The sequence below is a fragment of the Siphateles boraxobius genome, unplaced genomic scaffold (genome assembly GCF_051911475.1).
Source record: "Siphateles boraxobius isolate OS27281-9 unplaced genomic scaffold, OSU_SipBor_1 84, whole genome shotgun sequence".
Classification (NCBI taxonomy): Eukaryota; Metazoa; Chordata; class Actinopteri; order Cypriniformes; family Leuciscidae; genus Siphateles; species Siphateles boraxobius.
In genome coordinates, this window is record NW_027509213.1 from 909,824 (window position 1) to 1,054,002 (window position 144,179).

Consider the following 144,179-nt stretch of genomic DNA (forward strand, 5'->3'; position numbering starts at 1 on the left):
TATTATTATTATCAATGAAAATTGAAAAACAGTTTTTGCTGCTTCATATTTTTTGCAAACCAGGGTACTTTTCCAGGATTTTTTTTTTTTTTTGAGAAATAGAAAGTTCAAAAGAACAGCATTTATTTGAAATAGAAATCTTTTGTTACATTGTACATGACTTTACTGTCACTTTTGTTCAATTTATACATCCCTGCTGAATAAAAGTATTCATTTCTTTAAAAAATAAAACGTCTTACTGACCCCAAACTTTTGAACGGTAGTTTCATTGTAAACTGCAGTTTTGTGTCAGTGGCCCATAGCAACAACTTTACTTTTCAAGTTAAGGTGTAATGCATTCAGTTGCATTTTAAGGACAGACAACTAACAGACTAAATTCCTTAAATCTGTTTTGTTATTTTAGAGTAAATGTATCTTTTCAGATTTTTTCTTGTCACACTATAATCGACATTCGTTCAAAAGATTCATGATAAACAGATAAATAAAGGGCATCAAATAATAAATTATACACTATATAATCTGATAAAATAAATAATGACAGCAGAAGAAGGAATATTGTTTGACTAATTATCCGGCCTCATGGGAATAGTGATTCATTTTGCTTTGATGTGGCACTAACTTTTGCTTAGTAATTAAAACTGTTTCAGGGCATTTTTTCATCTTCGACTGGAGGTATTCAGTACAGAAAGTCAATATTTATAATTCTGCCCCTAAATTAAGTAGGTCATGCTGAATATGAAATATGAGATGAGTTTTGACTGCAGTTGTGTGGTCTGTGTGTTGGGGAGTTTGAGCAGTCCTAATCATGGCTAATGAAGCAATCACCTCGCCACAGGAGGCAACGGCCTCAAATCTATTATTCATAGCTCTCTCGCAAACCATTTCACGTGCGTCGAGCCGATTTGGGAGACTCTGCCGTGAAAGATTTCATTCTTGCACAAAACAAAGGAACGGGAATAATCAGAGCGCCAGGAGTTCCAGCTGTTCTTTGAATCTGAGGATTATAGGGGTGTTTATCCTTCAGTACATGTGAATATATGTGTCCTGAATTGATATACACCATTGCATTGTCATGGCAGTTTTTCATGAGACCTTCCCAGACTTCCTAGGTTGTCTATGCAAGCCTATAGATTGATTTTTATATGAAGAACTCAAAGGGATGTGATGTTTTTGCACGATCCAGAGAGCCTGTCTTTTGTTCTAAGACACATGAAATTAATGCTTCTACGATGTTCTGGATACTGCCAAAAGAGCTATTCTGTACTGTAATGTCATGTGTCAAAGGGACTAATTCGGACTAGGCCTATATAGCCAGATCTATATAGTCTATACACCTTTAAATATACTTTATAATCAAACTATCAAAACAGTGTAATTTCAATGACCTCATCTGTCGACATGTGAATTGCAGAGCTGGTGCAAACATATCCACATCGCTATGATCAGATGCTTTCTGAACGGCTGTTTTTTCACCGCTGTCATTTTTGTTGGTTTATTTTGTTATTGAGAAGAAAGCATGCAGAACATATTTACATATTCATCTAAACGTCGCTCTCGGCAGCGTGGATAGAGTCGGGATGTTCGGTGCAAAGGCATTTCGAAATTATTTTTACTTCTAAGCAAAGAACGAAAAATAACTTTGCCATATTAGGTCACTGAATCACGTTCAGTCTCTTGTACTTTACATGTGCACAAGTGCGAGCATGAGCAATAAGTTTCTGGCTGCAGTTCACTTAACGGCCACTGGTGTTGCTTATAACAAGGGTTTCTTTTTTTTCTTTTTTTTCCCTAAATTATCTGACATAATACAGTAGAAACAAATGTTTCACATATACTGTTCTAAATGATTACAAATCATCATAAGATATGAAGAGCATTAAAGATAACATTCATATCAATGAAATTAAAGAACATTCGATTCACACAAGAAAAAGAAAGAAAAAAACAACTAAATAGAAAGGGGGTAGGCCTATACATGTATAATTAAAATAAAGAAGAGGAATTTAATTCTTTGAGGATGTCCATCGTTCTGGTTGCTTAAAGTCAGCTTTAAAATGATAGATGTTAGGTATCCTTTCAGACCATTTACATTTATGTATGTAAAACTTACCAAGTAATAAGATCAAATGTAACATAAAATCGCGACTCTTGTCTATATCTTTTTTTTTCATAATAAAAAAAACATCCCTTTTCTCTATACTAATCTTAATTCCACTCAACATATTAAATAAATATTCCACATCAATCCAGAAAAACTTCACATAGGCCTACATACATTCAAAGAAAAGATGTAAAACAGTTTCAGTATCCTTTTTACAAAATGTACCGGATTCAGAAAGGTCATTTTTTTAATCTTTTTAGGAACTCATTTGTTGGATAAATTTTAAGTATAATTTCAAATTATATTTCGTACACTTTGTTATTAATACAGTATTTATTAGTATAAGTCCAAGTCAATCTCCATATAACAAGGGTTTCTGAATTCTCTATATCCCCTTTAATGACATTAGACATTCATCCACCAAGAAAAGTAGTTTCACCTCAGAAAAGGATCAATTAGACATTTTACAATGCAATTATTTTCTGTGCTAACGTTATGCCAGAAATGAGCAGAAATCATATTGAACATGGAACATTTCCTAAAGGCAGATCTCCAACTGTAACAGAGGCAGAAAATGCCATTAATTCTCAAAATTTGTTTACTCTTGTAGTGAAAATGATTAAAGGTTTTAACTCCTCAAGCAAAGTGAAATTTAATTATTTTTAGGTCTGTATTAGTATGTGACCGTATCATTTGTTTCCTATTATCCACACAAACCTTAAAGTTGATAACAGTCCCAAGTAAGCCATTGTATTGTACAATGAACAGTGACGCGATTGCTAACAGATGTGCGGTTAAGTCTCAGGTTTTCCATTGAGCGCTGGCTCTGATAAAGCAAGAGAAACTAGCTTGTGGAGTCTGAATGCATGTGTAAAGACACTCCACGGATCTGCTTGATTCACGGCGATCTGGCGCAGCATCTGTTGCTTCAGCTGTGCGTTTAACTCGGGAGTGCAACGTTTCCCTTTCTTTATCCTTCAGCTTTTCTCCTCAGCATTCAGTGCTCTCTTTCTTTAGGCTGAGAACACAGCATGCCAACTTAAACACTGTTACAAGAAGTAGGCCTACAGTAGGAAGGAAATGTCAAATAAAATCTGTGGAGCTTTCATTTAGCAATTAGACAGAAGTCATCGGTGTCTTTATGTTCCCATTTACATTGATGCATTTGTTTTACTGAAGCACTATTCCAATTTTATTCTATTTTAAACAATGTTTGACTAACAATTAAAATTAAGTAATTTTCTCTGGATGTGCGGGCCAATCGTTAATAGAAATATAGAATATAATCGTTTTAGACAGTTAATATTCAATATTATGGATTTAACTGCACTAACACTATCGGAAAACAACAAATGTGAACTGAATTTGAACGCAACATTTGAAGAAAAAAAAGCTAATTTTGCAAAATTGCTACTGTTATTGTAATGAATTGAATCAACATTGAACTGAATTGAGCTGAATAATGAGACTATTGTCGTCTTCACTATTGTCGCATTGCCTGCTTTACTTCTAAAATCGAATTTTCCTGCATATTAATATAAAGCTGATTTGAAACAATCTGTATTGCATAAATAATAAGAAAGAGATTTTTGGTGAATCAGAAGTTAAATCAGACTCTGTTCCTCACTCAAAGCATCATATGACTTCAGAAGACTTGAAATATACTATTATGACACTTATGATACAAATGGTGCTATTTTATCTTTGTACATGGAGCTTGACACAAAAAAAATCGTCTATGAGTTTTAGATGTATTAAAAACCTCAAACATCATACAGGTCATACAGGTTTGCGAGTAAATGATGAAATGATTCTCATTTTTGTGTGAACTGATCGCTTTAACTTACGAGAATCAGGAGAAACAAAAAGGTTTTTTATGTTTGTCTGGGTTAATATTTGCTGGTTATTCCAACACAGGTCCTCTCTCTCTGTGTTTCTACTGTATGTTACTCTTTGTTTTCTCGTCCTCCTTCTATAACCTTGTTTGAAAGGTTAACTCAATCACAGAGCTGCTCTGAATGGAGATCATCATGTGGTGCTCATGAGGTTCAATGGCTGGATGTTTTTAGCTTCATTAGAGTTCAAAGGTTCAACCAGCACAAGAAACCTGCTCATAAAAACAAGCACAAAGACCTTTTATGTGAAATGCCCTGAACCATGAATGTAACTGTGATCTAGTTCTGGATGATTGGTTTAATGTTCACAATATATTGCTGATGTAAAATCAAGCATGATTATGATGATTTTAGCGCACTTTCAAGTTTCCTAAAGATCTCACAAGTTTCATGATTCTTCCTCATCTTGTGACTCGTGAGTTGGGGAGTTTTCATACAGTTTCATAGAGTTTTAATAGCAAAACAGAGTTAAAGATTCATTTCATTTACCTGGTCAAACAATGTTCACTGTCGTATGCTCTGAAAGGGTTCTGCTGTGGCGTGATCTGACGTGAAGTAATGTAGTCGAGTAACAATGTCTGTAATGCAAAGGGCTGAAAATAGTTTTAGGGTCATGATGCTTGTCATCTCAGAGATTTGTGTTAATCTTTCTGACCTCGGACAAGCAGACAAGGTTATCCAACATGATCTGAAATAAGCTTATGGGCAGACTTAACCTTCCTGAGGGCAAAGTGTCAGTCAAAATATACTAATTGAACAACTAAAAAGATTATTTCAGCATAAAAAAAATCATTCTATCATAATTTAATCGTCTTTATGACATTTTCAAACCTGTATGACTTTTTTTTCCACTGTGGAACATAAGAGAAGAATTTTTCAATAATGTTTGACCTGTTGTTTTCCATGTAGTGTCAGACAATCAAGAAAAGGCACCATGCATCATTTTTGAAGTCATTTATTATCTGAGAAACGGACCCAAATGTTAGTCATTAATTATTGATAATCCTTCCCTTAGTGCAAACTCTCAAAAATGATCTTTGTACTGTATATTCAAATCTGCTGTAAAGTGCTGTGATTCTTGTATGTTACATGACGATTAAAAATAAAAGTGTAAATAAAATGTCAATTTGACATTTTGAACAGTAAATTAAAATTAAATTAAATTTTTAAGTGTATTAACATGTAAATATATTCAAGAAATGATTTTAAATTGTAATAATATTTCGTAATATAACTGTTTTTACTGTATTTTTGATCCAATAAATTTGGTAACAATAAGAAACGGTTTAAGAATGGTATATAAACAATTTAAACAGAAAGCTTTGTTTTTAGTGTAAACTTCACTTGATTTTGTTCAGTTTTTGTCCGTAAATAAGTCATAATATCATGTGTAATTTTACTTTGTAAGTAAAGGTGTTTAGTTTTGCCATGTTTAGATATTTTTACTGTACAACTAGAAAAAAATGCTGTGCACAACGCGAAAAAACAACAACAACTAAGTGGCACTATAGCGGACATTTGTATAAACTTCTACATTCAGTTTTGTCTTTCAGATTAACGACTGTCAACTTCATGCAACATTTTGCAGAGAATCTTGCTGAGAAAATTGGTTCAAGTTGGTAAAACTGTTGAGATGTTTATAGCTATCTGAATAACATCACATCCTGTACAGTGTCACAAACATTACTAAACATTAAAAGTACTTGTTCTGGAGTAGGGCAGATATCCAGGCATCTTTGGCCCATAAAAAAAAACAAGCTCATCAATATCATGTAGCTGAGCGAAGGCTCGTGTTTACTCCGGATTACAGTCGATATATGCGACCTGCCCTCAAAGATCAGCATTAGAGCAGCGAGGCAGTCGGTCGGCACTTGTGATGTGGATAATGAGTGTGTAGAACACCAAACACGAGTGTGAGGGCCAGATAAAGGATGAATTATAGATACAGCGCTCCAGGGCAAAACACTGCTGCAGGGGGAGAGATAGAGAATCTGGAAGAGCGTTCCTGGATAATGAATCCCTCAGGCCGCGTGCAGAGGCTGTATGGAGATCAGGAGAGAGAGGCAGGACTAGAAAGGGAATGTGACTTGTGGTATGTTGGAGAATTCCAAGGTAATTGCGGTCAAGTTTCTGTGACTAAGAAGAGGTGTTTTCGGATACTATAGGTATTTCTTTTTCTGTCAAACTTTTGAAAATGCTTGTCGGCGTATTTTATTTTTTTACACTTTATTACCTTCAGTTAAAGGAATAGTTCATGTCAAAATGAAAATTGTCATCATTTACTCACCCTCAAGTTGTTTCAAACCTGTATGAGTTTCTTTCTTCTGTTGAACACAGAAGAAGATGTTTTGAAGAATGTTGGTAAGCAGACAGTTGATGGACCCCATTGACTTTCACAGTATGGAAAAAAAATACTATGGAAATCAATCACCAAGTTTGATTACCGACATTCTTCAAAATACCTTCTTTTGTGTTCTTCAGAAGAAAGAAATTCATACAGGTTTGAAACAACTTGAGGGTGAGAAAATGATGACAATTTTCATTTTGAAGTGAACTAATCCTTTAAGTAGCACAACCAATTTCAACTGTCTTTAGATAGTAAGAGCTTTTTCTTGAGTACCGACTCTATAATGATTTTTTAAGCATGACGTCATCATGATTTAGTTCACTGGAGTTAGGGATGATTTTTTTTTCAGTCAATAGTAATTTGCAACTGTACAAATGTTTTTTTATGGACTTTTTAAAAAATGTGATTTTGTTTTTGAACAACATTGTATTTGAAACGCTCTCTTCTGCCTGAAACAGACCGCTTGCTTGCTCGTTGGATGTCAATAGCAGAAGTTGTCTCTGGTTCTTGGCTCTCATCCGAGGCAGTTTGAGGTGCCCTGAATCTTGCCTGCAGACGTCTATCAGGCAGAAACAAATACAATCTCAAATCAAAACAAGAAGCGGCGCGCTTTGAACCAAAACACACATGCGTCCCTGTGCAGGCGCAACAGAAGGCAGGGAATCCATGGTGCCACGGGCAGAGACCTGGACCGCTTCCAACACACACCATTGTTTTACTGGGAACTGTTTTGATCTGCACTCAAAAAAATATTTTTTGCCTCTTGTCCAATTTAATTAATTAAAATAAGCAAAAGTAACACGATTGTTTAATATTTTGTCACAGCTTAATTTAATTGTGTTCAATCAACCTAATATATTTAAAACTGAAGTTTACTTAATTCATTTGTGTGAAGACTACATGAATCATTTTTGTTGACAACTAAAGGTGATGATACACAGGGCAACTTTTTGAGCAATGTTGCTGGGCAATGTTGCCGTCAACGGGCAACCAGATGAGACACAGGGCCCACAGGGCCCATCTAAATTATCCAAATAGAAATTTATTGCCCATTTTCAATGGGAAAAAGTGCCCAAGCAACAATCGCTCGGCAAGATTGCCAAGCAACATTGCTCAAAAAGTTGCCCTGTGTATCATCACCTTAATTGGTAAGTGGATCTATAGTTCCCAGCATGCTTTGCAAGGGACTGCATTAGGAGGGTAAATTTTGGGAATAAAGTGATATTTTATGTGTTTTTCAGTAAATGGAAAGATGTTGTTAGTTAATGTTAGTATTTAATGTTCAGTTATGTTAGAAACTTAGAGGACTTTCTGTAATGTTTTTGAATTTTGTGGTTACCATTATGCAGAAGAGTGACGACTGTGTTTAGGCTGTGGGCACTCAGTATACACTACTTATGCATTAAACATCATAATGAAATTAAGTGTGGACAACTGCCACATTTAAACATAGTAATAACACAACATAAAGTCCAGGGTTCTCTCTCACCTTGCTCTGTTGTCATTCCTTCTTTTATCCTCCCGGATCTCCTCCATGAGACTCAAGACCAGTGCGGCTCTCTGGAGACGCTTATTAGCCTCGCGCAACTGCCCTGCTAGCCACACAAAGATACAACGATCGATGGATATAGATAAATAGTTAGATGATAAATAGATATGAACCTGAATAGAAACAACGATGGATGGATGGATACAATGAAAGATGAATACATAGATGCAACAATAGATATGTAGATGGATACTGTACATCCTGATTTTGTCGAGTTTTACTTGTTCTTGGGTCAACATATTTTGTTGATCCTGGAACAACATTCCTGTCTGAAAATGTTGTCTTAACTCTATCCCTACCCCTAAACCTAACCCTACCCATAAGTTCCCTAAAATCAAACTTTTCCCTCAAATCTGATAGGAATGTTGATCCAGGAACATGTTGTACTTGGTGAAATCAGGTTCGGTGATGGATACTACAGTAGATAGATGCACAATATATATGTATATACAAAGATAGATAAATACATGATAGATATAAAGCAACAGATAGGCAGAACAATAAATAGATTCAACGCTAGATAGATATATAGATATGTAAATAGATGCATGCTCTGGTTTGCTAACACACACACACACACAGTGTTATTGAGGTATGTGTGAGATGAAATGCTGCAGTGTTTCCAGTTGCACACGTCCTGAGATGGTTCCGTCAGTGTGTGTGTGTGTGTGTGTGTGTGTGTGTGTGTGTGTGTGTAATGAGAGAATCTCATGAAGCTCTGCTCTGTGCAGATGTGTGTGAGCAGCAGTGATTTGAGCAGCTCAACTTGCACTTCAAAGGTGCGTCAGGGGATCCGGGTCTCAGCTCGTCTTCATACGCTCCAGAGCAGTGCGGCCATGTAAATTTCATGACCTGTCTTTCTCACACACAGTCTCTCCAATAGCATGACGGATATCAGCGGCCTGCCAGCTGTCAGCCGCTTCTGTCTATTTCGATTTCTCTCGTTCTTTACTTTTCTCATTCCTTCTGTATTTTGTCTCTGAAGGGCTTCAGTCTGTCAGCCTGTGAGCCGCCGAATTCCCTCCATCACATCACACACTATTAGAGGTTTAAGGCTCAAAGTGGTTGTGTTCTGGTTCCAGTTCTGCACCGGTGTGGTTTGATTTATTTGCGGTTAATGGATGGTGAGATTCTCATCTTCATCCAACCTTTCACACTCATGCTTTCCATCTGTGAGGCATGAAATGAAGTTCATCTTCTGTAAACGGACTGTAATCATTTAGAGCAGCCGGTCTATATACACTCAAAAAAGTTTTAAGCCTTTTTTAAAGATTTACGCAATTTAATTAATATTAAAAGTCCATCAAATTGAATTGAATAATCCTTACGTATTTTAATTGAATAATTGATTTAGGATTATTCAATTCAATTTGATGGAATTTTACTATTAATTAAATTGCGTAAATCTTTAAAAAAGGCTTACATTTGAGTGTACAGTAATGTTGAGTTTGTTTATATTGGAACTTGTTTATATTAAACTAACAACGAAAGATATACTTCCAAAGCAGTTATTAATCTTAATTAATGTTATTTCAACATTTACTAATGCAGTGTTATTTTAGTATCGAGATACTATTATAGTTTTTATTCAGATTTTGAAATAGTATGCATTTATATATATATATATATATATATTAGTTAAATATATATTTCAAGTAACAAGAAGGTGTTTTTTATGTTTTTAGTTTTATTTAACTGTAAAAACCTTGCTAATACATTATTAAAATCAAAAGTTGTATCTGGTGTTATTTAATGGACTAAAAAAACTACTCTACTAATGTAAACAAAGTTTAATAAACACTGTAACAAATTAATTTCTAATTATTAGTTCATTTTAGATAATGCCTTAACTGACGTTAACTCAAGTGACCAAAAAAAAAAAATGATTTACACACTAAAGACAATACTTGAAGTTCAGGTAAAACAATAGTATAACTAGTTTAATGTATTTGAACCAGGTTGATCACTGAACTAAAGAAAATTTCTCTTTGTTTTACAGTTATCCTGGTATGGATGGCCGATTACATATGGCATCACAACGCTATTTCCAGCAGGAAGAGCCGGAACATGTGGAGTTTGGTCCAGTTCTCTGTTCTCAGATCCAGACAAACACAAAGACTCCATTGATCGAAGCCAAAGTAAGAGTCTTAAGCCCGTAACTTTGAAAATCTGTCAATATATCTGAACGCAAGCAGCAGCTGGCCTTGAGCAAAACTGCGAGCATCTGCTGGCTTCCTTCCGTGAGGACCGGCATCAAACTTTCCAGATCGCCCCTTTGAACTCAGATCCAGAGAGGTGTGCGCACGTCCCATGTGCCGAATCAAAATCAGATCTGTTTTGACAGCGTTCTGGAATATTCACTTGAGAAATCAGTGTGCTGTTCCAGTTGAGACGATCACGTGACACAAGCGCCCTCAATCCCACTGATATTCTGTTCCATCCAGTGTGTGTTTGTGCACATGTGTGAGTCTTATATTCTCTTCAGCTTGACATGGAGCCTTTATCCTTTGTTTATTCAAAGCTATTATTTGACAGAAAACCAAACATATGCTAGAAATGCAGAAAATTTGTGAAATTAAAGGGATGATTCACCAAAAAATGAACATTTTGTCATTTTTTACTTACCCTCATGTTTTCCAAACATGCATGAATTTCTTCATGTGTTGAACACAAAAGAAGATATTTTGAAGAATGTTGGAAATCAATGGAAGTCAATGGCTACTGTCAACTGTCTGGTTACCAACATTATTCAAGATATCTTATTTTGTGTTCAGCAGAAGAAAGAAATTCATACAGGTTTGGAACAACATGAGGGTGAGTAAAGGATGACACATTTTTTTTTATTTTTGGGTGAACTATCCCTGTAAGAGATTAGTTTTTTATGCATCAGAATGAATGCATGAGCCAGTTTGGTAAGATTTTAATAATCCATCATTAAGGTGTCTATAACCCACTTGTATATCTTTCTATCGAAGTAAAATCACTATAACATGTTCTCAAATGCTTTAAAAAAATGTGCTTTTATAAAACAATGCCACATATGTTATTAAAAAGCACTCACACAATAATCACTAGTTTTGAATCATTAAGATTTGTAATGTTTTTTAAAGAAGTCTCTTATGCTCACTATAGCTGCATTTATTTGATAAAAAATACAAAAACAGTCAAATTAAATATCATTACAATTTAAATGAGCTGTTTTCTTTCAAATGTAATTTATTCCTGTGATCAAAGCTGAATTTTCAGCATCATTACTCCAGTCTTCAGTGTCACATGATCCTTAAGAAATCATTCAAATATGCTGATTTCCTGCTCAAGAAAAAATTCGTAATATTATCAATGTTGAAAACAGTTTTTGCTACTGTGCCACCTTAAATATGTTGTTTTTTGACACATCTGTAGCGCACATCTGATGCAGTCTTCAATTCACTAGGCTTTGGAACAGAGCACCCATTTAGGTGCCTTTACTGTCTTTTATCGCAAGGCCCTTCAAAATCCATGATTATGTAATCTCTGTCCATGTTTACTGAAAACAGCGGCTGCAGTCTCTGAATCCTCCCCTACCGGTCATTTTTTTATTAAAACAAAAGGACTTGCATCACTCACATTAGATGATCATTCTTATAATGCCATTTAAATCCTGTTTTAAGCTGCAAGTTACCGGCCAACTAGCGATCATGTTTTATTTATTTACCGTAGCTATAGCTTTTACTCACTTTGGCATTGGCGAGTATTAATGTTGGACCCTGTGAATATTCAGGATTGTCGAGGTTTGACTGTGAGCCCAAAATTATGATAATGATTCCAAATGTTTGCTATTATTGTACCAAAGAGACCTGCTGAAATGTCTGCATAGGTTCACGTTTGATTTTTGGGATCGGGAATAACAGTCAGTTGCATGTCTGAAACGGGACACCCGCAAAACTCAAATCAAACTGTCAAACTTCTTCCAGACGTGCTTGGCAGTGAATTGACACTTTATGACGAACACATGGCAGGCGTTGCGTTGAGGAATATGATCTGTCTCATACAGCACAGATGCCTGTAGTTCCTGTAGATCCCCTGGTTCGGCCTTTCCATAGTATACAAAAGTTTGTTTTGGACTGAATCTGTAGTTTTGTGTGAAGAAAGAAACATTGATGATAGACAGCGGTTTTGTTTTCAATCATATGCATTTCAGCATTGGGCTTTGGAGTCCTTCTTTACTTTGTGTGATTTGACACAATTTTATAAACAACATGAGATACGCAGAAAGAAACCTTATCCTGTAGAATTCCTGTAGCTCTTACAATAGAATACGGTGCTTGCAACACCAAGGTCATGGCTTCGATTCCCAGAGAATGCCTGAACTGATCAAATGTATACCATGAATGCAATGTAAGTCGCTTTGGATAAAAGCATCTGCCAAATGCATACAGTAAATGTAAATGTTATCCACTACAATAACATGTACACACTACTGAGAATAATTACAAAACAACTCCAAATATCCAGATGCATTACAATAATTTGAATTTAGGGGTCAATGTGTATTGCCATGAAAGTAATGTCAAACTACAAAACAATCCAAATGCGAAACTAATTTTATTTATTTTTCATTTTGATATAGTGGTGCAATTGCCTAGACAAATTTTTTTGTGAGATTCACCAGTACATTCAGCATTCAAAAAGTCTAAGAGACTATTATTGAAGAAAAAATCAGTGGCAACTACACTGGACCTGTCAGAAAATCCACAACTTGTAAGAACTGTTAATCATTAACTTTTAAAGAGGTTTACATATAGAAGTCTAAAAGGGGATTTAATTGTGTCTATGTTGGAAGCTTAGTTTGTGCTGTAATTGACCCCCTTCTCAAAGACCCGTCCCCCTTAGTTACTGTCACTATGTCCGACAAGCTACGCCGCTCTCACGCACACACCATGTTCTCACGCAGTGAAAAATACATCGCGGATCAGAGAGGAGACTGATAATACGCTGACAGACAGAACAGACCAGGTTACTTTTCGGTTACTTTTGATATGAAACATATTAAACAAAGTTTCACCTTTCAAATTTGGTCATTTTTAAAAAGAAATTTAATCAATAAATACCGTTTTGTGGCTCTTTAATGTGTTGTGACAGATCGCTGTAGAGCCTCAGTTAAAGCTGCTTGTGAACTGATCATCACTTCCTTCTAGTTCATTTATGGCATCAAATAAACATGAATGAACATAAGAAGGAATGTTGTTTTAACCGCGGAAAGACGTCAGTCTATTCAGTTTTTCAAGTTCAAATCCTCCCATGTTACAGTAATCTACTAACTCTCCTGACTGCCTAGTCGGACAAAATGGCGGATGGCGAAGTATGATTGGTCAGATTACCTGTCAATCAAGCTCCCTGCGAAGGGTCAATTATTGGCTAAATTCCGTTAATACATTTTTGATGTTTGATTTTAAGAAAGATTTTTTTTTCTTCTATGGTGAATAATTTTGGTGCAGTCTTAAAGTAATTGGCCTGCAGCATTAGTTCTTGCATTCAGTTGCACTATGTAAGATTATAGTCTATCTGTGGTTCGCCATTCAATTTCAGATGCATAAAGAACGTCTCGGTTACGTATGTAACCCTCGTTCCCTGAAGGAGGGAACGGAGACGTAGTCGACGTGTCAACTGATTAGGATCACGCTTAGGGAGCCTGTCATCTTTGAGTACTGTTAAAACGAGCCAATGCACATTGGCGTGCGAGATCTGCATCTCACACTCCGCCCCGCGGCGCGGGTATAAATACGGAAGTGGATGCATGCACCAGTTGTTTTTCCGCCACGTCCGTTGCCAAAAGGTGTGGATGAACTCAACAGGGTTTGGCTATACTTCAGTCCATAGGAGGGGAATGGCGCAGCTAGCCGACACTTCGAACCGGGCTTACAATGAAACTGGCTTCATGCGAAGGGAGCCCACGGGAAGCAACCAGCTGGACGCATAGGCTATTTTTCTAGCGAACGTGTTTGGTGTCGCCCAGCCCGCAGCTCTAAAACATTTGTCAGCCACACTCTCTCGTTGGAGAGGCTCACTACCCAGGTGGGCACCGTGCACCTTGGTTAAACACACCATGATGATGGGAGACACTATCCAGTAGGCCAACCTCTGCTTTCGAAACAGCCTTCCCTTCTGCTGGTCTCCGTAACAGACAAGAGCTGGTCTGAGGTCCTGAGGCTTTGCGTTCTGTCCAGTTATAACCGCAAGGAGCGGAAAGGACAGAGAAAAGCCAGGGCTGGGTCTGCCTCGCAGGCTCACCACCTGGCCCCATTAAAGGGAGAGGTAGGAACCTAGGGCACATATCCAGGCCGGGGTCTCAGGTAACCATGAGAGTTGGCCAGCCCGAATTCCAGGCACGATTCTTTAACCATAAATACGTGCAGGTCCCCTACCCTCTTGATAGAGGCCAAACAAGCAGGAGAACTGTTCTTTTAAAAACTTTTAACTCAGCTGCCTGAAGTGGCTCAAGGGGAGGTCTCTGAGTGCAGGAGCACCAGAGATAAGTCCCAAGAGGGTATAGAGGGGGCGCTAGGCGGATTCTCTCCTTGCTCAAGTCGACGATCTGACGACCTGACGATCAAGTCGTGCTTCCCCATGTATTGTATCCACTGCATCATGATGTCTGTCAATTCATAGAGGCAACGTACAATTTGAGGGTGGAGGGAGACAGCCCTCGCTCTGACCACTCTTGCAGGACAGAAAGCACAAAAGAGATCGAACATCTTTGGGGATCTTCCCAAAGAGAAGAAAACCACTCAACAAACAGGTTCCACTTCAGGGCGTTAGCATGCCTCGTGGAGGGTGCTCTCGCAAAAGAGATGGTGTCTAAGACATGTTGTGTTAGATCACCTAGAACCTCCGCCTCTCGTAACTGTCTCAGAGGAATGGATCAGGAAGGGCTGTCAAGAGGACCATAAGTTCAGGGGAACTAGTTCCGGGTGGGCCAATAAGGGGCAACTAGCAAGACCTGCTCCTTCTCCTGCCTGACTTAGCACAGGGCTGTGCAAGAAGGCTCACTGGGGAAGCGCATCTCTGTGGAGGCCCCGGGGCCAGCTGTGTGCCAGTGTCTCCGTTCCGAGGGTACTCTGCTCAGTCAGGGAGTAAAACAACTGGCAATGGGACGAGTCCAGAGAGGCAAACAGACGTAACTGTGCAGCCCCGAAGTGGTCTTTAAACAGCTGGACCGCCTGGGGATGGAGTCTCAGCTTTTCCCTGGGCCCCAGGCTGTCGTGAGGCCTAGTAGGCGGCACGATTGAGCAGGCCAGAAAATGAAGGGGAATAAAGCGATCTCAGAAGCTTCTGACTGCGGCTGGCTCCACGCTGAGGCCTGGATGGAGGCTGCTGCGGAGGCCCAGCAGGATGTGTTGCATGGCCTCCGTCTGCGCTTGGGCGGCAGAGAACGGTTGGGTGCAGTTCTCCACCGCGTCGCCGAACAGCCCAACCTGGGAAATTGGGGATCGAACTTTGTCTGCATCCTCCATATCAACCAGGCTGAGTCAACGATGGCACTCCTGGACCACTAAAGTGGACATCGCCAGACCTGGTAAGCTCTCATGCACTTCGGGAAAGAAAGGCACTGGGGCGGCGAGCTGAGAACCAGTGCGGCCCGCCCCGAGATACCAATCATCCAACCCAGACTGTTCGGGACACGGTGGAGGATTTCACTCAAGCCGGACAGCCTCGCTGGCCCGTTTCAGCATAGCTGACATTTCTGGATCTGGCTCGGGCAACATTACACTCCCAGAGGGAGATAACGCAGCCAAGTCAACATTTCCAGAGGTCAGCTCACCCTCCAATGCTGCAATCGCCATCTTGTCTTCTGGAGGGGCCCCTAATGAAACGGCTGGTCGGTCCATTACAGAGGGATACACACTGGCTGCGGTGTGATAGAGGAGTGAGGGGCCCACAGGAATTCGTTACCGGGCGGGGAAGCCTCACTATGATCCTCTAATCACCCATCCCACACGGCGCCGTAGCAAGGCGTGGTAATGGGGACTCCACCTTCACGCATGAAGGTGAGTCTCGATCTCAACACCTCGATAGTCATGTTCTCGCAATTAGAACATGAACTATCTACAAAAGCTGCTTCAGCGTGCTGAATATATAAGCACCCGTGTTGTTCTTTCAGGAAATGGGACCCATCACCAGTGCCGGAGCACACAGGGGAATGACAGCACTGAACAGTGAACTGAAACAGTGAAGCACTCACTTCTTTGCCCTCTAACCAACCGTCAACAAACAAACAGAAATGATGCTGTTGAAAGGATCACCGCTGCACTCGCACTGTAGAACCACCAGCACTGGAAAAGACTTCCAGAAGAACACCGACACTTTCTCGTTAAAAACTTCAACACTCTTCAGAGACATCGACACCGATCGGCTCCAAAGTGAAAGACAACTGGTGTGTGCATCCACTTTCGTATTTATACCTGCTCTGCGGGGCAGAGTGTGAGATGCAGATCTCGCACGCCAATGTGCATTGGCTCATTTTAACAGTACTCGAAGATGACAGGCTCCCTAAGCGTGATCCTAATCAGTCGACTACGTCGAACGTGAGCAACTGAAAGGGAACTACTAGTTTCTCTGAAACACTTTCCTTGAATCAAATTATCACTTACACTGTCTGCTGGGAAAATAACATTCAGTCTGCAGAATGGGTGTAAATCCACTAAAACATTCCTCTTTCTGCTTCAGGTGTCACGTCCCGAGAAACAGAATATAGATCCGTCCATCGTGCATTTCAACAAAAGATCTTCTGTATCTCTTATTCCCTGTTGTTGTCTGTGGAATTTGATCCGAGATTTGCTGATATCCACAGACCGCTGAACTCTTACAGGGATTCTAGTTCTCCTCCTTGTTAAAAGTCATAAAGTCCAATAAGATATACAAGCTGTGATTTCATCCAGAGTCCCACCGCAATCGGACTCCGTCTCCGTGTTAATTGTGAACATATGCAAAACCTGAAAGCCAAAAATGGAACAATAATAGTATCAAAATGCTGTTGTTTGTGCACTTTTGTAGGAATGTAAACTAAAAAAATCTGTGAAAATGTACGGTATAAAACGGCAGAACATAGAAGAAAAGGTTCAGTCAGGCGCTTCATATATAGAACCTTTTCTTCTTTGTTCTGCTTTTTTATACAGTACATTTTCACCGATTTTTTTGTTTAATATATAGAACATTTTAGGAGTTCCCATTATGGGATCATTTTAAAGATTTATTTTGAATTCATTAATTACTTATTTTAATTAGATTTTATTAATTAAACTGCTCATTAACATACTTAACACTAGAAAAGAATTTAAGCAACCTGTTAAACATGAAAGTATTATGCAATCATGTAAGACATCTCTCCTTTTTAGAACCTTTTTAGCATAAGTTGTTCTTTAAAATTGAGTCAAGAACCCTATAGTTCTATATGTACTGTAGTGCAATGAACCTTCTGGTTGCCAGAACTTTACTGTAAAAAATGGCAGCAATATTTTAGGTTTTATAGAATTAGCTTGAATGAATGTTTCATTAACTGACGTAATGTTAATAAAGTAAAATAAACACAGGTGGTAAAGAGAAAGTCACATAATGAATTAACATTCATCACAGATAGATAGATAGATAGATAGATAGATAGATAGATAGATAGATAGATAGATAGATAGATAGATAGATAGATAGATAGATAGATAGATAGATAGATAGATAGATAGATAGATAGATAGATAGATAGATAGATGTGATGTGATGTGATGTGATGTGATGTGATGTGATGTGATGTGATAGGATGTGATGTGATAGATAGATAGATAGATAGATAGATAGATAGATCTGATGTGATTAGATAGATAGATAGATAGATAGATCTGATGTGATGTGATAGATAGATAGATAGATAGATCTGATGTGATGTGATAGATAGATAGATCTGATGTGATAGATAGATAGGTAGATCTGATGTGATAGATAGATAGATAGATCTGATGTGATAGATAGATAGATAGATAGATAGATAGATCTGATGTGATAGATAGATAGATAGATAGATAGATCTGATGTGATAGATAGATAGATAGATCTGATGTGATAGATAGATAGATAGATAGATAGATAGATAGATAGATAGATAGATAGATAGATAGATAGATAGATAGATAGATAGATCTGATGTGATAGATAGATAGATCTGATGTGATAGATAGATCTGATGTGATAGATAGATGTGATAGATAGATGTGTCTGGACTGTATGTGTGTGCATTTGAGTGGAAGAGAGAGCAGGAGAAAGAGAGTATGTGCTTTCCGTAAATATAATTAAACGTAATTTTGTGGCAAAAAACTCCCATGGAACTAATTTGTTAGTTTACTTTGTTTATTTGCTTGGGTCAGTGTCATTGTGGGTTTTGGTTCTTTTGCTGTTGTCGGCTGTAAAGACTGAAATAAATTAAAACGTTTGGCGAAGTGATATGGAACTGTAATGCGGTCAAGATCTGCCTGGAACTACTGTAGCGTTTCTCTGAGAATAATTGCACTCCTTAGAACGTTCGTCAACCAATCAGGTTCAAGCATTCCACAGCCCCTTTTGAAATGTTACTTGAACATTCAAAAATAACATTCCCATAATGTCTGCAAAATGATAAAATAAAACGTTTCCTTAATATTTGCATAACATTTTTTTAATTTTAAACATAAATGTAACTTATTGGTAAAATTATCAAAATATTCTTAGAACATATTTTTGTTAGCTGGGTAACAGGTTTTAATTTTTTCAGCCTGTGTTTGGAGGATGATCGTGATGTTCAGGAGATCTCTGACTGTAGGGCACAATTTCTGTCTTCCGGCCTTTTTGTGCTTGATATTTCGCGTCATGTTGTGTTTTATCAGTAGACATATATCTAGGTCAGCCGATGTTGTCAGTGCTGTTGGTCACAACTATCTAAAATCCAGCTGTTGTCCAATTTTAGATTTATTTCTTTTTGGTTTGTAATGTTTTAACCTCTAAGCAAGTCATTTTATGGGTGATTCAGTTGGTTGTGTTGTTGCCCTGGGTGAAGGAGTTATAATAAATCTTTTTTGGTCTGAAGGTAGAAAATGTGAGGGCTTCAGCCCAGAAAGATATGATTGGTTATACTTGAAGTTTAATCTCAGCTTGGAAGAGACCGCCCCACTGTTTTGGGTAAACATCCCCAGAATTCAGATCTCCGCAGGGGGGGAATATGGGTTCACAACAGAGGTAAGACAAATTCTGAGAGGCATTTGGAGAAAACTAATGAGACGAGAGTCTGGGATCCTGCAGATAGCCCAATATAATCAAAGAGGTAAAGCGAGTTCTTCGCATTGTGTTGAAGGGTTGTAATGAGCAGACGTGTTTTCCAAAAACAAACCCAAAGACTTTCCTGATTTATGGCACGGCACATACAGTAGCTGTTTTGTTTTCCAGCTGAATTCTTTTTACTAAATTTCATCGGAGAGAACAAAGGCGATGATTAAAACCACTCTTCCCATGACACTCATTATGTGCTAAATCTCTTAGTTTGCCTTCAAATGTTAATGCAATAAGATGTGCTACATGTGCACTGCTAAAGTATAGCAGAATTTGACCGGAAAATGCGGACTATCATATCCTGCCTAGTTTTACAGCATTCTGTTAAACAGGTTTCAATATCCACTTTATCCATGTACCTGCAAAATTGTTTTTTTTTGTTTTTTTGTGAAGTCAAGAATCAAGAAAATGGCCCAGGGATGTAGTCTAAGTTTTGCTTAACTAGCATACCTGGCGTAAACCAGCTGGCCTTTGCAGCAAAGTAAAATTATTTGTCAGATGTGCAGAGGGGTTTAAAAAATAGTGCAGACAAACCTCTTAAATTCAGCATTTTTATCTCTAAATGTGTTTTTGATCTAATTGTGAAAAATTCATTTGTACATATTTTGCCAAAACTATTGTTTAATCCAAAAAATTGAAATAATAATAATATCTTAACACTTTTTGCATAATTTGACCACATTTCAACTTGATTGGAAATCATTGCAAAAACTGCTGTTCATCCTCAGTATTTTTGTTTTGTTTTCCAATAAATATCATAACATAGAATACGAAAAAATGATCAAAATGAAGTGAGGTTATGCCTAAAACGAGAAAAGCCTTTCTTACAATCCCCCGCAAGCATTTTTTCCATTCTCAACATCCAATCAAAGACCAATACACAGAACCAAGTCCCGCCCTACATTTTTTTCTTTTTCGATAATCCGTTACACTTGTATGTACGTTACAATATGGCAGAAAATATCTGTCGCTACTTCTGTTTCATTAGCTGTTTCTCCATTACCCTTAAAATTGCACAAATTGAAATTGCGAATTGAAAATACGGCCAATGGAAACATGTCAATTTCGCAAAAACTCGCATATATCGCAAAAAAGTTTTTAGCGTTTACATGGGGTGGTTTTTCAGGCAATTGGAAAAAGGAATATTTTGCAAAACTACAATGGAAACAGTTTTTTCGCATTTACAGGTCACCTGGCGTACATAAAAGTCAATCATTCTTTAAAGATGGTGCGTTGTGTTTGGACAGAAGACGAGACAGAGTTTTTTACTAAGCATTTATTAGACATTTGGAAAATATCGCAAAAGTTTTGAGCAAATCTGTAATGGAAACCAGGCTATTGTGACTGTTGTTCATATATTTCATTTACAGCTGTATATGTAGGCTACTTATATTTAAATTAATTTAGATTTATATTACATTTTTATGTCTTTGTGTATGTCCTCAAACCAAAAAGCAGGGTGTTTTTGAGTGTCTCACTTGTGTCTCTTTATCTTCTCTTCAGGGTGTCCTTGTTGATTTCATCTCTATTGTGTGTTGAACCTCCATTAGGATTTTGTGGGACGTTCCATGTATCTTCTCCGTGTCCTGACTGGGTGTTGACGAAATGGTCTGTTGTAAATAAATGATGAGCAGATCTGTTTACAGACACGTACAAAAGCTTGAAGACATTCCCAGGGTGTAGGATACCCTGCCCGCAGGCCTTCGCCATTCATTCAGATGCTTTTCTGTGAACAGGTGAGAATCAGATTTAGATTTCCAAACAAGACCAGCAAACAATACTGAGCTCTCAGGAGATGTGCAGCTCCTCAGGGATTTTTAGACTATGAACATTTTCTGTACGACTGTTGTTATAGCATTTAAACACTCGCTAGTTAATTTCATTTGTCTACTAAAAATTTCCATCTGTCGACATAAATAATAACAGGAAGACTCTGACAGTTTAGTAATTTTTATTTTTTTTTATCTTTTATGAGCAAACAGAATTTCCAGCACAACTCAAATCATCATTTATTTGTGGTTGGACATTGCATTTTGAATTTAATTTTGTATTAGTTGGATTAAAATAATAATTAATAAAATAGTAATATCTTTGCACCTTTTGCATAATATGACCATATTACAACAAGATTTTCTTATTTAGTATTTTTATCTTGCTTTCCAGTACAGAGATCTAAACATTCCTAATACATTTACTAGAGTAAAATGCAAAAAAAAAAAAAAAGTTTTGCAAACAAATGTAAAGTTTCTCGGGGGAATGCAAAAGTATCAAAATATAATTTTTCCTCCCATCTAATTTTTTAACAACCATGTTTTTAATAACCATGTCTCTTTAGGGACTCTGTAGTATCTTGAGAATTTCTGGGAATCTGTGATTGTTTTGTTCAGATCGCAGTGGAAACCCATTTCAGAGATTTTAGATCTGACGGCCTGCCAGGAACACACACACACACACACACACACACACACACACACACACACACACACACACACACACACACACACACACACACACACACACACACACACACACACACACACACACACACACACACAATCAGATCATCTTTAGAATGAATTTTAGTTCTCAGGAAAGACAGGAAAACTTTTTCTCAATAGAGATAACCTGTTTGTTTGAGGCCTGAGAACACGTTTGAGTGAACTGCTGCACGCCCATCTTGATAATGACATTATCTCTGTGCCGATTACCGCTTTGTTCCTTACTACTGTTTCCTTCCATCCGTTGCAGGAGAAGGAGATGAATTTACAGGCTTTTCCAGTCAGCATTCCTCCCCAGCATCCTCTTTGTTCCACCAGATTTCATTCATCTCTAATTTTTATAATTTCTGGAACGTTTTGGCTCTGGATCCTAACCATGCTGAAAATGAGCCTTAATATGAACCTTATTTCAGGGCAGTTTGCTTAAAGCCATCTTTGTTTGCGATTCAGAGGCATTCACATCTCATTCATTCAATCGTTGGTGATGATCAAAGTTCAACTTATAATTTTATTATTGTATCAATTTATTATTATCTGAAGGCCTGAAATTAACAAAATTATATTGCTTAAATAAGTTTTTATTATAATAAATGTTTATTTTAATATATATATATATATATATATATACAGTATTCTAGATTTATTATTAGAACTATTTATTTTAATTATATTAAAGTGCCATTTATATATAATTATAATATACATTTATATATTTCTTGATTAAAATATTTTTTTCTATATTTATCTACAATATATTTAGTCTATATTTGTGACAAACAGCAGGCCATTGTGATAAACACAGCATCATATATATATATATATATATATATATATATATATATATATATATATATATATATATATACTGTATGATGTGAGGAATATTCCACATGCGTGTCCCATGGCCTCCTATATCAACTTCTGATGGTTGTCTAAAAACATGAGTCACATCTATTCTTTTACAATCTGTTTGTCTTACATTTGAATTGCTCACATTGCATTAGCAAGGGTCAGATTTTCATTCTCAGACCGTGTATTTCTTCAATTCCCAGTAAAGTTACCAACCAACAACTGAATAACGGCTATATTTTATGTCTTTACATCATGGACAATCTTTACTCCAATTTGATGCTTGATGAATGTTAATTTTGGCTGTAAAACGCTTGCTGAAAGTCGACAAAAGGATGAGTGATCCAATCATTTCACAAAATAACTAAAAGAATAACGCTGGACTGAATCATGTGAGATCAACCAGCAAGTGAGCCCCATCCTCGTCGTCATTCATTTACATTTTCTCTCAGTAGCCTACAGAGATCAAATATATAAAACGGGGTCAAAGGGCAGGAGATGCCTGGAATCAGCCTTTACACGGAAAATGTGCTCGGCCTCTTTCTCATCTAAAGCTTCTTCCCACTGGCACTCGCTCAACCCCTCAAATGCAGATCAGAGGAAATGAGTTTATGTCCTGCTTTGGCTCGAGAAATATGAAATGGTTTTTTCGTTTTTCCCAGAATCGTTATGGGGAAATATCACAGCCAAAGGCAGCGAATAAATGCAGTCGCGGCCGGTCTGATAAGTCAGTTGGAGAGATGAAAAAAAGCTGTTCATTAAATTATAAGAATTACTGGAGAGAATAAAATGACTAGTGAAATCAGTGAAACATAGAGGATCTGTTCTCAAACATAGTGAGCTGCATTTTAAGACATCGAATGCATAATTCTAAGATGCATAATTCAATGCATATTTCTTTTTGGCTGCTTGCCAGTGCCGAAGTCTGTTAAAACCTGTGCTTCTCTGAGGAGTTCTGTTTGTATGACATATGGACAGCAATCATCTGTTAGAATGTGTTAGAATAAACTTGTTGCTGGATTGTTTTATTTTTGCGAGCACCATGCTCTATCAAAATGGTGTTTCTTATGGTAGTTTGATTGAGCAAAATCTTTATCGGACCATCACAATACTTGAGTGATTCGAACATCTCTGAAACAGTTTGAGTGTGTGTGGTGCTACATGAGCGCTGTGTTTGATCCTGACCATGACTTGAAGAGCATTGGGAGCAATGAGCCGTATTACAGATGGCCTGAAGGTGTGTGTTCAGAATGTGCATGTTTATATGTATGTGCGCATGCATGATTGCGAGCATAAGTTTGTCTGCACGCTTTCCTGCATTTAACCGCTGTGCGTATTCCCGTCTCTCACCTCGCATGCGTGATTCCAACAGATGGAATTGGTTTCATACAGCTGGCACGTCCCCAGGCCAAAGCAATTATGAATTATAAACAAGCTTTGCAGAAAACCACACACACATTTCCTCTTCATTCATTCTTTCTTCTCTATTTTTCTGTCTTTCGATCACACACACGCATGTGTAAATTTAAACTAGCTCAGATCATTTCTTCAAACCACCAGCTTTTGACAGAAATCACAAATCCAGAGGAAAATGTTATTGCTCAGTTGTTGCTCTTTCATTGCTTAGGAGACCTGAATGCTTCCATTATGCTTCGTTAAAGGATCAACTTCAGCAGAATTGATGTTTCATTCATTCATGCTTGTGAGAAAATACTGTAGGAGCCAAAGGAAAGTAAAAACAGAATGAAATAAAATACTGGACATCACAAAAAGGTATTATGGGTCACACCTGAAAATGCATTGACTAATATTTCCCAGAGAGTTTGATCATTCAAAATTATTTTTAAAAAACATTTTAAAAAATCGTCACAAAAAAATACGTATACCACAAATAAAATAAAAAATAAAAAATATTGGCCTATAACAAAAACTTTTACGAAGAAAAAAAACCCAAATAAATAAGACATTTTTTTTTTACAAACTTTAAGTGAAATTAAATTGAAAGTAAAAATAGGCTATAAAAATAAAATAATTTCAAAGTATTAACAAAAACTACAAAAGTATATCAATGATACAAAAATTACACATGGCTTAGAATTAAAATAAGGATGCCAAGTTTCGATTGGCTGTTGGCAGCCATTTTTATTGATCTCTCATTGTTTATTTTAAGACATGCAGCACATCAATTTCAACTTGATCAGTTCTGAAGTTTTTTAATTTATTTACTGTACAGCGCCCCCTATTGGTGGAGTTTGGCCGTTTTTGCACAGCATTCTCAGAATATCCTGGTGTCCAAGTTTCATTAGGTTTGAACTTTGTGTTTAAGTGATGTAGGCCATGTAGGATGATTTTTGTCCAAAAAAAATTGAATCAAAATCTGTTTTATAACTCTTTATCTCAGAAGAAACATCTGAAAGCTGATAGAAAATATTGCTGTCTAGAAACAATTGAAACATTGATTAGTTCTCATTTGTGTTTTCATTCATCCTGACAGATGGAGAGAAAAAGAGATCAAAATGAGAAGAATTGATTGTTGGTGAAGTTCATGACCTCCTGACTGTGGCCCAGTGATTTACTGTGTGTACTGGAGTTCATCGGCTGCGTTTGGCTCCAACTCTACACAACTCCAGATCTTCATCATCAGGGGAGCGCGGCACGACGTTCCCGACATCCTCATCTCTCCCTTTCCTCTTTGTTCCCCATCTGCTGTGGCGTGAGTGCCAAGAGCCTGACATTTACAGAAACGCCCTGCGTTTTACACCAGCTCTGATAGGACACACAGCGTTTGAGGAGTAGAGCTGGCCGAATCCATTGACACTGTGAATGCTTTACACCGTCAACTAATTCCAGGATCAAATCTTGTTGCACATGCATAAAGAGCATAAAGATCTGATTTTGGCCACTTTCTAATGAGATTTTAAATGTGACAGATATCTAATCATCTGTGCAACATCTAAAAACTCAAATCTGATTCTCCTCATAAGTCAAGATTTTTTGTGACAATTGAGAGTGAGAGTGATTCATATTTTATGTATTTTTGTTTATTTTAAATATATTAAATAATTATAAATAATATTTCAATATAAGTATTAATAATAACAATTATTTATATCACTCCATAATGATAATTCATATTTTTATGATAATTTATTGGAAATTTATTGAAAAGAAGTGAAGTAAAAACAATATAATAAGGCATTACAAAATACAACAATATATATATATATATATATATATATATATATATATATATATATATATATATATATATACAGTATATATATATGAAATTAATAATAAACTTGAAATTATTTCCCACATCAGGGATTCCAGAACAAAATATTTTCTTGAAGTAATCTGTTCCCAAAAGTCAGTTTCATATTACTTGTACAGCACTTTAGATTAAATGTCTGTTGTTTTTAAATGTGATTCTAAACTAAAGTAATATAGGCTATATATTAGATTTCAAGTTTAATTTAACAACACACTCACGGTTCTCTTATCTTGTTTAATATTTTATTTATAAATATTTTATACATTTTTTTAGTAAGTTAAAAATTGTTGTTTGACTGTGCGGATGAATATGACCCTTCACGATAGATACTGCATTACACTGAGGTCTGTTAAAGAGCTACACATAGCAATTTATCTGCTCAATAAAACCTTACTCACCTGTTGAGTAATGAAAAAGCCATATTTGCTTTTATAACATTTCAAATCCCTCAGTTCTCCAAAAAGCCGAGCCGACGTTTTATTACGAGCTCTGTCGCGTTCTCTATTTGCTATAGCAGACACTCCTGTTCTGTTTTTTTTTTTAAACGGGTGATTCCCCAGAGGATGGAGATTTAGCTGCTCCATGTCCACCTTTCATTGTGAAAACTAACATATGCCACTCCCACACCAGCACTCGTCAAAGCAGCCGGAGCAACTGTTCTCTATTTACGGATATGACGAGACGCGCACGGGTGAGTGACATATATTTACAGTTTCCCACCAAAACCATCCTGACAGGTCTAAAATTTAAACACTTTTAGAAGGCTTACCATTAGGGCAGGGTATTGAAACAAATTTCACAATTCGATTCGATTTCAATTCACAAGCTTGCAATTCGATTAGATTTCGATTCCGATTCAATTTTGATTATTTTGGATATCAGGTACAATACATGGCAAATTTTCTCAAGGAAAACAAATCTCTTAATTAATGCTTTAAATCATGTGAGTCAGTTGTAGCCTACTAGTCTTCATTAGCCTACTATAATATTGAAGGTAAAAATTAACTGATTTGTATAAAAACACTTAAAGGTGGGGTATGTGATTTGGAAAACGACCGGCAGATTTTGAAAATACACAATTCTAATGGTCCAACCTTCTTTCCTCCAACGCTGGCTCTGACTCCACCAATTCGAAGAACATGGACGCGCAATCATGCACGAGCGAAAACTCAGATGTGGGAGAGATTGTAATGACGATTTACTACTACCGGTAATCATGGAACCGGCTTTACTGACGAGATGCGCATGCGTCCCGAGCTTTGAGTATGCGCACAAAGGGGGTCACGCGCGGAGGGGGGTATGGTACGAACGTTTGATTGACGAACTTAAGCCCAATTTATACTTCTGCGTCGAACTTACGCCGTAGCTACGCCGTAGGCTGTGCGTAGCGCACGTACCCATCGGCGTACCCTGACGTGCACCTCTCCAAAAATGTAACAACGCGTCAATTCTACGCGGACGTAAGCGCTGTGATTGGTCTGCTCAAACCGCTTCCTCGGGTTTCACATGCTCCCTCTGCATGCGTCAACGCGGACAACGACACAGAAGCATAAATTAAAACCAAAGCGTAGGCTACGGCGTAGGCTGATTTATACTTCTGCGTCGTTGTCCGCGTTGACGCACGCAGAGGGAGTGAAACCCGAGGACCGGTTTGAGCAGACCAATCACAGCGCTTGCATCCGCGTAGAATTGACGCGTTGTTACATTGTTGGAGAGGTGCACGTCAGGGTTCGCCGAAGGGTACGCGCGCTACGCACACTACGACGTAGCTACGGCGTCGACGCAGAAGTATAAATTGGGCGAGGCTCCGGCATAGGTCCGACGCAGAAGTATAAATCAGCCTTTACTGTTTAATGATTCCAGGTGGTCTTGGAAATGATTGGCTGGAGTTTTTCGAGTCCTGCCCGTTCCACAGATGATTAAATTGCTTAATTTTCATTTCAGTGCTTCTAACTCAGTGGCTTTAAGTGGGTTAGGAACAGGATTTCAAGTTATTTTGAAAAAATGAACAAAAAAGGAAATCACATACCCCACCTTTAAATTACACTTTTTATTTATTTTTTATAATAATAAAGTTATATGAAATATAAACATTTAAATGGTGGCCGTCATAAAAACTTGCCAGATTTATTCAAACATCCATTAAATATTGAAGAACATCAAAAATTATAATGAATATGTAATATGGTGCATATATTTAGCAAAATGCTCCTCTCTAGTTAATTTTTCTAGCTGACTAATGAGTTTATGGTCACTGGATGTAAATGTGACGTTACATGACATTGTTTAAAAGCTGTCTTACTGATGTCTTTCCACGGTTGAAAAACTGATTGAGCGATTCCATGTGACTTGATACACCCAATACAACTCTGACAAGTAGGTTAGGCTCCCTTAGTGATAGCTTACAACCCAGTGTAAAAAATCTAGGGGTTCATTTTGATCCTTTACTACAATTTGACAAACAGGTGAACATGGTTGTAAAGAGTAGCTTCTTTCACCTCAGATCTGTTGCAAAGGTAAAACATTTTCTTTCTCAAAAAGATCTTGAAATTGTCATTCACGCACTAATCTCTTCTAGAAAGGACTACTGTAATTCTTTGTATGTCGGTCTTCCTCAAAGCACTCTATCTCGGCTTCAGATGGTCCAACAATGCGGCAGCCAGATTGCTGACAGGAACAAAAAAACGGGAGCATATCATTCCTGTTCTTGCTTCACTGCACTGGCTCCCTGTCAAATTCAGAGTTGATTTTAAGGTTCTTCTTTTTGTATATAAGGCCGTACAAAAATCAGCCCCGGATTACATCTGTGAACTTATCCAGCCATATGCAACCTCTAGGTCATTAAGATCTTGTAACCAGCTTCTTTTATCAGTCCCTCGTTCACGTTGCAAATCCAAAGGTGACAGGGCTTTCGCGGTTGCTGCACCTAAACTTTGGAACAGCTTACCTTTTAATATCAGGGCCTCTCCATCGCTCAACATTTTTAAATCTAGTTTAAAGACTCATTTTTATACTCTTGCATTTGAGTGATGCTTACACCGCGTATTTGGTATGTGTATGTAGAAATGTTCTTTTATTAGTCTATTATTACTAGTTTTTCTCTATTAACCTATTTGACCATCTGTAAAGCACTTTGGATCAACAAATGTTGTGTTTATGTTGTGCTCTATAAATAAATTGACTTGACTTGACTTGACTTGATACTGATTTCAATAAGTTTTACTCTATCTTTTAACACACTTTCAGATGCTCATTCATGTTTATTTGGCGCTGTAACTGGTATTATTAAGGCGGAAGAGAAGATCATGTGTTTTTGAATTTCGTGAGAAAATGGACGTAATTTGAAATCTGAGACTTTGTGTCATTTCAGTAGTAACAAAGCACACAGATTATTGCGATTTATTGGATGGGATGCGCGCTACAATGTTCCATTCATTCATCAACTGAAAACAGGATGACTAGCCTAATCGATTCTTGGGATTTAAGAATCGATATTGGTTCGTAAAAATGAGAATCGCTTAAAATTGAGAAATCGTTATTTTTTACACAGCCCTACTTACCATAGTGAACCAGGGTAAGACAAAAACGCTTTGGAAGAAGGATTGATGATGTGTTGACTCACTATATAAATTTTGTTAATTTTGAACAAAACAAACAATTTTAATAGTGTACCTTTAATTAATGTAAACACAGTCCGTTATAGTTCCGGACTTTAAAAGTCTTTAAAAGCACAGCACATTTGTATTTTACAGAGTTGAAAGACAAGAAACATTCATACACCCTTGAACACAAGTCATCCATTTTCTGGTGGACTAAATATTCTCAAGTTGAATGCAAGTATGTATTTTTAATCTTCACTTCTTGGAAGGGTTCGCCACTGAAGTTTGGCACCGTTATTTGCTTGTGTGAGCTCAAAGAGAGTGGAAGACTAACATGACATTTCAACATGTTCTTAATGTTTTCCATCAGTCAAGGCAAATGAGGAGATCGGTGGCTTTGGGTGGACCGTACATTCAGCTCGATCCCGGCCGGCTGTTTGAGATGGAGAGTGGGAGGGAATCACGAGGTGACGATGATTAGCTTTGAGTGTTGAGTTTTGATGGAGCTCCCATTTTTCTCTTATTGCAATCCAAACGTGGACCTACAGCCATGTTCATGGTGTTCATAAACCACTCGGCCACCAGACACAGGCCCCTTTCACCTGCCCTGCAGGACGGGCCATCTTTCCGACAGACAGAAAATAAACAGCAGCCTTGCAGGCGTTGAGAGACGGACAAATGGCCCTCCAAATTGAAAAGCAATGAAATAAATGTTGGCGCCTGCAGCAGCTTGAGCTCATTTGGACCTGAGAGGGTTTTGATCCATGCCAGCACTTTGGCAATACATTAATATCGTGCCTGTGTGCTTCAGATTACTGTGTGCACCAGCGTCCTTGAATGCATAGACACGTAGCCTACGCATTGCATTTATTTATTACATAAATGTAAATGCGTTACAATTACATGTCAGTGTTAAGTATTATTTTTATCCGGTTACTTTTCATTAATATTTTGATTCGGCTTTTATTTTTCTATATTCAGTTTTAATTTGAAATTATTAATTGTGTTATGTGATTATATTATTTTTTTTAATTTATATCACTATTTAGGTTTAATTTATATTCTGTTTAATTTTTAATAATTTTGTTGTGCTTTTGTCATTTTGTCATCGTTTAATTTATTTTTATTTCATTTTTTTGTTTTTATTTATTTCCAGTTACCAATTTTGGTGAGTCAAATGATTTCATTAATTTTCATTAAGGTTGTTTTTCATCTAATATGTATTTTCTTTTTACACTTCTTTTTATATCTATTTCCATTACAAAACGTTTAATAGTTTGTTAACAACAATAACCCTGAGTCTAATAAACCTAATAAACCTCAGTTCTCAAGGGGGCGATAGAGTTTTCTTCAGGTATTCGCCATCAAACCTGGTGCAAGATGCAGGCACTTTGAGTCTGGATGCGATGCGGATGTAATTACAGAGAGAGTAAGATTTTCAGTTCTTCACTCAAAGCATCATATAGCTCACGAGTCATTCAAACTACTGTTATTATATTTGAATGTTCTTAAATTGTTTTTCACTCATCCATTTGTGCTCCACAGATCACAGAGCACAACAGAGGTTTGGAACGACGTGATGGTGAGTTATTGATTACATAATTTCATATTTGAATGAACTATTCCTTTAACAGCAAACATGATTCTCGGCCGTGAACACAACTCACCTTTAAATGCAGCAGTCCTGCACATCAAGCGCGCGTGTGTGTGTGTGTTTCAGGTAAACCCAGGGACATTTTATTGGTAAAATGGTAATATCCATAATCCTTGTGCTTGTGGGGACATTTTTGGTGTGTGTGTGTGTGTGTGTGTGTGTGTGTGTGTGTGTGTGTGTGTGTGTGTGTGTGTGTGTGTGTGTGTGTGTGTGTGTGTGTGTGTGTGTGTGTGTGTGTGTGTGTGTGTGTGTGTGTGTGTGTGTGTGTGTGTGTGTGTGTGTGTGTGTTCACAAAGCACCAAGGTAAAATAGCACAGCATTTTCCCTCCTGCATGCCTGAAAAAATGAGTAAGTGCCCTAATATCTGTCTTATTTGAAGTGCTGACAGAGGAACAAGCATTAAAATCCGGCTTAATAAGCAATTTAGAGATTTGAGACGAGGCCATGATGAAATTGTAATGAAATCAGTCCAAATTTCTGACCACATAATCTTCCTATTTATTCATTTTTCGGCAGTCAGCGCCACGGCGACGACAAACAAGCCTAATCCGCCTGATTGACATCTCAGTCTAAATTGACTTGGAATTACAGAGAAAAATTCCGGGCAATTAATAAGCACATTTTTTCACCCTTTTGATGTTTGTGAGGAATGTACACCCTAAAAGACAAATATTTTAATACTTTGATAATGTGAATATCTTCTCTGATGTTATCACCGTAATCTGGAACCTGTAATTCCAACATTACAGTCCAGATTGTCCAACAGCGCCGGTTTACAGTTGTTGTTTTTTTGTTTTTGTTTTTACAATCACTAGGACCCGTTTCTCAATACTTGGGTTACTTTTTCTCTTCACACAGTTGTCCTTACCAGACTTAGCTTGGCAAAGCTGTAAATTTCACAATAAAAATGCACTTAAACTACCAAAACACACTCAAATCAAGCTATTCCTCCATATAGCACAGTTGTCAACCAACAAACACACTCTGACCTAATAACACTTAAACAGGCGGCATTATTGCTGTCTTATTCAGTTTTATATTATTAAAGGGTTAGTTCAGCCAAAAATGTGATGCTTCAAAAAGGTCATAAAGAGATTGTAAAACTAATCCATATGAATTGAGCAGTTTAGTCCAAATTTTCTGAAGAGACTCGGTCTTCAGAGACTGAAGATGAACGAAAGTCTTTGGAATGGGTTTGGAACGACGTTAGGGTGAGAGTGAACTAACGCTTCAAGTTTTTGAAAAAGTGATGTAAATATGTGCAAATACCGGTATAGCTTTGGCTGTGTTTGTGTCTAAATGAGACGAGAAGTCATACAATTTAAAAGAAGAAGTAATTGAATGCATTTTGTTCCAAATCAATGATAAATTATCCTATGCTCAGAAATGCTGTTGTGCTCACTGTGTGAAGAGTTTTTTTTTTTTTTTAAGTGACCCAAGTATTGAAAAAAAGTGGTCTTAGTGACTTTAGAAAACTGTAAAGCGAGTCTCCTGGAGGAATGCAGAGTGACTGATATTTTATGCTGAAAGGACTGGAGCTGTCAGTCACCTGCAGCTCGAGGCTGTTTGATGAAGAGAGTGATCGTGGCCGCAGGATAAACCGCTCGACACAAGACAAACAGCACAACGATGAGCTCATCAAAGCTGAAGAGAGGCAGGAGATGTCCAGAAATGTGACTGTCTTCATGGACATCTCCTGCTGCACTTCAGTGGCTGTAATGCACGGTTGAGATCTGTCTGTCAGCGTTCTCTTCATCTGCATGGCATGTGCTGGTTCATGCATCACTTAAAGTATACCATTTGAATGCTGCCATCTTTGCTCGTGGGTGCTTAGTTTCAGACATCATTTGTTTGAGCCAAACACCTTTAAGTGACAAATTATGCATGTGTCCAAATATGTATTTGTTTGTTTGGCTATCTATTTGTTTGTTTGTTTGTTTGTTTGTTTGTTTGTTTGTTCATTTGCCTGTCTATTTATTTATAAGATTATTTTAAGATTTATTTATTTATATATAAAAATAAAAGTTTTTTTTAAAAATATTAATTTATTTAAAATTTTACAAAGTATAAATAGGCCTATATATATAAATAATATATTTTTTTATTGTTTTTAAATGTAGTTATTTAAAAACAGACTAATTCATTCTAAAGAAAAAATATTTATTAAAAAAAATTATTACATTTTTGTAAAATCTTCTTTTGTAAAATCTTTGTTTTGTTTTTAGGGTTGAGTAGAGCTTTACAGAATATCATCACTTCCTCAATTTTTTTGTAAAACAATCAAAAATCGTGTGTGTATATAAATATATATTTGTGTGTGTGTGTGTGTTTATTTAAATGTAGTTATTCAAAATTATTTTTAAAATTTTTTATTAAATATTTGTATATATATAGGCTATATATATATATATGTCTATATGTATGCATGTATGTGTGTTAAATATATTTATTAATTTATTTTTAAAATTAAAAATGTATACATCAAATTTTCTTTAGAGGTTGTATAGGGTTGAGCTTTAGCATATATCATCACCTCCATATAAAAATCATCAACGAGATGTCCTCACTAATATACTGAAAGTGTGTGCGTGTGCGTGTGTTTGCACGCCCGCGCGCGTGTGTGTGCGTGCGTGCGTGCGTGCGTGCGTGTGTGTGTGTGTGTGTGTGTGTGTGTGCGTGTGTGTGTGTGTGTGTGTGTGTGTGACCTTGTCAAGAGTATGTGTCAACGCAGTGCCCTCCTGACCCGTCCATCAGAGACTGCAGCAGAAGACACACAGTGTGTTTCATTATATTTGCTTTTCATCAGGGGTCTCAAACCCAAAAGGCTAGATGCATGCTGAAGAATTAATGGGGTCATCTGAGATCATCAGTGTTTTAATTGAACTTTAATCCTGTTCCACTTCAATTCCCAAAACTCCCACATACCTGGCTTATTGAAGCGCCGATCCACGTCCCTCAGAGGAGCCGGTTTACATCTGACCTCTGGGTCTCATTCACTTCTCAGACTGAGAAATTAATGCGGTTTTATCAAATTTGAAAATTAACCATCGTCAATCAGCTCACTTCAATAACTATAACTTTGGCTCTTTATTTTCCATCCTGTTCATTTTCATGTCCTTAAAGTTATAATTAATTCAGTTGAATTATATTTCAATAAATTACATAACAAGTAGGCTTACAATTATTTTTTAAAAGCCCGAAAGTCCTCCAGATAGGAAAAGAAAAGTTTTTTTTTTGTTGAAAAAATTACAGAAATTTTCCAGAAGTTTTTTTCTTCTTGTTAAATCATTTTTTATTTTTATTTTTTGCGGATGAACATGTGAAGCGAATTAAACTGTTAATTCACTGTAATTCGCATCATGTTGAACCTGTGCAGTGGAGAAGTGAAGCTCTGCCTCCATCTGTTGCTATAGGGATTTTCCCGTGAGCACCTGAGCTAAACTCACTGAGGCAGTGCTGACACCTGCTGGTGACTGAACTCAGAGATCCTGTGGGTCAGAAGCGTCAGAAAAGACTCTGTTCTTGGTGTCCCAGCCTTAAAGGAACAGTTCACACTCAAATCTGTTTTCGATCAACCTGAAAATAAAACTCATTTTGTGTTTCATAAAAAAAATGTTTTAAAAGACAGAATGTGTCCATAGCTATGACCAGCCACAAAAAGTCTAAACACAAGTCTATACGCTTTACAAAGTTAGATAGATAGATAGATAGATAGATAGATAGATAGATAGATAGATAGATAGATAGATAGATAGATAGATAGATCTTTGATGTAAGGGGAAAACAGGGATCCATGAGAGTTTTAATAGGAATTCCACACAGGTATTTCAGTATAGCGATTGGTTCTTATGAGCAGCAGCTGTCTGTTGTTTCCCATGGTGAGTTGATTGATTAGCTGAGTTTGTCTCCACCGGGGTGCCGTATCTTCATCTGCTCCGACGGAACCGTCTCTTCCCGGCATCCCTGTTTCTCTCGATTACAGCCGCTGGTGTCCTGGGAATGTCCAGCTCTGCATCCAGCATCCCTCACAGCGGCTGCTTTTATCTGATCCGCCCGCTGTTGCTCGTATCCTACAGGCAGATCTCATCATTTGATGTGCTGTTCAATCTGTCTGTGTTGAAGCACAGCTGAGGGCCTGCGGTGATCCAGACCGCTCAGGGGAACCTGTCTAGAACATAAGTGTATTTGTGTTCTGCTTCGTCTCAAAGAAACACTGAAATCCTCAGTAGGGACGTGAGAGGATTATTGTGTGCACATCAAAATGCTCTTAAAGGCACAGAAAGCGATTTCTTTGAACCATTGTTGAACACCGCTGATATTTGAAATCAATCTTCCCTTCACTGTTCTGTTCTCAAATGTCTCTTTATCATGATATTATTTTATATTATTTGTAAAAAATTAAGCGAAGATGACGAACAAACAACAAGGAAGAATAAAACATAATCAAACAGTACACGAGTGTATATACATGCAAGAGTTTGTGGTTAGTCGCCACTCTCCAGCTGCACACACTCAAAACCACTTTAACCCACATATGGAGCAACACAACCTCAGTGTCCATTTTCAGGCCTTCCCGATTAGGTCTCTCAGAAAAGATTTTCTGTTAACTCCGATCGCAACCCTTCTTTTTCCAGTGATATTCTTCTGACCTTTTCTTTTTTGTAATGTCTCTTAGCCATCTCTCTTTCTACACTCTTTCTTCAAATCTCCCTCTTGCTCACTTACTCTCTCTCGTCCCCCATCATGAGTGGACACGCCCCCTACTGTTGATTGGCTCACTCTCTTCCCCCATCACGAGTGGATACGCCCCCTACATCTGATTGGCTCACTCTCTCCTCCCCATCATGAGTGGACATTCCCTTACTGCTGATTGGCTAACTCTCTCCTCCTCCATCATGAAAGGACATGAGCCCCTTCTGCTGATTGGCTCACTCTTTCCTCCCCCATCATGAGTGGACATTCCCTTTCTGCTGATTGGCTCACTCTCTCCTCCCCATCACAAGTGGACACGCCCCTTACTGCTGATTGGCTCACTCTCTCATCCATCATGAAAGGACATGGCCCCTTCTGCTGATTGGCTCACTCTCTCCTGCCCCATCAGATGGACACGCCCCCTACTGCTTATTGGCTCACTCTCTCCTCCATCATGAAAGGACTCGGCCCTTTCTGCTGATTGGCTCACTCACTCCTCCCCATCACGAGTGGACATTCCCTTGCTGCTGATTGGCTCACTCTCTCCTCCCCATCACGAGTGGACACGGCCCTTTCTGCTGATTGGCTCACTCTCTCCTCCCCATCATGAGTGGACACGCCCCTTACTGCTGATTGGCTCACTCTCTCCCCCCCATCACAGTGGACACGGCCCTTTCTGCTGATTGGCTCACTCTCTCCTCCCCATCACGAGTGGACACGCCCCTTACTGCTGATTGGCTCACTCTCTCCTCCCCATCACGAGTGGACACGCCCCTTACTGCTGATTGGCTCACTCTCTCCTCCCCCATCATGAGTGGACATTCCCTTACTGCTGATTGGCTCACTCTCTCCTCCCCCATCATGAGTAGACATTCCCTTTCTGCTGATTGGCTCACTCTCTCCTCCCCATCACAAGTGGACACGCCCCTTACTGCTGATTGGCTCATTCTCTCCTCCCCATCATGAGTGGACATTCCCTTACTGCTGATTGGCTCACTTTCTCCTCCCCCATCATGAGTGGACATTCCCTTACTGCTGATTGGCTCACTCTCTCCTGCCCCATCAGATGGACACGTCCCCTACTGCTGATTGGCTCCCTCTCCTCCCTATCATGAGTGGACACGCCCCTTACTGCTGATTGGCTCACTTTCTCTCCTCCCCCATCACTAGTGGACACGTCCCCTACTTCTGATTGGCTTATATCAGCCACTTGCCAAAATTATGAAAAAACCTACTAAAACTAAAATTAAATTTAAAATATAAAAATAAAACTAATTCAAAATATGATTAGAAACTACAAACTTAACACTGGCCTATAACAATCCTTAGGCCCTAAACATATATTTTACAAATATTTGTCTTTTCATACTTAAACTGTCATATGTTTCTGTCCTTACACATTGAAATTCAGAGAACATTCAGAGAACATTCAGAGAATACCTTCCCTGTCATCATTTATATTTATTTTTTGTATTGATTGTACTGATACAGGTTTGTAATGAAGGTGAGTACATTACAGAATTTCTATTTTTGGATGAACTATCCCTTTAAACAGGTTTGTTTTGCAGTTCTACTAATAGTCAGCAGGTGGCAATATTGTCTCATATTTCATCTGATTCCTTGATGTCGTGTTCTTAAGTTTTTATTTAGAAATATAACGTGAGTTATGTTTCATATCATGTATTCATATGGGGTTTATTTATTCTAAGTTAATAAAAGTTCAAGAATGACTCAAGTTTTGATTTAATATCATTAGCCTATTATTATTTCCAGGAGTTAAACTGTTCAGACTTCAGACAAATGATGAGCTGGGTAGCCTACTGTTTCAAAATGTTACTCAAATTTAGAGTATACACAAATATATACTTTTTATGCAAACTGAAACTTCTATCCTGAATTCTGTTTAAACTGGTAAACTTTAAATTAAGCATGCAGTAGCTGTTTTAAGAAGGACTATTTACTTAACAGTCGATGGCTTTAATTAAATGCATTACTTTAATTTCAGCAGTAGCTTTAGGTCAAACAATCTGTCCCTCAAACACTTAATTATAAATCAAGTACAATCTACCCTTTATTTAATTCATGAATAGCGTTTATGAAAACTATTGATGTCCACCACAGAAACAGTTCTATGTATTATCTTTGGTGTTTTTTTGACTGAGATAGCCATTTTGGAAATGCATTTCGTTATTGTGATAAATTACTCTTTTTCTGACATTCCAGGAATTTCCTCCACATTTTCCTGCAGGAATGCATAGCAGTATGAGAGAGTGGAAAAGTTGAAGGTTCACCCATTTATGTCACATGTTCGATCAGTGTCAGTGAGTGTTGTGTGCTTTTCCTCAGTAAGTCTCTTTGTGCAAGAAACGAAATAGATACACCAATGAATACTATATTTACAGATTAAAGAAGTGACCGCTCTGAATGGGTTCAAATGAAAGATTTATTTAAAAAATTGTTTTTTATTGACATCTTCTATAAAAACACATATTATGCTATGATAAAGTCTCCATTTTCAGAGAACATTCGAAAAGTAAAAATTTTAATGTTTTAAAAAACTTTTCTTTTAACAACAACCCCCCTCCCCCCCCAGTAAAACTGCACAGAGTTACCTTTTATTGTGGCCAGCCTAAGACACACCTGTGCAATAATCATGCAGTCTAATCAGCATCTTGATATGCCACACCTGTGAGGTGGATCGATTATCTCGGCATATGAGAAGTGCTCACTAACACAGATTTAGACCGATTTGTGAACAATATTTGAGAGAAATAGGCCTTTTGTGTACTTACATTTTTGAGTTCAGCTCATGAAAAATGGGGGCAAAAATAAAAGTTTCGCGTTTATAATTTTGTTCAGTGTATGTGAACGCTAAGGAAGCATTATTCTTCAAACATAATGAGAATGTTACTTTTTAATGTTCTCTGAACATTCTGAAACAAGTAGTAACATTTAAATAACGTTAGATGAACACTGAAATGTTTCAGGAAAAAAAAACATTCCATGCATGATGTATAAATAATGTTTTTGTGCTTTATTATTTATTTTTGAGAGTATTATTCAAGACCAGATACGTTCTGAAAGAATGTTTTGAGAGAACCTTGCCAGAACGTTAGCTAAAGTTCTTAGAATGTTAGTTTTGACCCCTGACCTCACATCGACCATCTAATGCATTCTGGACATCACTGTTGATCTGGTAAATTCAAAATCTGATTTTGATGGAATTTGTAGGAGTTTTTCTCTGAGTGTTCATTTGTTAGTGTGAATGTTTGTGCAAATTCATGCATCAGTTCCTCACTTCTCATTTCTCCTCTTTGCAGCTCTCACACAACAGTTTTCACACAACAGTTGCCAACTCAGAAATCTGTGCAGTATATTTCCAACTCTGCTTTATTGTGAATCTGTACATGATGTTCCAATTCCAAAGAAAGGTTATCTTTGTAATCTTTCATCAAAATGCAATAACTTCACAATGCAATAACATGGCTCTGACATGACTTTCTTTTTCAGAAGATGTTATAAAACCCTTGTGAATCTACTGAACCATCAACCTAATCAAATGAATTTTACTTACAGTTTTAATGTAAAATGTAATTGGTTTCCACAATGGCCATTCATCCTTTCAAAGAGTCTCAGTTATAGCACTGACCTCAAGCAAGCAAAACATTTCAGATACAATCATCGCTAAAGATGGACGAACTTGAGTGTGACCATGTCAGTTTAGATCAGTCTATAAACAAAAACTCAAATTTAATGAGAATACCTCCCCTAGTCTGTTTACTTTGTCAGACTGTTTCTAAAGCAGATGTTTACTTTTCAATACTTCAGAGTACGATTCACTGTGGGAATGTTTTCACATTCACTCAAGTGTGTTTCCAGTGAGTTGTTTTGGCATGAATGCACAGGGTTATTGCCTATTGCTCTTTATAGACGTGAGGCGAGGCTCCTTGTCCACTCTGTCATGTAAACGTCTCCAGATGGGACAAACAACACAATAATATCTGCATGCAGAATTCTGGAGGAACATGCATAGATAGAAGAATTAGGCAGATAATCATACATTCAAAAACAATAACAGTGTGTGTGTGTTAATCAGTCTCATATGTGCTTGTACACAGTAATGAGTATAGGTTAATGTGAATGTTGTGATATTAAGGATTTGTTGGAAAAGTCAGTAGCCTATTGTAGCAAATAATGTATTTTAAAATTTAAATGAAACATTTGGGCAAAAATAGGGGTCTACCTAAATAGGAGAAAATAATTGGACCAAACGTCTTGTTGGGAATAACATATTTATGTGGCAAAAAACAATCTTTTTTTCAGACTATATTGAGGGAGCGCCCAGCTAGGGTTTATTTCCCGAGATTATGACATCATTCGACAAGCCCCGCCCCCGTCTCGCTTACGCACTCTGCACGTACGGCAGTTAAACACGTCCAGTGTGTGTAATAACCGCCCGCCGAGAACACAACAGCGATCGGCGCGGCGTTTAGGAGGAAAGCGTCGCGTCAGAGCGTTACTTTCTCACGCACAACATGGAACAGAGGACGTTAGTTAGAAAACAACAGCGCATGAGGCAAAAACAAGCGCGGGCACCCGCAACTTCGCGCTGACAGCGATTTAAAAGCCTTCGTAAAAGTTTCGCTGACGCGCGCGTGACGTTGGACGAGTCAAATGTAACAGGCGAGTTTGTTTGTTTGTCTTTAATAATTAAAATCGGAGGGAAGTGTAGGTTGACATGGGCGCCAAACAGAGCAGTCCCGCTGCCAACGGGCGCACGCGAGCTTACTCGGGCTCGGATCTCCCGTCGAGTAACGTTAGCGGCAGAACGGCTGCGATGAGATATCACGCGCACAGTACATCAGGTGCTACTTCATCATCATCATCAGCGGCAGTGGCATCTCACTATTTCGGCGCCAGGACGCGCTCCGTGGGGGGTGGCACCGGTGGCCCGGGCGTGCGACCCCAGTCGGGCATTAATATACCGAACCCCGGGGCGTATAGCTCTCAAGAGTCCGGTAACAGCACACCGGAGGAGAACGGCGGAGAGAGAGAGCGGTCAACCGGAACCCCGAGACTGTTGATCGGATCTTTACCTGCTCACCTGTCGCCTCATCTCTTTGGAGGTAAATGAACAGTTATTGGTAGTTGATATGACAGTTCACCCAAACATGAACATTCTGTCATATTTTACTCACCCTCGTGTTGTTCAAAACCTGTATGAGTTTTGCTCTGTTGAACCCAAAATAAGTTGGTGGACCCCATTGACTTCCATAGTTGGAAAAAAATATTATGGAAGTCGATGGAATTTGAACATTCTTCAGAATATCTTTTTTGTGTTCAACAGAACAAAACTCGTGCAGGTTTGGAACAACATGAGGGTGAGTTAATGATGACAGTATTTTCATTTTTGGGAGAACTATCCATTTAACTTGTTTTAATCCTTGTAAATATGGGTGGTCGACATATAATGTCCATGAAGCTTTCATGTCCATCAGCATTTTTATATCTACATCAGTGCACATGTGTAAGAGCACTGTGTATATAATAAGTTTGAGAGGTTGATAAGCTTAGGTGTCAAGGTCATGTTTGTTATTTTTCTACTACCCAGCTTATGTCATGATCAAGTTCACAATGGCAATAATTAATGGATCAACCCTTGTGGAGTTTGAACCTTCAACGTTTAGGTAACCACTAGGTCACACAACCACCTATTAGGTTAAACCAACCTAGTGGTTTCCAACAGTGACAAAATAATATGTTTTGGTTTATTATTGGTTGACGCAAAATTATGAGCTTATCGAAGGATGTGATGAACCTTTTGTTCTATATTTTGTGCAAGCTGTTTTTTTTTTTTTACAGATGCATGCTAACATGCTGGTGCAAAAGTGGTATGTTAAGAGACTGCAACATGTTCTGAGGAACCTTGTTGTGGTTTGGAAGTTCTCTGAACAGGTGGAGAGATGCATGTGAGCGTTAATTATTTCTGATTAGTTCAGTCGTCATGCGGGTGTTTTTGTTGTTGTGTTTCTGAGAAACTGTTCAGTAATCGTATGATTCATATACAGCGGTTATGCTATGTAAATGGCTGATTCTCAGGAAAACTGTCCAGAACAGGTTCTGGTCATCACATCAACAAGTTTTGTTTTGCATTATGCACATATAACTAACAGTTCTCATTACCATTCTCGTTCTCTTTGACTCACAGTTCTCATTATCGTTCTAATTCTCTTCACATTTGACTCGGTTCTCATTTTTTCAATTCATGCATTCATACAACTTTTCAGTTCATGACCATGACCTTGGTGTTGATAGCACCTTACTTTACAGTTTGAGCTACAGGAAAACGACCAAAAGTAAAATGTCCAGATGCGTGATTTGAGGCAAAATGTCATGTAAAATAATGTCTCAGAGCAAAAAAATCATAACGGTTGTACAATATTCTTTAAGTAGGCCTATACCACATTTGTTCTCTTGTATTGAAGTGAAATATGGCCTGTACTTGTTTTAATGAGATTGCCGCTGGTATTTGTATTGGCCGTTCTTTGTTTCTTACACACAGACTCTGGAATATTCAAAGGCAGTTGAGGCCGTCAGTTATTGGGATGTAATTTTCTCAGTCATTTTGGCCTGGATTGAACTTGATTCTCTAACAGGCTCTTACTGGTGATTGTGGTTAATCTTTAAACGTTGGCTGAGTATGACTTCTAACCCACTGTGGATGAGATCAAGAAGGGAGTTTTTATAGGGGAAATGAGACTTGTTCATTTTCTATTATCAAAAAGCACGGGGGAATCCTGCCTATAACAGACTTACCACCATATGTGCAATTTGTATCAACCTGGAGGCAAAATCATTGTCGTGTCATGATCATTGTCTAGATCCTTATTTGGACAACTTATTTTAATTGTGTGAATTTACAGTGTAAAAAGAGAATGAGAACTGTATAGAAAAACCAGTGTAGTTCTGCATGTTTCAATGTTGGTCAGTGTAATACAGGTTTGAAAGAGATCTTGCTGTTTTGACGCACACAAGACTGAAAACACTCTTTTAATGAGCTGACATCAGAGAGGAGTATCACTTGTAGTGAATGTGTTTAATTTCGAAGAATTTTTATTATATGCATGCATAACTAGCTGAATTTTGAATGCAATATAATTAATCCATAGACTTCCGTGAGTTTTTCATGCAGTGTTGATTTACTCTCCTCTTGTTTAGTTTCACGTAACGCATGCATGCCATGTTCAGTTGTTCTCTTTTAATTAAACATATTGTATATGTAATATAAACCAAATTTTATCCAATAGTTTTAAAAGATTTCCAAACTATATTTGTAATGCATTGTGTGCTGGTATCACACCAACAAAAAAATCTGCTTTCAAGCTAGCCATGCACTGATGAATTAAGTGCAATAAGAGCAAAAACTTTTTACATAGACAATAAATATACGGTTAGTTTAACTTCATGTTGTTTTTTAAAGCTTCGATGTCCTACAAATCTTTTGACAGAGATCTAGACCATTTCCATACCGCAAACCACCAATGAAACCAGATCCAGTCATTTGGTTCGTCAATGCTGAGTTTTTCAAAAAATGTCCTCTGCCGGTCATGCATGAACTCAGGACACCTGACACGTGGTCCATGTTCACACAGTCCACACTCAGTAAAACACACACATAAACATTGAGTGAGCCAAACTGTGTGTACATTAAATACAAACTGCCTTCCGCCTGCTTCACTCTCACTTTAAATGAAAGCCAGGAAGTGTTTGTTGTGGCTTCCCTTTGCTGTCTGCTTTTCTCTGACTTGAATTTGACTCAACAGGCTTTGTGCGGCTCGCTTTACCGGAACGGCTTCGTCTACAAGCTGGTGAAGGATAGCTATTGTGCACTAACGTTTCTGTTTTTGATGGTGGTAGCACATGTTGGCATATAGTTGATATGTCTTAGGCTTCCACATCTACTAATTTTTACTAGTTGAACAATCATCTGTCAATGCTTACCTTATGTAAATGACTTACAAAACACTGTGCAGCATCAGCGGTCTTGTCTAGTGTTGTTTGATGGACAGTGTGTGACTGAGGAAATGAAAGCATGCATATCTCCATTGCATGCTTTTGAACCTGAATTCAGACCATCACAGATGTCAAAAGCACCAGCAACATTCACTTAAGACATAGAAGTAGGGCTGGGCGATATAGCCAAAAAAAATTATCACGATCAATTTTTTTTATATCAGTCGATATTGATAATTATCGCGATAAATGTCAAATCTTTATTTTTTTCAAGTTTAAAGGGAGATTTTTGCTCCTAAGTGAAAGTTGTAGAAACCAGAGTGTTAATTGTGTTTTTAAACTACTCTTTATTGTCAGAACATATCATGACAAACTTTTGCCAAACAGGTGAACATTTCACAAATCTCAGGCAGAACATTCAAACATTTGTCATTTTTCCTTAACAAAATAAATATCTGAATAGAAAAATATATTTCTTAATTTCTGCATGTGCTAATGGAGGATATTGTTTCAAGTCTTGAAACAGGTTTGTGTTGCCTGGCTTTGATGGCACGTATCTTCAGCACAGTTTGCAGTGCAGGCTGCAATATTAATGTTACATGTTTTGTCTCGAAACGCATATTTGACGGTGAATTGCCAGTAAATCTGCACTCTAACTCAAGCTAATACTACTGTTAAATTTATGTTCATTAACAAAACCAGTAACATCTGTTAAAAAAAAGTAATGACCGCATTTTTATTTGGCAAAATGTAATATTCTGACTGTTTGAGTTTTATTAAAATGAACCATTGGTCATCCAGTATCATGCATTTATATCATGATAACCACAGATAAAACCAGGCATAGCCTAAAGCATAGCCTAACTATCATGGCAAAATGTAACTTTATGGTTTCTATGGTATTTGTATGAAAAACTGTAGCCTAAATACATTATTAAATACTGTAATTATATTCCATTAGTCATTTAATACATTGTCTACATTAATAATAATAATAATAATAATTAGTAATAATAATACAATTCAATATATATATCCCACATTTCATGGTGCAGTTAGTAAATCCATGGTAAATGGATTCAGTATCAATTCAGATTCTGACTGTATCGTTGCGCACAGTGTTTTTCCTGTTTGTCTTTGTCAGCGCTGTTTCATCTGCCTTTAAACGGGTTTAAACTGGACATTTGTGTTCTTCGCTGAATTGAAACGCTTCACTATGACCGATCAGAGTAAACGAGTCTGCTCTAGTGAGCTCGCGCTGTGCTGCGGTTTGGACTTTGAACCGAGCGGATAAATGGTCCGTTTGGCGCGAAGTTCAAATGAGTTTCGTTCCCCTTTTTGCGCATAAACATTATCGAACATTTATCGACCTCTTGATATCGTTTTATCGAGAAAAAATATATCGCGATAATTATCGTTATCGTTTTATGGCCCAGCCCTACATAGAAGTTAGTTAACTTACAGAGAGATAACAAATATTTTAATATTGTGATCGTCTAATACCAATCTGGCTGATAAATATTCGTTTATTAATATTTACACTGAGAACATGCATGCACAAAGTGTTTATAAATTTAAACAAATCTTGTCATTTAGACAAAAAACAATTTTAAATGGAAGAGTTTATTGAAGCCTGACAAACTATTTATTTATAACTATTTATACGTCAGTCTTGTATGTATGGTATAGTGAGAATATGGAGCTCACACTCAATTATAATCAGAGACCCAAACTGAGCAAAAATTATGCCATTTGGTGCATTTAAACTTATTTAAAACCGAGTTAAGGGAGGTTCACACCAAGGACAATAAGGATATTTAAAACTCGTTCTAAATGTAAAAGAATGGCAGACTCCACACCACAACTATAATCACTTTTATAACAATTTTTAAAGAGCTTTAGCATTTAAAGGGGACATATTATACCCCCTTTTACAAGAGGTAATATAATGTGTCTGTGAAGTTTCAGCTCAAAATACCCCCACAGATCAATTATTATACCGAGCCCAAAATGCCCCTTTTTGGGTGGAAACAAAAGCAATACAATTTTTATTTGTGTTTCTTTAAACACATATTAGCTGCTGCTCCCCACCCCCGTTTCCAGAAGAGGGCTGTGCCTTTACAGCTCGTGCCTCGGATACTATGGAAACAACAAAACTGTAGAAACAGAATGGGTATGTTTCCACAGCATGCTTTTGCATGGGTGGGTGGATTTTTAGCATTATTGGGTGATTGTGTGAATACTGCCGTCACAGATTTGTGTTCAAACATCATGTTAAAGTGAATTTTGCACAACCAACCTCTTTAAATTGGGAAACAACAAATTTGCAGCAAGCATGGCACTTACAATAAACGCTAATATCGTTATCATTATAGTTAGGGTTAGTTATTGTCTTGGTGGGTGTAAATTAGGGCTGTCAACGAATATTCTAAATTCGAACAGAATTTCGAAGGTAAAAATTAATATTCGAATGTGGAAAAACACGCCCGCGGTAGCAGAGGCGCGACTGTCTGCTTTGCGAGTGGCCAAATTCTGAAGCTTAAAATGTAAAACGCATTTTCCAGCTGCACAGCTAGCACAGTGAGTGTCTGGCTCACTCATTGGCTGTGCTGCGGCAACTGCACATCTAATGGCGCGGGCAACTCCAACGTGTGCGCCTATAAGCTAGCATTGCATCATACACGTCAGAGCCCGCCAAGGGGGCGTGGCCAGACGCCTCCGAAATAACCATAGCAGCAGCTTACCACAACACAGCTCGCTCTGAGCGTTCAATGTCGGTTCTATATACTGTAAAACTTCAATTAATGTTAATAATATTTTTTTCAATCACTGAATGAAGCCTGCTATATTTAGGACAAGAGTCGCGTCCTTAAATTGCTTGCACAAAACCAGCACTCAACAGCTGTTTATTGTTGTTCATTTAAACTGTTATGCGCAGAGAGCGTGAGGGTGAGGGCGAGAGAGAGAGAGTTCCTGCGAGTGCGAGCGAGAGTAGGTCTGCTGTCTTGGCCATTAGTTGATTTACTTGTGTAAGTTAATACGATGGCAAATATGTTCAAACCTAAATAAACTACATACAAGTAGTTATGTCTCTTTGTATTAATTTGTCCTGTCATTGACAAAATGCGCAACCAGATGTTCAAATAGTTCGAATATATGTGTTTTTTTTTTGAGGGAATATTCAAACGTCATTTGAGCAATTTTGACAGCCCTAGTGTAAATGGGCCTTTAAGTTTGATTTATTTTAGTGAATCAGTTGTGTACTGCTTTAAAACTATTAATTAGCAATTAATTTAGCATGTAATGAATATAACCAGATAACTAGTGCAAAGATGGGGAGCAAAAGAAATATTCTCATTGGGAATCAGCTGACATCAGGGAAATGGCGCATTAAACATAGCTTGAACTTGAACTCTGTTTGGGGAATGGGTCAGTATTCTGGTTGGCTGGTTTGCTGCCGCAGCAGTTCAAACTCCACTTCTTTAATGGATAAACCGCCTCCCTTCTCTTCTGCATTACTCTCAGGACTGGCTCCGTTCCACTCTCTGCTCAAAGAGCTTTCAACAATCTCTGCGCTACTCGCATTAAATCTCTCACATGCACACACACGTTGATGCCTAAGGCCTTTGGAACATTGAAGATGATACCTTACCCAAAAATGAACATTTCTGTCATGATTTACTCACCCTCATGCCATTCCAAACCTGTATGACTTTCTTCAAACAAAATACATTTTTTTTGTTTTTGTGCATACAATTAAATTCAGTGGGGTCCAGTATTGTTTGGACAACATTTTTCTAAATATCATAGAAAGAATGAAAGTCATGCATGTTTGGAGGGAAAACATTTAGAAGAAAAAGAAAGTTGTATGGTTTTGGAATGACAAGAGGGTGAGTTAATTGTGACAGAGTTAATTTTTTTGGGTGTACTATCCCTTTAAGTTGTTAATTTTAACAGGTGACGGCCTTCTCACTTGCAAGCAGAACTGCGAGCAGTTTCAGCCTATTTTTCTTGCATACTAATTATGCAAAATGCCTAATATGCAAATACATCTAATTCTGTATAAGCAGTGTAGCACAATTTCTGTTTATTAACAAATTTCTACTGTCACACTTTGTATTATCAACCTGCTCAGTCAAAGCTTGTCCTTCTCCGTGTGTTCCTCGGCAACTGGTGATGTTTCTGATGAGTCAGCAGGTCACGGCTCATTTCACACACCTTAGTTTCAGTTTGACTGGGTCGTCGGGAATATTTCACATGTATGAGATGCTTTATGAAGTCTATGTGCATGCGCAAACACCGGCCATGGATCCAGTAATCGATAGTCAATGTCCCACCCCGCTGCTGTGTCCTGCACATTTGACATGGACATCAATCCGGTCTTACTTTTTTCACTGTGTCTCATACAGACCGCTTTAAATCAGATAGACAGGGAATCGTCCAAGGCCTTCATGCACTGCCCATATCGTTGATGCACAGTGAGTAGTATCGATTTGCTGTTCATTGCATTCATAGTCATTTGCAATAGTAGTAAAAAAAAAGTATTTATTTATATCATCAGCAATAAATTAAATGGAGTAGAACAACACACTGCCATGATTGGACGGATATTTTGCAAATGCAAATTACATTTTTTGGCAAAAAAAAGGTGCTGTAGAATAAAAGCATCTGTCAAATGCATAAATGTAATTTGTCATTTGAGGGAATGTGCTTAATTGTCGTGATATAAAAGTATAGTCCTAGAAATAGGCCCCAGGTTTTGTGTAAAATATTTCATTGTTTATTTTCTAGTGAAATATAACCCAAAGATGTTCTTGAATTTTTTTTTTTTTTCAAACTAGTTCAAATACCCAACCAGCTCTAGTTAATCACAACATTACAACATTTTAAGTAATAACGCATAACGTGTCCATGGATTTTTTTTAAAATCGACATTAAAATTTATTTGAATATCATTTTGAATTTGAGAAAATATTTAAATGTCAAAACGCATCCCTAATTTAGTCACACGGCTAAAAGCTGTTTTAATTATTCATTTATTTTTAAGCTTTATCGCCCAACTATATTACTGCTTCATATTTGTGCTACACTTTGACAGCAATCACAGAGGGTCTCATCACAGGCTTGTTTTAACAAGTGCTGATGATTTTGAATCTCTTGCCGAGGCATGACTGACTCCACATTCTTTTTAAAGGTATTTGCAGAGCTAAAAGTTTGGACTCTTGTACATATGCAGAGGTTTATTATACAGGCAGATCAAAAATGTGGATTATCATGAGTCTGATTTGCTCTGGGTAAATTCAATGAGCCATGTTTTTTTCTAGCCTAATATATTGCTTGTCAGCATTTGTAGAGCTATAAACCCTGTTAAGAACGCTTATTATTCAATTACCCTCATGCCATTTTTCAACTCCTTTGTTGTTATTTCTTTAGTGGAACACAAAACATTATCAAATTACAATTTGTCCTCCTGCAGAAAATCATTGTTGGTGTGGAATTGAACCAGCTTGGAAGATTCGGTATTGAATGACTTGTAGGACAGAAGGTAAAAAGGAACAGCCGATTCCCTCCGGGCATAAGCAGGAAGAGGACGCATCAAAATCAGATGCAGAACAGACCCTATGGATCTGTTTATTCTCAAAAGAAGACTGCTCTGGCAATATATATGTATATTTTCTGCCATGGATATTAGGTCTTATTCTGTAACTGGATCCATGACCTCTGGACACTGATGGAGAACATCAGCAGAGCTATTATTATTATGAATAGCCACTAGTGAAAATCATTAAAATAATTTTTCATGGACAGGCAAATAAAGTATCTGGTGCCATCTGCATGAGATTTAATGATTATAATGGGGGTAAACTAGTTTTTTTGTTTTTTTTCAACAGCGGATAGGTAGCAGATTAATCAGTGTCGATGGAAAGTGACATGAAATTAGATTTCTTGAAACATTTTTGTTTAGCCAGCTGTTATCTGACTGATTCTGTGTATGTACTCATTTTTTTTCACAGTCACTATGCATATAAGCACACTACTCATATAGGGAACTTAATGTCACAACAAAAGTAGATTTTAAGAAATGAAAATGCTGGCGAAGACTTGCAGCTTTAAATAGACTTGTCATGTGCAGGAAGAGCTGCTCATGAACTGTTGCGACACTTAATATAACTCTGTATCTTATATTGTAACGCACAATATTGTGTTCTTGCACAATGTTTATTGTTGAAGATTTTTTTATTTGTTCTTCCACGGGCCTTTCTAATGTTGAAAACCTCATAGTGCTTAGGTGAACGGTATGCATGAGCGCTTAGATCATCTGAGCATCATAAAGGCAGGGATTTAATCTTATTACACTCTATAAGTCGTGTGATTATCTCTGCGAGCAGACGGCAGGCACACAGCACTGTTTCCATTGTTACTGCTGCTCCATTCAGATGTTCTGAAAACAGCATTATTACAGATAGAGTTTCTTTGTTTTTTAAATCTTATACACATTTATGCATTTGGCAGATGCTTTTATCTAAAGTGAATTGCATTGCATTAAATGTATGTGTTGGATCAGTTCATGTCCTTTTTGGCAATAAAAACCATGACCTTGGCATTGCTAGCACAATGCTCTACTGTTTCAGCTACAGGAATACAGGATATTATTAGTTGCAATGATGCAAAATTTACTATGCACATATGGGGACTGCGGATGAAAATTAGCTTCGGCTAACTCTGGCACAAAACATCTTTTCGCAAGATTAATGTACTTTGTGCATAGTCCCTGATAAATAAAAAAGAATAAAAATAACAAATGGGATTTTTAAAAAGACTGTTTTTTACTGCTTATTTTAGCTAATTTAGAAGGTCATCCAGGTATTCTATGCATGCAGAAAATGTGCATACTGTGTGCTGTATGCATTTGTTTTGGTGTATCTCTCTGAGAGCACTTCTTGACAAGGTTTTAATTTATGCCTTCAATACCATTATCGCGATTTTAGTCAAATTGCACCCCATGGGTTGCATTTGTACCTTTCAGATGAAGTAAGAGTGACATTTTGGCCAGATGAAGTGACCAGAAAGTTCTAAATGCAAATTATGCAGACGCGCATGCAGCGTACAGACAAGCTCATGCCGTCTAGTTAATCGAGCGCTCAGAGAAAGTAAGAGTCCTGTCTCTCTCACTGACTGCAGATATGGCACATTAGATGCCGTCGCCAGTCGATTCTCAGTTTCCCACTGGTTCGGTTTTATGGCAGGTGCGCTGCACTCAAGTGACTCCTGATTGCTGAATAATCACCATCTGATCTGCATTCACAAGATCCTTAAACTCAGGTGAAGTGATTCTGCTTCCTTTTCATTCATCCATGATAGACTGGAAACTGTCACAGTCTCTGTGCTGTTGGTTTATAGCAGAGGTTCTCAGCTCTAGCTCTCGAGGTCCACTTTTGATCAAACTCAACTGCCTGTAACTTTCTAGTAATCCTGAAGACCTTGATAAGCTTGTTCAGGTGTGTTTGATCAGGTTTTGAACAAAGTGGACCAGGGCCTCAGGGGCAGAGTTGAGATCCCCTGGGCTGCGTTTAAGGGGGCTTTCACACTGGCAGTTTAATTCGGAACGGGGCATGAAAAATCGCTAATGTGAACGCTGTCCTGGCACCCGGGTGCGCACTGGGGTATCGAACCCGAGACTACCTGGATGAGGTGGTCTGAGTTCGGTTGCTCCCAAACCGTGCTGCAGTTCGCATTTATGTGAAAGCAACACGGACTCGGTTGAGCACATGTTCAGGAAGTAAAGTATCCTGCGCATGCGTTTTAGCTGATTATGATGTATTTAGTTAAATAAAACGCACGTAAGGGATGAAGATTTACCTTGGATAAGAGCAAGAGTGAGTCTGCAGTGTATTTGCACACACACACACACACACACACACACACACACACACACACACACACACGGTAAACCTGTGTTGTTTACTCAGCTATCAAATTATTAAAAAACACAATATATTGACCCGCGTCGTGTTTTCTATCATGCGCCGTGCACGTTTGCAATGACGTAAGATGCACGCAAACGCACCAGAATTCAATAGAATCAAGTTGATTGTGAAACCAGACCAACGTTGCAGGGGGTGCTCGGCCTCAGACAGCAGCAAACAAGCCCAGTGTAAAAGCCCCCTCAATTCCCTTTTTTTATGCCCTTCCCTTGCTAACTTTATAGTAATGGTTCCGATATCCAACTCTGCTCTCCCATTGGTAATCGCCGCATCACATTACCTGTTTTTTGCATAAAGTAGAATTCTTCAATCTGATTGGCTTTCCAGTCAGGATTAGACGTGATGAGTTTTCCCAAAGACCGTGGGTAATTTGCTCTGAAATTTCAGTTGGTAACTTGTGGTTGTGTGCGGGGGGAAAAAACACACTGATGCGTTCGATTTGACGAGATTGTAATCACATGAGGACCTCCTCTAGGAAAACTCATTCTGAATGGGGTTTGAGTTCTGTCTGATTTCAAAATGATTGGCTTCTAAAGGTGATGATACATTGCTCAACAAAGTTACCCTGTGTACCATCACCTTGAATGCGGTTTTAAAAAAAATAAAACTGCAGTTTGTTGTTTTACATACTGGTCAGATAGTCACTTCCTGTCTAAGCTGTGAACAGGAACTGCAGATAACCTGCTGTTGTCTGGTGATTTGAATAGGTTACTTTTTCTCTTCCTCAGTGTTCTCATTTCTATAGTCTGAGAATCAGAGAATACATAGTGTATGTTCAGTATCACTAGGTTTGTATATCTAGAGTTAGGTGATAGAGCAAAGAAATCTCATGTGAGTTTTAGGATACTGGATATATATATATATATATATATATATATAAAATATAGATTTCTTTTTTTTTTCTTTTTACTTAGAGCGTCTGTTCTCATTAACATTGACTGTAAAGAAAAGTGCTTGTGGTTGAATCCAATAAATTTCTTCTTTTGTTGCCCATGGAAGAAAAGTTAATTTATGTATCAGGGTAACCGCTTCCTCGCCTTCATTCAGCCCTATAAGGTGACGTTGTTTCACCTTGTCAAAATGAAGCATGTTTCCGATAATTTACAGTAGGATGCCTCTGACATTTTTTACACTAAACGGCCATTTTATTCCCCAGTCCATCTGCTCGTCTTTGCTGACAGCTTTATGAATTATAAATATCTCTTCTGGACCTTCTCTTGAATCGGCCTCTTCATCAATAGGACTGACCTTCAAACGTACCATACCTCTCATGCGTGTGTTAGTAGTCTATAATTTAGTTTTTTTCTTTCTTTCTGGCCATGTAAGTGCATAATGTCTCTCACCTAGGGCTGGGTGATTAAAAGATGACGAAAATGATCACAATATAATTTTCCTTGATACAGTTATTACAAAATATGGTGTATATATAGAAATTTTATTGTATTATTAATGTGGACATGTATTAATTGATTATAATTACAGTATTTTTTGTTAAGCTGTAGCATTTGCATTTTGTATTTATAGTAAAAATGTATTCAGGCTGCGGTTTTTCATAAAAACCATAGAAACCCTATAGGCTGTCTTTACACTGCAAGTCTTAACGCACAGATCTGATCTTTTGACCATATCCATTTGTTTTTTGTACCGCCTGTTTACATTCACTTTAGACATGACTGGTATATCTGTGTTTACATAAATCCACACCCAAAATTATTCTGTTGGTAATTGTAAGTTAACTCGTGCTTATTTTGGTGTAAAAAATATTTTATCATTATAAATGTTTTGAATATTTTACCTCAGATTTCTGAAATGTTCACCTTTTTGAACATTGAACCCTAACCCTTATCATTATAAATGTTTTGAATATTTTACCTCAGATTTCTGAAATGTTGACCTTTTTGAACATTGAACCCTTACCCTTATCATAATTCATGTTTTGAATATTTTACCTCAGATTTGTGAAATGTTTACCTGTTTGTCAAGCTTTTGTCATGTTCTGACAGTAAAGTGTAGTTTAACACCACAATTAACTGCCTGGTTTCTAAAACTTTCACTCAGCAGGAAAAATCTCCCTTTAAACTTGAAAGAAATATAGATTTGACCTTTATCATGATAATTATCGATATCAGCTGAAATGAACAATTTTAGCGTTATAATTCTTTTGCCCAATGCCCATATCGCCCAGCCCTGCTCTCACCATTGATAGATAAACTCTGAATTAGCCATTCAAGCACACAGTATTGACGTGCTCCACTGAGCTGTTGCTGTGCTGAAATCTACTTGCCAGAGGGATTATGAGGCACAATCCAGATTAAAACCTCCCAGAAAACCTTCACATTTGTTTGTGTGTGTGTAAAATGGAACGCCGCATTCACCTTATTTCAGTTCTGTGATATTAATGTAATTTTCTTGTCAAAATGTATTATATGTACCATCATCAGCAGTAGGGCAGCTCACTTTAAATTAGCGCCCTATGAATTTCTTTTTTGTGTGTTTTTTTATGAGGTTGATGTACAATGAAAATGAACTCTAAATTTTTACAACTTAAATCTTTGTTGTTAGTTGGGGCTGTGCGAACAACAGCAAAAAACAAGAATGGAAAATGGCCATAAAAGGTCAATTATGGATGATTTTGTATATTATATGTATATTATACCTGTAGAATTACTATAAAACTTGTATAAATATCGATAATCTCTGTTATTTGCATCCACCTGTTTTGTGTTTTTGTACAGATGTCTGTGTCTTCAGATCAGCTCTCTTTACACTCCCTCAAACTTGTTCAATTTCCTTACTGTGGATGAAAAGGGAAATTGCATGCCGAACCCTGTGCTATTGTCTTTGTCTAGCAGCGTTCTTCTGCCTGTGTGCTCGTCTTTGTCTCAGCGATTTAATTTTATCCTGGTTACGTCAGTCACACACACACACGGTGAGAGCGTGAGACCCCGCGCAGACGCCGCTGCTGATGAGATACCGTCTGCTGCCAGAGGCATGGATCTCCGTCTGAAAAGATGTGGCGATTAAAGCTTTAATAAAGACACCTGACGCAATGGAGATATTAAGCTTTAGCCTCAGATCATCAACAAACACATTGTCTCTATTGTTCACTATCAGCATTTTTAGTATACTGTATTTATTGACTGTGCATGAGAATCAACTTCCAAGTGTGAATCTTGTGTAGAGTTGAATTTTCTTTTTTTCTTTTTTTCTTTTTTTAACTTTGTTCATGACTTAATGGTAAGAGTGAGTCAAATAGGTCATGGTTGGTTTGGCTTCCTATAAAAATGAACTGTGATGCTTTCAAAACATAGATCTGTTTGTTTGAGCATCACAACTTTGACTCATCCAGTAGGGTGAGTTTGGGGCGCGAGACTATCTATTTTGACCAACCAGTGACAGATTATGGAGATTATTTGGGAAATCAGGTGTTAATTTGGCCTTTGCATTTGATCATGCACACAAAAAAAAAGCTGCATTAAAAAAGGCTGTGCAAATGCATCTTTTCAGTGCACATCCACTCTGAAAGTTCCCAGTTCCTGATTTCATGCTTCAAGAACAAAACAAAAGTAAATTGTCCACTTTCACTGCATTGTTTGTCTGACTCTCAGTAGGTTTATATGGGTTGTTCTCCCCATCTAAACGGAGACCGTTTCAAGAACGTTTGATTTTTAGATACACTGCACATGAATACTGAGATAAGCAGTAGGCTTGGGCGGTATCCAAACTTTGATACCGTCAAACCTCCTCCCTATTTTACCGGGGTATACGGTATTACCTTGACTAATTAAAAATTCTGACATAAGGCTCAGACAGCGTCACCAAACTGTTGGCTTGTGCCTACACCGTTCAGAAACTGAATACCAGATCGGGCAAAAAAAAACAAAAAAAACAAACAAGGCCAACCCGTGCACGTTGTGTCTGATCCCGGCTGACGGCATTAAATGTAATATTAGCTGTAGCCCTATTTAGACGCGACTATTTTTAATACGTGGGCCGTTATAATATGGTTGCGCCAAATCATTTTTTAACCCAGGTGCTGAGGGGGTGGTAGATATAAATACTATTTATAAATGAGCAAAAATGGGACACTTAATAATATTTAATTATTTTAATTATGACAATTGTATTCATTTTATGAATTAATTTAAATTAAATTAACGAGCAACAAGCAAGAAGTGCATTTGTAAATCCGGTGACACGCGTCCATTGATTTTTATTAATACAACTTTTCTGTCAGTGCTGCAAAGATTAAGTTGACGATCGCCATCTCCTAGTGAACGCGCATATATAGAGAGAAATGCAAATCATGGATTACATAATCAGAAGGTATAGGCTAGCCTTTTTCTTTTGGTTTTGAATTGTTTCGTTTAAAGAAATTGACGATTGATATCTCCGTAGTGAACGCGCCTATAGAGAGAAATGCACATCATGGATTAATCAGAGAGTATGCTGCCTATATTTCTTTTCCTTTTGAATTGTTTCGTTTAGAGAAATTGATGAATCGCCATCTCCATAGTGAACGATAGAGAGAAATGCACATCACGGATTACATAATCAGAGAGTAGGCTAGCCTATTTCTTTTCGTTTTGAATAGTTTCGTTTAATGAATTTGATGATCGCCATTTCCGTATGAACGCGCATAGAGAGAAATGCACATCATGGATTAAATAATCAGCGAGTGGCCTATTTCTTTTCGTTTTGAATTGTTTCGTTTAATGAAATTTCAAGCTTTATTTAGATATAGGCCTATCTGTCATGGCTGTGAGACATACACTGAGTTTCGGTTCATTTATGATGAGATTTCAATGCAAGTGACTGCGGCGCGCCAGCGCACGATCATGTCATGATTATGTTATCTGCTATATTTGATTCTTATTTATTAAATCCAGGCAATTGGTTGATAAAAAAAATATTAACATTAAGATACAATTTACACAAAACGAAATTCACTTTAAAGAAAGGCCTTTTACAAAATGAAACTTAATTAAGTGGTCAATGTCTGACTCCCGATGCATCTCATCTTACTCGTGCTGTTCAGTTTTCATTATCAACGTAAAAAAAATAACATTTATAATATTTTAACAAATATAAACGAATGCGCTTATTTAATGAACTCGGGGCAAAATGCATCCTCGCAGCAGTGAGTGGGTGGTTGTTTCGGAGATGCGACATTAGGTTAGAGGTGTTTCCATCTCTCGCGGTCACCTTTTTTATTGCAACATTTACAAATTGCCTCGTCAGTATTTACCGCCTCTCCCTTCTCTCTCTCTTTCTCCTCCACACTGTCACTTGATGACAACTACATAAGCATTTTAGGCATTGAATAAATTATATTTATATATTATATATAAGTGCCGGTAATGACTGTATTGAAACTGATACCGTTGCTATTTTAAGACCCCGCGGTATACGATTTTACCGAAATACCGCCCAACCCTACAGTTATGCAGGTCAGGTGGAGTTTCTACTTTCTTAGAAAGTAGACAGGATGGAAGAGAAAGAGGCATATTGCTACGAAACTATAGAGCAAAGGTGCATTTTTACTGTAAAGCTCTTAAAATGACAAAAAACATCAGAAAAGACTCATGATATGATTCATTCCAAGTCTTCTGAAGTCATATGATGGTGTATATGTGAGGAATGGACTGAAATGTTACTTAATTTAGCTCCATCAATTGCCACTTATTTATTTTCTTTAGCTTTTGAATAAGTTAAAAGGCTGTTATCATTTTTGTAAAACACTTTGGCGCAACGTCTGTTGTTTGAAAATGTGCTATATAAATGAAGCTACTTGCTTGCTTAATGACTGATCAACTGTCATCTGTGTAAATGTAGTTCAATAAAAAAGTGTTTACATAAGAAAAGGACAACCAGTGTGACATAAGATTCTTAAATTAACACTACCAGTCAAAAGTTTGGAATAATTACATTCTTTTTTATGTTTTAAAACATTTAAATATTTTTTAATGATAATATGGGCTCATGTTTGTTTGCTTGGTTTTATTGTATTTATATGATATTTGTATTTTTGTAATTTAATTTTTGCCATGAAAATAGCCTTAGATGCTGACATGATATTAAATAAAACTATATATTTTTTAATGTCTATATTGTGAAATAATTTTTCAATTAAAATACATTTTTTTTAATTTGATTTCTGATGGGTCATATGATGCAGAAGAATGGAGTAATGATGCTGAAGCTTTGCCATTTAAAAAAAAAGTTCTTTTAAAACGTAAAAATATTTTTAAAAAAATCCTGTTTTTACTGAAATTGGTCGAATATATGCAGCATTAATGTTTAATGGACAAAAAAAAATTCTAAACTTTTGACTGATAGTACATGTATTTCTGATTTTTTCATATTGTACGTTATTGTATCGTCATTTAAGTATCTTCGTGATTGAATTGGAAGATAGGTGTATCGTCCCAGCCAGTCGTAACTTTTTCTCACTTATGACTTGTTGCAGAATAAAATATTTGAAGCAGAATAGTGAAAACTACAGATAGTGCTGCCATAATAAATGCCTGTAGACAATGCAAACCTTGTTGATCATGACAGTAAAGCTTGTTTGACTCTCTTTGAATGTCCTTAAAGAAAGAGAGCATATAGTATGTTGTAGGTTACTTGTCTGACTGCATGATAACCACAGAATAATGTTTTATTCCTTCAGTCTGTATTCCCATAGTTTCCTGCAAAAATCAACCGCTTCCGTCCTTTCCCAGGAGAGAGACTGCAAGTGTGAATGCAGTCTTTGCATAATTCCCCACTCGCGTGCACTTCTCCTTGAGGATCTCTGCCTCTTTGCTTTACTCTTCCCCCAGACGCAGTCATTAATTCCCAGTGAGAGCGTTCACAGAGCCGCATGTGTGAATAGCATTGATCTCTCTGTGAGAGATGCCGTTGCTCAGACGCTCTGAAATATACTGAATTCATGATTACTGAAATGGGTTTGTACAGCAGGGAGAGATCAATAAAACTCAGATGTGTTCACTTATTCTATCCACTGTAGGTTATATGGCCAAATACAGACAAATCTATGTCAAAATACCTGTCTTGAGTTTGCACGTAAACAGTGAATTATGTCTAAAATGGACTAAACCGACAAAAAAAAAAAAGTGCTTGTAACAATACGTTGGATCCTTGCAGCTCTTATAATAAACCTGCTTCCGTCTGTGTGCTTAATGTTAATCAAGAGACAAAAGACAAAAAGAAATCACTCATTGCTCTTGACTGAATAACTTTTGTAACTTTAAAAAGAATCAGTATATATATCATTTATGCAATGAAGACTAAGCAGTGTTTTATTTTTACATTTGATTATGCAATTTCTTTTGTAAAATAAACTCATGTAGGTCTATTTGAAACCATGAACCCACCTGGTTTAAAACTGACATTAAAATGGCACTTACTTTTAATGTAATGCTAGTCTATTTTAAGGACTTTTTCTTTAACACATTTAAAATGAATGCCTATTTTCCACCCATCTGTTCAACAGATTGCATTGGAGCAATTTACTATAACAGACCTCTACTTCTCTTTATTTCTTAACTTTATAAACCGTATCCAAGTTTTGTCTATAGTAATCAGTAGTATTCCTAGCCAAAATATCAGTCTACCACCATATTTTGTCTTATTTTCTCAGTGTTTTTCTTTCACGGTTTGGATTTAACCTTCTGAATGCATGGTAACGGGTAGCTGATCTGGTTAAGAACTGGGATTGTCCGGCTGCAGGACATACAGCCGTCAGGTCTCTGTTAAGCCTCTTACGTTTCATTCAGAACAAATCATAATGCTTTTACACTGATAGATGGCCTTTAGTCTGATATGGCCTACATATGTCTGGGGATCTGGGCAGAAGAGATGTTCGTTGTAAGACGAGCGGGCGCCGCATATACACACACTACATGCATTAAAAAGTTTCAGCTTTGTTTTATATTAAATGTAAGAAAGTATAAAGCTTAAAGGTGCTGTGTGTAGTTCTTTTTGACCGTACTAAAGCACAAAAAACATAATATGTGTGCAGAGATTTAGGAAACATGCTAAGTTTATATTCTTGTTTCTCCGAAAAACAGTATTACAGCCAGTTATTCTACTTTTGAAATGTGCGTTCCATGCCATAATGTCTGTTTTTGTTTTGTTTTTCACTTTATTAACAAATCAATTCCAACACAGGATAATTGGTGAAAGTAAGGAAAAACACTGAATACATTAAAAAAGTCTTCTGCATAACGGGATGTCTTGATGTGGTGAAGAAAACTTTCAAAAACGGCAATGCATAGGTTAAAAACCTGCAAATAAAAATTAAAACAAACATTAATGACAAGGCGCACATATCACACAAATTACATCTCAGAAGTCAATCAAACAGTATTTTAGACATGTATGACATGAGGAAAATAGGCACTATTGCCTACCATCAGACAATTATGTGGTAACTTGAAAAACAAGATCATGAAACCATTGAATGCATGAACTTGCGATTCAACAGAATGCCTTTTAAACTTTATATCAGGTCCTAAAGCAAAACTTTGGAGAATAATTTCAGTGCTCCATATTCACCATAACGTCTTGGAACTTGAGACGATGAATATTTGTTTTCTCTTGGGAATGTTTCGTTCTTCAGCACCAGCTGATTCGGCTCCACTCGCTCTCCAGCGCATCCACGTTTGATTTCTCCATCCCAACGGTTTTCCTCAGGCACATTTTTTGCATGTGTATACAGGTGTTTGGGGAAGTTCTGTCTGAATTTATTTGCCCTATAATTCAATCAGCCAAAGAGATGTACTGTAGCTTGGCAAAACGTATTATGCAATATCCACAGAAGAGTGTGTAATTCAACTCATTTTATTCTAATTAAAATTGTAAAAAAACAAGATAAACATGAGAAGTTTGATTTTACTCTGCACTGGAGCGACAGCTTTGAATGTTAAAATCCTCAGTTCTGTTCTTCAAGGGGGTTTTCTTTATGGTTGTTGTTCTCTCAGCCATGGGATAAAGCCAATAGGTTTGATGGCCGATTTAGCAGCAGGGGTAACTGCTACTATTACTCTGCCGTGTTTTGTGGCAGGATGGCTGTCCCTCAGGAGTCCTCCAGCAATAATAGTTTACAGTAAATAATGCTCAACACTTAGTGACCGTTGTACAACGCACCACAGTTGTTGAAGTCATTGAACACTGATACAGCTGTAATGAGAGCAGACGGGCAGGAGTCGGGTTTCAACTTTGCTTTTGTCTGCTATTTAAAGCAGGTTTTGTGTACCTGGTGTAGGTAATCATCGTTGACTCATTCTACTCTACAGCCTGGTATTATTCTGAGAAATCAGATAGCCTAAAGTGCACTTATGATCTCTATTAAGTCAATTCAGTCTAATCCTCAACTAGTGTTCGTTTTCAGGCCTTGTTAATGTTCTTTAGGGAAGTTTTGTGTAAGGCATAATAATAATAATAATAATACATTTTATTTGTGGGCGCCTTTCATAGCACTAGAGGACACCTTACAGATTAAAACAATTCAAATAAAATTTAGGGAGACAATAAAAAATCAAAACTAGACACAATGAAAAAATAGAATAGAAAAAAGATTTTTAAAAAGAATAAAAGAAAACAGTTCAATCTGGAGGCGGTGGAAGGTAGAGTTATGTGGGGTAGGCCTTTCTAAATAAGTGGGTTTTGAGTGAAGTTTTAAAGGAGGATAGGGACCCAGTCGTACAGATGAATAGAAAGAGGGATTTCCAAAGGTGAGGTGCACAATAGCTGAAGACTCTGAACCCCATAGTGGACATGCGGGCAGAAGGAATGGAAAGTAATGAGGAAGAAGAGGATCGGAGAGTTCGGGATGGAGTGTAGGGCTGAAGGAGTTCAGAGAGATAAGGAGGAGCAAGATTATGGAGAGCTTTGAAGGTGAGGAGTAGAATTTTAAAGTCAATACGGTATTTGACAGGGAGCCAGTGCAATTGTTTTAAAAGTGGAGTAATGTGTTCAAAGACTGGGGTTCTGGTGATAATACGGGCAGCAGAGTTTTGGACCAGTTGGAGTTTTTGAATGGACTTGTGAGATAGACCAGAGAGAAGGGAGTTACAGTAATCAATACGGGAAGTAACAAGAGCGTGGATGAGAGTAGCAGTGGTATGGTGTGTAAGTGAAGGACGAAGGCGGTTGATGGTGCGTAAGTGGAAATAAGCAGACCGGGTAAGATTATTAATGTGTTTTACAAAAGAAAGTGTGCTATCGAGGATGACACCAAGACTCTTGATGTGGGGGGTGGAGGGGACAGTGGAATTATCAATGTGGAGAGCTAAGTTTGGACATTTTGCTTAGGTGGATTTGGAGCCAACAAGGAGAATTTCAGTTTTATCACTGTTTAGTTTGAGGAAGTTTTGAGTGAACCAGGTTTTAAGTTCATCTAAGCAGTCAGTTAGAGAAGACGGAGGGAGCAAAGATGTAGGTTTGGTAGATAAGAAGAGCTGGGTGTCATCGGCGTAGCAGTGAAATTTGATATTATATTTCCTGAGAATAGAACCAAGGAGAAGTAGGTAAATAAAAAGGAGGGGACCCAGGACTGATCCCTGGGGAACACCACTGGTGACTGGGGAGGGTTGTGATCGAACATTTTTAAGTTGTACAAGCTGAGTGCGGCCAGACAGGTATGATGTGAACCAGTTCAGTGATGTGTTGATGATACCAATGGAGGCTAGACGGTCCAGGAGGATATTGTGAGAGACTGTATCAAAGGCAGCAGTCAAATCAAGAAAGATGAGTATGGTAAGAAGACCTGAGTCAGCAGCCATTAGTACGTCATTGGTGACCTTGATCAGGGCTGTTTCTGTGCTGTGGAGAGGCCGAAAACCAGATTGAAACTGTTCACAGATGTTATATGGCATGTATAAATGATTCTGATTGATTCCTATTCCACTTAAAGATTCCCTATTCCCAAGCTGCAATTTTTTTTAAAGGAGCACCAACACCTTGAATAACTATTCTTAATGATATACTAAACAAAAATAGTGATATAAGCATTCAGGTGATCTCTGGTAGCCTGTGCAAGGGCAAGCTCACACAGGATTGTAAGACTTGTGAATTTCTGTGGTGTTCACACTACACAACGAAGGTGTCTAATGAAGTACAGATGGCTGCTGACTCTGGAAGGTATCAGTATAGGTTCTATTGGATTTATCATCAGTTTTCGATACAGTGGCCCACAAAATACTGTTGAATAGATTAGAAAAAGAGTTTGGTATCGTTGGGTCTGTTTTAAAGTGGTTTTCCTCTTACTTGAGTGACAGAACTTTTTCTGTATATGTAAATGGTATACTGTCTGAAGCCACTCCATTCTTTAATGGCGTTCCCCAGGGCTCTGTCCTAGGTCCACTTTTGTTTTTACTGTACATTACCCCTTTGGGAAAAATTATGAGCCATTTTAACAATGTGTCATACCATTTTTATGCTGATGACAGACAGTTGTATTGCTCGTTCAATGACTCAGAGTTCCACAAACTAACGGATTTATTGTTTTTCTTCTGTTAATTCATGGCTTGCTAGTAAATGTCTTCAATTAAATTCGGAAAAGACTGAAACCTTAATTGTTGCCCCAGACAATAAAATACCATCCATCCTTCAAAAACTTGGTTCTCTGAGCTCCTCTGTCCAGTCGAGCATCAGAAGCCTAGGTGTCTGGTTTGACCAGTCAATGTCTTTGGACTGCCATTCTAGACTTTTGGTCAGAAATTGTTTTTATCATCTAAGAAATATTGCAAAATTGAGGGTAATTTTATCAGACTCTGATCTCGATGCTTTTATTACTTCACATTTAGATTACTGTAACTCTCTTTTTACTTTTTGTAACAAATCTACTTTAAATCGTCTTCAAATGGTTCAAAATACTGCTTCAAGGCTTCTAACAAGATCTGGCAGAAGGACACACATCACACCCATTTTGTCCTCCCTACACTGGCTACCCATCAAATTTCGTATTGATTTTAAAATGTTAGTTTTAACTTTTAGAGCTTTACATGGTCAGGCCCCTTAATACATTGCTGATTTGTTATGCACATACTCCCCAGGCTGTGCACTTCGATCCTCAGGCCAGAGTCTGTTAATGGTCCCAAAGACTCGCTATAAAACCCGGGGAGACCAATCCTTTCAGGCTGTAGCCCCCAGACTGTGGAACGCCTTGCCTTTGTTCCTCCATGTGGCCGACTCGGCCAATTCTTTTAAAAGTCATCTCAAGACACTGTTATTTAGACAACCTTTTAGTTGACTGGGTTTAATTTGTTTTTTTTTTAAATGTTGTCATTTTTACTGATTGTATACTGTTTTATTTTGTGGTTGCATTTTGTAAAGTACTTTGTTATTGTATCTGTGAAAAGCGCTCTATAAATAAACTTTACTTACAACATGGTTTCTTGTCATATGTCTTCGTCTTATCATAGCAGCATGCATACTATACAACACAACACTGACGAGGTGCACAAACTACAAGACATTTGGTCAAGAGGCAGTCCCGACCAACAGCAGAAAAAAAAAACGTTTTCTCACATAAATTCTCGTGAGAACTTCACGCAAGTGTTTGAGGTTTTTCCATTTATACCATCTCCACTGTGATTGGCTGGATTCCACCTTGTCGTTGCACACACTACAAGATTATGTGGCGATAATATCAAAGTGGTTTGAAAGTAGGGCTGGGACAGTTACCGCAATACCGCGGTAACGTGACTCCTACCGCGGGTCTTAGCTCGTCACTGTCATCACCGCAAAAAAAAATATTGGCCTACCCATGTGTGCACATTGTGTCTAATGACATGTATTCATTGATTCTAATGACATGGATTATGTCTAATGACATTGTGTCTTACATGGATTCAAGGTTTTCTAAACAAAACTTATCAAAAGATGGAGCAAATCTGACCTTTCGCGAGTTGGGGAGCACAATGCTCCATGACACATAATAATATTCCATTCAGATTAGAGATGCGCGGATGGGCTTTTATTTCATCCGCAACCGCATCACAAAACTCATCATCCGTCTGCCATCCATCTGCACCAACGTTTATGACTAATTTTCAAAACCGCACCCGCCTGCCATCCGCTGACTGTTTTAAGGTCTATGGGTGATTCAAGGCGCTGCTTCCGCGAGGCTAGAAAGCTCTTGGCTGTTCTAGAAAGGAGACTGATCCAATGCAGCAAAGATATTTAAAGGCTAAAGCCCCTAGTATCGCCTAATAGCTATGTTGTATCCACAGAAATCCGATCAGCGCACAGGCACAAAAATAAATAAAGAGCCTAAATAAAAGACACATTGCAAACCTGACCTTACCTGACTAGGCTACTGTAGCCTACAATTTTATCGTTTCATTTTGAATTTTGTTTAAAAGTAGACATTTCAAGCTTTCTATTTATTTCTCATGTCTGTGAGGCAAGTAGCCTATACGCTGAGTTTGACACGAGCTCCAGTTCATGCTCCGGCGACCTCCGTATCCTGATTAAATGTATGCCATATTTGCTTCTTATTTATTAACTCCAGTTAGATACGGTTAGGGTGGATTAGTTATTTAAAGCGGTTTACCGCTATACCGCAGGAATTTCTTGCTTTTCAACCGTGGTTAGAAAAAATCCATACCGTCCCATCCCTATTGGAAATTATTCCAGTGTCTGTGACTGCTCAGACTTTGGAAATCTGTCTGTGAATGCAAAATCTAGCCAAAGGTTGTGTTGTGTGAGCTCGCTTTAACCTGTCTCAGATGTCATCTTTTCATCAATTATTATTATTATTATTATTATAAAAAAAGATTTCAGATTTATTTAAATTGTGCAGCCCAATTTTTTAATTTGAAATTGAATTTAAATTATTAATAATAATAATAATTATTATTATTATTATGATTAGTATTCCTAGTATTATTATTATTATTACTACGGCTGGGTATTGACACAAATTTCACAATTCAATTTCGATTCACAAGCTTGCAATTCGATTCCGATTCAAAATTGATTATTTTGGATATCAGGTACAATACATGGCAAATTTTCAGGATGATTAGCCTAATCGATTCTTGGGATTTAAGAATCGTTATTGGTTCGTAAAAATGAGAATTGATTAAAATCGAGAAATTTATATTTTTTTACCCAGACCTAATTATTACTGTTATTATGAATAATATCAATTATTTTTGATGTGTCATTAAAGTAGCATTGCGTAGGTTCTGAAATTTCTAACCATTACTGACACCAGTGGCCGTTAGAGAAACTGCAGCCAGTCTCATGCTCGTTCTCGGTGCGCACACTCGTATGAGCACGACCACAGCAACCAGAGAGTTGTAACTATGTCTTGCCTTTGCAGTAAAAAGAAAGCCCATTTTATACCCAGCGCTGACCGGTGCTCCCTCCAAGAATCAAATGCCGCTCCGATGTTGACTATTGTCTTGTCTTTGCCCGACGCCGTCACATTCTATTTTGGCCACACTAGATAGGGCTTTTATTTATTTTTTTAAACTTACGAGGAGTTTCCGTGGGTGTCTGGATTGTGCTGGAGGCTGGTCGCTTCTTTCCGTCCGCAGAGTCCATTTGAAACACTAACGTTACTTACTGCTAGCGATTGCCGGATGTAAGCCCAAGTAGACAAGAACGCGCATGACGTCACATTTTGTGAATTTTCGCGCCAATTCGGACCCGACTACTACACACACAATGAGTCTACAGGCTAATAGAAGCAACCGTGGTGGACATTAAGGTGTCATTCTTATCTCACTGGACCTTGTTTTGAATCAGCTTTTCAGAAAAATATTGCAGTAATAATGTCTTTAATTCTGAAAGGTCCTCATTTAGCAGTTCAGTAAAAAGAAATGTATGCATATTTGTCTCCTCATAGCTGTTTTCTTGACTGTGAAAGATGTCAAGCTGTCATTTGTGTCTCCTCATCTTTCATAGCACATTTATTCAGAACGGCCCGCAATGCATGTCGCATTCAAGTGACTGTAAATTTTGTCACAAGGTCGTCACGGGTCAGTGGTGTCACAAGACGCCCTCAGACCTCTTCTCTGCACAGCTGCCAGTGAATCATATCATTGAGCGTGTTCATCCAGACTCAGAGAATGTCTCATATTGTCATAGTTCAGCTGTATTTAGCCTGTGTGTTTCAGCTGCCCACACTGAGACGACCCGACTCACTCCACGCAAGACAAACCCTCTTTATTGTGTTTCTCCTGCTCGGCCTTGTCTTTTAGAACCTTGTCTGGTTGGTCAGCTGATCCTCATCATCATCATCATCTCGTTGTGGAATCCAGTCATAAAAATGAAATTTAAAGGAACACTGAATCTCACGGAATTTGATAAAAAAAGAATAGGGCTGTAGACGTAAACAAATTGCCTGTCTGTGAATATTAAAGCACACCAAAGACTGCTGTTGAAATGTGAAATCTGCTTGTTCTGCGTGTCTCAGACTCCGTTTTCATGGTGTGTTCAGCATCTGCCATCTTACACGATTTCATTTGAGAAAACTATCGTCAGATAAACAAAGAAACCCAAAGGTCTTTGGCACTACAACCCATCTCAAAACTAGGAATGTTAGGTTCTGTTCACATAGAATGTGTTTTTGAAATGCACTGTGCAGTTTTTCCATTGTTTTTCTATGTTAACATGCACTACATGGATGTCTCTGTTCCACTCACATCTTTTTACAGCATCTTGCACATAAGCACCATGTGTTTCGAAGTAGGGATGCAACGATACCGCTTTTTCAAAACCGATCCGATCCGATCCCAAAATTCTGAGTATCTACCGATACCAATCCGATACCAGCACAGTTTTTTTTTTAAATCAAGTAGAATTTCAATAACTGTGTGTTGAACTGATAATCACTCTTTTGTGTGTTAAACACCATCTACTTAATACAGACAACTTCATTATAATGAAAAACAACAAATCCAAAAAATATATGATCATAACCTATGACAAAAATGCTATTATAAACTAGATTAGTGGATAGTTCAGCAGTAAAATCTAGTCTAGAAATATCACGAGTGCACAATAATTGTAGAAAATCTGAACATTTAGTGAAAAAAAAACATTTAGTGGGGAACAAATAAGAGACAATAAGTGTAGCACTAAATCTTGTAAAACGTTACACATTGCTCTTTATATTGTTGTAAAATACATCCATGAAAAACAAGATAACAAAAATCAAAAAGATATTTTTTTATAGTAGCCTAGGCTATGTAATTTGAGACATGTTTTAAATGTATAGCACAGCTGTTTAATGAGGCAGCAACATATGATAGATAGGACAGAACAAAAAAGGCTATTAATAATCCTTCATTGCGCAAAAGTCTGCAATACAGTGCGGCACACAGCGCTTATGCGCATCCCTAGCGCAGAATGATGCGCTTGAAGCAACACGGAGTCACAGCGCGTCGAGTCCGCATTGAAAAGTACAAAGCACAAAGGAAATACATATTGATGCGTAGTATATTACACAGTATCTATCTCTATGCAATAGTTTATTGAGCCTTTTCTTTTAACAGTTTTAAATATCAGTTAATGTGCGCGTGAAGAACAATGATAGTGCTCTGACTCCAGTGTTGTGATCTAACAGACACACGGTAGAACGTAGCCTAACATGATTTAGTTACAGCAATAAAGTCCAGCAATATAAAGTTGTTTTATGCGAAACCATAGACCTTTATCTACAGATGAAGTATAATAATATTAACATTGAATCATCTTGGAGAGAGTTTCATCATGTTGACTGTCGTACCCGAACGTGACGCGCTGTTTGATGCTGAATGGAGAATGATTGACAGCCGCAGCAGAGGGAAAAAGTTTACGTGATCTTGAATTTAATGACTTAAATATTAATTTATATCTTACATTATACTATATAATGGCTTCAGAACACTTATAAGATAGTGCACGAAAACTTTAAGGTGCTTTATAATGTTTTTGTGCCTTTTGTGGGGCAAATATTTGTGTCTTTTGTGGGTTAACTATAACACAGAATAGTAGACGCACAATATCGGATTTGGATCGGACTCGTCTGACCGATACCCGATCCAGCAAAAATGGCAGTATCGGAGCCGATACCGATGCTGAGTATCGGATCGGTGCATCCCTATTTCGAAGACTGTGTCAAGTTGAACTTTTATAAACTCGCCTTGTTTTTTTGTTTGTTTTTTTGTTTTTTCTGCCCTGCGTGTCTCAGTTTTAAATGCAAAAACACATTCTGTGGGTTAACAGTCCATTATTGATTTTTCGTTGCAGTCCTAAACTCATTGTGAACTCATATTATTTTCCTTTATTTTTCTCCACAGGTTTCAAGTGCCCCGTCTGCTCCAAGTTTATCTCTTCTGATGAAATGGACCTTCATCTGGTCATGTGCTTGACAAAACCTAGAGTGACGTACAACGGTGAGAATGTTTGTGTTGCTGCCTGCTTCAAGTGAAATGCTTACACAGTGGAAAATATGTTTGAGTCTCTCCTGTAGAGAAAGAAAGGCATTGTGCTTGGATGTAATTCAGGTTCCAGAGGAGAGTGTAATGCTGTAATTATCTCTCGCTGTTGCTTCTCCTGTTAAGACCTGGCAGCCACCTCTCACTGTTTTATCGTCCACAATCTATCCGGCATAAACGGAACGATTTGGCTGCTCACAAAAGGGATTGGTGATTTGTTGCAGTGTTGTACATTCATGTTCAAACATCTAATTTTCCAGTGGTTGCAGTTTGTTTCTTGCACAGAAACATGCAGTGACATGCTGTGATGATGAGTTTTATTTATGCTGAGTTTGTGTTTTATGGAGTGTCTTGCAGCTTTAATATATTTAATGTTTGTTTATTAAGGCAACGTGTCTCCTCGCACTAACACACAGACATTAGGCAACTCCTGTCTATCCGACTGTTAACACCTGGTTCTAGGTTGTGTAGGTCTGGGCAGTTTAGCTAAAATAATACCTAATTATTTCACAGCTTTTTGATAATATTCAAAATTTATATTTGTGCTTTTCTTCTAAATTGGACTTAAAGAGTTAAATATTTTTTATATTAATTTTATATTTTATATTAAGGTTATATTATAAATTTCAATAATAATATATTTAGATTTTTATTATTTCTATTAATATAACATTTAGATACGTTTAGAGGAAATGCATAATTATACATTTCAGTAATAATAATTATGATAATATTTGTGCTATTCATATTTTCTCTAAAAGGACTTAAAAGTTGTTGTTGTTGTTATTGTTATTATTATTATTATTAAAATGTATATTTGTGCATTTCCTTTAAAAGCACTCCAGAGTTATATTTTATTATTATTATTATTATAATTATTTGTCTAGACAAGGAAAGGTCATGAAACAAGTTTCATGACATGCTCTTTAGAAAACTTAATGAGAAAATAAAAAATTTTGCAAATACAATTAAAACCCATGTTGCTTAATTTTATATCACCAGCAAAATGGTTTGATTGAATTTGCCCTGCCTATGAGATTTCTGATCAGATTTCATTGACTGTAGGGTCTTTGATTTTGTTACTCGCTGCACAGTGTCACTTAATATTGATAAAGCGCAAGTAAAAAGTCTACATTATTTTGCTCCACAGTATATATTTTTTTTCTCACAGCAAACATGGCATTTTGTGTGGATTGCTCATTGTTATTTTAGTCAAGCCCGGCTGGGTCTTTGAGGGTCTAGTCCTGCCTGTTGCAAAAAAAGCTAAAACTAGTTTTACAGGTTAGTCATCCATTTTTTTCTCTCTAACACTGTTCATAACTTGAAGTCAGTTAAATAAAAGCGTAGATTGGTCTTATTTGATATCAAAAATGTTCAAACTTACTTCTAGTTGATCATACTAAGACACAGTTGCTATGTTTATGCAACTGGCCCCTGATCTTGTACTATCTGTTGAATTAGGACTGGGCGGTATATCGAATTTGTACAATATATCGATATTTTTTTAAGAAACAATATGGAATGAAGCAATGCCATTTATATGGATATACAGTAGTTTGATAAAGCGCATCTGAAAAATAGCCGAGGATGTAGAGTGAGCTGCTGTGGGGAAAGTGCATTATCCAGTTTGTCCTAAACATGATCCATGCTTTATATTAAGGGCTTTAAAATAACTGGTAAGATATAACGCGTGTAGTTCAAAGCGGCTTGTCCTGTCAGATGTTCTGACATAATGTGCGGAGTCTGACAGACAGATATATTTTTGCGTTTGAGATGTGGTGTTTTCCTGTGGTGTTTTATATTCTAGGAATGTACTGGGTGGCTCTGTGGAGCGTGTTTAACAAGTGGATTGTCGCGAAGTTTGGGATTACTTAAATTAAAATTAGATTACAAAATGGAATAACTTTTATTTAATTATTAATGAAACTGAGTTATCATAATATCACCACCACAATGAGAAATACCATGAAATCCAAACAGCAGTCGACTGAGGAAGTAGCTGTCCATCACTGCATTAACGACTGCTGGTAATCATAATATCATAATATCGAATATTACAGCTTAGCTGTATCCCGAGGGAATCGTCATCCGAGATGATATCTTTTTTCTGCTAGCAAAATGATTTTAAGACAAATGCTTCCTTTAATTTTCGTTGAGGGAGACTGTTTGTAACTTCACTTTGCACACTGTGTCTGCAACGTCTGTCAGTGCAGCTCGTTTTCTCACTCGAGCATGTGGATATTGTTTTTCTAAACATGAACTGAAACAATATAAACACGATAATGCGGACTCGAGTGCATGTGTGTTCTGTACGATAACTGCGCAGTCTGCGCTTTTGTTCTTTATATTTTGTTTTCTTTACATATTTTGTATTGTTAAATGTTTGCAACTAAAATAAAACCTTAAGATATATAGTAAGCTTGTTGTGTATGCCTAATGCAAGCTTGTTCAGAAATCTTTAAAACTTAAAAAAAAAAAACTTAGGCCTAAACTTAAAAAATAACGTCTCTCTCGTTAAATGACATTTAAATAAATGAATAGGGCCTATGTAAATATTCGATTTTTATGAACCCCAATATTTGAATACAATATTTTTGAAAAATGGCCATGCCTAGTATATTCTCCATCTGTAAATGTTAGAAAATCATGCAAATATTTTAGTGTAGTCAATTTTTAAAATAGTATGTATAGCCTTCAATATGAACATTGTTTCCAGGAAAACATTGGGCAGGATGTGATTTATTTTTTATTTTATTTTTTTGAATCCAAAAGTGTAAAAAATGCTGAGATGTATTCTGTATATTGACATTCAACCCAAAAATACAGAGATATGGTTTTTGGACCGTATAGCCCAGCCCTATGTTGAATGTGAGTCTTGACCTGACGTTAGTAGCAGGTGTAAACGGCGCTTCATTGGCTTTCTACTGACTCATTTATCATTGTTTTAAAAAGTTTATATAGTTAGTCTGTTCAGCCATAATCCTCAACCTGAGCGTGAATTTGTCCCCTTTTTCTGCCTGAATCTTTTAGTCATCTTGTTTTTATAGCCCTTTGTCATGTTTATAAGCATCGTCAGTTTCCATAAACTCAACGGGAAAGATAGAGTCCTCTGTGCAGCTGGGGAATGTGCCCAACCGAGAGATGTTATAGTGAAAAATCTGATCTAAAACAACATGAGATTTCCAGCGGTTAGTGCCGTGCCTGCCAGGTTTGTGTGACAGAGAACAGCCATTGGGGGAAAAGTCAAGCCTGATAAAGTTATATCGCATTCATTTGAGAGCTGTATTTACTGAATAACAAAATGATTCCAAAATATACATTAATTAAACATGATTTATGTGCAAGGCTTTATTAAAAAATCCTTTTCTTGACACCATGTTTTGGTTTATTCCAACACTCACCCTTATTTTATCTTTTGAGGCCCTCAGTGCTTTACCAGGTCCACAGATATCAGACTGTTGGGAGAGTGAAAAATGTCCCCCTGGCTCATTCGTCCTCCCGTTGACGACAGCAGCTAATTTTAGTACATTAACACAACAGCATTAAAGCCTGCAAATAAAGCAGCAGTAAAATGAAAATAAATGGGGATGGTTGAATGAGGATGTCTTTCTCTAAAAACCTCTGTAGACAATAATGCTGTTTTTGTGAACATTTATCCTTCCATAATATATCCTTATCCTCAGTTCTTCTATTTGGTTTGATTTAGTATATTGGTAGGTAGTGTACTAAATATATTGCAGTATTAACAAACTAATATTCCAATCCATCCGCAGCACATTTAATCTCCGTATTGTGACGTAATTATTATTGAAATGGAGTATTCAGCACTAAAAATGGTTATGAATAGTAGTGGTGTTTTCTAAGGAAAGCACTCTTTCTTATAATTAAAAACAAATTGTTAAAGGGGACCTATTATGCCCCTTTTCACAAGATGTAAAATAAGTCTCTGATGTCCCCAGAGTGTGTATGTGAAGTTTTAGCTCAAAATACCCAACAGAATTTTTTTTTACAACATTGTCACTTTTTGAGGCTCAGAAAAACGCACCGTTTTAGTGTGTATCCCTTTAAATGCAAATGAGCAGCTGCTGCCGGCCCAGAGGGCGGAGCCTCATGAGCTCGCAGATCGTGTGTCAGGACAATCTCATCTCACGGAATGATAATATCAAAACATAAACTCTCAGTAGCCGTGTTCATTTCGACCCGGAGTCGGACAATAATGCCCACAGAGCCAGATAATATATGCTGTATGGAGATTGAACAGGTATAGTCTAGTTTAATTACGGTTATAACTTGTTTTTCCATCTTTCTTTTATCCACTATTTGTACAAGCCTGTTGTAGCGGAACGCGTCCGAATGTTGTAAAAATATACTGATGAGTTCAATGAAGTTTATTGTAACGTTACATCACACAAAAGATGAAGCGTCAATTTCACTCTAGAAAATCACTGTAAGAGCTGAATAAACACTGTAACGTTATAAGAAGTCTGCATTAAAGTATTATCCATTAACTCTCTCCCTCTACTTTTCATTATTACCAACATACACAGCGAAGTACAAAAAACACTCGTTACAACTAACAGTAAACAAATATTATACACACTTTTTCAGGGGGTGCTTAATAAACTGGTAAACTGTATATCCGTAAAACAACTCCTATGAACTGTAATAAAGTGCGCGCTCTCACTGTCATTACTGCCACGATCAGTAACGTTAAGCCTATCGCTCCTGTAAATAAACAGAGCTATGTGGATTAATACATCCAGCTACACAACAACGACAACGCTTGAGAGACATTCTCGTCAGTGCTGCAATGGCGGCGGATGTGTACAACTATCAACTCGCTGTGACCTCAATCAGTGCAGTTCATTGTTAGAACGGCAGTGTCTGTCAACACTCGTGGGCGGGGCCTGTAGCTTTAGTGATGTCACTAAAGCCGCATTCTGAAAACAGGTCGTTGGGAGACACTGCTTATGATTTATGGGGATTTAAAAAAAGGAGTGGGTGGATTTTTATCACTGTTAGGTGGTTGTGTACACACACTGCCATCATACATTTATGTCAAAACACCATACAAAAGTGAATTTTGCATAATAGGTCCCCTTTAAAGGTTTAGGTATATTACACATATACATACATGCATGCATACAATATAAAAATAAACATAATTCATACTTAAGAATTGTGTACTTGTTAGGACATTTATTAGGGAAGCAAATATAAACTCAATTGTGATTACAGGTTATCATGAAGTCAAAAGTTACTCTATTTACTTAGCTTGTGTTATTTTGGTCCTGGTCTTATTAAACAATTTGTCTGTGCATATTATTGTAAAGAAAAAAAAATGTTTGTCGTTATAATCTTTCATCAAAAAATATTTCTTATTTTAAAACCGCCTTCCAGTCAACTCCTCATGGATAAAATCAAGTTCTGTCCTTCGTTGTTTCTCGTCAAATCATATTCTGTTTTACTCAGAAACATGTCAGATTATGGAATATAAATGGCTAACATGTACATGGTGTAAATGGTCGGTTCTTGAGGCTTTTGATAGAGGGATATGGCAGTGTTTGTGTGTTTGTCTCTCCATCTCTTGCCTGTCGCTGTAGCCCACAGAGTACCAAACACCAGATGCATGCTCTCCCTCCGGGGCCCGTCTCAACACATGGCCTCTGCTGCTAATCTGGGCCAAACACTCACAGCACCACACGTAGAGCACTTGGCAGTGAACATAATAGGGCAGATGATGAATAAACCGCTGTAGTGTTTGTATCTTCACTTCAGCTCTCAGACGTTTGGAAGGAAGCGCTAGTCAGGAACCAGATGCTTGCCGCATTTATTAAACACTCTCAGCAAACACAGTTAGTTCATTAAGAATATATTAGTTGAACTATGACAGATATCAAGAGCCATTAGATGAGGGAACATCAAGTGAAAATGACAGGCAATACCCAAAATCACCAAAAAAATATGTGGTGTAGGATTTAATACATTTTTTCCCCATTAGCAAATTATTAATGGATATTTAATATTAAATTATAAAAATTTAAATTAATAATAAAAAATATTTCACATTAGGAATTTCCTAAAATCCTATTTATTTATTTATTAGAACAGCACGATCCTCGATTTAAACACCCACGTGATCTTATTGGCTCTGCCTATTAAACCTTTGTCAGATTCGATCACAACTCCCGATGCAGTTTTCATATGAAACAGCTTTACAAACGGCATCGTTATTTCTGTTACAATTCAAATGAACACAGAAGTACTGGGATGGAAGTTTATAGTTCGGATATAAACACCCATAAAATAGAGTAATAACAAAACAAAATGGAGTAAATCATCTTTGAAAGTAACTTGACGCTTCAAATAAATGTATCAATTGCATTGTTACACCAGTAGGTGGCGACAAATGTATTTGTCATTGAATCATTCATTCAAGAGATTCGTTCAAAAACGCTGATTCTTCCAGTATAAGTATACATATATGTGTGTGTGTGTGTGTGTGTGTGTGTGTGTGTGTGTGTGTGTGTGTGTGTGTGTGTGTGTGTGTGTGTGTGTGTGTGTGTGTGTGTGTGTGTGTGTGTGTGTGTGTGTGTGTGTGTGTGTGTGTATGTTTTTTTTATACATGTATAATATAATTTAACATGCAAAATCCTTTCATTTATTCATTAACAACCTTAAATGAAACCAAACAAATCGTATGCTTGTTTATGAACTTGCAAACATGTCCGATTCATCTCGCACTGCAAGAAACTTTGAGCTTAGAATTCCCATGATGCAGAGCAGCCACATATGCTGGTCCTGTTGCATTGCTCAGCCTGTCACTGCTGTGTCCTGCATGAAGGAGAGCGTGGAGAGAAAGCGTGTTCAGCCCATAGCGGATCCCAGAAGTCTGTGCAGCATGCTAAGACTCTGGCTGTGTGACAGGAAATCCCTCAGCCTCGCCAACTTCTTAAGAGAGTGAGATTGTGAGGGCAGGAAAAAAGGCTCTGAGAAGCTGGGCCGAATCGATAACTGTCCGCTCTGAGTTATCATGAGCATTGCGCTCTGTTCAACTTTAATTAGCTCTTCAGCTGACTGGGCCACTCTGTGACCCATGCATGCGCGTGTGCACGGTGTATTTTGATGTCCTTGTATTGTTGTACTTCCTGTGCCACTTAATCAGAACTGACAAACGTATCAGGCCATTTCAAGATACATTGAGGATGAGCATTTCTTATTGGTTGTGTGTGATTGTGTGAATGATCTCATGCTCTGATGTAATAAACTCCTTAAATTATGAAAATGTTTTGTTATATTTGCAGGAAGATTATCACAATAAAAATTCTTAACCTAAAAGGTTTGTTGCAACCGTTTGCTGTGCTTTGTGAAATCCAGTTCAGAAAGGGAGTCACAGACTACCTGTGCAAGTTTAAGTTATATATTAGGCTGGGTTTTTCTTTTTTTTTAACTGGCTTTATTAGTTGTATTCAGTGTAATTCTGTCACCGTAATTCAGATTATCATGTCAGATATATATTTCTCTGATTGCAAAAATGATTTTATCCAGATCAGTGTTTCTCAAACAGGTCCTGGGCCTCTGCAAACTTCCAAGGGGACTAAAGACTTAAAATTATTTAAAATTAGACCAAAGCATTAAAATAAGATAAAATGGCTAAAAATCAAGATATTATTTATTTTAATTCATCCCCTGTTTGTTGTCTTTAAAGAACATTCTTGAAAAACTGGTCCTTACCACTTTTAGTCTAATTTTAAAAGTGGAATTTCTAGACCGGGAAAATTCATGGAAACACTTTAAACCCTTGGCATATTTTATACATTTCATTAACATACACTTATCTAGTTATGCCAAGCTCTAAAATATTTTATCAGGTACAAAATGTGAGTAAAATATATTTTTAGAAATCTTTATCCTTAATATTTATTCAGTAAATCATGAACTGCTGGAAAAGTCATGGAATATTATTGTGGAAAATAAGGGGCTTTAGAGTCAAAATGTTTGAGAAACACTGGTTTAGAGGGTTGTATTTGGAGCAGAAGCTTTTGACTGTGTTTACACTGCAAGTCTTAATGCACAGATCTGATCTTTTTTTGACCATACCCGGGTGGGGGGGGGGTTTGTTCAGGTTGTTGACATTTACTTTAGACATGACTGCTATCTGATATCTGTGTTGACATTAATCCCCGGCCAAAATGATTCTGTTGGTGATGGCTTTGCGACAATTTTTTTTTTATAAAATACAATAATTTTATAATTCACGTTGGCATATATTAATAATTATTTGGCAGCATGGATAAGTTAAAAACTACCATGGATGTTTGCACAAAATCTGATAGACTAAAAAAATAACTGCAATTCTCGTTTGTTGTTTTATCTACAGTTTGTTTATATCTAGAATTTTGAAGTAGCGCAGTAACTGTACGTTCACACCGCCGGTGGCGAGAGCGGCAAAATTCGCTCTCGCCGCCCTGCCAGCGACGCCGTGGAAAGATTCGTGGACGCTCTGATGCTCTGACGTAGATCGAACGCGTGGTCATTTTTACAACTGTATTTAAAGGGGCCACAAAGCATCAATCATCGATCGTTATTTTTGCAGAAAATTGATCGATGGAAAAAACTTAACAATTATAGTGACATGTTTGCTAATGAAATAAACAAATTAAAAGCCATTTGTGTGGTGTGGCTCTTGTGTTCATGGTTAAGTGCTATTATAATTTACATTCCCGCTGAAAAACAAGCGTTCTAGCGCCAAAATATTGCCTATAAATACTAGTGTTGCGCGCCTTCTTATCAAATTCAAATGATCAACCTCCTCAATTTTGCTTGGGAACTAATGTGGTCGGAACCAAAGTTTACAGGACTGCGTTCTCTGGACTCCTCTCAAACGGAGCACTTCTATATTCCGATTGGTTGCCGCCGAACTGCGTCATTGCTTATTACCATAAAGTTGACCTGACTTCAACTCTCCTCGCCGCTCTCACTGTCCAAGACGCGCCGCCCTCGCCGGAGCTCGCCGCCGGCTCTCATTGAAAATGAATGACTTCCGGCCACTTTGACGCTCTCGCCGGCGGCGGTGTGAACGCACAGTAAGATTTATTTGAATGAACGTTTCTGTGTTTACATCAGTGCAAAAAATTCCGATCTGTCAGATGAAAGTAAAAAATCGGATTTTTTTGGGCCCGTGTAAACGCATCCTTAGTGTAGTTATTTCTGTTAGTAACTTGCAGTGTAGCTAACTACTTTTTCAAAAGGGTAGCTTGGTTGTTTAACCCTGTAAAGCCTGACATATATTTAAAAAAAAAAGTCAGAAATATTTATTTTTTTATGGAACAGTTTAATAACCTTTAGACAATATTTTTTACAATATTTTTTGCATTTTTTTTGTTTTTTTGTGAAGTATTATATTTGATACGTCAGGATTTTTTATGATATAGTTAGAATATGAAGTAAAATCAAACATCTTTATTTTATTTAGAAAATAAAACTGAGCCAAACTGAGCAAACATGCAATTTGGTTCAGTTGCTGATATAAATATGGTCAAAAAATAATATTAAATTCTGATAGTTTGTAATGTATCAGTGAGATCTTTACGATAGTATAGCGACTACTTACATAATGCATATAATTATCAGTTGTCTTCCAATAATGTCTTAGTAACTAAGATAACGTTTAAAGTAACACCAGGTAACTTTTCAACCTTCATAATATATTTCCAAGTCTCTTGTGATGGTACATCGACTTACAATAGGTTGAATGACACGTCTGCCATAGCCTGACGGGGTCTGTAGCGTTTTTAATCGTACTTTTAAATTTCGGGTTTCGGGTAGTAACCGGCGAACAAAGAGAACTAAAAAACTCGACTGCTTTACGGCATATGCGTCACTTCCACCACCACCCCCACTTCCTTAAAATCGCAGGGCTGTCAAGTGTCACGCATTTCGGTCTTTTGTCACGCTCTCCCGCCACATATTGTATTTCTCACGCTGAAAAACTATTTGTAATATATTTAATATGCCGCAGCGCCCAAAACTCTGGCCGCGCCGCTCTCACTGTGGAACAGGCATGAATTCAAGCGCGTCTCCTCTGGTGTTGTTCGTCTGGTGTTGTTAGCCAATCAGAAAATAGCACTATTGTATCTGGGTAACATTTAACGCAACAACCAATGACACCCCGTAGTCTGGGGTGTTTTTTTGTCTGCCTGACTATGTTACGGAAGCTATCTTATCCTCCGTTTATCTTCATGAATCAGGTAATGATTATTTTTCTTGCCTCAAGCTATAATGCAAATCGATTTGTAAAATTTGCAGATTTATTTATGGTAGCTTGATATTATAATATTGACGATATATGGTTATTATCTACCACTCAAACATTGCATTGAAGTATCATATAGATTCAGTAAAACGGTAACCAATAGACTAGGCTACTATATTGACACTGGCTTGTAAACGTGATCATCGCGATCATTTGTCGTTAGAAAAAAAATAAAACCCATGAAATTATATTCATATGACATGCTGAAATATATGCCACTGTACCTGGGATGAAGACATTTCACACGCGACGCAAGCTGAACACCTGCATGTGACCTCCTCCTACAGTGTTCAGGGCTATCATGGTTGTCAACAAATGCACGATGACAGAGTTTACGACAGTAGTAGAGGACAATACTGTTTCCCAACTGTACGGGGACCCCGAGAGCAAAAGTTACCTGGTGTTACTTTAAAAGCATAGTTTATGATCAAACCTCTGTATAGTTTCAAAACATAATGCAATGCAATAAAACGATGATTGAGAGATGAACAAATAAACTAATCAAAAACGCTGATGGATTATATTTGATGCTCTCATTTGAACATGATTTTTAATATAACTGCTAAAAAAACTATCAATCAGACAACAGAAGGCATGTAATAGGTTGTGTACATCAGGTTTTTCAAATTCAAAATTTTGATCATGTTGATCCTTTAGAGACCTTAGAATTGTGTGTGTGAAATATGATACAGTAGCTTCATAGGGTTCACTTCCTATTGAACAGCTTGACAAACTGGTTTCAACGTCTCTTTCAAACACTTTATCATGTTTAAATCTTCTCAGCAGACTTTACCTCAAAATCAGCACAGGAAATGCAGAAAAAGCCCGCAGGTTTAGTTCGTGTCTGTTATGAGGTTATTCCTGTTTTTTTTTTTTATCTTGTCTTTATCAATAGTTACATCATGTTTACATGAATCTCTAACCATATATGCTAGTGATCGTCTTGTTACTTGGTAAAATCTCCTGCTTAGTGATGATTGTCCAGCTGAGACATGCATTTTAATTACTTCATAGGATCTATAGATTTCACAGTAAGGGTGCCATAAAAATGTCCTCGGTCATCCTAACAGATGCAGTGCTCAGTCCCGAGGTTAGATGGGGTGGACAAGCCCCTGAGAGGGTCAATAATTTGCCGACCTTTTGTTAAACCGTAGGGAATAGCGTCACCATGCCAACCACGCAGCTAGCGACCTGCGACCTTTAACTCGAACGTCTGAGGCGAGACGTGAGCTCGAATCAAATACGGGATGTTTGCTTCCTGTTCTCGGGGGAAATAACACGCTTCAGTCAGAGATGCACTAATAAAAGCATGATCATGATGTATATGAGGTCGCCACTCATTTGTCCTCATGTGATCAATAGTTTGCTCTTATTTAATCTCTGATTTCATATAATGAAAACTTGTCTAGGTCATACCCAAAATCAAAAGAAAATACTGATTATATGTTTCATAAAGGAACTGTCCATTTTAGGACCCTCATGTTTTGCCGTGTGACATTATTTTCATAAGTAATGACATTCTCATGACTAATGCATACAAATGTTTTTATCTCTCATTGTTTTTTGTAATTCCTATTAGTTTTAATGGTAATTAAACATCATTTTACTGTAATGCAGTAAATGTATACCATACAGGGACGTTTGCTTCCTGTTCTTTGGAGAAACATGAACACACTTTAATAACAGTTGCACTAATAACTCCATGATCACAGAATATATGTGTGATCATTTGTCCTTGTGTGACCAATAGTTTCTCATCTAATCTCGAATTTGACATTTAGTCTTCTGTAATAAAAAATATTGTTATACGTTGTAAAACATTTGTAGAATTAAACCGTTTTTTCTCACAAACTGCTAATAAATTTCACAAATAATTATGAAGAAATGGCATGTAAAGCATTGAATTAAATGTAGGGGTGTGCGATATTGCCAAAAAATAAAATCTCTATTCTTTTGTTGTTTTTCAATACGTATAATTAGGCGATATGATTGTCTTTATGAACGGGTAACTGAATCGTTGATTCAAGTGATTAATTTAAAAACTGATTCATTCAAGTATGAAAAAGTTGCTCTGAGATGCAGAACAATTCTGCTCTGGCTTTGTTTCAAACTATTTTCATTGGCGAAACACAGAAAAACAGACAATATTGTGTCCAAAATATAACTCACTCAATATTAACTTCTTGTTTGTTGAACTGGTGTATAAAATCAATATCACAATTATGATTGCTCTGATGCGCTGATATTCTGGAAAACTGCATGCGTTTACATGCACCCTCATAATAATGCGATTACATTGGGATTTTGGCAATGTTGCGATTTAAACTTATGTAAACGCAATGCTTCGATCAAACTAATGTGATTAAGCTCATAATCACAGTAACCATATTTGCATTAAACTATGTGGTGTACGCTGATTTTTATTGCAATAAACAGGCATGTAAACACCTTAATCTCATTATTACCGCTCTGACCAAATTGTGCATGTGCTCTGTTCTACACGGATGCAGTGTGTTATTCACACAACTTCGTAAATTAAATCTGTGACATTATTCTGAAGTTTTCTCTTCTCCAGATCGTTAAACTCTGCACAGTCTCTGTTCCGTATCTTCATCCAGGCAGAGCGAAGAATGCGACGTCAACGTAGACAAACTCGGCATTGCGATGTTCATCACGGTGCCGAATAATATTCAGTACGTCCATAAAATGTATTTTTGAATTTGATGTGAGTGGATTAAAACAATGGCCGGTAACATGCATACTACTGTATGTGCCTACCTGAGTGTGGTATAACCATACTTATTAGCAAATAATCAGAATAATGAAAATTGCATGTAAACTCGAGTGAAGAGTTCTGCTCGTGTTATGTAAACATCTTACTGCGATTAAGACCTTACTCTGATTATTAGAAATAATCACATTATTGGTGCACAACTGCACATGTAAACAGTCTCTCTTGCTTGTGATATTACTTGCCTATATGTTATTAAAAAAATCAAAGGGATATTTTTGCCCTCATAACTTGAATTATAGGGGCATTCTAATTGCATTCTAATTTTTGCACAATGTCAACTTGCATATTGGTGAAACAACAATTACGATATAATCACACACTTCGAATTAAATGTGAGATTTAAGTAGAAAGACTGAAATGGTATTTTCTTGTAAAGTGTAACTTTGTTATATTTAAAACTTTGGAAAACCCTGAAAAATTTGGTGTAGTAGAAACAATTTTCACTCCGAAATTGCCAGTAAATTTCACAAATATTTACAAAGAAATGGCAGGTAACACAGCATGGATGCCAGCCGAACTTAGCCCCGCCCACAACTTTTTGTTGTGTCTGGACTCGATCCGTTGTGAAGCAACTATGCCCGAACCAAAGCTTTTCGGACCAATCAAATTGTCAGGGCGAGCTTTATACGATGATGGACGATAATCAACAGTAACGTAATCATTCACGTCACAGAAGAGCGCTTGAGTTAAACTCGTTTACAACAAAGAATGGCTGCCGCTGGAGAATTTAGATGTGTAGATTCAGCCATCGCGTCTGTTAGAAGATGTAGACAGCGCATTCATTTTAAAAGAGGAACAGAGAACCACGAACCGCGATTCAGGCATTTGTCGATGGGAAAGATGTTTTTGCCATCCTTCCTACGCTATTGGGCAAAAATGTAATTTATCAGCTGGCCCCCGATGGTCGCTCTGATTGGTTGTAGGTCTATCCAATTGAGTGCCGAGGCATTTTGTTTCCTGTTTCGGTTGAAACGCGCCCCATAATCACAGCCCAATGGAGCAGTATCAGACTCACATTCTGACTAGAATCTGAGTATGACAACGTCAGGCTAGGTAACACATTGAATTAGCTGTGAAATTTTGAAGTAGAAAGACTGAAATAGTATTTTCTTGTAAAAATTCTGTTTTATTTAAAACCTTATCTCTTCATTGTCAAGTACATGTGCCTTTCTATTTGTGCTCGGTTTTCTGAATTTTGTTGTAGAATGCCTTGTTGTCTATTCTGTAACAGGTTTACGGCAATGTGAACGTGCTTTGATTTAGTAGGTCATGAATGAACCCTGTTTGTTCATGTGAGAATCAAGAGTACAGGCTGTTTTCCTGTGTGTTTTATCTCTGATGAGTGATCAATCTCATCATGCAACTTCAGTAAAACATGCAGGTGCCTGCCTTCCTGAACATAGACGACATAGATATTTCTTTCCATACTGCAGCAAATTAATGTTTTTTTACTCTCAGAAAAGTGTTCAGTTGTTGTAGCTGCAGGTTTGGGAATGGGGTTTATCTGCAGAAGTATTGCCCCAGATGAACCGCAGTCAGAGGAGAGAGAGATAGAGAGAGGTAATCAATACTCATCTTTCTCGTAGATACAGACCACAAAAAGAAAAAGGAGAAGAAAATCTTCCAAAGTAGACAGCCATTATGCTGAGGGTTGTTGTTTTTAATGGCCCTTTTGAATCACATATTTAAAGGGTTTAGCTGATAGATGTAATTAGATTTAGAGGTCGGCCAATACTTTTTTTTTTTTAAGAAACCAACACTGATGTCTGTAAGTTACAGATTACTGGTTTTATATAATGAGGAATTAAACGAGGCACTAAAAGGTACAAAAATGACCCATTTAAAAAATGTGCAGTGGTTGTTTTTTCATGTTGGACAATCTCATGAAAACTTGTCCAGGTATTACCTTAAATAGAAAGAAAAATATAACTGATTCGGCTATATATTTCATAAACGAACTGTCCAGTTTAGGCCCCTTATTTTTCTTATATAGTCTTTGCGACATTATTTTCATGACAATTAAGCACATTTCACTCTTTTTCCATTTCACTTTTTTCATTCTTATGATCGTAATGGATTTACATGACCATTTATTCATTTAGTAGACACTTTTATGCAAAGTAACTTACAAATAGGAATATAAGCAATTGATAGAAACTATCAAGTAAAGCATACAGATGTTTTAATTTTTCTGTGCTTTTGTAATTGCTATTATTCTCAAAGGTAATTGAACATTATTTTAGCTGTAATACACTAAATAAGTAATGAAATCAAATTATTTTTTATATTTTTTTAAATATTAATAAATATGCAGTACAACAAATAATACCGTGGTGTACAAATAATATATTGTTGTTTGCGACACACAAATGAGAATAAATATATTTTTGGGGCTAAATGTGCTTAATTCTTGAAACTAATGTCTTGATGCTATTTTCTTTTGCACTTTGCATAATTTTGATTTGGGGCTGAATATGACCTGGACATCCCGGCAGTCTCTCTGCATCTGGTGTTGGTGGATGTGCCCGGTTAAAGAGCGCAGGGTCATGATGAGGGTGTGATGTGGATCGTTAGGCCAATCAGAGAGACACGAGAGAGGAACTTTTACAGTGACGTCACCTGCAAGGCTTCCCTCTGCGTTTGTGTCTTAAAGGGCAAACTAAAGCCTGTTCAGCGACAAAATAAGAATTCATTCGTTTTCAGTGGCTTGCGGTGACAAACATTAGCGACTGATGTTTCTAGCAAGTTCAGATAAGTTTAACTTGATGCAAATGCAGAAAGACTTGAAGGAGAAGTTATTGCATATATGATACGGCTTTGAGCATGTACAAGCTAGATAATGCAAATGAAAGTACGCAAGCTGATCAATGTGTGTGTGTGTGTGTGTGTGTGTGTGTGTGTGTGTGTGAACTGTGAGCAGGCGTTCATGTTTACAGTGTCTCTCCCGGCGTTCTCCGTGGCTGTTTGTACCCGTCACTCTCTGAAGGTCACTGATGTCATGACTGCTGCTTCTAATCACTGCAGTCGTGCAACGGGTCGTACATGTTCAGTCCACATTCTGCCTGTGTCAGTGTCACTGACACCACAGCTGAGCTCTGCTTACACACACGCACACTCACTCACAATCTCACTCCCTCACTCACTCACAGCATGTTGTGTTCAAGTATCGCAGTCAAAGTTTATCTTAAAAACGGAATCTTATTGGTTTGCAGGACAAATAAAATTGTGGCCACGAATTTCCCTAAGAACAACTTATTTATTTTAATTTTAATGGATTAGTTGGAGCAGGGTTTTTAGCAGGGTTTTTTTTCTTGTGATATTATTTTCATGACAATTTAGTATATTTTACTCCAACTTATCATAATTGTAATGAATACAGATTTTTTTAAAGTGCCCTATTATGCTTTTTCAAATATAAATTTTGATTTAGCTGTTTGTGAATGTAGAAGGTCTTCAAAATTTTAAAGATCAAAGTTCACGACAAATAAAGTTATTGTCTCCAAAAAGAACCCGTAGAATCCAAACTGACTCAATGAGCCGTCAGCAATTCCAGTCTTGCTTCCTGCTTGAACCTACATAGGTTTGTAACAAATTTGCATAATGCAAGTCTATGGTCTTCATTGGCTGCCCACGAACAACATCTACTTTGACCTGCCCTCAAACACTGTAGTTGTGGCTGAGCCCTGGAAGAGTTTAGTTTGTGTTGTTCTTGTCAAGCAGAAGCTGTTTTCTGCGCTGCAAAAGCAAATCCACTTTGCAAGCACTTCCATAGGATAAGGATTGACACTGTCATTATTGTTAGTATCAAGTGCTGAGGAAGCCTCTGGAGCTGAAATTCAGATATGCTAATGGGCATTTCGAGCAGAGTAGACCCTAGGAAAGGAGGGGTTTAGAGAGACCGAATTCTTGATCCAACCATTTTAGAGACTGTGAAAAGAGGTTATGCTAAAATGTATATTATGAGAAAATGAAAGCGTTTTTGAGCTTGGTTGAACGCAAACCTATTGTAGGAGACTCCAAAACAAAATTATATTTTTATTTTGTGTGCATGTTATTCCTGGTACTCTCAAAGTTATTCTCAAACATTTTTTATTACTGTAATACAGTAAAGGCAGTACAACAAATATGTACTATTGCTAAAATACTTTTTTTGCATTCTCATTTTCCAATAAGATTTTATCTTTTCCTTGAAGTAAATTTTGGAGCTAAATGAGCTTATTTGTTATGAAACTAATATCTTAATGATCCCATTTTCTTTTGGATTTTGCATGTTTTCTTTTTTGATTTGGGGTGAATACAACCCGGACGCATTCTTGACAGGTTTTTAGTGAGCTTCCATCCCAACGGGCTCGTATATATTCAAGAGACATTTGGGAAATATAATTATAAAATAAAATAAATTATGCAAAAAAATTTTTTTTTATGATTTTGGTGTGAAATATGACCTAGATTTGTTCTTGACGGGTGAGATTGTCCCAATAAGGCCCGTTCAGCTCTTGGTTTGCCATGTTATCCGTGTGTTCCCAGATCTGGAAAGTTCCCAGTGGGAATTCAACCCTGTGCACTTGTGGTCAGTCGCTCAGAGTCCATGCGCCGCTGTCATCTGCCCCTCATGTGACCCAGTGTACCGCTCATGCGCCGGCCATAATGGGAAGGTTTATCCAGTATTATGTAACAGTTAATGACTCTGTTTATTTTAGCCAGCGAGTGTCGCAGATGTCACAGCCTCGGCGGTTTAACAGTGTTCCCAGTGACATTCACAGCTCTGATACGCATCTCAGATTGCTCAGCAAGATGGTGTTGATTTTACAGGAATATTGTACTGAAAAATACAGAATTAATCTCAATTGAACCCATTTTAAATTTAAAATTATTTATGAATTATTTGGTAAAATGTTCTTCAGAAGTTTCTCTTTAAAAACTCAGGGAGATGTAAAGGAGTTCTCAGATTCATTTCATTCAAGTATCAACTTGGTCTGAGATGTTCCTAAAATTCATTATGAGAAATAAAAACAGGCACAAATGAGTCATTTTTATAATAAGAGTACAGAACTATAAAATTAATGAATGAAATCAATTTATGAGAAATGTTTGAGTTCATATTATGTAGGCAACATTAATTTGCACACTTCACCTTTAAGAGCTCAGGACACGCATATAAACGTCACTGTCCTGATAGATGAGAATAGTGTGAGAGCTGCATCGCGGCTCCTTATAACATTACGACTCTAATCCGGTCGGTATTTGTGTCGGATCACTTCTGTCTGATATATGATTTTTATTCCTTGGGAATTCCCACCCACTAATGAACTCTAAGTCATATTAGCATAAGATGATGGTCATTTCCAGTTAGACTAATAAGATCTCTGTTAGGAAGTGCCTGGTTATTAAAATCATGAAGTTTGTGTATATTTTGTTTACCACCTTCACACTAAAGTCAAGTCAAGGTTTATTTATAGAGCACAAGTTTAACACAACCGTAGTTTATCCAAAGTGCTTTACAGTACAATAAAATAAATCAATTAAATAAAATAAAGAGAAAAGTAGTAGAAAAAAAGGAGATAAAAATCAAGTATCAAAATCATTCAGTGTATATACATGCATATTGTAACGTAGAACACCGACTATTTTAAAATGCGTCCACAACATTACTCGAATGCAAGAGAGTAAAAATAGTTTTTTTAGCTGGATTTAAAAGCAACCAGAGATGGAGACTGAAAAGTTCCTGATGTTTAAAGGTAAATTGTTCCAGAGCTTTGGGGCGACTACAGTGAATACACTAAAAGTATTTAAAGCTTCTACAACTTGTTACTAAAAAGTTATGCTTACTATAAGTAGTGTATATAATGCACTATTTTATAATAGTATGTAATTATTTGTGATTGACAGTTGATATATATATGAAAAAGTGTTTTCTTGCAACCACAGTTTGCTATGGGAGAATACTACACTGGAATATTGCATAATACTCAATTTTTAGCAAAAACACATATGCAGTCGGCGTGAAGAGCCTCAATTGTGTTTTTAACTCACTGAAGCCCAAATTGTTCAGTTTCCTTTAAAGTTTATTTGCTTTGTTCAGAACAAGCAGTCTAATGCAAGACTGAGATTCTGAGATTTTCGTGTTGCATGTCATGATTTGTTTTTGTTGCGTGTGCTCAGTTTTCAGTGTGTAAGGAACATTGATTCTCCATCAATCACTAAAGTATAGAGCGATATAGAGTGGAAAGCAGCAGTGACACACACGGACTACCAGTTCACTTTCATCTGATCGATCACCAAACACTGTATCAGCACGTCTAGGAACATGCGTCAGTCTTGTACGTATGATTTATGTCAGATGCAGAGGGAAATCCACGCAGGAGACTGAAAAACCGATTTTAAAATTGAACCACCTTTTAACTTGATGCAGCATCTCAAAACACTCATGGTTTGCATGTAAACTAGATTTAACATTTGCTAAAAATGAGCTGCTGATGTTGTTGGGGTGCTGCGGGTGGTTGCTAGGGTGTTATGTGTTTGTTCTGGTGCTGCGGGTGGTTGTTAGGGTGTAATGTGGTTGTTAAGGTACAGTGGGTGGTTGTTGGGGTGTTATGTGGTCGTTAGGATGCTGTGGGTGGTTTTCGGGGTATTATGTAGTCGTTAGGGTGTTGTGAGTGGTTGCCGTGGTGTTATGTGGTCGTTAGGGTACAGTGGGTGGTTGTTGGGCTGTTATGTGGTCGTTAGGGTGCTATGGGTGGTTGCCGTGGTGTTATGTAGTCGTTAGGGTGTTGTGAGTGGTTGCCGTGGTGTTATGTGGTCGTTAGGGTGCTATGGGTGGTTGCCGTGGTGTTATGTAGTCGTTAGGGTGTTGTGAGTGGTTGAGGGGGTGTTATGTAGTCGTTAGGGTGTTGTGAGTGGTTGCCGTGATGTTATGTGGTCGTTAGGGTACAGTGGGTGGTTGTTGGGCTGTTATGTGGTCGTTAGGGTGCTATGGGTGGTTGCCGTGGTGTTATGTAGTCGTTAGGGTGTTGTGAGTGGTTGCCGTGGTGTTATGTGGTCGTTAGGGTGCTATGGGTGGTTGCCGTGGTGTTATGTAGTCGTTAGGGTGTTGTGAGTGGTTGAGGGGGTGTTATGTAGTCGTTAGGGTGTTGTGATTGGTTGCAAGGGTATTTAATTTAATTTATTCTGAACCTAAATGTCCTAAAAGTACCACAACCTGAATATAGCTCTTAGCACCATTCCTTCAGGTTATGTTAATCTAGTTTAGATTCATATAAAGCTCAGTCACATGTCTCATGAATATTCAGCTATGTGAATGAGAGCCTTCAGGCTGTGAAGTGTAAGTGTTTATATGTAAATCCTCGTATGATCCCGTGTGAAGGGCCACAGGTGTGTGTTCACCTCACTCTACCAACAAACACTGACCGCTGTCATCTGGGTTTATTAAACTCAAAACATTAGCTCTTATTTTTGCTTCAGTTTTCAGCCTGAAATCAAACTTGATCTTATTTACTTCATTGTTCCACGTCTTATTGTGAATAATTCATCAATGCATGTAACTAAAGTTTGTCTTGATGATTTATTATCACAAACTCATTTCATAGACACTTTTCACCATCCAATTAATGAATTTTTGCTCATTTAATATCTCATTTCATGCTGAAATACATCACATTACAGATGTGAAATCGTTTGTGATTTGGACCCTGTGCACGTTTTCTGCATGTAAACAGCAGGAACGAGTCAGTGGTCAGAAAGATTGGTCTTCAGCGCCACCTTCTGCTCATTTATAAAAGATACTTTGACTCCCACATGTTGGGCCTGATTCATGAAAATCAAGTTAAATTCTGGGTAAATTGTTTTTACATTGTTGTCTTTAATTCAAAGCATTTCAGGTGTCATGAATGATTTACACAGAAGTTTCATGAAAATTATTAGATATACCAGTCATTGATCTGATGTGTTTATGCAGCGTGACTTGCATTTATTTGCAGGTTCAATTTGGTAACCAGAAGTGAAGTGTCTCACTGTTGACAGCAAAGCATGCTCGTTTCTTGTGTGTGTGTGTGTGTGTGTGTGTGTGTGTGTGTGTGTGTGTGTGTGTGTGTGTGTGTGTGTGTGTGTGTGTGTGTGTGTGTGTGTGTGTGTGTGTGTGTGTGTGTGTGTCTGCGTGCCTATTCATTATATATTTTCCTTTTCCAGTTATCAAATAAAACTGAAAAAGTCATGGAAGTTCTTTGGCCACAAATTATGCTAATCCTCCTGAATTATGAATTACTTACAATCTTTTTGATTCTTACTTAGAATCTTTTGATTACACTCAGAGACTGAGTGTCTGATTTTGAGTGTTCCTCTTTGTCGTTTCTCAGAGGACGTCCTGTCGAAGGACGCAGGAGAATGTGCAATATGTCTGGAGGATCTGGTCCAGGGAGACACCATCGCTCGCCTGCCCTGCCTCTGCATCTATCACAAAGGGTAAAGCTCTTCCTGTGTGTGTGTGTGTGTGTGTGTGTGTGTGTGTGTGTGTGTGTGTGTGTGTGTGTGTGTGTGTGTGTGTGTGTGTGTGTGTGTGTGTGTGAGTGACGTGAGTTTGTTTTCACTTATATTAACACTGCTTTCTTTCAGCTGTATTGATGAGTGGTTTGAAGTGAACCGATCGTGTCCTGAACATCCTTCAGATTAAAAGCGCCACTCTCACCTTTGCACAGGTAACACACATTCACACTCCTGAATCAAGTGAATTCATGTTTACATTAATAATATCAGAGAGATCCATTTCACTTATTGACATGATGGCATTTAAATGCATGTGCTTTTAAATAAAAATGAAAAGCATTTTTATTTAAATGCTTTTCATTTTCAAACTCTAGCTAAAACAGTTTCATGTTGTCTTCAACTGCATGCAGTTATTATTATTATTATTATAAGGCAAGACACTCCAGGTGAATAGTGGAAAAAAATAACATGGATATCACAGTTCTTCCCAAGCTGATTAATGACATTAAGAAATGCTAACATTTTTTATATTACAAATTTTGTGTGATGTTTTGTTTGAAAATACAAATGAGGCATTATAGAATTAAATATACACTATTTTGTATACATTTCCAGAATATAAATATGAACATTGGTTAAAGCCAGGATCAAAATTCAGTTACAATTTATTTTAAGATGACGTAATTACTTTGTACTTACTCAAATAAGTACTGATTAATATTAAGTAACTACATGTACCTACTATAGAGTTACAGTTAGTGTCAGGGTTTGGTTAAGGGGTTAGTTACTTGTAATTATGCATAATTTACTGTTACTACTTTAGTAACAGTAGTACTTTAGTAACTTTAGTTTTTTACATGGATATCTCTTTTTTTCACAGTAAATAAATCAGAAAAGCCAGAAAACATGAATTTTCAGCCAGAAAACATGATTTTTCACCATGTTTTTTCGGAATAAAATGTTCGATAAGTCTGGCAAATGATATAAGAACAAACCTCTATGTAAAACCCTTCAGAAAATAGATATGAATAAAACTATAAAGGTTGGTGTAAAGCTGCATAAGTGAAGATTTCTGACTCACCGCCTGTAAAGATATGTATTGTCATTTGATATCTACAGACACAAAATTGATAAAGTGCAATAAAATAAACACTTAAATGTGTTATTTTTCCACTAGTCTGAAAGAAGACGCGTTATAGAAGCAAAATGGCTCAAAATCTCAAAATTGACCAGTTTATTAAAAAACCAATGGTTTTGCCTTAAATCATTGTAACACTCTTTAATTGTTTGCGTTGTGTTTCATGTCTCTAGCCTCCTGGTCGTGAGAAGCGACGTGTCCCACTAGCGGACAGCAATGTGAATTCTCTTCCTCCTCACAGACACTGTGACTTTGGTCTCTTCAGGCCGAGCATTACAGCCTGATCGCAGAACGTCCCTCTCTTCTCGTAGCACGACTCTCTCTAGTCGCCATACAAACCCTAGTGTGCCAAAACTCATTCAGGGAAACTCTTTCCACATCACAGACCTATGAAAACCACAATAGAGGATGAGACCCTTGAGATTTTCTCCTCCATTGCACAGTTTTCCAATCAGAAACTTGTGAAGAAGGCTGATCTAGCAAAAGTTCGTTTCATTGGCTGTTTTACGTTCTTTGATTGGCCGGACTCAGGGTCAGCTGACTCTTTATGTCGTTGATTATTGGATGGTCGGGTGATTGATTGTTCTGCAAAACTTTCTGGTAAATGGGACTGTCTCTCTCAGTGCCTTAATTTTCAGATCTCAAGGGCCGAAGTGGCTGCGTTTCGGATGTTCGGAGAAAGACTCCTGGATATGACGGACACGTGACCCGATTCAGGTCGGCCCTGAGCCATACTGAGAAGTGCCCTTTCTTTCATAACGCTGACGCGGTTATGTTTCCATTAGAGCCGTTTTCTCTCTCGATTCACAGATGGACGAATGTCCTGTACATCTCAAATCTCGTAGCAATATCTGTCAGATAAAGATTCACTGTAGCCTCTCACATGGTTCTCCATGATGTCTGAACATCTCAAGATCACTTATGCAGGTGCATCATATGAACATTCAACGTTTTGTCTTGAGACAAATCTGGGCCTTATTTCAACACATTATTTTGGGTGCATCTCATCAAAACATGTCCAGGTCAAAATCAGAAGAAAAAAATTCTAAATTATATTTTGCATAATGAAAAAAAGTCTGTTTTTTGGAATATTAATGTAATGCAATTATTTTTATCAAAATCAAAGATGGCGCAGAAAATACTACCATGATGATATCATAATTATCAATATATTAATCATGATATATTGAATTTTTTGAGAAATCAGAGGGGTGAGGTTAATTATGAAAATAATGTTAAAAAAAATGCTACAGGTCCTAAAATCTCTCCTTTTTCATTAAGCAAAATATAATTTTGTGATGAAAAATTACATTTCTTGACAGGTTTGGTGAGATTCACTCTTCAGCTATGACGTCATTTATGTTTATTTACTCATTGTACATGCATCAAATCATATGATCATCCATTTTATATGAGAAATGGAAGGCACCACTTCAGGCCAAATGAGTGAATCTCACAAAATCTCCAGGTCATATTTCTCCTCAAAATCAAAGGAATTCATTTTAAAACTTAATATGTTTCACATTGCTACACATTTTCATGACAATTATACATATTTTCACCCCTTCAGTATAAGTTTTTATACATAATGATAGTATTCATTGTACTGCTCTCAATTTATGCTGATTTACATTTCAAAAATCATTGTATTCCAGGAATAACGCGTATGTTCTGCATTACAGAACTGATTGAAAATGTGCTTGATTGTTGTGAAAATAATGTGACCAATCTTAATGGCTTTGATTATTTGTGTTGAAATGTGACCTGAGATTGTGCTGAATAATTCTGTCTTTGTGTTTGTCTTTAATTCACCTGTAGCTGCTGGAACAAGCTTCATGTCTCTGTTGTCTTGAGATTTTATCACCAGTTTCTCAATCTTGTTTATTTTGTGCAGTTCATATAGTTTGATCTAAATTATAGAGTCTGAACGGCATGTGTGTGATTTTTTATATAATTTAAACACCGTCACATTTCAGCTGCTTTTCCCAAGATCCACGTCATAATATTTTGGAGAAAGGTGTTCGTTCTCCAGTAGACTTTGACAGCTTCAAACAAATGCACTGCTAACTAGTTTTTTAGAGTTACTAATCGGAGATTCTAAAAGGGATTTTTTTTTCTTTCATTATAGATTTACATTCATTCTGTTTTAACCAGTCTCACGTTAAAGCCTTACGTGGTTGGCTTTATATGAGGTGTTAGTTTTGGTGTCGAATTTGACGTGTGGACTAGTCATGGACCATTGAAGCCGAATTGGAAAGCATATTCACTTTGTTTTCCAGTACAAATATCTAATCATTCTTAAATTGACAAACATTTACTTGAAATGCACAAATTACTTAAGATATTAACTTAAGTTTTGTTTTCTGACAATTGTTTCAAAATTAAGTTTATGCTGTAAAAAAATTGGGTCAGAAAAATCAGCTGATTCATAAGAAAAACAGATTATTTTTCTTACCCCACTGGCAGATATTTGTTATTGTTTTGAGCATAAACTCACCTTTTTTTTTTTTTTTTTTTTTTTTTTAATAAGGAAAGCAAAACTTTATATCTGATCATTTTGCTTGATATTTTTCTAAAAATACTGAGGAGGAAAATGTTTTTCCGCAGTGTTCCCACTGTCAGAGTATTACCGTAGTACATCCCGGCATATCAAAGGTGCCATATTAGCTTTAAAATGCTGCAAATCACGTATGTTGAGGGTGATGAGAACCGGTTTCAGTGCGAGTCCAAGCCAGGTTCATTACAGTCATACCAGCACAACTGAAAGACGCTGTTTTTGGTTTTCTGGTCACATAACAGAAGGTAGATGACATCATTGCACACACATTGCATGGGAAACACCACTATTTTTAAAAAGCCTTACCAGACCACTTGCAAAACACCTTTTATGACATATCATTTAAGTAAATAATAAATTCACATTTCTAATTTTTTATGTTCTTTCATATTTTTGCTGCTTTGTGCAAACGTCTGTTTCCAGCAGATCTGAGCCCTGATTCATCCGACTGGATCTTTTGATGTAGAAGATGGAGTGTCTTTTCTGTTTGTATATTTAATGTGCTACCAAACTCCATCAGGTAAAGATCTATCTGATCTAGTTTCATCCTTACAGCAATTGAGAGGAACCTGATGCAAAGGAAACAAACAGGAGCTTGTGTATGTATGTTAACAGTGACCACCCGGGTGATCATAAAGTTTTTTGTTTTTTTTATGATTCAGAGATATTGTAACATTCCATATATGTAAAAAAAAAAAAAACTATGTACAGAGATAATGAAATTAAAAAAGCAAACTCTTTGAAGCACAGATCTTTAAATATTTGTCTGCATGTCTTTCTCTGTGAATTAGAGCTTGGTGATATTTTTACTTGCCAGGTTTTTAATCGAATTAAATGATTAATAACGACTTATCTGAACTGAAAAAAGCACCATTATAAGTGCACAAGTATCAGCCCTTTTCAGAGCAAACTCATATATATATATATATATATATATATATATATATATATATATACATTTTCATCTATATAGTATATCCCAGCCTTGGTGTAATTTCTTGAGTTCTGGCTTTAGTGTGAATCTCACGACAGCAACTGTAATAAACCTGCATGTCTTGAATCAGTGTGGCCTTCGCAGCCGATGGTGCTTCTGTTATTGAAGTAAACCAACGTCTGTGGCTTTACGCCAACTTCCTTCTTTGCTCACAGTCTTTTTTCAAATCACGTGTTTTACTTTTTCTTAGTGGAAGCGAAGCCTCTTGTCGCCCTCAAAGAGTTGTTCTTCTTCTTCAGAAACACATTTTCCTTTAATGCTGTGAACAAATCGGAAAATGTGGAAATATGTGAAACTGGAAGACATTGTCATGTGCCGTGATCTTCTCGTTTGTTAGGAAGGAAAACTAGGGCTCTGATCCAAGATTTAGTGAGCTGCCTACATAGACACCTCTTGAGTGTGTGATTTGGAACACACTACACTCCCAAAAAAGTTCCAAAAGGGGATTTTCTTCACATGAAGAACATTTTAATAATCTAAAGAATATATTTCCACTATAAAGAACCTTTTGTGTAATGGAAAGGTTCTGTGGATTTTATAGAACCATTGATGCCAACAAAGAACTTGTATTTTTAAGTGTACATACACTCAACTCGCAATCATTTTTTAATTGCATTTGCATGTTGAGCATGTTGCCAAGTCAATGCAATAAAATACACTGCACAAATACTAATACTGGGTTAAAAAAAAAAGTCAATTTTAGCACTACTTTTCAGTTTTGACATTTCACCCCGACCATCACTGATAGAGCATTAATTGCATTCATGCAATGCTTTTTAAAATTTGACTTAACCAAGGTGTCTTTGAAGGCAGAATCATCTTTTATTACAACTTTTATGCCCTAAAATAATGCAAACTCTAGGTTTCACAGATCTTACTTGACTTCCTTCAGTGTAGTGTTGTTTGTCAAGCCTTCAGACAGCTGTTTGGCTCCGTGAATGGTCAACTCGTTTTCCATTAGCCTGTAGAGAGTCAAATAGATTATTCAATTTTGTGTCTGTCAGAGCAAATAGTGTGCACACAGACCTGAGGTTCATTACTTGCCATAAAGTCTACATGTATTATATGTTGATTAGCATATTAGTTTCTGTTGAGCAAAGCATGTGAGATGCAGCAATATAATAGTATTTGCATCATTGCATTTGCACAAAGTGAATGCTGTCAATGTAAATTAGATGCAGAAATGTAGAGATATTACTTTATCACTGTAAAGATATTAACAGTGAAACAGTTTTAAAGATATTATTGAAATACTGAGGTATAACCGATCGTACATCAGATGCGTCAGAGCAGAGTTGGACTTGAAGGCATCGGCAATGTCTGACGCTGCATCGTCAGAGATTTTGTTCTGTATCAGCCTGAAAAATTAGCACATTTTGTGAGAATACATCTGGGAACAATCATCAAAAGGGAATTATTTTACATGCATGAGAAAATATGAAATTCGGTTGTACCAGAAGATGTGAAGGCTTGTGTTTTGCTTCAGTGCTTTTGCCAAACTTATTCCACCGAGAGAAGTAATGCCATTGGCGGAGAGACTAAACAGCAATGCAATAATCATTCTCAGATGGCTTGTTCTTAATTTGACAGCTAAATTTATCAGAATGGAGACATAAGAGTCATCTTATACCTGAGGTTGGTCAGGCTGGGGTGATTCTTCAGAGCCTCTGCAAACGCATCTGCCCCCTCGTCACCGATCGAGTTACCCCACATTCTACAATCAATTCATTTGAACAATTTTAATTTCACCACTTTTCACAATAGTTTTTGGATAATATCTGTAAAATTTAGTTTGATATTATGGCAGTATCATTTTAAAGGAGGGGTTTAATTGTCCCCTTAGATGTTCTTACCCTATGTCAAAGATAGATTTGCTCTTTTGAATTGCACTGGCAAGGTACTTCCCACCCACACCTGTGATGTTGTTGCAGCCGAGCCTATATGGGAAATAAATCTACATGACTTCTATATACATTGTTGAACAAGTCGTTTTTAAAGTGTGTATCATCTAAAAACATTGCAATCCATTTTTAATCATATCAAGAACTAAGGAAAAAACGCACGCCAGAGTGAGGATATCAAAGGCGAAGACTCCATAAATGCTAATCAAAACAAGGAATAAATTCACACACTTCTTAAATGGTTAAAAAGTCAAAACGTTAACAATCATAGTCTATCAAATAACTTTTTTGTGCAATCTATTTTTAATGCCATACACTAACTTACAAAAGTTTGTAATTAAAGGTTTTTTTTTATGTTTTTGAAAGAAGCCACTGCATTTGGTTAATCAACATTACAGTAAAAACAATTTTTACAATTACAATTTAAAATAGCTGTTTTCTATGTGAATGTATTTTAAACTAATGCATTCCTGTGAACGAAGCTGAATTTTCAGCATCATTACTCCAGTCTTCAGTGTCACATGATCCTTCAGAAATCACTCTGATATGCTGCTTTGCTGCTCAAAAAACTTTTTGTATTATTAGTTGAAAACCGTTGTGCTACTTTATATATTTCTGTGTTTTTTTCTGGAACCCCAAACTTTGAATGATTGTGTAATTGGGTAATGTATGAATTTATTTGATCAAAAATGTATCTAAAGTGGCAGTAAACACTTATAATGTAAACTATTTCAAAGAAATACTTTCTAAAGAATCCTGAGAAAAATTCTACAAAAAATATGAAGCAGCACAACTGTTTGATGAAAATAACTTTTTTTAATAATTGAGCACCAAATCAGCATTTTAAAATGATTTCTGAATGATCATGTGACACGTACTTGTGCTATCAGGGTATATTTCTGTCAAACCTACTTGACAGTCTTCAAGTGTGGACATTCTTCAATGATCTTTGCTACTAGTTTGGCTCCGACATCCGTGATGTGGTTTTTGTAAAGGCTGTAAATGCAGAGAACAGGGTAGAATTAGGCCTAAACAAAACTCATACAACAAAACAAAGATGGATGGATGAACTCACCCCAAGACCTTAATGATTTTGGTTTTGACGAGTTCCTCTGCCAGGACCTCAATACTGCTGTCTGTGAGCTGATTCACACAAAATCTGAAAGGTAAGAACGTCATTTGTCGTTCAAGTTCTTCATACTGTATAAGCTTTGGGTTAAGCTAAACCCTGCCTGGCTTTTCTTACCTTACTACAGTCATTTTGCTGAAAGAGGGTCTCAGCTGCTTCACACCATAATCATTGATGTTATTATTGTCCATGTCGACTCCCAGGTGCTTCCTTCGGTGGTGCAGGACAAAGTTCAACGCGCTGCAGTCGGCCGAGTAAATGTTACAGAAGGCAATCTTAATGTAATCTGCCGATATGCTGTTTGCCGTCATCTTGGCCACATTATCGCTGTTCGTCTCAAAAATGCATCGCAGCATCCACATGAAATTTGGCATCGCGTGCACCTTGCAGCCCTCAATGTCTGTAGATGGATAATGAGGGAGGCCCTTAAGATGAGTCCGCACGCTGTTGGAAAGATAGGACTTGAGCATCTTACGCTTTTGGTTCAATGATGCTGGTGGAACAATATGCTCTAGGAGTGCAGCATTGGGTTTGGACAAGAGACCACATAAAAATAAGTTGGTGAATTGGAAATTGGTCTGGAAAGGGTCTTTATCTCTGGGTCTTGACTTTCCCAGACAGGGCAAGCAGGAGAGATGAGACTTCTTCTTATATTCACATTTGGAGAAGAACCTCAGAATGGATTCAGGAGAGATTTTGGAGTCCATCACCAGAGAAAAAGCTGCTAAGAAGGCTTGGAGGGTCTCATGGAGGAACTCAAAGGTAGCAGAGCCTCCGCATGCATCGTAATGTGAAGCAGGCCTCAGAAAGCCAAACTGCAGGTCTTCGTCGTCCAATCCGCAGGATGTCACTTCCTCTATACTGAAGACAAGGCCACCCCTTTCTAAACCCTGTAAGGCTAGCCGAGCAAAGGCCGAAAGCTTCTGCTCACCAGCTTTAAAGGTTTCCGTGGGACACCTCGGGCTCCGTTTCAAAAGACCAGGCCGTGCAGTTGAGTGGCCAAGAAAGACCTCAGAAAGGAGCAAGAAAACATTTGTGAGCGTAATGCAAGAGTCTGGCAATTCAAAGTTATCATAAACCGAATGTAGATGCTTGAAGCTCTTGAGGATGATCCAGCTGAACAATGGGATGGAGCAAAGACCGCAGAGGTGAGGGTTGGCGTCCAGCTGATCCGTCACCAATGTCCTGTGTTCCTTCTCTGGGAAATGGAGAGCTGTATATCTCTTCAGGTGTTCAGGTGAAAATCCCTTCAAATATACCTTCTTCCGGATTACTCTGCTTTGGATCTCGGTGCCACTTCGTGCAGATAGAATCTTCCGAGAACCTTTGAGCAATTTTCCGCAAAGCAAATTCATGAGAAGCAGAAGCGGACGAGTCTTTTCTTCCGGAGAGACCACTTCAGGCACATTATCCAAGTCAGAATCCATTTGGATTTCGTCATATCCATCAAAGGTGAAAACCACCGTCTCTGGGAATCGTAAGATGTAGGTGAAAACCTCATTATCAAGATCTCCGTCTGGATAGCAGTTGTGTTTGAAAATCAGATCCTTCAGCGAGATCTCATCCGTCTCCTTGAAGGCACTGAACATCCTGCATCTGAACTTGAAGAAGAACTTTGCCCGCGTTTTCAGCTTCCTTTGGGACCACAAGTTCTGCAGTTTCTGAAGGACGATTGATTTGCCTACGCCAGCGTCACCGGTGATGAAGATCGTCTCAGCCTGCTGGTTGAAGACACCCTGGTCTCCTAGTAGCTCATCCAGACTCTGTAAGTATCCCAAGCTCTCACCTCTGTCGTTCAGGAGCTCCATCTGTGTGTCCATGTAAAGATCCTCAAGCGGCGTCTCCTCACTTTTAGAGTAGGACGTGATGAACTGAGTGTCCCTTCCCAGCTCACATCTGAGCTTCTCACAGTACTTGCTAACTGCAAAGATGCAGAAAAACGTTAATGCACCAAAACAACTGCTGGAATAATTAATAAATTGAGTGCATAGATGCATATTTTAAATGGGGTAAAAAACTCACTTGGGTCTGTGTTAATCACTGGTATGGCACTAATAGTGTCTAATGGCGTGTACTGAATATCATCAAACCAAGGCCGCAGATCAATGTAAGCATCGTATGCTTCATGAAGAATGTGCATGAAATATGCTGAGCACTCATCTCCTTTACTCTGAACCAGCTCCAGAATTTTGCGTACCTGCATGTCCAAAAATGAGTTGATTATTAGTGAATTAATGAAGACTAAATTACAAGAAATAGACTTACTTAGACTTATAAAGTACAAATCATTTGTCATTGTCAGACATAATGCTTACACTTCATTTAATTAGTTGTTAGTATGTGTGTGTGTGTAATATAAAAATCAAATAAATGTTTATATAATATAAAATGTTTGTCATAAAACTATCAAAAAAACCTGTAATGTAACTAATGAAGTTGTTTTTAGAGGTGGAAAGAGTACTAAAAGATTGTTGTATTGCTACTTAAGTAATTCCCTTGAGTGCGAGTAAAAAAATTGGGTAAAACGCAGCGCTCATCACTGTCACTTTTTACACAGCCGTCCAATCACAGTGGAGGAGGGGCGGGGGACAAATACCACACCGACCAACTGTCACAAAACTGTGTTGCGGATATTCTGTATCATAGCAAAGAATCGTCTCAACTTAAAAAACGCAGCGCTACTCAAGCGCCCACAGCTAGGCGTTTTCAGCAGAGTGCCTAGCATTTTCAGCCGGCTAAAAACGCTTTGGTGGACACACGGCCTAAGAGTAACTTATGACGTTCCAAGAAATCCCTTATATGGACAAAGGCATCTGGATGTCAAAGTCCAGATGTCATCTAAAATCAAAGTCCCTTTAAGTTTGCTCACTTGGCCATGTTGCTGTTATTTCAGCAGTTTGCTGAAATCTTATAATTTGTCAGTGCCATTTTTTGTCTCAAGATACACAGTAATGTTTTTTTTCTAAAGCACATTTATAAAAGCTACTCAAATGTCCTAACTGAACTAAGGCCTTATCCTGGCTTAATCTAAACTCTGTCTGTGAAACCAGGCCTTAGTTTAACTGTATTAGGTTAAAGAGGGCACCTCTTGATGGAAATGACATCACAACATTTATTTCCATCAAGATGTGCATAAATTTTTGGTCAAGATCTTGTATTGACAATGCAAGAGTCCAGCACTCTGTAAAGTCTCCTCCAGCACATCCCAAAGACTTTCAATCAATTAAAGGTCTGGACTCAGCGATGCCAATTCATGTGTGAAAACGTTTCCTAATGCTTGCTCACAACCATTCTTTCATAATTTGAGCCTAATGAATCTTGACATTGTCATCCTGGAACTCGTTAAAAGTAGGCACAATTTAGCTATAATCAAAAATATTTTTAAAACCTGTTAAGCTTCACCAGGATGAGGACGCCCTGCATCGTTCTTTATTTAAATAGTTCAAAGTTACTATTAATGTTATTACCTTGACAAACTATACATCATTAAAAAGACATAAGACTCAAGTTTCAGTATTTGACAACTATTTTATTCTCAGAAACTTATAATGACAGTTATGTCTTAATTTGTGTCATGAGTTATGTAATAAAAAAAATGAGTCGATACCTTTAATATGAATTATGAGCGTCAGCCGCTCCCATTCGGAAAAAAAAATCCTGTGAGGTCGTCATGAAATCGCTTGACAAAACAACGTCCCTCAGGGCTTTTAGCTCAAAAATGTGCAGATTTGGAGAAATATTGATAGATAGGTTTACGTCAGATTTCTATAGAGATGAATAATATTTATTGAATTTATTCCCAAATGGGCCGATGCAATCATTATGAGTGCTGGATACTCAGATGTACTGTGTTTTCAATCCATACTGGCAGCCTGAGGGCGCCCTGTGCACATTTAGTCCATATATGGAACACATGAAGAAGAGCCATATCATGTGACATACCAGGAAGTCCCTTAAGCTTCCAGAGATCGCTGTAACCAACAAGGGGATAATCCATCAGCCGGAAACTGAAGCCTCGCGGGAGCCGCCATTGTAGCAGAACTTCACCTGCTGTTAGCATTCCATTGACTCCCATTCATTTTGGCGTCACTTTAACAGTGAATAACTTTACATCTGAGGCGTCCAAAGACTTCATTTGTCCATTATTTATTTCTAAAGAAACACTACAATGTATAAAAGGCTCAATTACTTTGTATCTTACGTTATGGTTAAAAACAGGCTAACGATTGCGTCATAACCACGCGACTTTGTCACACAATAGAGACATTACCGTATAGACAGGAGGAGAAGCTTGCAGGCAATCTTACTGTCTATGAGGCAATCGGGGGGACATAGAGCCATAAAGTCAAGGGAGAAGCCCATAGATAGAGAGTCCATAAAAACAACGGGACAAAATATTTCAACAACGTTTTTGAGGAATTAGGTGATTCAGATTTGTCTTGCCACAGGTACTAGAAGATTTACAACGTTCAGACTGTCGTCAAGCTCAGTTTGAGCCTGCTCAGCCATCAGACAGGAAGTGCAATAATCGGGCTTCAGTCTTCTCCGTTGAAATCAATGGGGTCGCTGTGTCCATTTCTTTTACTGTCTATGGTAACCAAGCGTGCCGCACAAGCCCTGAAAAGTGAAGCCAAAGCGTCTCGATCACTCCCCGGTGACCGGTCCTAGTAAAGCTCATAAACCCCGCCTCTCCATGTTATTCAATGGGACGTAACAATTAAATTACACTTCACATATCTTTTTTCCAAAGATGGTTTCTGTCATATACTGTAGTTTTCATCACGCTGATGTAATTTCAAGTGTATGGTTTTAAAATAAGTTTGTTTTTAGTTAGTTATTTGATGCTATAAAAACGGCGCTGTGGCGTCATGATTGACAGTTGTGATTGACAGGCTCTCTGAGCAAAGTAGTCACTGAAGCAACAATGGACTTTTTTTCGGGATCTTTGGAGGACTGAGGAGCTTTAAATTTAATATATAAATTTCCATAATTAATTATTTCACACCGACATAATGGGTTGTTCTGCAGCAGAGGCGCGTGCTTGCGATTGATTCCGGCGAGAATGAGGGCGGGACCAGAGCGGGACATTGATTTTGCGGCTTTACTTCCTGCTCACTACTGCGCAGGGTCGGCCCGAGGCATAAGCGAATTAGGCGGCAGCTTGGGGCCAGGAGACATAAGTGACATAAATGAATGAATGAATATGATTGAATGAATGAATAATTCAAGACAAGAAAATTCTGATTTCATGATCAATATACTATATTATAATATATTATGTCATGCGCATAATCTAGACACCTCACGAGTGCATAGACAATTCGTGCGCAACTGCGCATAGTCACGGTATCGGTTTAAGTTGGAGAAAATAGCCGCAGGGGAACTCAACCTTCTAGGTGTAAGGGTAGCAGTTTGAATAAATAATAAACATAGCAGTTTGAACTCTTCTCCACCTTATTATAACACACATCAGATCACTAACTCCAAAAACCCGCGACACTCCAGTACCAAGTGCGCACGACCCATTCCTATATACGGCAAGCCCCGAGGGGAAATATAGATTGCATACACACATACAACGAGCGCCAGTACATCATTACCGGTATTATAGTAACAGACTTTGTTGGATTCTGTCATGTACAATCCAACAAAGTCTGTTACAATAAAAATAATTAAAAAGATTTTGAGGACAGTTACACTGTATTGAGACAGTTGAGAAATAATAATATTTTTACAGTTTTCAACAATAATTGTTATTGTTGAACCCTTCCTCTTATGTTTCTGGTTTCTCAGTTTTGTCATTATTTTAGCAAATAATTTATTTTATATGTTTTGAGACAGTTTGTTTTAAGAAGTTTCAAAGAGTTAGTAAAAGAGTAAAGTAAAAGTTAAAACTTTTTTATTTAAGTAGGCATCTATTTTTTATTAAGTATTTATTTTGTATTAATACATAACCTCACTGTATTCATTTATAATGTATCATTATTGTGTGAGATTTGTGTCAATAATTGTCAAGCACAGGTGACTTCGCGTAGTGGGAGCCCAAAAGTCTCGGACCGGCTCTGCTACTGGGCATGTCTGGTCCCGAAATCTTAACTGGGCAGACTCAAGTCCCAAGATGTCAGCGCCATATCGGGAATGCGAAGAAGAATGACCAAAAAAGAACGAAGGGGCGTCGTCCATCTTTTTTTACAGTCTATGGCTGTAACATGTAGATAAAAATGTTTTGGAGACAATAAACATAATTGCAACAATATATGATTTATCTGTGTTCTTCGAGCCATGTCAGGTATTTTCATAATAATAAATTATATTTATAATGTAATGCTAATCGATGTAGACTTTATCATTGTGCAGAATACTATAAAATAATATATTTTCTGTCGGATTTTTTTATCCGAAGCCAAATCAGATCACAGAAGGTTATTTAAAACACTTGACTTGCGTTAAAAAGTAAGTTTGGAGCAGAAACATGGTTTTAATTACACAAATTCTCATGTATTAATGGTGTGCTAAGCTAACATGCTACCTAGCCATCAGATGCACCTGTCACATAGCTGTTATTTTTATAAAAAAATTTAAATAAGAATGCTTAATGAAATGTTTCTTTTTTCAAGAAGGGCACTTGATACAGTTTCAAATGTGAAGTGAGAACTTTGAAAAAAGAAATTAGGGATTGAAACTGCGTGAATAGCTAGTCGTTAGTAGGCCTAATTAGAATGAACCCAAAAGAAAAACATATTTAGAGCCATAACCAGGCCGGAGAGGTGTGAATGTGTACAGGGGAGACTGAGACTGAATGGGGCTGGTTTGCACCACAAAACAATAGAGACAATAGACCGAATGGATCCTTAGAAGATGACAATAAACATCAGTTTGAATTTTAGAGTCTAATCAAAATAAAGTCATATTACATGATTTTTAAAAACATTTAATTTAATTCAGAGTTTTAGACTTATCATCTTAGGATTTTAAATATAACATGGCCAGACATGTGGCTTTATGGTGAGTTCAAGTCCTCCTGGGGAGTTCGTACGTACGAGGTGGGAAGTCGGGTTTACGACGTGAGGTGCGTTCAAGTCAGTTTTGTCGGAGCAAGATGGCGGTGTAGCCTACCTTCTTTTAACGAATTACACGAAAATACAGAAAGGTTTGTTAACTCTGCTTATTAAAAATAAAGAACTAAGAATGCGCATCAGGTGTGTTTTTCTTTTTATGTTTTTAATTAACTTATGAAGCCAATGTAAATGTAAACTGTTAGCATTTTTTGTTGTAATTAATTAACTCGCTGCTTATAACAAGATTAATGATAATCATGATAAATGACAGTTTCTAGGACAAGTAAACATTGAAATTCAATTAAAATTTACCAACTACAGACGTTGCATCCATTGATTCCGCCATGTTTCTCACTGACACGCCCCCAACTCGTACAGATCGGAGCTTAAAGAAAATCCCGAGCTCCCGCGTTCAAGTGCATTCAACACGTAATCACGATCTATACGAGATGACTTGAACGCACCATTAGCAGCAGTGTATTTCTAGATTGATACAATGCCTACTTCAATGTTATTTTATGAAGATATTTCATAAAAATTAATTTCTAACAACTTTACAAAACTTTGAAGCTATTATTAAAAAATATTTCTGACAATAATTAATTCTAAATTTACTATAAACCAATTTAGAATAAGCCAATTGTCCGCTTTCAAATTAGACCATACTTGTGCTTTTAGTGCAAAGAGTTCATGAACTGTTGCTATCTGTTCTAGTTTAGGAATGCCATTTTTTGGGGAGGTTTCTGGCTAACAGGTTGAATGAATAAAGTACTGTAAAGAAAGTACTTGTAATTACCTTTCAACCTCTGATAATTTTATTATAAATATTGTAGGCCTACTATTTTTGTACTACCAGGTAGGCTACAGTATTGGATATCAGTAATAACAGTAGAATAACGTTTTAGTGTTGTATAGGCTACCTGGTCAGTTTTGGTGGTGCTTCGCTGTATAATCTCGATGTCTTCAGTGCAGATGAAGCCGTTGATCTGGAGATTGTCCAGAATACACTGTGTGTTCTTCACTTGGTCCACCAGCAGCTCGCGGTGACAAGTCAGCAGCTTCAGGTGAGACCCCTTCTTGTAGGACCCCATTTTACAGCAGGACACTGTATCTGGTTAGTTAGTCAACACCCTAATGATAATCTAAACCAGTCTCTTTACAGACACGCGGGCAGGGTGTAACTGGACTGTTCCCGCAGAAGTTCCGTCATAGTCGCTATTAACAAAATCAGTACGAGACGAGTAAAAACAGATTTTCACAGGTTCAAGAAGACAAGGACGCTATATTGTATTGTAAGAAAGTTTGGCCATCTCAACGTCCTCACTCAAAAGAAAACGGAAAATGAAAGAGGCTATCTGTACAAACTTTAGAAACTTCGCGAGGTTAAACGGACTAAGCGGAGTGTTGTTTACTTGGTTCCGCACCTTCCATGTTAACTAGGAAGTGAAACTAAAACAATGGCGAAATTAACATGAAATTTAACCCGGATTGGTGAAACTACCCTGGATTTGCTCATTTCTGCTGTGTCAACATTGAGTATGGAGGTGGGGAGAGGTCAGAGAAATAAAAAAATCCCTCAGTCATTCCTAATCCATAATAGTTGCTAGGCTATTGTTACTGGTAGGCTATTACCTAGCCAACAAAAATATGTTCTAAGAACTCTTTTCTAACATTCCCATCAAGTTATAAAACCGTTTTTTTCGAACGTTGAACGTTCAAAACATCATTTTGTTGTATATGTGAACTTTCCATTCCAATGGAACATTCCATTTGATCATTTAGTAAACATTATGGGAACATAAACCTACACATTTAAATGTTATCCTTAACATTCTGAAACATAAAAAAGTAAGGTAAGCATCTAACTGCTCGTTTAAGGTAAAAACAAAAAAGGTAAATAATATGGCAAGCCGTTTTAACATTTAATCATTTTAACCAACTAGTCTCTATTTTCATGCTACTAGTACTTATTTTTTAGATACTAGTATCTATTCCATTAAGTACTAGTACTTATTCATTAGCTACTAGTGCTTATTATTTAGCTACTAGTGCCTTTTCTTTAGATACTAGTGCTTATTCTTAAGGTACTAGTACCTTTTTAAAGATACTAGTACTTATTCATTAGATACTAGTCCTTATTTATTAGATACTAGTACTTATTCCAATAGTGTCTAGTATTTAATTATACCCAACTTGTAAAGAAAAAATAGAACTAGTGCTTATTTTTTAGTTACTAGTAACATTTTAGATCAAAGATATCCTTAACTTAATAGATACTAGTACTATTTAAATAATCAGTATGCAAACCATATGTTGAATATAAATGACAGTGTATTAAGTTATTTCCCTGAGGAACAAATTGGTGCCGACCCACCGCACGCTCACACAATATTATCAGTTCACTTCTGGCATTATCAAAATAAAACAGTCAACAAAACATAGAAAGTTATTCATGCTTAATTTAATTTGTCTGTTGTAGGCCTAAAGTAGGCTATAAAGGTTGTGCCGGTTAGTCAAACTCATTTCCTTTGCTGTGAAGTCACGGATTTAGCCTATGTTGGGACTCGACTTAAATATTAATAGATGCAAATGTTAGGCCTACATTGCAAATATGGAAACTTTTGGACCGAATGAGAGATGCGCGAACCCAACGTGCGTACAATTTCAGTTTCGATACAAATAAATTCGTTTAGCCTTGGCGTTTAAATAGGCTAAATCTTGTTTGTAATAAAGAGCACAAAAGGCTAGGGGTGGGGGAAAAAATCGATTCTTAGATGCATCGCGATACGGACGTGGACGATTCCGATTCACAAATGTCAAAATTATTTTATTTTTTTAGATATGTAGCCTATTTATAATGACGTAATATTGACGGAACGCAAAAGACGGAACTCTGAAGCGCGGAAGTGCAGTGCCCGGACCGTCTGTCTGTGGCGTGTGCACATAACAGATACGCGATGGCTGAGCGCGAAATCCAAACACCCTCCTCGTTAAAAGCTGACGACGTGTGGAAATATTTTGGCTTCTATGAAGTTGAAGGGGGAAAGGAGCTGGACAAGAGCCACACTAGTTGTAAGCTTTGTAGAATAAAACTAAAATATTTCGGCAACACGACAAATATGAGAAGCCATATGACACGTTTCCACCCAGAGGAGGAAAAACACTCGGCTGTACCAGAGCCGTTTCTCTCTATGGCTCTGGGCTGTACCGGTGTTCAGACGATTTCTGCTGCCTTGTCGAAAAATGCCACCCAAACGCGTATCGATCACAGATAATGTTGATTCATTCTCTATTGTTTCCATAATGGTATAAATCTCACAATATTATGACATTGTTATTTCATTTTAATCAGGGTAAGTGTATGGGGGGCATATTTTGATATTTTAAATGAACTAGCAATTATCACATTTGATATAACAAGTAAAAATTATATTATTATATGAAATAAAATTATAATAAAATTCGAAGTTAAGAGTACAGTATAATGTACTGTTTTTATTTTTAAATCGGGTGTGAAAAGTAAAAATTATCAAATATTCATCTTTGACCTGTCAAAGTTTCCTACAAGTCTCCACAGCAAGGATGCATAGATTTATGGGCGTGGTAAGAATGAGTCTGCACATGCGCATAACCAGTAAGTAGCACATCTCAATGGGTAGCATGAATCGTCAGAACACCTGTCGTTGTTATATTATTAATTTACTACAAGTATGCTCATGCTGCTAGTTCAAGCACACATTTATTTTCCTGTTGGTTCTTTGCAATTTTAATAAAATATATTGTACTTTAATTCTTTATGGGTCATTACTTTGTACTTTTAAAGCAAAGTATTTATATTCACACACACACAAAAAGATTCAGATAATCGATAATCGCTTTAGAATCGAATCGCAGGCCTCTGAATCGTAATCGAATCGAATCGTGAGGTACCTCGAGATTCCCACCCCTACAAAAGGCTTTAGGCTACTGTATATTTTTTATTATAGCCTACATGGCTACTTATTTTTTTAAATCTTGTTTTCTGAATACCATTTATTGGCTTTGTCATAAAGTAAGGGGAAGTAAAATTCGCATAGCCTACATGTAGTGTTTACAATGTTAAGGTTGTATTTTATTTACCGGCCTTTTACACTATTGCTGAATAGACTAATAAAAAAACGTATTGGAACTGTGAACTATAGTAACTCAGTCACCTTATGTTGTTCTAAAGGCTTACCTTCTTTTTTCGGAACACACACACACACACACACACACATAAAGTCCTGCTCGCAGTTGCCCATTTAATGTCATGGTGGATTTAAAAAAAGAAAAAGAAAACAAATCAAGCTGATGCAAATCTGTCGTAAAATAACCCAAGCAGACCAAAATGACAAGTTATTACCTTTATGAAAATCTTGTGTTGCAGACCTGTGTGCGAGTGAGCAGTATAAAAAATATAATAATGAATAGGCATGTAGCCTAATTGGTGCATGCTACTTTAATTTTGACATTCAATCGCATATCAGACGCAGACTATCCACATTTTTTAATGTGAATTATGAATGCTCTCCAAAAGTCAAAATCTCTGGATTGTGGTTGTTTGGCTGGTAATTATGAACCGGTTGTTTGGATTTTATTATTGGCAGTTAAGTCTTTAGTATGGTCTATATGTAAAAGTCATATTAAACGCATCTTTTCTCCCCTTAACCAATCAGCTTCTTCTATTGCCATAGTTTAGCCTGCATTACCATATGAACTCTGATTGGATGGCTGAGAGTACTCATGTTTATGTAATAATCTGCTTGAAAGAAGATATCTCCTAATATTTCCTTACTAGTTCCTTATGAGGTTGAAGATATCTACAAATTAATAGATACTAGTAGCTATTCTGTTTTTATATCATCTATTAATTTATGACTAGTAAGTATTCCAATTTTGAATAGTATCTATGGCAAGCCGTTTTAACATTTAATCATTTTAACCTACTAGTCTCTATTTTCATGCTACTAGTGCTTATTTTTTAGATACTAGTATCTATTCCATTAAGTACTAGTACTTATTCATTAGCGACTAGTGCTTATTATTTAGGTACTAGTGCTTATTCAACAGATACTAGTGCTTATTCTTTAGGTACTAGTACTTATTCAATAGATACTAGTACTTATTCATTAGATACTAGTCCTTATTTATTAGATACTAGTACTTATTCATTAGATACTAGTCCTTATTTATTAGATACTAGTGCTTATTAATTAGCTACTAGTACTTATTCAATAGATACTAGTACTTATTCATTAGTTACTAGTACTTATTCATTAGATACTAGTACTTATTCATTAGATACTAGTACCTATTAAATAGATACTAGTACTTATTCAGTAGATACTAGTACTTATTTATTAGTTACTAGTACTTATTCATTAGATACTAGTACTTATTCATTAGATACTAGTACCTATTAAATAGATACTAGTACTTATTCAGTAGATACTAGTACTTATTCATTAGATACTAGTACTTATTCAATAGATACTAGTATCTATTTATTAGATACTAGTATTTATTCCAAATGTTACTAGTAAGATTTTTTATTTTACTAGTAAGATTTTTATATTTTTTATGATATCTTTTTTTTAAGATATCTTATATTTTTAAGAATAAGTACTAGTATCTAATGAATAAGTACTAGTATCTAATAAACAAGTACTAGTATCTAATGAATAAGTACTAGTATCTAATAAACAAGTACTAGTATCTAATGAATAAGTACTAGTATCTATTGAATGAGTACTAGTAGCTAATTGATAAGTATTAGTATCTAATTAATAGGTACTAGTATCTAATGAATAAGTACTAGTATCTAATGAATAAGTACTAGTATCTAATGAATAAGTACTAGTATCTAATGAATAAGTACTAGTATCTAATGAATAAGTACTAGTATCTAATGAATAAGTACTAGTATCTAATGAATAAGTACTAGTATCTAATAAACAAGTACTAGTATCTAATGAATAAGTACTAGTATCTATTGAATGAGTATAGCTAATTGATAAGTATTAGTATCTAATTAATAGGTACTAGTATCTAATGAATAAGTACTAGTATCTAATGAATAAGTACTAGTATCTAATGAATAAGTACTAGTAAGTACTAGTATCTATTGAATAAGTACTAGTAGCTAATGAATAAGTACTAGTATCTAAAAAATAAGTACCAGTACCTAAAGAATAACTACCATTATCTAATATATATGTACTAGTCACAATTGGAATAGATACTAGTCAGAACTGAATAGTTGATATCTAAATGACAGATCCCCATAGAAGTCAATGGCAAAAAAAAATTTTTGTTACTAGTAACAAAAGAATAGTTACTAGTGACTATCGAAATAAGTACTAGTATCTAATGAATAAGTACTAGTATCTAATGAATAAGTACTAGTATCTATTTAATAGGTACTAGTATCTAATGAATAAGTACTAGTATCTAATGAATAAGTACTAGTAACTAATGAATAAGTACTAGTATCTATTGAATAGGTACTAGTATCTAATGAATAAGTACTAGTATCTAATGAATAAGTACTAGTAACTAATGAATAAGTACTAGTATCTATTGAATAAGTACTAGTAACTAATAAATAAGCACTAGTATCTAATAAATAAGGACTAGTATCTAATGAATAAGGACTAGTATCTAATGAATAAGTACTAGTATCTTTAAAAAGGTACTAGTACCTTAAGAATAAGCACTAGTATCTAAAGAAAAGGCACTAGTAGCTAAATAATAAGCACTAGTAGCTAATGAATAAGTACTAGTACTTAATGGAATAGATACTAGTATCTAAAAAATAAGTACTAGTAGCATGAAAATAGAGACTAGTTGGTTAAAATGATTAAATGTTAAAACGGCTTGCCATATAAATAATGTTGTTGTGCTAATATTTTGAGAACATTATGAAAGACCAGATAACCTTATTAGCCTAATATTACTGGAGGAGTTTAAGAACTTAAAAAAAAAACTTTGCCACAACATTAGCTAAAATTCTGAGAACATTCCCTGTTAGCTGAGAAGTTTTACACAACTGCTAAATATCATGTATATCTTACAAAAATATACCATGTTAACAAGTTTCAACCAGTGTTGTCTACATTAAAATCAGAAGGGAAATAAGTAGTTCAATGGTTCAAATTTCAGAATCAGATATATATATATTTTTTGTCACGACAATCAGAAGTGAGAAATAACAAAACACAACACAATTAATGCCGGCATGTAAATACTTTATGGAATTTCATTGTTTTACTACCATACATTAACACTGCACATTTTTCTTGTCCTGCATAAACAACATAACTAACATGTCTTTAAGCATTGTGATGTGGTGTACACTCTGTAGACTACAGATAAGGGTACACATAGACACCATTTATGAGGGCAAATCATCAGATAGAATCTCTTGTGTCCTTTCTTTGGATTTTTTCAAAGCTTTCTCCAGTTCTTCCATCACAGACAGACGTCCTCCATATTTGTTGGTTTCGATAGACTTGAGTTTCTCCTGGTAGTCCTCCGGCAGCCCGTTCTGCTCCGCACCCATCACAATAACCTGCAACACACATGCCACTTCATTTCTACAGCTGTAACATGAGTTCTCAACATGTTCTCAAACTCCATTTTATGATGACAGTCAAAATTCTATTCTGGTCATTTAGAAAAGTAAGAGTAAAGCGTACAGTGTATCGGTTTTGTGTCCAAATGTCTGTACGTCTGAAAGCAACAAGTGATGATTCTTTTTATTTTGTTATAATTTATTTATAAACTTTTTCAAAGCATTAACAGAAAGCTTCATCCAAGTAAAGTTATAACTTTTTCCCCCATATTAACCCTTTCCGCAGAAATAATACATACATAAAATATTAAGACAACAATAAAAATAGTAATAATAATAACAACTATAAATAAATTAAAATACAAAATGGTAATTAAACCTTTAAATAATGTACTCATTTACAAATGACAACAATTGATGATTATTTAACTGACTTTTTTTCTTTACATCTTACAACATTTTAGGTTTTCGATTTTATTCCTCTTCTGCAAGTCGCTATAGATAAAAGCATCTGCTAAATGCATACATGTAATGTACCCTACCATACAAAAGTTTTGGGTGGGTTTTAAAGATTTGTTTTATGTTTTTGAAAGAAGTCTTTTATGGTCACCAAGGTTGCATGTATTTAATCAAATACAGTTAAAAACAGTAATATTGTGAAATATTACGATTTAAAAGTAATATTTTCTCTGTGAATATATTTAATATAAAATGTAATATATTCCTGCGATCAAAGCTGAATTTTCAGCATCATTACTCCAGTTTTCAGTGTCACATGATCCTTCAGAAATCATTCTAATATGATGATTTGCTGCTCAAGAAACATTTATTATGAAATCAAATATTACTATTTTGAAAACAGTGCTGCTTCATATTTTTGAGGAAACTGATTAAAAAAAAATTCTTTGATGAACAGAAAGTCCAAAAGAACAGAATTTATTTGGAATACAAATAAATACATTATAAATGTTTTACTGTCACTTTTGAATAATTTAATGATTTATTGCTGGATAAAAATATGGATTTCTTAAAAAAAAAAAAAAAAACTTACTGACCCCAAACTTTTAAATTATAATGTAAATGTAAATTTTAGATTAAAATGTAAATCAATGTATAAAGGATATCTTGGGTCCTGCCACCAGAAACTTTTATCACCATAACTTTTTTAACATTACATGATGAAATACTTGTTTTACAAATTGTTTTATGTGCAAGTAACAAGAACAGTGTTTCCATGATGAGGCTGTAAATGCTCAGGACAGCAGAGATTTATTCATAAAGCCATAACATGTTCTGGTTGCCTGATTCGTCCACTAAAAGTAACATGACCAATGGATAAATATAAAAAGGTTATTTTGTGGCAGAGACTCTTCTATAAAAATGATTGTAAAAATAAAAATGAGTGCATATTCCAGATACTTTGGTTTGATGTGTTTTTGTTGTGAAGGGCAGTATAACAGACCCAGTTGCTGGCGGTGCTCTATTGTCTCATACTTACAAAGCCAGCCGGGGTAAATGCCAGAAAAAAACACCACAACATTGTCCTTTCCCAGCAGCACAAAAAACAAACTCATTCTTTTTTTGAAGAGTGATATCATATTACCCTGTTTAGAGAAGCACAAGTATCTGGTGTTTTAATTGCTTCAACACACAATAGATGCAGGGAAAACAGAATCAGCTTCATTCATTTTATTTATAAAATGAAATATTATTTCATATCATTCATATTATTTAAATAAATTATAATTATTATTATTATTATTATTATTATTATTATTTAAATTCCCCTCTTAATTCAGACATTTTCGGATCTTTGAATGATTCAGTGGATCCAGTTCACAAATTGAAATGACGAGAGCCAGTAAATGATTTAATTTTTGGGTAAACTATCCCTTAAATTTACGCACTGTTAGTTTATCTCAAGTAGATGTCAACAGATGCGACAAAATATTCAACCTGTGCATTAGGACTCGCAGTGTAAATCCAGCCAAAGATCAAATTAATTTTTCTTGAGATTATAGTTATCTTCGGGTAAAAAATGCGTCGGATCAAAGGTCACTCTTCCGCCAGACCTCGACTCACGTACAGCCGTTGCCAGAAGCCAGTGATTATAGTTTATAAAGTTATAAATATGGATATTTTTCTCACAGAAAGCATCGCTTCGCTTCAGAAGGCCTTTATTAACCCTCTGGAGCCGTATGGATTACCTTTATTATGGATGGATGCACTTTTTTAGGCTTCAAAATCTCAGGTACATTTCATCTCATTAAAGCTTGGAAGAGCCAGGATTTTTTTAACATAACTCCGACTGTGTTTGGCTTAAAGGTGAAAGTCATATACACCTAGGATGGCTTGAAGGTGAGTAAATTATGGGATGATGAATATTTTTGGGTGAACTAATCCTTTAATGTTGTCATCTCGAGGCTTACATGGAAGTTTGCTCCCGCCCCCTAAAGTCCTGATAAAAGCCTCATGTTTGTTGACTTATTACAGGAAGCAGGAGACTGTACCTGTAGATAATGTGGTGAAGGTGGCGCATACACACAGCTGTTCATGATGTATGTCCGACAGTGGAGATCCTGGTCACTGGTGGACACGAACACCTCCATTGGGCTGTAAGTCCCCATTTTCACATTCTCCTGACTGCAGAAAAACATTCAGCACAAATGAAGACCTCCATCATTCACTTACTTCTGCTTACTGCTTACTTCTAATTAGGTATATGCAACATTTTTTCCATAATGATCTCTCATTTGTCTTTATAAGTGTGGGTTGTGGGTCTGAAAGCTCCTACCGGTCCAAGGACTCAAGGTCGGTCATGTTCATCCTCCACACGACCCCCCACACCTCTTCACCATGGCTGTGCTCGATGGTCGCAACACCACCATGCCAGCGCTGACTCGCTACCCCTTTATGGTTGCCAAAGACCAGCTTGTAGTCCTAGAGGAGTTGACAAGTTAGTTACTATAGACAGAAAGACAGATTCACTGATCTATATGAATTACATATGATATTATATAGATCAGTGGATAGAAATGTTTACACCTGGTATTAAGATGCGTTTTGGTCGATCGGATCACAAGTAGACGAGGGAGACACATACCCGTTTACACCTGGTGTTTTAATCCGTCTCTTTTGTCCACTTTCAAACACTTCTTTTTTTTTATTATTCTGTTTATTGAGTTTTTTTGCATACAAAATACAGAAAGACAAAAACACAACAGACATCAGAAGACATCATTGCCATTGCCATGCTAAATAAATCAATTATACATTCTCACCAAAGTAATCTATAAAAGTTTGCCACATTGAATAAAATATTTTGGATTTCCCCCTCAACAAATATTTAATTTTCTCCAATTTCAAATGATCCATTATGTCTTTCATTAAGGCTGAGTGAGCAGGGGGCATTTTATGTTTCCAACACAAGAGAATCAATCTCCGTGCCATCAAAGTCACAAAACAAACCATGCTGTTTTGGGTGTCCGAAAGTTGTACATTTGACTGGCTTCACACCAAAAAGTGCCCAGATTGGTTCTGGTTTAAGCTGTTTTTTTTAAGATCTTGGAAAGGGTTTGAAATATAGTGTTCCAATAGGTCGTAACACTTTCAACAACTTCTATCCTGATTTCTTCAAGGAGACGGTCTATGGCGCATAGGGAATGGTAAATGTGTTTTTTTTTTTTCAGATTACCTGATGTAATGGACAAAATAACTATGCTTAATTAACATGTGAACGCAGAGATGATGGAAAAACATAATGAGCATAAGCTTTTGTTTCTGCTCTTACAGACACAAGACCAGCTAAATGCTGTGAGTGTGTTAGAAATCAAGGATGGTGAGAGAACATTGTGCTTGGTACGTTTTTCCATCTTCGAACCAAACATAACCATAATGTTTGTGCATTAGGTCAGTAGGTGGGGAGTAGACGGTCTTTTGTGGCGTTCGAAAACATTAGATCAAATGGGTGTTTACACTATGCCAGCAATTCAGTCAAGTGCGTTTTCAGCTACCTCTGGAACAGTGTTGGGGGTAACTTATTACAAGTAACTTGAGTTACGTAATCAGATTACTTTTTCAATTAACTAGTAAAGTAACGCATTACTTTTTTAATTTACAACAAAGAGTTACTTTTTCAAATAAGTAACGCTAGTTACTTTTTCACATTTATTGACTGACAGCTCTCCTGTCCCCATGTTGAGAGAAATAAAGTGAGGTGTTGTGTGCATTTGCATTGAACATGCATTTACTCATCTCACTTGCACAAAAACATTCAGTATTCCTCAAAATGAATAAAAACAGTCAAATGCAATCTCAGAATTTTGTGCAAAAGTTTTATAATTAACTATGTTAAATTACACAAATATACTTTATGGATTTAATCTCACTTTATTAACCAATGTCTTTGCTGCTGACCTACAATGATCTAATTCAACCATACTAATAAGCAAAAATGACTTTAGATTAGGTTTAGAAATAAGAGTGTTGAACTTCCTTCTCCTGTATCCTATTGTTATTTAATCAAGAACAGCAGCAGCTGAAAGGTTTGTTTGAGCGGCGCCCTCTACTGTACAGTAGTAAATATGCATTTCCTTCAGCCTTAGGCTTATTCATTTAACTTTTGATGTGAAAGGGTCTTAAATATTGGCAAAAATATATTGTTTTAGCTGTTGTTTAAAAAATAAAAAAACAAGCCCATGCAGGTGAGAAAAAGTAACGCAAAAGTAATGTAACGCATTACTTTCCATAAAAAGTAACTAAGTAACGTACTTAGTTACTTTTTTGGGGAGTAACGAAATATTGTAATGCATTACTTTTAAAAGTAACTTTCCCCAACACTGCTCTGGAAGTGGTTTTTTTAGACTGTTTACACCGATATTTAGAGTCGTCTACTTGTGATCCGATCAAGCAAAACGCATCTTCATGGGATAGTTCACCCAAAAATTAAAATTCACCCTCATGTAGTTCCAACCCCGTAAGACCTTCGTTTATCTTCGGAAAAGACGAATTAAGATATTTTTGATTAGAGCTGGATCACTCCAAATAGGCTTCTAAGGGAATGACACTTGTTCCTGAAAAGTTATTAAAGACATTGTTAAAATAGTCCAAGTGACTACAGTGGCTCAATCTTAAGTTTATCAAACAACGAGAATACTTTTTGTGCGCAAAACCCCCCAAAAATAACGACTTTATTTCAACTATTCATTCCCTTCTCTGTGGGCCTCGAGTCAGTTCACTAGCGTAATATTGTAAGCTTCTGTTGTTATACGTCACACGCATCACACACATGACCAGCGTCGGCCAATAGTGAGCCTACGTGTGACGTAGCTCTACGCAATCACACTATATTAACTCACTCGAGGCCCACAGAGAACAAGTTTCAATCCCTTAGAAGCCTATGGAGGAGTGATCCAGCTCTCAGATTTAATCAAAAATATCTTAATTCGTGTTCCGAAGATGAACGAAGTCTTACGGGGTTGGAGCAACATGAGGGTGAGTAATTACTGACAGAATATTAATTTTTGGGTGAACTATCCCTTTAATACCAGGTGTAAACAAGGCCATAGATAGATAGAATGATCGAACAAATGAACAATCGATTGTAGATAGATAGATAGACAGATAGATAGAATGATACTCTAGATTAGATAGATAGATAGAACGATAGAATAATAAAACGATAGAATGATACTGTAGATACTCTAGATAGACGGATGGATGGATGGATGGATAGATACCTTCAGTTTGGCCACACAGTGAATGATAGCTGATGGATTCTTCAGTTGCAGTCGTTCTTTCAGAAGGTTACTGCCGTAGGCGAAGTACAGGAAGGTTGATCCGTTCCTGTGATCGGTGCTGTTGTCCATGATTGAGACTTCGGAGGGCAGAGGGACTAGGAGGATGAGGAAGAGGAGGAGGAGGAGGAGGGACAGGGTGAGGAAATGGACAGATTTCAGTGGAATCACGGTCGGCAGGGTTCAGAGGCAAAGCGAATGGCCTGACAGAGATGGAAAACACCTCTTTTACAGGACCTTTCACCAACACTCCATTCTCATCAAATCTATTGTGTCCCATTCCACTGCATTCATCTGACACGAAAGAACTTTCCCAAATGTCCCTCTAGTGGAAGCAGCAGGAATAACCTGAACATTCACCACTTAAATTCAACCCAAACTGGCATTTTAGCTGATTATTATCACGTTGCTTTCATCAGTCTCCCTCGCGTTTTAACACATAAATGTGCAAAGTAACTATCAGTGTAGGAACATGGTGTTTTAATGAATAGTCCTATAATAACTGATTTATTGTAGGTTCTTTTGGTTTAGGTTTGTTGTTTCTAGACCCTCAATACTCATCCACCCATATGTGTTTGATAAAACAAGAGCAAGCGAGCTTAAACAATGAAAAACGGACATAAAGCAGGGATGTAGCAGATACACATCTCTCATCAAGCGTTTCATCACCCACCTGCCGAACACAGAAGGCTGAATCCAGCAGCGAGCAGCATGAGGCGCATGAAGAGCTTTTTACAGGAGGACATGCTGTTTGTTTCAGGGTTGACCTGGTTCTTTGTCGACGGGGAGACGGCTGGAGTGGGACATTTGGACGGTGGGAGGTTCCCTTCCCTCCCCTTTTATTCTCATCAAACCCAGAGGGGCCAAATGCTTTTGTTGAGTCAATGTAAATGTGATGCATTCGTGTTTATTGATTAACACATCTTCACATAGACAAACATCGAGCCTCCAGAGGACCTTCAACGAATCTGAAATTCAGAAAGATAGGTTTTGTGATATTCTTATGAATAAACATCGGGTAAATATAAATGTGAAAATAGATACTATGTATTTTGTAATTTAACAGGAACTGTATTAAACTTGATGTGCATTAAAAACAAAACATTGTTTATTGAAGCCTTTTTGAACCAGTTAATAATTGCCTGAATGTTTGTATCTTTGTCAAATGATTGCATATCTCTTATCTTTAACCCTCGTGCACTTTTCGATTTCTGGGTACGGCCTTGTTGGAGCAGGTCAAATTAGATTCAATACAATTCCCCAAAAAATCACACAATGAAAAAAAAAAACACAATCGGGTACAAACTATTTTCACACATTACAAAGAATAAATAGCTGAAATTATGATTTATAAAAATGTGCAATGTTAAAAACCTGTGGGACGTGTGCAATTGTTTTCATATTTGATTTTCAAAAGATATGACAGAGGAATAGATAATAGATAAATAGTGATAGATTCTCCATTTGTGATGTGGTGCCAAACTATAATTCATGCTCTGGTTCTTTTTGTATGTGTTTATGTGTGTTTTAGAGATTGAATTCAAATCAAATATTATGATTACTGCCCAAACTACCTCTGAATTTCTGAAAAGTCTAGAAAAATATATAGTTCAGATCACTCAACCCATATATGGAAATCGAAAAGTTCTTGTCTGGTCATCAGTAAAGCCTGGATCTTATCTATTGGAAAGTTTAGGAACTTAAAAGTTCCTTTTTTTTTTAGACCAAATATTTGGCATAGAACTTGTTCAGATGTTTGGCTTTGATTTTTTAAAATCTATATTTTCATAAACTTAAACTTCTATAACTTTTTCTATGACTTAACTTTTGTTACTGTTTTTTTTTTTTTTACTTCTACAATAATCAGTGACGTTTCGCCTTGAGTTCAACCAAACTTGAGTTTGAGAGTGTCCTGAAGTATTCCAGATTTATAACAATTTAAGTTGTCTATGCTCAAAAAAGTGGGACTGACAGTTAATAGGCTAAACAGTTTTGTTCTTCAGCATTTATTAATCTTTAATATTAATTTCTACATTTACTAATATATTATTAAAACTAAAGGTTGTATTTGTTAACATTAGTTAATGCACTGTGAACTAACATGAATAAACAATGAACCACTGTATTTTTATTAACTAACATTAACAAAGATTAATAAGTACTAATGAACCTTATTGTAAAGTGTTACCCCTATATGGGCCCTATGAACAGCAATATCGTACAAGATGTCTGATTGCACATTTCACAACACATCAGCGTGTAGAAACTTTGCATACATGTTCATGACCCTAAATGGGGAAAACTAGCATTTCATATATTCCCCAAAGATCCAGAGAGGTAAAGTAGAAAAGGTTTTTATTAACGTTAAAGTGAGCAGCATACATACGTCTCCATACGTAAATAGAGGCATGGATGTGTAACGTTACAACAGTGAGTGCAGGGAAGTTGTGTGTGACAAGGAAAAGTGCAAAAACACTCTTGTATACATGGTGAAACTATTCAATAGAGTCAGAATCCATCATATATTACGGACCCAAAATCGACAACTCTCACAGCCCAAAACAGAAGCGCAACACAATTTTATTTTAAAGCTAAGTCATCTGTAAATCTGTACATAAACTCTCTCTTTCTGTATCAAATGTAACATGTTGTACAATGTTTTTAGTCAAGATGAATTAAATTATAATAAAAAACTAAAGACTAAAACATATAGAACAGCTAATATACAGGTAATTACCATTGCCATTCTATTTGTAGTAAATGTGTGCACTTTACTTGCAAAGTGTTTGATTTGTTGTGTGTAATGCAGCCAGAAATTATGTGATCTATTTACCATCACCAATTTTATTACTGTTCATTTTGTGATGATCTTCTATTACTATTAAATATTCCCTCTTGACTAATGTGTTGTCCCTTTCACCTACTCACTGTTCATTGTGTTCGGCTTTTTCAATGAATTTGTTAATCATTTCATGAGGAACATGGGCTGTTGTTACTGGTGTTGTAAAATTGTGCAGTATGAAAACGGGAGTAATCCCTAAAAGTTATTGGGTTAAATAAATAGCATATTTGATAGCTTCATGCTCTATGATGAAATTGTTTAATAAACCGATCCATAAGCATTATTTTGTTGTACATTATTCAACACCCCGTTTTAGTTTAGACTATAGGGATATTAAAAACTAGAAACTACTATTTAGTTCCCTTAACCGCTTTTGAATTGGAACCGGTATCGTTCAATTCTATGACAGCTGTGTTGCGTTTAGTCAAGATGGCGTAGCTGCTGCTCTGCGCATGGGCGCGTTTGTTGCAATGGAAGTTTCGCCTCTTGTTACTTCTATACTCTTTGGTACGAGGTCAAACCTGGCGGAAACCGAGGGTAACGCGGATATGACGTCATTGACTGGCGACTCCTCACCCCTGCTCACACGCCCCGTTTCCTTGGTTAAAATCGCAATTTTCTCAGGATTTACAAATTGTTTGAAACATTTGGGATATTGTAAGTAATCAACTAAACAAAATATATAACATTGGCATAGTGATTTTTGGATATTTTACTACAAAAATCCTACATATTGTACCTTTAACTACGCACAATATTTGAAGCAGAAATATGTTGCTGGTCACGTAACTCGCGCTGCTGCGACTTGCAAGCGACCCCAGTAATGTGAGCCACAGTAGGCCTACATATGCCAGATTATTTTAGCATGATGTATTTCCCATTGATCAATACAGTGCAAATAGTTCCGTCTCTTTGGATAAAAGGGAAGTGGAAATAAAAATCAAAAATAGACTGAACTGTAACATGATAAAATATGTCCGTAACATTAGATGTCCGTAGATCCCTTACGGAACAAAAATATATGGGAATATACTGCAAAATAAATACATTTCCATATATGGGAAACTAGTGCTTATACTTTTCAATATACTGCAATATATGCTTTGACCATGTATGGCTATATATTAATGAATATAAAATATTTATAAATGAAGACAAAATAGAATTACGTGTAATATTCACAAAGTTTTTATCTTTTATTATGTAGCCTACATATATTGCACATACATGTTCCCATATAAATGTGAATGTATGTTCACACATATATTTACACACACATTCACGGAATGAGTTACTTACAACAGATTTCTAGTTCCCAGCATGCATTGGTTCTGACTCTTAAAGGAGAGCAAATGTTAAAATTAAGTGTTATTTAATCTGTTTTGCTCAATATTAATATGGGGGAGATCTATTAGTGTTTAGTGTTTTATTATTATTTAATTTAAAAGGTTTTCTGGTATGTCTGAGTTTTTGGGGTTACCATTGTGCTGAGGAATAGAGCCTGGTTAGGTTGATGATTGGCCTAATATCATCATTACTATATTTTATAAGTAATAGCTGTGCACTCCTCAGCACAGTGATAGTGTCTTGGATAAATACTTTTGCTTTTGTTAATTAGCTTGGAAATATGAAACAGTTAATGTAACTAATTAAAAAACATAAGTAATATATTACATCATACATTATTATGTTTTTATATTGCATGAGTAAATATATCTGCAATATATTACACATGCAGGGCCGTATCTGATCACATATACATAATATATTATTATGTAATAATACTATAGTAATAATTATATTATTACATAAGTGTATTGCTGAATATAAAATTACATACATGATATATTAGTATATATATTGTCACATATTTTTTAATATATGAAAAGCAGAAATTCCTTATGTATTATTCAATATATACTGTATATTATTCTGTATATTTTCAAATATACTGTTAGACCATTTAATATATTGATCATTCATATATGGGAAATATATTTTCATTCCATAAGGGATGACCTATACCATAACGGTTACATTAGAGTTAGGGGATAACACAGTTTGTACAGTATAAAAATCATTATGTCTAAAGTTCCCATAAAACATGAAAACCCAACAACCCAATGGGAATATATCCTTGTTGTGTAAAACATCTGTTCATAATCTGTGAATACACAATTGCAATACGAATAGCACTGGGAGGCGTCTGGAATAACTGTGCAATGATCAATCCGCATTTTTAAGCCAGCTAATTTTACAGAAGGCTAATATTCAGAGTGTCCTTCTCGTATAACGCACAAATGGGCTTCCTTTGTGAAATATAGCAGACCACCTTTTTTAAACTGTTATTTAAGATATATTTGTGCATAAATGTTTGCATTCAAGTTTTTCAGACAGACAGACAGACAGACAGACAGATAGATAGATAGATAGATAGATAGATAGATAGATAGATAGATAGATAGATAGATAGATAGATAGATAGATAGATAGATAGATAGATAGATAGATAGATAGATAGATAGATAGATAGATAGAACCTTTGTAAGATATTGTAAGATATGCGCTCGTCTTCACAAAAACTACATGCAGGGTTTTTAAACATCTCGTGTGGAGAAATATAGGCCTATAGTTTATTCTGGGCAGTATGGTAAGCCATGGCAAAAAGCAGGCTAACTTGAAGGCTATAGCCTTGAAAGGAAAACAAATTTGCCGAGTTAAAACAGAGTTTTTGTTGTTGAATCATATTTTTTCTAGTACATCTTAAAATATAGAGCTCATGACAAAGAAAAGTTCCAGATGGACAAAAATTAAACGCAAAAACTAACAATATCTTAAAAGAAACTAGAGAGTGGCAAACTTTGAAGTAGGGTTCAAGTTTGAATTAGTTGTACAGCTTGAAATGTAAAGCTTGTTCTCATACACAGATATGGCCTATTTATGAATGAAATTCATGCTTTTATTTGTCATTTAAACTGATGCAAACAGGAAAAGAGAGTAGAAAGACGTATTATCCTGTCGCCCCCTCTAGTGGACAGCATCAAGTATTACGCCTTCATTGCTCAGATAACGCAAGTCAATGGATTTTTTGGGGAAAGTCTGACCAAAAGATATAAGCGAGTCAGACCAGCCTGAAGGTCTGTGCAGAGTTTGGGAAAACATTAAAGTTATAGGCGGAGTCAATTTCTCATAATAAAAATAATAATAATAATAATAAATATATGCTGGCTTTCTGTATTAGGTTTTTCTATGAGTGTTGTTTATTCTGAGGTACTCAGTTGAAATTCAGTATGTTAGCATATATTTCGCTAGCATCATGCTAATGCCTAGTATTAATAGTGTTGCACTACTATTGTGCTTATGTGTGTATTCCCCTGATACTGTATATTTACTATTGGAGTGTTTACAATGATTGTGGTGTAGAGAACTATGTTTTTGGGTTGCTGTTACTGAAACCCAGCCGCAAGAAGGCCGTTCTTTAGTTTAATAAGCAGCTGTGTGCTAGTATATTATTTGGTTATTTGATATAAACAGTTAAAGCTACTTGAAGGGAAAATTATACTAATACCATTTATTAGCTTTACTATAGCATCCAGACAGCACTGTCGTTTACATGTATGCTGATATTTTCTTTTCTTTATTATTTATTGTAGAACCACTCACATACTGTACACTTATGAAGACAGACAAGCATCTGTTAGCTGTCAATAAATCCTTTGAAGAGAAGAAGAGCATTCAGTTGCATTCTTACCGATGCACCACAGTGGTCATCTATCCCAACTAGCTACAATTACAGTCCTAGCTATAAAGTCTTAATTACAAATTGGTCCTTCGAGCCGGATTGAGTGACTGCTGTGCATGAGGATGTTCCCATATCGTAGAGGTGATGCAACGCCACTTCCTGATACCCGCCCGAGACGTCAGACACGTCCGCCAACCTGGCTTGCTGATTATGAAGTCTCCCTGCCTGTTGTGGAGAGACCCCCTCAGGCTGCAGCACCCTCCCCACAGTCTCCCTATCAGATGCAGGAGCCCTACTACAGTAGTGAGAGGATCGACCAGATGTTTACGGGCACCTATCAGCTCTTTGACCAGTGGAACCAGACTGGTGCTCGCTCTAAGTATCACGGAGAGTCAGCGTTCTCGGGACCCCATTATCAGAGTACCCCAGATCCACTGTCTCACAGAGTAAACCCAGGGGCTTCACCTGAAATATTAGGTGAGCTGGAAAAGATCAGGGAGGATAACCAGAGGCTTCAACTCATCGTGATGGAGATGCAAACACAGCTTAATTCAAGTAGAGGCCCAGATCCATCACACTACACTGCCCTCTCCCCAATGGAGTACAGCCCGCACGCTCACCCAGCAGTGCTCGCAGTTGCCACAAGCCTACCAAGACCCAAACCACAGGTTACCGTCCATAATACATTAGCACCTGTGCAGGTACCCAGCGAAGTAGAAGTGGATGATGAAGATTGGCCCCTTCCCCCCCCCTCCAGTGGCAGATGATGAGGAGAAGCCACAGCTATCCACTACCACACTGCCCACAGAGTTAGTGGCAGAGCTGATGACATGCCTTAAGAAGATGGGGATCACTCAAGAGCAGCTTCCTGGAATGCCGGCATCTGGCAACAGTAAGCTGGTTGCATCTGGTCAGATGGTGAGGTCACACCAGCCGACGGAACCACAAGTCCATCCACATATCTCACCCCATTCAATTCCTCCTGAGCCAGGCGCAGCTGATGAACAGAGACACGAAGACTGTCACTCCAGCCGAGCAACAGAGTACATATATCGGGGTCCCCAACCCACCATCCCAGACTTTAGTAGAGGGGACCCACGTGAGTTTGCTAGGCTAAAGACCTCCCAGGAAAATCTCCTCCCCAAGGATGTTACGGAGAGGTTTAAATATCAGATTCTAGTTGACCATCTCAAATTTGAAGAAGCACTCCTCATTGAAGACTCATACACCAACTCTACTCAACCCTACACTGACACCATGGCCTCTTTAACAGAGCACTATGGGCAACCTCACCAGCTAGCATTAAGGCGTATTGCCGACCTGATGGAGGCACCTAACATCCGTAGTCAGGACATCGCTGCCTTTAAAGGATTTGCCCTTCTTAAAGCTAGATGCACTATTGGCCGCTGTGGCGCAAGAAATGCGGAGGCCATCTTAAACCGGTCACACTCCTATTTGCGTTGCATAGCAGCAGTAGATGCCAGAGCACTGTGCAGTATATTCCTGCTCAAATCGGCGGACCATCACTCGGGGAATACTTTTCACAAGTAAGATTTAACATTTATCATTACCGTACTATTGGTTGTATTTTGTGAACAAAATATTCAATGTGTCCTGTATCGTAGCTACGTGTATGACCTTTGCAGCTAAAAAACCCGCGTGAAAATCGAGCGGAGCGGGTGACCGGTTTAAGATGGCGGCCCCACGGCTCGTCCGCGCCAATAGGCAGTAGCGGTCGACAGGGCATATATATATATGATGTCTATGATTGAGAAACCATAGACGTCTCTATATGATATCTATGTTGAGAAACGGCCTATATCTATGACAACCGCTTACTAGTGGTGGGCAGATCGAGGCTTCGTGAAGCAATGAAACAGTTGAACCAAATGGTCCATATTGTTTCGAGGCTTCGAATCAATCCGACACCCGTCGCAACGGTGACACCTAGTGGTCACTTGCAGGTGTTGATCTGAAACAACCTTGACGAGCCATGAAAATTTGTTGTTTTTTTATTATTGTACTTTTCTAATATGTGAATCGTGTAACCTATAGGCTCCTCACTGTGCATAATGTTATTTTGGTCCTGCAAAATGAATATTAATAAAATAAATCAAGCCACAATGTCTCACTTTTTTACATATTTTTATTCAGAAATATTAATTTCTCTGCTGTGGAAGGACTTAGCCTACTTCTTTTTTTACAGATAATTTCTCCAGCCTTTGAAAAAATCCTCTCACAAGGGACACTTGTTGCTTGCATGCAAAGATATTTTTTAGGCAGGACATACAAATGAGGAAAGATTACTGCTCTCTCTTTCCAGTAAGTTAGTGGATCATGAGTTCTGGGCAAATACGCATCGTTGATGTATTTTTTCACTTCCACTGTGGCATCAGCTGCAGCATTGTGTATCATCTGGGTTTGATGGATACGAGTATCAAAAAGTTCCCATAAACTGTCCTGTGTTTCTACTGGTGGTGATGTTGATGGTGATGATGTTGACATTTCTGGCTCTGAATAAAAATGAAAACAGCAATTAGTAAAAAAATGCTAAAATGATGGCATATATGAAGTATATATTACATGAATCAGATTACATAACATAACACAGACTGAAACTGCTCACCAGGATTTGTGTTTGAACGCATCAGTGAAGCACACTCAAGTGTCATGTGCTTTTCAGCGTTCTGGGCTTTGGCAGCATTTCCAAATGCCATATTTTTTAACCTTGGGTCCAGCAGTGTAGCCAGTGCCAAGGCTCTAAAACTCTCATAACCTCCACATCTGGACTGCACACCTTCTTGCAGATGTGAGCCTATGAGCCAAAACAGGAGAAAAAAATATATAAAAATGACAATAATATGACAGTTATGGCCAATTACATAGTATGGTCATTGTGGCCTACCTAATTGTACAGTTGATTCCTGCGTTGCATTTCACACACACACACACACACACACACACCTCACTTTATTTGGGGTTTCTAAATGGAAATGCTCCCACAGCACAGATGTACGCCATCTCTTCTGGGGAGCCTCCATTTTATCTATCTATCCAAATCTATCTAGATATGTATCTACAATCTATCTATGTATTTAGATATGTATATATAATATGTATCTATAATCTATCTATGTATTTAAATATGTATCTATAATCTATATATCTATAATCTATCTATGTATTTATATATGTAGCCTATCTATTAATCTAGCTGTCTATATATATTTATATCTATGTATCTATTAATGTGTCACTATACTCTGTGTCTCTAGCCTATCAGTCAATGTGTTGTGTAAATTAAAGGTAAGCCTAAATATAACTAAACAAATCGCACTATAAATGTTAGGGTTAGGGGTTAGGTGGGTTAGGGTTAGGAGGGGTTAGTGTTATATCACCAAAAATCCGCTATCTCAAAATCAAACTCCTCTCACAAAAACCCTCGAGGTCAATATGCGTTGATTTCACTTTTATACAGATGTGCGATTGTGTGGTCTGTTTCCGACCGTGTCAATCAAACGCTGATTCGGTGGATCACACCTGATGAAACACTTAGTGAAACACTTCGAGGCTTCGTTTGGCCATAGTCACGTGACATGGGTGTTTTGAATCACGCTTCGAATCAGTGTTTCGAAACATCTGCGCTTCGGGATCTCACAAAGCTTCGGAACGACTGTTTCGCGTCAGCCATCCCTACTGCTTACTACTTACGATCGCTTCCGGGTCACGAAAAATACCAATGCAGAATTAAGGATTACGATTTATATACGTATTTTGATTTCCGATTTCCATCTATAAACACATCAAGGACAATCGGATAACAAGATTATTTTCGTTTTCCGTTTTTTAATATCAAAACAAAAAACGAATAATGGGTTGTTTTCAGTACAAGTTCAAAACCTAGCGCTCTGACTTTTGCTACTCCTTTTGCGGTATTCCTGTTGCAAAAAATTGATTTTATAAAATGTACTTTTATTTTTACAGGCTGGAACCAGCATCTCCTGCCTCCTGGATAATTCCCAGACAATGGGGGAAAGCCATCAACCCCACATTGTCTGCTTAGGAGCCCCAAGTTCTACAGCGCAATACATCATTGTGGCCGAGAATGACAAAGTCACCATTCACTTGAGGTTGTGGTTCCACTGTTGGTGTGTTCGGTCAGACTTTTTAAACTGGTTGTATACTTGCTTTAAACTGTGACTTAAAGGGATAGTTCACCCAAAAATGAAAATTCTGTCAGTAATTACTCTCCTTCATGTTGTTCCAACCCCGTAAGACCTTCGTTCATCTTAGGAACAGAATTAAGAATTAAGATATTTTTGATTAAATCTGAGAGCTGGATCACTCCTCCATAGTCTTCTAGGGGAATGAAACTTGCCAGCCCCGAAAAGTTATTAAAGATATCATTAAAATAGTCCAAGTGACTACAGTGGCTCAATCTTAAGTTTATCAAGCAACGAGAATACTTTTTGTGCGCAAAAACAAAGAAAAATAACGACTTTATTTCAACTGTTAATTTCCTTCTCTGTGGGCCTCGACTCAGTTCACTAGTGTAATAGCGTAAGCGTAAAGCCAATGCATGGCCCGAGGAGAATGAGTGGAGAGTTGGTGAAGTGTCCTGGTGAGTTGCTATCTTTTGCACTGGAGCTAGTCTACGAGCAGCAGTGCACAATAACGACACATATTTTTTTTTACTGTCATTGAATAGCACTGAGTGAAAAATCTGTCTTTTTATCCAGGGGCAGTGATTATGACGTTAGTTCAGATAAGTACCGGTAACCTTTGTCGTAGTGTCGTAGTACTGGTAAACTTTGTCAATTTGTCGCGAATTTAATTATTTGCGCGAGTAGATTACATACAAACTCAATTCAAAGACGCGAATAGACGCATCATTTGCGCCAGGCGTCGTGAATGACGCGAATTGGGCGACGCGTTTGCCGCGAACGTCTGCCGCGCAAGATGAAAAATTTGAACTCGAGCGAATGTTCAAGCGTCTAACTAGACGCGTATTTGACGCTCTATTCGTGTTCGGGGTGAACACACCATAAGCGTTTATCTCTTCCTCCGGTGAAAATGTTGTTGCAAACCTAGCCGCCGCGTGTCTGTCGCTGTGTTTGGCAGGTGCTTGTGTGGGCGGTATAGAGAGAGATAGGCAGACAGCCAGATAGCATAACGCTAGCATAGATAGCTAGCAGCTAGATAGATAAATAGATAGAAATATATAGTAGGTAGATTGACAACGTAGAGTTGGTCGCATGTCAGAGGCGCCCGCGCCATTGGATGTGCAGATACCGCATAAACTAGCCTATCTATCTATATATATCTGTCTGTCCATCTATATATCTAGTCTATATATCTATCTATATCTATGTATTTATCTATTTAATTTATCTGAAAATCTGCCATCTGAATCATCTCGTCTACTACTCGTCTCTCTCTAGTCACTCTCAATGCTCTCAAGGCGGTCTTTGGTAAATTCTCTCCCCAAGGTGACGTAATGCAATGCATTGTGGGGGAAAGGAGAATCGTTGCAAACTGCTGTAAGATAGTACCTACTTTTTCGTATTATATTCCGTTTTGTGATACCCAACAACATAATATACAATGGATAAGTGTTTAAATGTTTATTACCAACAAGCAAATTGCACCAATTCGTTGAAAAATTAACCCTGCAACATGGCCTTTAAGATTGAGCCACTGTAGTCACTTGGACTATTTTAACGATGTCTTTAACTTTTTGGGCAACAAGTTTCAATCCCTTAGAAGCCTATGGAGGAGTGATCCAGCTCTCAGATTTAATCAAAAATATCTTAATTCGTATTCCGAAGATGAACGAAGGTCTTACGAGGTTGAACAACATGAGGGTGAGTAATTACTGACAGAATTTAAATTTTTGGGTGAACTATCCCTTTAAGAGAAGAGTCTCTTTGGAGAAGTTTTACACATTGTTCCACAATGTGAAAAAGAAATAGTTTTAGTTTTTCTTAGAGTTCTATCACAAAATGTACTTTCACCCACACTTGTATGCTTATGCAGTCCAAAGAACAAATGAATACAAAGTGATTAATTTGAGCAATGCTGCTGATGTAAAACCTCTTCACATGATGATTTCCTACAAAGAAAACTTTTTTGTAAATCCAAGATATAAAATTGTTTAAAAATGTCTTTATGAAATTCAAATGACATGTGAATGTTGACTTAGTGAAAATGTAGTTGTTAAGTTTTAATAAATACATTTTTTTTTTAAAAATGATTTTTTGTTTTGTATTCATTTTAACTGGCCTACCATCTATGGCACAAATTGTATGATTTATGACACATTAGTGTGCTTGATATTTTAACACACTCCCTGTGTTAAGAACAATAGCACACTGGTTGAGTTAAAAGCAACACAAAATGTGTTGTCCTTAACTAGACACACAGGTATGTTATAACACAGGTTGTGTTGTTTTTAACACATCCGTTTTAAGCGAGTAAGTCTCTCGGTTTGCAAAGATGTAACTGGCATCAAATCTCTGACAGATTTGATTTTTTTTGGGGGGGGGGGGGGGGGGGTTTCCACTGAAAACTGGTTTAGTCGTTACATTTTAAATAGATAAATATTAAGCAAAATGACAAAATAATTAATGAGAATACTTACCAAAAGTTGCTGCAGGTCGCGCTTCACCGTCTCTGTGCACGATTAACGTTGGGTGACTGTCTATGGGTGATTCATTTTTGTATTGGTACAGCGACTAGAAGATTTACAACTGTCAGTCAGGTTGCTCACGTGACATCTACGTCATCAAGCTCAGTTTGAGCCTGCGTAGAACGCTTGGCTATCAGGAGGTGAGTGCACATGTTCGGCTTCACCTCTCTCCGTTTAAATCAACGGGGTCGCTGTGTCCATTTCTTTTACTGTCTATGTTTAGTGCAGAGATGTTTATGTGTGCGCGCCTCCCGTTGAGCGGCTTCACTTTTTGTTCCAGTTCCAGAACAATGCTCGCATCATCACTGCGGGACAGAGCGGCTCGAGCAGTGAGGCTGCTGAGACATCAAATAAACCTGGGTCACTCCTGGAGCAAATACATGCGTTTGGGTGTCCTACCAGTGGGATGCATGTGGAAAAACAAGTTTGCATGCAGTTTTACAGCTGTGTCGCCTGCAGCGATCCTCCAATGAAGGAAGCTTCGGTCACATTGTGAGTTATGAGACCTCCGCAGATGGGACGCACCTGTCACTCTTCCATTGCATTTTGGGAAATGTTTCCCTTTCTTGTCTGTTCCCGATTTGACAAGCCAAATAGGGTAATCACTTTATTTCAGTAACCTCCCACTTATCAGACACTTTTTATTCTGGCAGAATTATTTTAGAATGCTTCAAATAGGCCAAGCTATTTTAGCTTTTATTCTTCTTATTTAAATGTTTTTATGGTTTTGATTTTGGTTAAATAATGGCAAGTATGTCTGTGAGTATTTGCAAGCCGAGCCTCTTTGAGCTAAAATATTTACTTAAGGTCCCTCTGAGATTTTAAGTTAATATTTCAATAATTTAACAACACATTGACATGCTTTTTCGATGGTTAATGTGGTCACATGACATGCAGTTAAGCATAAAATATTCCATCTTTTTAATACTATATAATATCTTGAATAGCTTTTATTTTTAATTATTTTTTATTTTAATTATGATTTAATTAATTATTAGCTTCTCATCAACCCCAGCCCCAGTGTGGGAATCCCTGATATATGTTATCATTTGGTTTTGCATGATGCTGCATCCACAAAAGTCAAGCATAAAGAGGCATTTAAAAACGAATGCCTGATTCATACATCTCACGTCTGCGGTGCATATTAGTGATGCATATTCATATCATATTTATAATGTTCACTGCATAAGCTGATTGTGTAAAACAGGCTTGAGTTTTTTTCTTATTTCAAAAAGTAATCAAGGTCACGCACCTGTGAAAATACAAAACGTCAAATGTTGGGCACAATATAGCTCTACATGACGTACACAACTATTGTCAATTAGTTGATTATTAAAGTACAATGCAAAGCATTGTTTGCATTCTCAGTCTAAGTGATTAAAGGTAAATTAAGTTTGAGGTGTGTATGACCTTCATGACCTTTCCATCCTGATGGGGTCATGACACATGGATGATTGTATTATTTTTATTTAAAATTATTTATTTTAATTTAGATTATTTTATTTTTATTTTTTTTTACAAAAAATGGAACAGAATTCAGAATGTATTTTTGCAAAGTGTAAGTGTTTTATTTAAGAATATTTATTTATTTTAATTTTACATTTTTATGAATGGAACAGACTGCAGAATGGAACTTTTTTTCTGAGCTCTTTTAAACTTGACACATTATCTTAAAATGCAAAACGTCTATTTCATGTGACCAACAAACCCACTAGACACAATAATAATAAAAATAATCTTTCGTGATCAACCGGACATCATTTGCAGGTGGTTTTATAGGAGAGAGAGTTTTTCATTCTTCAGAGCATCTGATTGGACAAAGGTTGTTCAGGATGATGTCATAAATATTTATGTTTTCAAGAAGAGCAAGATTTTACATTTTAACTGGATAAACCTGCTAAAACTTGTAGGACAACAAATATAGATTGAAGCGACAGACAGACAGGCACTAAAAACACCTTCAAAGGATTGATTTATTACGTCTTTATTTATGTCTTTACAGAATGTACTTGGCTCTTTTAGAAACTCTGCAATAAAAAGACGATAATGAATGTTTGAGGAGATAACACACTATGATCAAACATTTACCTGAATTACGTAAATAAAGCAGACAGTGAAACTTTCCATCCCTCCCTCCGGCTTCATTAGAAAACTCCCACTTTACACTCTGAGCTGAACTTCACATTTGCACACTGGACTTTGAAATATTCCCAGACTCCATTGTTCTCTAGGGATTTGCAGAGTGCAGTGTGAGTGATCTCCTCCTGTTCGAGTGGACCGTGTTGAAGGACATCATCATCCTGAGCATGGAAGCCCGTCCGTCCTGGGACAGTCCTATGCAGTTTGTCCTGGCATGTGTGTCTTATGCAGTGGGACTTGGGAATGTCTGGCGTTTTCCGTATCTCTGCCAGATGCACGGAGGAGGTAAGATGATTGTGTTTTACTTTTTCTCCTCATGCTTGCAGTGTAGATCGTTTAGTTCTTGACAGAGACACTGATAACAACAACAGAACAAAACAAAATATGTGCAATTTTATAGTTCTTTCCCAAAAAAATCCCTAAATCTAAAATAATAGATTTTTGTTTTTTTTGCTTTTTAAATCTTAGAAATATCAAAAACAACTCTACTTTGTTAAAAAAAAAAAAAAGTTTATCTGTATGTATAAAGAGTTTTTCCTGGATGATTATGTATTTTACACTGTAGTCATTAGCTATATCCTCCATGATGATGCTCATGGGTGTCTTACCAGTGGGATGCATGTGGAAAAGTTGGAAAAACAAGCATGGCTCTTCAATAAAAGTTTAATCCTTTCAATCCTCAACATTTGGACATGCAATGAAGATGTTATTTTGGTCAATATTAACTGCAATGCATGACATATGATAAAACATGATGTCAGTCATCTTATGCCTTTAATTTAATGAACAAAAAATAGGCAATGTCTAAATGAGCTCATTTGTATTTAATAGGACTAAATCGAGCTGAATATATTACATTAATAAAGATAAAAGATTTTTCACAAACAGATCAGGTAGAAATGGTTCATTATAGTAAAAAAAAGTCAATATTTACTTTTTATACTGTGGCTGTTACTATATTAATTATTATTATACTATTATTAATTATTAGCAATTACATACATTTTTCTCATTTTAGTGCATCTTTTATGTTATTAAATCAGAAATCATTGTGTGTGTGTGTGTGTGTGTGTGTGTGTGTGTGTGTGTGCGCGAGCGAGAGAGAGAAAGAGATTGCGTTGAGCAATCTCAGATGTACGTGTGTGTGAAAGAGAGAGAGAGAGAAATTGTGTTGAGCAATATCAGATGTTCAAGAGTGAGTGTGTGTGTGTGTGTGTGTGTGTGTGTGTGTGTGTGTGTGAGAGAGAGAGAGAGAGAGAGAGAGAGAGAGAGAGATCATGCAGGTCTTTTCAATTTTCTTTGAATGAAATTGCAGTAGGAGAAGTGTTAGATAAGTGAAGTAAGTGTTTATATACTTATATATTTCTCTCTTGTTTACTGTCTCTTCATGTGCACTCATTTGTGCAGAAAGTCAGTGTTCTCGTCATCAAAGAGTTTTATGGTCCGTGAACTTCATTGAGCATCTTATCCAGATTCTCAGCACATATCAGTTGTTCTATGGTTAAATTTAGTGTTGGAATTCTGAGTGAAGCAGAAAGTCAAACTGAGATTCCTGCTTTACTTCAGCTGAGGCTCTTCTAGATTCATCTGGCAGAAAACTGATCAGCATTTCTCCTCCGTTTCATTCGTCTGCTTTATCGTCTCTGGTTATGCATTCAGTGCGTCTTTGTGGAGCATCTCCTGAATAAAAATTCACAAATCTTTTGTTTACCGTTTAGCAATGCGATCAAAGTACAGACGTAAAGGAAGGTGTGTTATGCGCAGTCAGTCACTGCTGATTTGCATGATGCTGTCAAGTATTCCAAAATTCCCTCATTATCCAGAGTAATCCTGTTTTCCTGTGAGGATTAGAGAGAGTTAGAGGTGCTCAACCTCCAAAGTGCTCACATTTACACTGTACAAATAACATGGAATGAACCTAACATGATTTTCAGTAAATGAAATGTTCTTATTAATCACATTTTGCATAGCATAAATGCATCTAGAATTTGCATCTTTTATGCAAGTAATTTCAAAATGTTGATTTCATGAATAATAACCAACTTTTTAATCTATATCTATAAATTCCTGACATGTGCTCCTTAAATCTCTATAAACTGATTTGTAAAAGTGAATTATACAAATGGCTGAAAAAGTCATGGAAATTCTCTGGTAAAAAAAAAGCATGAAATTCATCCATTGTTATTTCAGTATCATTTATATGCTATTAAAGTTTTTCTTAATATATACATTTGAAATTTAGTTAAAATTGTAGTAAATTTTAGTGATTTTGTTCTCTCATTTTTATTATCTCTAAAAAAATTAAATAAACTAAAATGTAATATAAACTGAGTTATTTTAGAACTTTAAATTAACCTAAATGACAATTAGAAATGTTGCTGAAATAAAATATATTTAAAGTTTTTTTTATATATTATTTTATTTCAGTTAATGTTTATTTTCATTTCAACGTTATGGTTTTAGTTTTAGATAAGTTTTAGTCCTTTAGTCCTCATGAAGCCACACAATGATGAAATAGGAGTTGATAAACAGAGATAGTGAACTCTAAGAGGCTACTGGTTAAAGTCACCATGAAATCAAAGTTCTTTTTTTTTTTATGAAATATTGTCATATTTATTCTCAATGATTTATCCATGCACATTACAATTTTTTAATGCATGTACCCTCGTTATCTCTAATCAAAATAACTTCCTCTTGCAGCAACATCTTTTTTCTGATGATGCGTTTGCTGGCTCGAGGGCGGGGCAACCTGTCAATCACACATGAGATCCACCAATAGCAAACCACAACCATCCATTCAATTCCCCAAAATAATTTTTTCTTGTTCCAAAAGCCACTTAACTTAAATATACGTCTCAATAGGGAAGGATAGACGATCACAACTTCCGTTTTATGCTGACTTTAAAGTGACCCTTTTTGTGTGTGTGTTTGTATTCCTCCAGGGGGGTTTCTGATCCCGTATCTGCTGATGCTGGTTCTGGAGGGGATTCCTCTGTTCTGCATGGAGCTGGCCATCGGTCAGAAGATGCATCTGGGGAGCATCGGAGCGTGGACCGCCATCAGCCCGTATCTGGGTGGACTGGGTCAGTGTCCCGTTCTTCATTTACAAGACATTTAATGCCATAAAATGATCAGATATCATCCTTCATCATCCTCATCTGTACATGCATTTTTCAGGCATTGCCAGTGTTGTGACCTCCATGTACTTGTGTCTGTACTACAACGTAATCAACGCCTGGAGCTTCTGGTATCTCTTCCATTCATTTCAGGTTAGTTTATTGAAAAATAAATGTAGATGTTTCTATGAAGAGAATAATGTTTAATCTGTGTTTATCAATTATCCCAATGCTGATATAAAGAGATGAGGAAGGTCGATGGTCAAAATGGATTATTCACTGTAAAATGTGGATTACACTTTTATTGACAGCTAAAAGCATCATCAAATCCACCAAAATATGTTACACACGAATATGTTTGTGTATTTGCTAAGTATAATTTACAAATAGCGAATAGGATATTTGAAAATATATTGACAATTTTGATATGAGATTTAATTCTCTACACTGCAAATAGTGATTTACTTCCTCAGTGTTTTTGTCTTGTTTTCCAGTACAATCTTACAAGATACATTTATTTGAGATGCAACATAACATGGGTTTTGGGAGAAATGTATAAAAATTAAGTGATTGTTTATGCTTAAAATAAGGAAAATATTAAGTTAACTCAATGTTTATGTTTAAAACTAAGTCAATGGCTTCAGAAAAAAGAAACTTCCTCTAAAATAAGTCGATTTTTCTTAACCCGCTGGCAGATATTTTTTCTCATTTCAAACATAAACTTAACTTTTATCAAAAAAAGCCTGTTATTTAGCATCTTAAGTAAAGAATATTTGTACTAGAAAATAAGACAAGAAAATCACTTTTTGATGTGTAAACCAAACTAAACTTAGTTACTTTGGCAGAAAATGACTAAATAATCTAAAATCTTAAAATCTATTCAGTGTTGTAGAGTAAAACTAAAATGAGAACTTTTTCTAAGTAGCTCCTAAGTAGTTTCTGAAAAGATTTGTTTGACTCAGGTGGAACAACTTGATATAAGGAGTATGATCTTTAGGAAGTATTTGTCCTGGATCTGTGGATCAGAAATGTGTTGTGTGTTAATGCGTCTGCAGTCAGTGCTTCCCTGGGCCGAGTGTCCCGTCAACAGTAACCGGACGGGGTATCTGGAAGAGTGTGAGGTGGCTTCACCCACACAGTACTTCTTCTACCGCGAGACGCTGAACATCTCGTCCTCCATCGATGAGAACGGAGGCATTCACATGGGCCAGGCGCTGTGTCTCCTGCTGGCCTGGATCATAGTCTACCTGTTCATCGTCCGAGGGGTCAAATCTACCGGGATGGTGAGACTAAACCGTCTGATTCTCAACTGGTGACTAACACCAAAACCGTCTATTGTACAGAAGTAAACATAACATCCTTAACATCAAACATTGAAATGGATTCATATGTTTTTTAATTGACTAATTATCATCTTGTGAAATATTTGAAAGGTTTGTTTTTATAGTTTAAGTGTCGGATTTCACTTCATAAAAACATCACACACACACACACACACACACACACACACACACACACACACACACACACACACACACACACACACACACATATATACGTATATATCACTGTGTGTGTGTGTGTGTTAGTGTATGATGGTATATATAGGTTTGGAAACATTAAGGTTTTTGAAAGAAGTCTCTTAATCTCATCAAGGCTGCATTTATTTGATCAAAAATACTAGGCCTACAGTAAAAACATTAATACTGTGAAATATTATTACAATTAAAATGAACTGGTTTAAAAAAAAATTATAAAAATTATTATTTATTCCTTTCTAAGCTGAATTTTGAGTAGCCATTACTTCAGTCTTCAGTTTCAAATGATCCTTCAGAAATCATTCTAAGATAATGTCTTATTATTATCAATGTTGAAAATAATTTTAGCTGCTCTATTTATTTATTTTTTATATAAAAATGGGTTTATTTAAAAAAAATCATAATACACTGCCATTCAAAAGTTTGGGCTGAGTAAGATTTAAAAAAGAAAAGAAGAGAAAATTAAATAAGTTGTAGGCCTCTTTTATTTAGCAAAGGCACGTTAAATTTATTTTAAAAAAGACCATAAAGACTAAATGAATAAATATTACAAAAAAGTTCTATTGATAATAAATGTTGTTCTTTTGAACTTTCTATACATCAATGAATCCAAAAAATAAATAAAATATGTTTAACAATGATCAAATGTTTCTTTAGCACCAAATCAGTATATTACAATGATTTCTGAGGGATCATCTGACACTGAAGACATGACCGAAAAATATTTCCAGGAAAATAAAATCACCGAAATATTTAAAAATAATTATGTCAAAATATATCACTAGAGAAACCATCTTAATTTACAAATTTCATTTAGTTCCAAACCATTGTACCTTTGACTTCCCTCCACAGGTCGTGTATTTTACAGCTACGTTTCCATATGTGGTTCTGATCATCTATCTGATCCGTGGAGTCACTCTTCACGGGGCCTGGAACGGAGTGAAGTACATGTTCACACCCAAGGTAAGAAAGTCCAGCTTGTTGGGTGATTCTTCGTTGATTTCTGAGTGTTTGGGTTGTAGTTGAGTGTGCATTAAACACGTGTGTGTTTAGCTGGAGCAGTTAGCAAACCCTCAAACATGGATCAACGCTGCCACTCAGATCTTCTTCTCTCTGGGGTTGGGCTTTGGCTCTTTGATCGCTTTTGCCAGTTACAACCACCACAACAATAACTTCGAGAGGCAGGCCGTGGTCGTATCACTCATCAACTGCGGCACGTCTGTGTTCGCCAGCATCGTGACCTTCTCCATCTACGGCTTTAAAGCCACCTTCAACTACGAAAGCTGTTTGGAAAGGTGAGACGCCAGCGATGTTCTAACGTAGGCTATACGAGTTTAAAAATGAGGTTTAGTCAATCTGTGATCTTATCGAGAGATACACAAACCTCTTGGGTCGTATGATGTGCAGAATGAATGATCGATCGTTATCTCATTATTTTATTCCATAAAACATTAAACGGAATGTTTGCAGTCGGTTCATTTTATGACCTCTTAGCTTTTCTTAGTTTATTTTTAAGCTTGTTTCAGATGACGTCTTTCAGAATGTTTATTGAAACTATTCAGACAGAGTATCATCCATCACTTATTCACAGAACTATCATGAAATCTACAACAATAATGATGGTTTTCAAATAGGTTTCCGAAAACACTCCCCTCATCTGTCATTGCAATGGACTCATTGACTGCCCTATCGAAAAATACATTTTTCACATACATTTTAGTATAAGTACACTACAAATACCTTTAAATATTTATGTACTTATTTAATATAAATACCCAGCTATTGTACTTTTGGTATACTAAATTAATATACTCAAAGTCTGCTAAATCGGAACAACTAATTTTGTACTTAATATACGTTCGTTTTCCGGAAATAGTGCTGACGTTCAACTAAAGATACTTATTTGGTTGTGCTAAAGTGGAACAATTGCAAGTATACTTCAGCAACACTTTAAATAGGCTATCTTGCATTCAAAGATATTATACAGAGATCATACTATCCTTATTAATAGTGATATTAAACACATTTTAGGCTTAATATTATGAAATGTGCATTGTGCAATAAAGAAGTAGGCTACTGCAAATTTTTTATTATAATATTAATATCAGTAAGTCTCTAGCGATATGTCAGTAAATATGTTAATTGATTTGTAGTATACTTAGTATGAAATAAATGTATTTTAAATAAATTTTGGTCTAAGTTTTTTTCACTAGGGTGTGTTTACATGCACATGAAATTCTGTTTAAATTCAGGTTGCAGCCATATTCTGAATATGATGTTTATATGTGAACAGGTATCTGAATATCCCTGTAAACTTGCTTGTTTTAATTTGGGGAATCAAAATATCATCTTAAACTGAGTCAGACAAAAGTAAAAAAAGAAAAAAGTTTCAAATACTCCTTTGGCCGAGAGACAAGGAAAGACATCTGGGACTCTGAACATCAAATTGTGATACAAGAAAGTATTTTAACATCCAAAAAAAGTACACTGACATAATATGAGTGTTATTTGCTCAGTAAACAATGCAGATGAAACTTGTAATTTCCCAAGGAAGCTCTTCAGATCAGTTTTCAGAAACCGTTTTCTGTGCTGTTAATGTTGACCCAGGATGAGGCTGTTACTGCTCAACACATTCGATCTGTCTGAGGAGACCATCAGCACTGAGAACGTCAGCTCCTGGATCAGTCATTTGAACTACACTCATCCTGAGAGGTTTGCGGCCATCGCTTCAAAGATTGAAGAGTGCAGTCTAGGGGCTGAACTAGACACGGTAAACTGACCAGTTTATCACCCACATCATAAGATCATTGTCCACATTACTACACAGCGACAGTGATCAATGACGGACCAATTTACCAGCGGAATTTTGTACATCTATTTCTGCTTTATTTTATTTGTATTATTTTATTATTTTAGGCTTACTTATTACTCTCTATACAGTATATTTGTGTTTTTGTTTACACTCTGTTTACTCTTTGTCCAGGTTTGTTTTTCTTTTCTCCTATTCGCTTGTATAGTGACCTTGTCCATACAGAAAAATATATTTTCAGATGTATTTTTAAATATATTACAAAATATACAAAAAAATGGCCATATGGATGGTAAAATATATTTGTATAAATATATTTTCTGAGCAAAAAAACAACAACATTATAGTTATACAATCTATCAGAAACAGACCGTACAAGCAATACAAACCAGGTATAAGAAAACCATTTTCTACTGTTTTGTGTTAATCGGCATCTAACTCAGCCAGTAAAGAGCTACATTTAGCCTTAGATGTTATATGAATATGGTCCCTTTAGCACAGGTTTTATCAGCTGACAATTAAAAGACTTAAACATTATAAGCACAAATAAAAATTTACTTTTTAAAAACTGTGATATTCCTTTAAAATTATGTTTTAATAGATTTGATTATTATTATTTTAAAAAGTACATCTTACTATGGAATTTCTTTCATAATTCCCTCGAGTTACTTTATTTATCTCTACAAACTTTTATTTTGGTGGGTTGTAAATTAAAGACATTTGAGCTTCTGTGTGTTTTAATAAACTATTATTATTATTATTATTATTATTAGGCCTACTTGAAGTATACTCTGTGCAATAGTAATATATTTCTGTTATATTTTCTTCAAGCTATACAAAACTTTGATTTTGACAGGTTGTCATGAAGACTTTAAAGTTTGTGAGTGTTTATATGATACGAATGAATGACGATAGTTTTATCAAATGAAATGGTAAAATTCTTGTATAGTGACTCTCATAAAAGCTCTGCAATGAAGTTCAAATGTGTGCATGTCCTCCTCATAGACGCTGAAAACACCACGTGTCACGCGCGCGTCAGTGTGTAGTAGAGCACACATTGAGCGCTCATACACAGAAACACACAGAACATTCAGAGTTTATTTCAATAGCGAGCTTTAATATTCATAGACACTTAGTACATATCGAGATTTGATTCATTGTATCATTACTTTTGATTTATTCATTCAAAAATGGCCAAATTGCGTGACGTTCCGCTTTACAGTAGCCTAAGTTACATTTGTTGCTGGATTCCGCGATTCGATCCGTGTCGCTGCGCAAACACAGACGTCACGGGCACGGCGGGGTGAATTTATGAATGAAAGTTCTTTCACAAAACGATGTTGTTACGAATCCTCACGCTTTTTAAAGTGGGTATACGGAGATCTTTGACATTTCCTAGTGGGCATACGGAAATCCTTGACATTTTCTAGTGGGTATACGGCGTATACCTGCTTATCACGTAGACTACACCACTGCTTATAAGCTTTCTATGGTCAACTGGTCAGTCTTTGATAACTTGGTGTAAAAATCGCTGTGTAGCAATATTTGTATAAATACAGTACCTGTCAAAAGTTTGGAAACATTAAGATTCTTAATGTTTTTGAAAGAAGTCTCTTCTGCTCACCATTCCTGTGATGCAAAGCTGAATTTTCAGCATCATTACTCCAGGCTTCAGTGTCACATGATCCTTCAGAAATTATTCTAATATGATGATTTGCTGCTCAAGAAACATTTCTTATAATTATCAATGTTGAAAACTTCCGCTTTACATTTGGAAACAATGATACCATTCAAACATTTGTGGTAAGATAAAAAAGAGAGAGAAACTAATACTTTTATTCACCAAGGATGCATTAAAGTAATCAAGTGACAGTGAAGACATTTATAATTGTTACAAAAGATTTCTATTTAATGATTCCTTTGATAAATGTAATAAATGCTGTTCATTGAACTTTCCATACATCAAACACATGATTGTGGTGTGTGTGTGTGGTGTGCGTGTGGTGTGTGTGTGTGATGTGTGTGTGTGTGTGTAGGCGGTGGAGGGCACTGGTCTGGCGTTCATCGTGTACAGTGAGGCCATTAAGAACATGCCTCTGTCTCAGCTGTGGTCTGTGCTGTACTTCATCATGCTGCTGCTGTTAGGGATGGGGAGCATGCTGGGAAACATCACGGCCATCATCACTCCACTGGGAGACCTCAAGTTTCTGTCACGCACACTCAGCAACGAGACCATCAACGGTAAGAAGGAATCCCCAGGTGAATGCTGGTGTGTCACTGAACGAGCTGGTTCAGGTGTTCATCACTGCAGCTTGACCAGCATGAACGTGCAC

The 144,179-nt window shown here is 36.9% G+C and overlaps 4 protein-coding genes and 1 long non-coding RNA gene across 6 annotated transcripts in view; 3 read left to right on the top strand and 2 right to left on the bottom strand.

The window, feature by feature from the left end:
* Positions 1–40,172: 40,172 nt before the first annotated feature.
* Positions 40,173–95,263, top strand: znrf2b (zinc and ring finger 2b). The gene is made up of 5 exons (XM_077221668.1): positions 40,173–40,909; positions 69,085–69,180; positions 90,683–90,788; positions 90,939–91,021; positions 92,121–95,263. The coding sequence occupies exons 1-4, from the start codon at positions 40,522–40,524 to the stop codon at positions 90,994–90,996; spliced, it is 648 nt and encodes a 215-aa protein (XP_077077783.1). The 5' UTR covers positions 40,173–40,521; the 3' UTR covers positions 90,997–91,021; positions 92,121–95,263.
* nod1 (nucleotide-binding oligomerization domain containing 1) lies at positions 95,138–107,126 on the bottom strand. The gene is made up of 11 exons (XM_077221657.1): positions 106,507–107,126; positions 100,551–100,725; positions 98,646–100,449; positions 98,475–98,558; positions 98,312–98,395; positions 97,352–97,435; positions 97,129–97,212; positions 96,953–97,036; positions 96,773–96,856; positions 96,377–96,460; positions 95,138–95,757 (listed from the first exon to the last, which is right to left on the bottom strand). Exons 1-11 carry the CDS (start codon positions 106,675–106,677, stop codon positions 95,685–95,687), a joined length of 2,811 nt encoding a protein of 936 aa, XP_077077772.1. The 5' UTR covers positions 106,678–107,126; the 3' UTR covers positions 95,138–95,684.
* Positions 107,127–112,834: 5,708 nt separating this feature from the next.
* ggctb (gamma-glutamylcyclotransferase b) lies at positions 112,835–119,750 on the bottom strand. Its single transcript, XM_077221671.1, has 5 exons — positions 119,646–119,750; positions 118,916–119,070; positions 115,972–116,117; positions 115,688–115,820; positions 112,835–113,174 (listed from the first exon to the last, which is right to left on the bottom strand). Exons 1-5 carry the CDS (start codon positions 119,716–119,718, stop codon positions 112,998–113,000), a joined length of 684 nt encoding a protein of 227 aa, XP_077077786.1. The 5' UTR covers positions 119,719–119,750; the 3' UTR covers positions 112,835–112,997.
* LOC143731029 (uncharacterized) lies at positions 115,671–120,085 on the top strand. Its single transcript, XR_013200687.1, has 2 exons — positions 115,671–115,792; positions 115,944–120,085. It is a non-coding gene; the product is annotated as an uncharacterized LOC143731029 (long non-coding RNA).
* Positions 120,086–132,348: 12,263 nt separating this feature from the next.
* The window catches only part of slc6a20 (solute carrier family 6 member 20), a 19,870-nt gene continuing 8,039 nt past the window's right edge, over positions 132,349–144,179 (top strand). The window contains exons 1-10 of one of the 2 annotated variants that reach the window (XM_077221536.1): positions 132,349–132,384; positions 132,525–132,736; positions 134,476–134,668; positions 137,326–137,466; positions 137,561–137,652; positions 138,555–138,782; positions 139,890–140,000; positions 140,091–140,332; positions 141,645–141,807; positions 143,883–144,087. In XM_077221536.1, the coding sequence (XP_077077651.1) occupies positions 134,551–134,668; positions 137,326–137,466; positions 137,561–137,652; positions 138,555–138,782; positions 139,890–140,000; positions 140,091–140,332; positions 141,645–141,807; positions 143,883–144,087 (1,300 nt within the window). In that variant the 5' untranslated portion in view covers positions 132,349–132,384; positions 132,525–132,736; positions 134,476–134,550. Of the gene's footprint in view, positions 132,385–132,524; positions 132,843–134,475; positions 134,669–137,325; positions 137,467–137,560; positions 137,653–138,554; positions 138,783–139,889; positions 140,001–140,090; positions 140,333–141,644; positions 141,808–143,882; positions 144,088–144,179 lie in introns of both variants that reach the window. The other variant, XM_077221535.1, reaches the window with a different exon arrangement.

Bases quoted from the DNA above. Each gene is read 5' to 3' on its own strand.
- znrf2b (XM_077221668.1), top strand. From the start codon at position 40,522: ATGGGCGCCAAACAGAGCAGTCCCGCTGCCAACGGGCGCACGCGAGCT. The intron at 69,181-90,682 runs GTGAGAATGTTT...GTCGTTTCTCAG, and splicing joins ACCTAGAGTGACGTACAACG to AGGACGTCCTGTCGAAGGAC. The intron at 90,789-90,938 runs GTAAAGCTCTTC...GCTTTCTTTCAG, and splicing joins CTCTGCATCTATCACAAAGG to CTGTATTGATGAGTGGTTTG.
- nod1 (XM_077221657.1), bottom strand. From the start codon at position 106,677: ATGGGGTCCTACAAGAAGGGGTCTCACCTGAAGCTGCTGACTTGTCAC. The intron at 98,559-98,645 runs GTAAGAAAAGCC...CTTACCTTTCAG, and splicing joins AGCAAAATGACTGTAGTAAG to ATTTTGTGTGAATCAGCTCA. The intron at 97,436-98,311 runs GTAGGTTTGACA...TTTCCCATATAG, and splicing joins CCACACTTGAAGACTGTCAA to GCTCGGCTGCAACAACATCA.
- ggctb (XM_077221671.1), bottom strand. From the start codon at position 119,718: ATGTCCTCCTGTAAAAAGCTCTTCATGCGCCTCATGCTGCTCGCTGCT. The intron at 116,118-118,915 runs GTATCTATCCAT...CAACTCCTCTAG, and splicing joins ACTGTGTGGCCAAACTGAAG to GACTACAAGCTGGTCTTTGG. The intron at 113,175-115,687 runs GTACAGTCTCCT...TGTGTGTTGCAG, and splicing joins CTTCACCACATTATCTACAG to GTTATTGTGATGGGTGCGGA.